General features: G+C 29.9%; 7 protein-coding genes and 1 pseudogene across 9 annotated transcripts; 4 read left to right on the top strand and 4 right to left on the bottom strand.

Annotated features, from left to right (window-relative positions):
• Positions 1 to 19,257: 19,257 nt before the first annotated feature.
• On the top strand, positions 19,258 to 20,807 carry LOC114378375 (DNA damage-repair/toleration protein DRT100-like). The gene has a single exon (XM_028336959.1). The coding sequence runs from the start codon at positions 19,305 to 19,307 to the stop codon at positions 20,400 to 20,402; it is 1,098 nt and encodes a 365-aa protein (XP_028192760.1). The 5' UTR covers positions 19,258 to 19,304; the 3' UTR covers positions 20,403 to 20,807.
• Positions 20,808 to 23,839: 3,032 nt separating this feature from the next.
• LOC114380410 (protein gamma response 1) lies at positions 23,840 to 27,546 on the bottom strand. 2 transcript variants are annotated; one of them, XM_028339447.1, is made up of 4 exons: positions 26,831 to 27,546; positions 25,211 to 25,249; positions 25,006 to 25,098; positions 23,840 to 24,830 (listed from the first exon to the last, which is right to left on the bottom strand). In XM_028339447.1, the coding sequence occupies exons 1-4, from the start codon at positions 27,471 to 27,473 to the stop codon at positions 24,157 to 24,159; spliced, it is 1,449 nt and encodes a 482-aa protein (XP_028195248.1). In that variant the 5' UTR covers positions 27,474 to 27,546; the 3' UTR covers positions 23,840 to 24,156. The 2 variants fall into 2 exon arrangements, with proteins under 2 accessions (XP_028195248.1, XP_028195249.1); XM_028339448.1 differs by lacking the exon at positions 25,211 to 25,249 and having other exon boundaries at positions 24,157 to 24,830; positions 26,831 to 27,473.
• Positions 27,547 to 33,312: 5,766 nt separating this feature from the next.
• LOC114377919 (zinc finger A20 and AN1 domain-containing stress-associated protein 5-like) lies at positions 33,313 to 34,266 on the bottom strand. The gene has a single exon (XM_028336394.1). The coding sequence runs from the start codon at positions 34,030 to 34,032 to the stop codon at positions 33,625 to 33,627; it is 408 nt and encodes a 135-aa protein (XP_028192195.1). The 5' UTR covers positions 34,033 to 34,266; the 3' UTR covers positions 33,313 to 33,624.
• Positions 34,267 to 51,651: 17,385 nt separating this feature from the next.
• Positions 51,652 to 53,545, top strand: LOC114379422 (vestitone reductase-like). Its single transcript, XM_028338072.1, has 4 exons — positions 51,652 to 51,778; positions 52,169 to 52,693; positions 52,886 to 53,081; positions 53,196 to 53,545. Exons 1-4 carry the CDS (start codon positions 51,652 to 51,654, stop codon positions 53,341 to 53,343), a joined length of 996 nt encoding a protein of 331 aa, XP_028193873.1. The 3' UTR covers positions 53,344 to 53,545.
• Positions 53,546 to 55,571: 2,026 nt separating this feature from the next.
• LOC114379601 (vestitone reductase-like) lies at positions 55,572 to 57,849 on the top strand. Its single transcript, XM_028338289.1, has 4 exons — positions 55,572 to 55,748; positions 56,339 to 56,863; positions 57,238 to 57,433; positions 57,552 to 57,849. Exons 1-4 carry the CDS (start codon positions 55,628 to 55,630, stop codon positions 57,691 to 57,693), a joined length of 984 nt encoding a protein of 327 aa, XP_028194090.1. The 5' UTR covers positions 55,572 to 55,627; the 3' UTR covers positions 57,694 to 57,849.
• A 1,143-nt stretch (positions 57,850 to 58,992) lies between these two features.
• LOC114379345 lies at positions 58,993 to 60,083 on the top strand. Its single transcript, XM_028337988.1, has 2 exons — positions 58,993 to 59,377; positions 59,653 to 60,083. The coding sequence occupies exons 1-2, from the start codon at positions 59,161 to 59,163 to the stop codon at positions 59,880 to 59,882; spliced, it is 447 nt and encodes a 148-aa protein (XP_028193789.1). The 5' UTR covers positions 58,993 to 59,160; the 3' UTR covers positions 59,883 to 60,083.
• Positions 60,084 to 60,191: 108 nt separating this feature from the next.
• Positions 60,192 to 62,489, bottom strand: LOC114379055 (annotated as a pseudogene).
• Positions 62,490 to 64,525: 2,036 nt separating this feature from the next.
• Positions 64,526 to 68,179, bottom strand: LOC114379395 (zinc finger protein WIP2-like). 2 transcript variants are annotated; one of them, XM_028338038.1, is made up of 3 exons: positions 67,254 to 68,179; positions 65,336 to 65,796; positions 64,526 to 64,775 (listed from the first exon to the last, which is right to left on the bottom strand). In XM_028338038.1, the coding sequence occupies exons 1-2, from the start codon at positions 67,872 to 67,874 to the stop codon at positions 65,359 to 65,361; spliced, it is 1,059 nt and encodes a 352-aa protein (XP_028193839.1). In that variant the 5' UTR covers positions 67,875 to 68,179; the 3' UTR covers positions 64,526 to 64,775; positions 65,336 to 65,358. The 2 variants fall into 2 exon arrangements, with proteins under 2 accessions (XP_028193839.1, XP_028193838.1); XM_028338037.1 differs by lacking the exon at positions 64,526 to 64,775 and having other exon boundaries at positions 65,166 to 65,796; positions 67,254 to 68,178.
• Between the last annotated feature and the right edge of the window lie 32,810 nt (positions 68,180 to 100,989).

Genomic DNA, 100,989 nt, shown 5'->3' with positions numbered 1-100,989 from the left:
CCTAAAGTTAATATACTGTATATTCACTCGAGGTTACAGTAAAATAAAGTTTCTTTTGACTCGTGTGAATATGCTGCAAGCTTGTTTTTAGTTAAACTATTCAATTGAAAAGTCAGGGAAGGAGTTCTAAAGTCTCCATCTGCCCTTGAACAATCCAAAACCACAAAATATGACTGGCCAACGTATTACCCTTTTAATCTTCTCACGAAAAGTCCACAATTCCACAGTTTTCAAAATAAATGTTGATTAAAGTAATTAGAAAAATATAAAAGATAATATGTTACGAAAACTGAATGGTAACAATTAGCATTTTCCTATTATGAATAAGGATTGATTAATTAATTAATGAGGAATAGTGATCATACATTGACTGACCCAATTAATGTTTTTTAAGTACACATATGATCCTCGTGCTGCTGGGTGCCGTCAAACAGTTGATCTTTTAGGCTAATTCAATGTCAACCCCCTTTGATAATAATAAGACAAATAACTTTGGTTGAATCGGTAAGGCATACTTTGTAATTAGAGTTGGAAAGTTAAAGATATTATCTCTAATAACTCCAACAACGACTTCATTCCTGTCTTTTCTAGGAGAGGAAAATGGGTTCTCAAAAACAGGATTGATCAACATATACAACTAAAGGATGTGGATCAATGTCATAATAACTACTATAAGTGTTTCTTTACGTATTAGTACTTGTTCATAATTGAAATATTAAGCATTTTCCAAGAATAAATGCCACCGAATTCTTCTTGGATGTATTGCTTCACTACTAGTGTGAATAAAATATTTCCCCGTCTTTTTTTAATTCAAGAATAAAATCTTTTTATAAAATAAATTTTAAATATATATTTTTAAAAAAATTTCTAGTAAAAATTATTTATAATTTTTACTTGTTTATTCTAACCATTTAGTTATTAATTATTGTTGTCTATTATTAATCATTGTTATATATATAGTAGACTTAAAAAAAATACAATGAGAGAAAACTTAGAGTTTTTTGTTATAATAAAAAAATTAGAATAAAATATTTATAAAATGACATTTTTAATTATGTATTTTTAAATTAGAATTTAAATTTATGTGTCGTGTGTCATTCATAATATATATGTTGATTTCTAAAAAATGATATTAAAATTTTTAAAATTTTAACTTATAAGAATTTTTTAAATTTTGAATTAGGAATTATAAACTTAAATAAATATAACAATTTTTAAGTTATCAATTATTATTGTGTAATATAAATAGTTATTTGAACATCCAATCAGTTATTATATCTTAAAAAATATGGAAATAATAAAAAAAGAATTAAATTTATGTTCACTCAATAAATTATTTATATTTTATCTTAATTTGAATATGTTGTAATTTTGAATCAAAATATATTAATGTTACTAATTAATTAAAATATATATTACTCTTAATTACTTTAAATTAATTACATTAAATATTTTAAAAAATATATGATTGAGTATTTCATGTTGAATATTTTTATTTTATATTTAATTTTTTTTACTTATTGAATTACAAAGAATTGGGGGATGCCTGTGTGATTTCTAACCCAAAAAAAATATAAATTTATATTTTACCCCAATAATAGAATTATGTACTTTTTCATCAAAAAATATAAAATTATATATTTTAACATATAAATCAGTCAAATCAAAATTAATTTTTTTGTTAATTTATTACACAAATAAAAGATACTTCTATTTGTTTCTAAATTTTAAAATTTCTTCTATGGATATCAACTTTTTTTTTACTCAATTTACGTATCAACTTATTTATTTATTGATATGTATAGTTTCCAGCTTGAATTATCTTCAAAGGTACATTCCTTTCTCATTTTTTTGTTTCTTTGACCAACTTTTATTCTTCAACTTTGTTTGAATTAAAAATAAAGATATTATATAATAATAATTTCATGATTTTGTATAGTGATTGTGAAATTATGCTCAATTAAGATCCAATAAAGATTAATTTTTATTTTTGAGTGTCATAATTGTCTTAAAATTATTTTGTATGCAAATATTTGTGCATAAATTATTATGTTTGCAAATAAGTGTAAGGCTAACACATAAGCAAAAAATAGTGAAGGACACCAAAGAATGTTATTATTCAGAATTGACAAAGATATTTATTCAAAAGGATTAAATGCAACTTTGGTTCTCCTATTTTCCTTAATCCATAATTATGGTTATTCCATTTTAAAATACAAATATTTGGTCTTCTTATTTTAAAAAAATTAACAATTTTAACCAAATCTTCAATTTTTCCTACGATGTATTTCTTTTATTTTGATATAGTTTAACCTTATATCTAACATATTCATTTAAAATATCATCAAAAAAAGATTTAATTAATTATAATATAAGAAATAAAACATAGATAAAATTGAAGAATTAACCAAAATTGTGATTTTTTAAAAAATAGAATGATTAAATATCTCTGCTTTGAAATAAGACTAAAATGATGAAGGGACCAAATGTCTCTATTTTTAAATTTTAAAAAAAATTACAAATTTAGCAAAATAGAAGAATCAAAAATACATTTAAGCCTATTCAAAATTGTGTATAAAATATTTTTAGCAATTTTATATTCATTACTAGCAATTAGTTTTTTTATTACTTGAATTTGTTAATAAACAATTAGTTTAATAATAATAAGTATAATACGTATGTATTAAAAAAGTATGATATGTATAATGATCATAATTCATTGTTAATGATTTTTATTATTATAATAATAATTTTAAAAATATCTTATTGTAATCAATTATTATAATTACTATATAATTTAAAATGAATTCTCTTTAAAAAAAACCAAACGAATTTATTATTATTCTTTTATCAATTATATTTTTACTTATTTTTTAATATTTAATTATTTTACATATACATTTAATGTGAAGTGAGAAGAAAATGAAATAAAAAAAGAAAATTTCATGAATATTTATTAGAATAAAAAATTGTTATTTTTCTTATTAATTTTTACCTAACAACCTTGAATAACTCATAAAAAAAGATCACATGGAGTAAGTTATATGCAATTTAGAGAAAAATTGCAAGTTTAGGTTATTGTAGATATTTCTAATATACTAGAGGGGATTCATATTACCCTCAATATTAATGTCTATAATTGAATTTAAAAAACATAACTTGTTTTTATGTCATCATCTATATATTTTATATATAATAAAAGACCGTGGCAGCCACAACTACAAGGGAATTGAGGCAAGTTGCCTTAGACTCAAGGTAAAAAAATTCCATTCTCTTGTATACCTTTGGTGATAAATTTTCTAATCCTATGATGTATAATTATTATAATATTTTTTATTAGTAATATTATTTAGATTTAAGATATGTAAATCATTTAAGTGTAATTTATTATTTTTATAAAAAAAATGTTAAGAAAAATGCTTATTGACTATTTATCTTACATGCGCTTTACAAGAGTTTTTTTTTAAATGAGTTATATATAACTTGGTTTATAGATGGAACAATTTGTGTTTTTTATTCTTAAAATGATTTTTTTTATTTGTATAAAGTAGTGTTCTAAAAGATCTAATTAATTATAAATAAAAAAATATTTGAATAATAATTATAACTTTAAAAATCTTATATAATTTGTTTATAATTTTAAGAAAATTAACTACATAAATAAACTATAATTTTTATAATTTAGTTAAAATTATTTTTTTAATAATTTTATAACTTGTAAAAAAACTAAAAGTTATTTTTTTAAAAAAAAATATATGCAATTTTGTTGATACACTAATTTTGTAATTTGAACATAATTCATATTATTTCTTATCATTATCATATCCAATTATCACGTTTTTATCATATCATGTTCTCGTATCCAATTATATCATATTTTCTCATATTTTTATTACCAAACAAGTCCTAATTGTTTAATCACTTTGAGATAAAAGAGAGGTGAATACTCAATTGATAATGAAATTAATTTCAAGGTCCCAAATCTCTAATTGAGTTTTCCAACAATTTTATTTTTCAACTACAATTGTTTTTGTTTTCCACTTCATTTAATGCCCTGCATTACTCATCCAATGAATTTCTTTGACTCTTTGTGTAATAATTATCTTTTCTAGGATCTTTGCTTGAGGACAAGAAAGCTCTAAGCTTAGGAGGAATTTTATGCACAACATTTTAGTCATAATTAGCATAATATCCCGTGTCTTGCACTAGTGTACGAGTGTTTAATTTATAATATACAGATCTATTACACTGTTATATGTTAATGTATTTTTAATTTAATTGCAACAACCCTCAAAACAAAAACTTTTAACAATAAAAATAATATTAAAAATTGTTGAATAGGAGAATTGAAATTAAAATTAAAGTACAAATGAAATTAAAATTAAAAATAAGAATAACATAAAATAATTTTACATTCACAAATAAATTACTGATTGTCATCTTGCTTGGTCACTTCGTGGAGGTTACTGAAACACATTTGTCCATCTTTGCTACTTTCAATAGTTGAAGGTGACAATTTTGTAAAATAATATCAACAAACAAACTTTTAACGCCAAATATTAGAGAGAAAAAAATATGTAAAAGGAATTCAAATAGAAATGAAAAAAAAAATAAAAGAGAAAAATTCTTGATGATTTTGTGCTTCTTGTTTATATGTATCCCTCCATTAAAACTTAATGAAAGAGATAACACCAAATATTAGAAAAAATGTAAAGGAATTCAAATAGAAATGAAAAAAAAAATCTCAACATAAAGAAAGAGAAAAAAAAATGCTTGATGAATTTGTGATTCTTGTTTATATATATATCCTTCCATTACAATTGAATAAAAAAGAGGTGAAAAAATAGGTCAACAATCAATTACTTAAAAAGAAATTCGAAAACTGAAAAAAGAGATTAAAAAAATATGTCAACAATCAACTATTTATAAAAAAAATGAAACAATTAAAAATAACAAAATATATTAGGTATTTATAGTTGACTTGATCATATTTTAGCATAACCCTTTGAGTTTGAAAACACAATAGTTGTTGTAAATGAGTTTAAGAACTAGAATAATAAAATAAAGATTTAACTATATTTTTCAACCCTCAAAATTAACATTTTTTTTTCTTTGAAAAATAAAACTTGAGTCCTTGCAAATTATATTTTTTATTTTTTGTCCTTACAGTTAGTCTCTACTATAAAAATGATAATATGATAAAGAAATTAATGATGTCATCATATCATGTCATCACTTGATGATACCACCATGTCAGCATGGGATGTCACATCATCATTAACTTACAAAAACAAAAATTAAGAGAAATATAATTTATAAGGACTAAAATCCAAAAATGACATATTTGTTTAGAAAGAAAAAATATTTAAGTTTTTAATTACATATTAAGATAAAATAGTTGTTTTAATATTAATTTCTTCAAATCTCAATCCCTACACCTCTTTACTTTCAAACTCTATTTCTTATCCTTCTTTTTTCTCGTGTCTTCCTTCATACTTCACCCTTCATTGTTTTTCTCATACCCTTCACCCCCTTCAAGCAAGGGTGGTGGCAACGATACTGATACTAAAGGCGATGGTTGTAACAATCAAAACAATGATGTAATTGTCAATGGTGATAACAATAATAATGATTATGACAGTTAAAACAATGGTGTTATTACTTGTGACAACACAATAATAGTGATTGTGGCATAAATGACAACTTAAATGATAAAAATGACGATTACGATGATGATAACAATAATTATAACTGGTGGTTACAACGACACTATAGGAATGGAAGTGAGGACAATAACAATGATAATAAATATTTTCTATAGTAAGAATTTACAAAATTTGATGGTGTGAAGTGTATCACATTATTAAATATCCGAATTTTAATATTTAATTTGAGACTTATATATTTTTTTGTCCCTAAAAATGTCACTTTTTTTTGTTTTGATTTTAGTTCCTATAATTTGTATTTTTTATAGTTCCTTTAAATTTATGATTATATGACACTCTCTCTTGACATCAGGGAATGTAGTGATTAGGTGATGATGTCATTATTCCATTTGCTATGTCATCTTAATGGAGACGGAAAACAAGAACGAAAAGCAAAAAAATAATAATTTGTATAGACTAAAATGAAAAATAATAAAATTTACAAGGACGAAAAATAAAATAATACTAATTTACAAGGTCAAAAAATATATTTAAGCTTAAAATAAATTTAGAGTTGTTTTGAATTCTCTATAGCCAAAATATATATACATGCTACTCTAAAAGTGTTACTCCTTATTTTAACTTTTTTTTTTTAGAAATATAATGATTAAGATTATAAATTATAAAAATCATAAATTTCACACAAAGCATCAACCACTATGGCTCTTAGGTACCCGCTGAACAGTTATAATTTTAAGTTCTAATTTAAGTCTAAAATGAAGGCAAGTGGAATAAAAGGTCTAGAACATATTAAAATCATAAAATCCAAACTGTAAAACTTAAAACATAAAAGCTTAAGGTTGTTCAAAAGATCATATACATGGCTATAAGCACGGGTAGATCCATGTTCACAGCAGTGGTGCAATTGCCCCCACAAGAAAAAAAAATTATATATACTTTAATATTTTTAAGAAATCTTATTTTTCCCCGCATAAAATAAATGTATTGTTTCATAAGATAATTTTTTTTGAATGAATTAATATAAATAATTATAAGAGATAAAAGAGAGAATAAATTAATACTAATTTTATTACTTTATCTTTCTAATTTTAAATGATATTGAAAATGAAAACAATTATACAACATCTTTAAAATGTCAAAATATGCATAGGACCATTAGAATTTGTAGAAGCTTAACTATCTTTTTTAGAACATTATGTATTTTGTGAAAATTACAAAGAGCTAATTTGTCAAAGATATATATATATATATATATATATATATATATATATATATATATATATATATATATATATATATATATAATACAACTCATTTGAAAACACTTCCTTATATGTTCATAGATATAATTAATGACAATCATCATGTTAAGATTAAAAATAATATACATTTAAGATTAAAATATCTAAAAATTAAAATATAATATAATCATGAAATCTCTAAAAGATTCAGTAAACAAATCATGCCCTAAAATATTTTAACTATCATCGTCACTATGACCACTATAACTATCATTGTTACCATGGTGATAGTGGTAATGACAATCATGACGACAAAAGTGGTGACAATCATGATGATAATGATGGGTTAACAATAGTTGAGATATTTTATTTGATGAATTTTTTATAGATTTGATAATTATATTAGATTTTAATTTAAATTTTTACATATTTTAATGTTAATCATCTATTATTTTTAATCTTAATATAATAATTGTTCTCATATAAAAAAATATTCTTACAGAAATCATATTTTATATATATATATATATATATATATATATGAATTTTTAGATATTTTAATTATAACCATTTATTATTTTTAATCTTAATATAATTGATTGTTATTAATTATTCTCATAAAAATATTCTTATACGAATGGTAAGATAACAATCAAACATAGGTAGCTGCCTCTATTTTAATTATTGAATCTCCACACATCCTTGTTTGTTTTCCTCATCATTTAAATTCTCGTTTGATTTGCACTCAATTCCTACTCAAACCTTCCTATTTTTTATTTATTATTGTTGTTATAATATCAATAAAAAAATGTAAAATTTACCAATTCTTGTATATTCGACTTTACTATCTATTTTATTCTAAAATATTTTCTAAAAAAGAATAATAAGTGTATAACGTTAACGCATGATTTGACCTTGCAAATTTTGTTTCATGCTATACTCATTCAGAGTAACAGTGTATTTTGGAAAATAATATTGAGTATTGATTCCTCCCTAGTTGTCGGAATACTCATTCGGAGTAACAGTATATTTTGGAAAATTCTTGACTAACTTGGCTTTCGTCCAATATATTTTTAGTCCAAGACAATATTTTGGCTTACATGGTAACCGACATGATGAATACTAATTTCTCCGAAAGATTTGAGAAATTCAGACACTGAAGTCTTACATTTTTGGTTTTCCCATAATGGAAGAAGAAAACCCATTATTCTAACCTTGAAATTTTGAGATTGGATTGATTTGTTTTCAAAGTCATTGCCCATTCACACGCTACATGCATTAGCTCTGGGAGTTGACATTCGAACTTTATACAAAGTCAATTATTTGTGATGATCTCATAACAATTAAACGTTCCTATGCAAAGACCGAAACCTAGATATACACACATAAAAGTAATAAAGGGGTGTACGAAAAGTCGACATACTTTTTAGTCTTAACGACCTTAAATTTGTCGACGTGTGTAATCTACAACCAAATTTGAAGATTGCTTTCAATCGATTTGAAAGGCCAATTAGTGTGCTGTAGCACTATCTAGGCTTATCACAATCGTTTTCAACTGAAGTCTTTCGCACACTGAAGCCTCATGTTTGAAGCTCAATTGTTGTAAAGCTACAAATTAATAATAAAAATTAGAAGTAACATTCGGAACTGATATATTAATAGCTTATTTGCTTTATGTTTTTTATATAATTTTTTTCTTTTTAAGCAGAGTTATTAAGAATGTCTTCAACTATATATAATTTAATTAGATTAGTTCAATTTTAGGGGATACTGTTTGTTTTATGTTACGAGTCAACTCTTCACATCTTGAAATTATTTTGAACACGCGTTCTTGTTTTTTTTTTTCTTTGAGAGAACACACAGGCTATATATGTTTGGAGACTTGGAGTGTCGCATTTACAGCTTATGTTTCCAGAAGGATCCAATAACCATCGGCAAAAGACTTCCTTGATATCCTTTTGGAAACTCGATTTTGAGGAGGAACCCTGAACGGAAACTCAACCATGCACACACATTCTTCTCTTTAGTGTACCTAAACTTATTTAACTATTCACTCAAAAAATAATTTTATCAAAACTTTTAGATTTCTTTGAATACTATAGCAATTAATTAATTAAATATTGATATGTTTGAAATGGTTTAGGGTTTTACCCTCACGCACAAAGAATTGTGAAAACACAACAAAGATTAAACTGTAAGAAAAATAATAACAAATACAAGAATTTGACGTAATTGACACTTCTTACTTACGTCCACGAAATCGTCTCAAAAGCATTTTTCTATCAAAAAAATGATTATAAGATTGTAACTCACCATAAATAGTGTATCACTCTACACACCCGAGTATCTCACTTAATGGTTACAAGAAATAATAATATTCTTATACAAATACATTTTTCTCTTAATAAAGTGACTTTGTTTCAATCTCTCTTTTCACACACTCTCTCTTCATGTATTTTTTCTCCACTAATCATCTTCTCTATTTATAATGAAGATTGTTACCAGTTATAATAAATAAGTTCTCTTGAAAATTGAAACAAAAATAACTTTCAATCTATCCATTCAAATAAGTTTCATCTAGTAAAATATAATTTTTCATTTTGCATTTAAATCACCTAAATCTTAGTAATAAAAATTCAATTTTCACTATGCATTAAATACATCTTATTTTTTAGCTTGAAACTCAATAAAAATAGGTATGTGATCATACTTTATAAATGTTCAATCTAAACTAACAAATGGCTTGATCGAAGTGAATGAGACAGGGGTTTGACCAAAGTAATGGTGGGTTTTGATATGTCTTAACTCCTCTAAATTGCACAATGCGAGCAATGGTGGATATACCTAAAAAGGTATTTTGACATTTAAGTTTGTAAAAATCTCACACAAAAGTTGTGTAATAAATTCGTACCTTTTATAGTGACGTTTTTATAGGTGTTAGATTTGAGTTTTGTTAAATATGTGGTATGGAGTACTACATTCACTACATTGATGTGTATTCTTGTGACTTTATTAGTGCCAAAAGTTGACATTAATCAACTTTCGTATGTGCCTTGAAGCTTAACAACAATGCAGGGCAAACAAAGTTTAAGCCCGATCTATAACATATTGATTTTAATCTATCTAACTTTAACACAAATAAGCTTGTTTAAGTATACAATTTGATATGGAACTAAATTCTAAAACACCAAGAACGAAGTAGAAACACACTGTTTTCAATTTATTATATTGAAATTAATTTTCATAAAAATAAATTAGAAATATAAGAATAATTTACCAGTGATTAAACAATATACAACTTTAACAAGGAATGCAGACTCCTTTCTTTTCACTCACTTAAAATTAATTTTTCAGGGAAGTCCACAAATATTTCTAAACAAAAATAAAGGAAAAGAGACCGTCTAACTAATACCATGGATTTCTTTTTTATATTTTTTCTTCAAAAAAATAATCCAGCGCTGATATACAAACTTTTGATAGCCAACATATTTTTTTAAAAAAGAAAAAAAAAATGTCTGAGTATTGGCACCTGATTACCCTACGTGTAAGGTACAAAATCATGAATTGGGATACACCAAAAAGCATAAACTTTACTTTCTTGTTTCTTCCCTTATTCCCTAAAAGAAAAGAAAACAGCCCCACTACGCATTTTGCATCTACCACTATGCATATTTTAGCTATCACTTTTCATTTCTCACTATAGTCTTCAATAAAATGAAGATATTAAAGATATGATTAGGTTTGCAAATGAAAAGTAGAATTTTTGTTGATTGGGTAATTGGAACCTATACCTCTCTTTCACAATCATATTACAGAATCAGATAACTCCACCTTTGTGAAATTCGATTGGTAGCATGCGAATAAGCCACCCTATGAGATCAAGGAATATTATTAAAGATATAAAATAAATCACCATTCATTATTCTATAGTCAGAGATAAACATCGCATATAAATTAGAAAAAAAATTTATACTAACAAATGTAAAATACAATCCGTCAATCATAATTTATGTATGATAAATTTATTAACTTTTAAAATAATTATCTTAAAATAATTTAAATAATTATTTATTATTAGATGATAATGTAAAATTATTTTATAATATTAGTACATAGATATTAAACTTTATATAAATAATCACTTTTTCCTCTACTTTGACCTTTAATTTGTTTTCTATAATTAATAATTAATTTGTTGTTATCCTTAACAAGAGGCATGCCCTAATCCGTTAAGATTTCTCCACCTTTTCATTGTCTCGTGCGCATGATGTGTCCTCCTTGTGGAAAAGAATATTAATTAAAGTGAAAAGGGTTGAATATGTTAGGTAGCACGTATCCAATTGTAGAGACAAACACATTAACAAACGGAGTAAGGAACTGTAATCTTAATTAATATCTGAGGGGTTTTTTTATACAATATCTGAGGGTTTAATCGTCATAATAAAAGTTCCCAGCTAAAAGAAAAACAAGTACATTTGCTTTGCATATAAAAAAAAAGGCTCATTTTACATATGTATTTATTTAATAAATCTTATTAATAAGAATTTATTCAGAAATTTTTTATAGTAAGAATTATACTTAAAATGAGCTAAAATTTTATAGAAAAAGTCATTAACTAGCTAGTTTTATAAATATAGTGAATTCATTTAAATGTATCATAATATATATATATATATATATATATATATATATATATAGTTAGTTAGTTAGTTATTATAAGTAGGAGCATAGTACAGTATTGAACCAGATAATTTGATTAAATAATTCTATTTTTATATTTTATATTACACTTTTTTGTTTTTATTTTTCTCTTTTTTTATCAAAGTATTTATTATATCTCTCACTTTTTTTCTTTTATTATTCTCTTGTTTTTTTCTCTTTTATTCACACCATTTCAATAATTATTTTAATAAGAAATTAACAATGTCGTCCGTGACATTTCAGAGAACATGCTGCAGTAGAGTTCTCAGCAGTACGTATGTACTCTTTAATATTGGAATGCTGAGATGTAGCACAACATCAATCTATTATTGATCAGATCCCATTCCCATTATTGGAGTATAGAAACCATGGGTTTCAAGTGATTTCATTTGAAATATCATATTATTAATGAGTTTGTTATGTCAATTTATGATATGACATTACCAAGCGTTGTTTACTGATGTAGTTTGTCCTTTCAGTGGATTTAAGAATAAGTAAGAATTGTGGAGTGATAAGAATCTGCAATATTAAAAATTAGAAGAAGAAAAAAGGAATCTGGAACACATGCAGGCATAAAAAAAATATTTAGCACTCGACCCCATTACTGCGAAAAGAGAAGTCATATTTTTAAATGTGTTTTTTCTGATTCCTGATCGATCTGTTAATAGGCATTAAACTGATAAATATTATAAATCTGTATTAGTAGTATGTTATACTAATAGAATAATTAATTAATATGGTGTACTGTATTATAAATAATAATATAAGTCTATTATTAATAGTTTAATTTTTTGGTTTAAGTAAAATTTTATCAAACATAAGTTATGGTTTTTTAAAATTAGTATATGTTCAACAATGGTCTAAGAAAGTGGAATATTAATTTGAATGAAAAGTCTCCGCAGGTATTCATGATCAGCTGATTCCAATTATGGTGACACCACCAAGCATATTATCATTAACCAAAAATCAAAAGGAGGCATATACACAAAAGCAATGGGGGAACATAGACCAAATTCATGAAAAAAAATAATTATTTTTGAACCCATAGTTTAGAAGGCCAATTAATCCTATTACTATATTGAACTCAGCTGAAACAAAATGCGGGATTGAGTCCCACCAATAAAAACCTGCAATCGAATGTGCATGAGATCGAGGTTCTTGATATAAACTTTTAAAGCCTGGTTGTTAAATTTCGAATATTAAATTAGCACGTTAACTTAATTTATAACACGAAGCCAAATCCTGAAAGAAGTCCAGAACAGTATATATAATATTCTTATACCAAAGCTTATATAGTGATTCTTAATTCAATCTTTTTTAGTGCCCGATGCATAAACTGATATCCTTATATTGTTGATGCATATATAACTGTCTCCCAGTACTGAAACTGAAAGCGACAATGCTAGAAAAGTTTGGAGCTTTTCTGTCATGAGCTCTGATTATTGGTCGTTTTCAGCTACTTGCAGAAATATATAAGCTTTTTTCTTTCTATATTCGTTTGTGCTTGCCTCAACCACCTGCGGATTTTTATCTATTTTGCCAGGATACGCCTTTTGATTACGCAATAATCAATTGTTTTATTTTGTCTCTTCTCCAACAAGCTTTTTTTATTTTCGTGGCACTTCTTACTTCCTATAGTATAATAATATCACTCGTGTACGTGTAGAGATATTACTTCCTAATTATTATCCTAGATTATGAGATAAATTAATAAATTAATAAAAAAGAATAATAATTTTATACAATCATCATTAATTCAGATTACGTAGTTTATAATTAATATTATAAGAAATATAAGTAAGAAAAAATAATTAATGTTATATTAAAAAATTAAAATAATAATTATTTTGAGATAATTTTTTTTCTTTACATAATAATAATAATTTTAATGAGATTGAGAGAGTATTTTAAACTTGTACTGTATGTAATTGTTTAATTTCATTTAACTTTCTTTTTTTTTTCTAAAAATATGTTTGGTTTTAATCATTTTTCATCAAAGTTCACATCATGTTTTCATACAAAACAAGACTCAACATCAAAATTCTCTATAAGTTGAAATAATATAGCAATTATATACGCATTTAATTGTTAAGGCTTTGTTATCTAGGCTCTTGGCTTTGTTCTTCAGTCTCTAATAGATTAAACTTAATTTGATTTATTAAATGGCAGAGAGTAAAAATGCAAAACAAAGGGGTTTAGAAATAGATTGGTAGGTAAACATTTTATTAAATGTTTTAAATAACTAAAAGAAGTAAACATTGAACAATTTTTTTGTATTTTTTATATAATAAATATCTTTTTATCAAGTTATCAATTTTTAACTTCTCATGTTCCCACCAGCGTATATTAAAAAAACTGTTGTAAAACATCTTCATTACACCATTTTCATATTGATATCACCTTTAAGGTAATAAAACAATTGAAACATTAGTACACTTTTTTTTTCTGAACAAGTTTAAATATAAGAAAAAGTATAACAAAGTAATGCACAAAAGATCTTCTCCATCAGGTACCAGACTAGAATTTCAACAAGTGCCGAGGCTTCTTTTGAAGTGAGCTTAGTGGGAATCATACGTTCCAATGGTTTTGTCTATAATATCATCCTTAATTACAATTGAGGTATCCATATAACTTCTTTTTTTATTCAGCAAAAAAAAAAAAAAAAAACTAGTGAAAACTAGAACATAAGATGGGGTAATTCCCATAGCATCAGAGAGCATAGCACTATGCAGAAATGAAACATGATTTTTTTACCCATTCTTGGCCAATCAATCAATCAGCCACATGATTTCCCTCCCTTAAAGTATGCTCTTATTTAACTGCCCATTCCCTGGATATAGTAGTTTTTTTACATCACCAACTATAGGAGCATAATGGTGAGAAGTAGAAATCCCCTGCATAACTTGTAAAGGTTCAGTATAACATATGAGATTCATGAAGTCTTTATCAAATGCCATGCTCAACCCATGCAAAAGAGCCATAAGTTATATATTTTTCATTGGTTAAGGAAGGCTAATCATTTTCCTACTTGCACACACAGCAAATCATAGGATTTTCCGCACACCTACCATCATTGCACTCACAATTGTTGGTCACATTTGAGGTTCCATTGATCTTTCAACCAACAAATAAAAATAAAAATTAGCCCTTGCTGTCATATTCCAACAAATAAACCTCTATTATCCCAATTCATGAACACACCAAAGTCACTCCTATCCTCTTCAACCAAAATGATTTTTCCCCTTGAGTATCACATTAGCCACTGGAACCAAAGTTTTTCGTGCATCATTACTCTCTTTTTACATTCTTCCCCTTCTCCTGCTCTTGTTGAAACTGCTTGAACCTCTCCAAGAATGAACCATCACATACTAAGGGTTACGTAGCGATCCCTAAGAAAACTTCAAAGCTGAAAAAATGAAGTTAAATTTAAAGCCACACTTTGTTTCTTTTGAATACATAACATCATTTAAGTATTTAAAGAGGGAAAATGTTGTATATTAAAGTATTAATATATAGAAGATAGGTCATTAACAAAATGAACAAGAACAATAAATAAAAATATCAAACAGAACTTCATCAACAAAACAATAAAAATCACTACCAATCTTGATCATGAGATGTTGAATATACAAGACATTAAAGCCATTGAGTTATGAAATCTATAATGATAGTAGAAATTTGAATATGCACAGTTGAGAACAGATTCCACTGGATGATACATCATGATAAGTTGACAGTGATTCTTACATTACCAAACACTAAAGTAAAGAGGAAATCTTCCTAATTCCCTCACTATATTTTAAAGTTTCATACCAGCCAAATAGCAATAAAACTTGCTTAGAATCTGAGTTACTCCAAAATCTTTAAATGCCAATGCTCCAAATGTTGGTTATTTCTTTTGCCTCATCTTCATCTTATTGTTTCTACTATCAAGGTCCTCTCAGGTACCCATCAGACCTTTTTTCTTCTTCTTAGAGTCCATCTCTTCTTCAACTTTAGACATTCAACCTTCATGTGTCCAAGTTTCTTGCACTCAAAGTAGAAGAGGTCTCTGTTTCCTTTGAGTACTTTTTTCTTCTTATATTGTCCTTTTTCTTAGGATAGTATTTGTACTTTCCTTTCTTCTTTAATGACTTCTGGAATTTCCTTGACATGAGTGAAATCTCATCATCATCTAATTAACGAGTTGTTAGTGCTTTCATTTGATCTTTTAGACTCTTCATTCTTAACTTTCAATTTGAAGTTGAATTCTTCTCCTGATTCGTTTGATTGAAGCATTTAGTCGAAAGTAATGGAATTTTAGTATGCATAGTTTTAGACACTGTTTATTTCTTATTTTTGGATTTTTTTTAAAAGACTTGAAAAAGAAAAAAGAAAAACAGAACAAACTTATTTGACAAAAGTAGTTTTGAAAATTAATTTCAATACTAATAATTGGTTTTAAAATTTTAAAAAAACTCTAAGTAGTTTTAATTTGTACTTTTAGTTTCCTGATAAAAAAAAAATTCTACTTTAGTTTTCTGTAACTCAAGTTCTTTGCAGTTTTACATCCTTTTCCTATATAATTATTATCTAAAAATTAGTTTGTTTTAAAGTTCTTATAAAATAATTTTTAAAATATAAAAAACACAATCAAACACACTCTTAATTTTTTAAGTTTTAGCTCCTCAAGTGATCTCATTTTGTTCAAGCTTCGTGTGCATGTACGTATGTTTTCATTGTTTAAAATGTAATATAAAAAAATCTATAATTAGTATAAATATTGTCTCCACAAATTTATGTATATGAGTATTATATTTATAATGTAAAATTAATTTCTTCGTCTATCACTAATATTAAGGATATAAATCAATTTTTTAAAGTCTAAACTAAAACCAAAATTGAGGTAAAATATAGGGACAAGAAATATTTTCAAACATTATAATTACAATAAAAATTAAAGTTGTAAATATATTTTGCTAGTACATTTTAAATTTTCCATTAAACATGCATGGCTCCAACATTCATTTTTTCACATTCAAATACTAATATTGCATACTGTTTTAGACTTCCTTTTTTTTAAGTCAAAATACTCATATTATTTCATTTAAATTCAAAGCTTGAATACAATTTAGAATCAAATCATGGACTTGTGGGCTACCAACCAGTAGCGGATCTTCTTTGGGGCGGAGGGGGGCACGGTTTAATGTTAATAGCTTTTTTAGAATAAAATTTGCAAATTTGTTTGGCCTTGCATATAAATTTTTAGAATAAAATAGATAGAATTATAACATGAAAATGTTGACAAAGATGAAGATGGTGTCAATCAATTTATCCGCGTGGAAGTAACCAATAATACATAATTGTAACGTCTTAAAAAGGATTAATTGTAAAACAAAATAAACATTAAAAAAAATATTAATTTTCTTAAAAATCATTTTAGAAAGTAAATATTTTAAAATAATTTTCTGAAAATCATCTTAAAAATTATTAGTTTTTTTAAATATTATTCAAACAAAAAGTCAAAGATTCTAAGACAATTTCTAAAAAAATCAATGTAAAAACCTAGATTCTAAAACACTTTAAAAATTATCGTCAAAAGTATTGACTTTCCACGACGGTGGATTCAAAGATGGTTGAAAGTCATCATGAAAAGTGTCAAATAATTGACTTTAAAAGATTTTTTTGAAGTAGTGAAACTCTGATGTACTTGCTTTATCTTTCTTAAGCTTTGGGCAATTTGTTTTCCAATGCCCTTATCTATGATAGTTATGACATTTGTTATTGTTCTTATTTGTGTTGCATGACTTTGGTCACCTTCTTTGGAAATTCTTCTTCCTTTCCTTCATTCTTCCTCTTACCATTAAACCTTTGATCACTTGAGCTAATACCACCATACGAATCAGTAATTCTCCTTTTTAATTCCCAAGATTGTAAGGTTGTTTTCACTTCCTCCATTGATAGTGAATTTCTACCAAAAATTATTGTGTCAACAAAATTTTCATAAGCTCTTGACAAAGAATTAAGAAGAAGAACAACTTGGTCCTCATCATCCACCGCAACATCAATATTTTTCAAGCTAAGGACAATTTGGTTGAAATTGTCAATATGTTTATAAATGGACTCACCTTCATGCATTTGCATGGTATATAATTGTTTTTTCCACAAGAGACAATTATGGAGAGACTTTGTTATGTACCGACTTTCAAGCTTTGTCCAAAGCATGTCAACAATCTTTTCTCCAAAGACTTCTCCCAAAATTCATCACCTAGGAATAATAATATTATACTATGCGCCATTTTCATTATCGCATTCTTTTGTGCAAACATCTCTACTTGGGTGGCAGCTTTGCTTCTCCTTCTAATGTCAACTCACATTCATGTTGTGTGAGGAGGGCAAGCATCTTCGCACGCCACATATTGAAGTTATTTTTACTAATAAATTTCTCAATGTCAAACTTGGAAAATGTCATAACTTTTATACTAGTTTGTTGTGACAGATTGTCTTTGATGTAGAAATCTAATTATACAAACTATAAATGTAACGTAGAAGAATCTTTATTGCTAGAAAAGAATACAACTACAAAGAAAAATTCTATATGAATTCTTAATGTCTCACAAGTATACTCTAAAGGATTTGAATCCTTATACTTTCTCTCTTTTCTGATTGAACTTTTACAATCATATGCATATATTTATATTACTATACATGCTTTGTAACCATCCGTAATAAATAGCTTTTATCCATTTGGTAGAAATAACAATAATAATTCAAGGCATATGTAATAGAATAACATATCAATATGATAAATTTATTGATTTTTATAAAAAAATTTACCAATTATTTTTATTTTTAATTCACAATGTAAATTTTTACAGTACATAACATTTAAACTCCAAATTCATCTATAATTATTATCATTAAGTACTAAACATTATTTCATAAAATAAATAAAGAAAACGTGAAAAGACATGTAATATAATTTATCAAAAAGAGAGGTATTAATTAGGGGATGGTGAAAAGTTGCCATGTTTTGAAAGAAACCAATAAAGACAAAATTGGAAAAGTAAAAATCATGCAGCGGTTAACTTTTGAGCCATATCATGTGCCCTACTCCCATTATTAGCTTATCAAATAAAAAAAAAACAATCTAGTCATTTTTCTTAATTGCCTATATATGCACGTACAGCTATAGAATTTATTTATTTTTACTCAAATAAGCTAGTTATCTTGTCTCGTCTCATTCTTAACGTTTTTACCTTTTAATCGTTAATTCGTAATCAATAGCAGTAATTTTAGAAGCAGGAATTGAACACGTCTAAAATTGTTTCTAGCAATATAAACAGGTATGTTCGTACGTAAACCATTATTGTTAGGTTGTTATAGTAAAGTGTTCTGGATGAAGGAAGAAGGAGAGAAGGTGTCCATGTATAGTATAGCTTCTTACATTAAAACCAAACCAAGTTTCAAATACCTGAAAATCAATAGTAACCAGCTCATTATTTATTAGCATCATTATTGAAGGGCTTGACTTAATTAACCCCAGCATGTGCAACCCACTCACTATATAATGAGTATTATTATTATATTAATCATTAATGACTATGATAGGTGCTATCTAGATTTGTTTGATTCAGTTATTTACCAAACACCTATCGTATAAATAAAACCTAACCCATGCATTTCATTGCATTCAACGCAACACAAACACAAACACATGGCTTCCTCCTTCTTCTTTCTAACATTGCTTCTCCTCTCCATTATCTCCGCCGCCACCCCCTGCCCGCCGTCAGAACGGGCAGCACTACTGGCCTTCAAAGCTGCCCTGACCGAACCCTACTTGGGCATCTTCAACACATGGTCGGGCAACGACTGTTGCCGGAGCTGGTACGGCGTTGCCTGCGACCCCACCACCGGCCACGTCACCGACGTCAACCTCCGCGGCGAGTCCCAAGACCCAATGTTCCAGAAGCTTGGCCGCTCCGGCTACATGACCGGGAAAATATCGCCGGAGATTTGCAACCTTAGCAACCTCACAACCCTCATCGTCGCCGACTGGAAGGCCGTCTCCGGCGAGATCCCCGCTTGCGTTGCCTCACTCTACACTCTCCAAATCCTTGACCTTTCCGGAAATCGCATTTCCGGCAAGATTCCGACGGACATCGGGAACCTCTGGAGTCTCACCCTATTGAGTTTGGGTGACAACGAGATCTCTGGCGAGATCCCAATGTCAGTTGTAAACCTTGCCAGACTCAAGCATCTAGACCTCAGCAACAACCGACTCATTGGCGAAATTCCCTATGATTTTGGGAAACTCGCCATGCTGAGTCGGGCGTTGCTGAGTGAAAACCAATTAACCGGTTCGATCCCTAAGTCCGTGTCTAAAATAAACAGGCTCGCGGACTTAGATGTCTCATCGAACCGGTTAAACGGTTCCATCCCCGTAGAGTTGGGAAAAATGAAGGTTCTCTCTACTTTGAAATTGGATGGTAACTCTATGACGGGTCCAGTACCCTCCACTTTATTGAGTAATACGGGTATGGGTATTTTGAACCTTAGCCGAAACGGGTTTTCGGGTACCATACCCGATGTTTTTGGAGCAGGTTCCTATTTTATGGTCCTTGATTTGTCGTTTAATAACTTTTCGGGTCGGATTCCCGGCTCCTTATCCGCATCCAAGTTCATGGGGCATTTGGATCTGAGCTACAACCACTTATGTGGAACCATCCCTATTGGGTCTCCGTTTGAACACCTTGATGCGGCTTCGTTTAGTAACAATGATTGTTTGTGTGGAAACCCGTTGAAGGCTTGTTGATGGGTGACCCGAATAAGTATTGGGTTGTTGTTGGTGAATATTAATCGTTCCAAGATATAGTGATTTGGTTGTAGTGAAGGAGCCCAAGTGTGATTTTCATTTGATGTGATAGTATTTTGTCATGTGAATTGTGATGTAATATAATATATTTAGGGCAAGTGTTGAAATGGACAAAAAGTTATGAGGGTGCTCCTGGTGGCATGTGCATATAAGTGAGCATAGGTCAAGAGAGTTCTGAATATGCTAGTGTTGCATGTGGGTTTCGGAGTTGCATGTGAGTTTAAGAGCTGGATAACGTGAAAGATTTGGATCATGATTCCATTTCCTAGATTTGTCTTTTGATTCTACAACCAAAGTCCACCATATTTTGGAAAAGTTTATAATGCGATCATCCCAATGCTACTAGACTTTTATTCCCAAACGATTTAATTTTACCAAGTTGACATTATTTATGTTCAAAAGTTCAGATTTTTAAGTTAGTGGTACGTAGTTCAGGTTTTGAAATTTTAACCAATTAAAAAAAATTATGTAATGTGTCTAGTTTTCTTATGACAACATCTTAAACAATCAGAATGATAATTAAAAATGTCACTTGTCTGATTATGAATCAGCCTTGTCTCTCGGGATACCTGCAGACGCTAGCTATGTTGAGAAAGTGGTACTGGTAACAGCTCAAGTAATATAAATTGTACTACAATCCTTCTTGAAATAAAATAAAAGAGTAAATGTCTTGTTCAATTCCCAAAAAATACATCACTCATCTCAATCTAGTCCCAATGAAAAAAAGGAACAAGATAATCTTTCAAAACTTCAAATGCAAGATATTTTAATCCTTGGTCTATTTCAATATATGTAGGTATCAATTTGAGTCACCAATGATCGGATTAGATTAGTACTCGTTCATTTTTTTAGACACTAATTATGTAAAAAAAAAAAAAAACAAAGCAACTTACATTTTGTAATCTAGAAGGTGATTTTGTTTCATTTTCTAAAAATTAAATTGGATTAAATAATTTCTTTTCCATGAACAGAATTGAATGCTTACTCAATAAAATAAAACAGCCACTACTACCACTTTAGGAGCACATGCTGATGTCCTTCATCCCTCTTCCCATATCATTAACTTTGTGCAAATCGTTATACCATTTAAAAGTAAAAATAAATGAATAGCTCGGGACAAAAGGTGGGTTGCACACCACTACCACAAAGTAAACTTGGCCCACTTATTTTCATGCAAAAATGTGCGTTCGGCCCACCACATCACTAATGCCTATATTTTAGGTGCCTCTCTTCCGAAAGTGGATGATTCTGTGGTTTTCACTCCCTAATCCATGTTTATTACTTTAACTTTTTACATTTCCTGAGCACCCAGAAGCTTTCTTTTTCTTCTTTTTTTTCATGATTATCATTGCAATTTGCATTGCCCAAGAGTGTCTCCCTTATAGACTTCTCTAAAATTTCATGTGATCATCGCATATTTCTTTCTCTAATTAAGGTTGGTGAATGATTTCGGCGCTACATTTGAGATGGAGTAAAAGGAGGAAGCTGGGCCATAACAAGGCGTTTCCCAACTGTGAAATTTAACATGGGGAAAGAAATAAAGGCGTGCGTATCCGATATTACAACAGAAAATGGAATCACGTCATGTGAATGAAGTACAGAAAAGTTAGTTGAAAGATTACAAACTCCAAAGAAGAAAAAGCCACCGAAATTTGTGTTCCATGCATTAACTTTATCCTTTCTCGGGCATTGTAATTATGAAATCTTTTATATCCTAACTGTAAACTGTAGTATTTTCTTTTCTGGTTAATCAGAGTTATGTTTTTCCAACCTCCCCCAACCCCACAAAAAGAAAAAAATCACTTGAGAAAATGATGCATATAATATACACAGATGATTAAAGGAAAGACAAATTGGCGCATGTTGTGATCAAAACCAGATTGGACCAACCGGTTCGATGAATGATAATCGGTGAAAACTGGTTTTCAACCAAACCAACTAGTATTGCTAATAGATATCATTGTGTAGTTAAGAATCTGTGTAATTTTGAATGTTATGTGTAATGAGTTTTAGCATTTATAAATGATGCTTATCTTTTATTTTTTGATAAAGTTATGAATATTATGTTGATTTTTTTGTTTAATATACCTTAATACATATTAACATTTTAAAAACTATATGATTTAATAATGACCCATTCATCGGCGATTATATCATTTAAATCTTAAATCAGCATTGTAGTCAATTAAATGCCCAGTTCGTTTTCAAAGCATTCACCTTATAAGGAAGTCAAAGCAATAATTCAGCTTGAAGTTCAATTAAACATATGTTTGGGCTTGTTAGACGGATCAGGTAAGGCCTAAAGATAGTTATATGGATTAGTATTATACCAGTCCAAAGTTCAATCCATTTAAAGAGTATTTTAAGAGGAAGAAATGATAAAAACAAATTCTTTAACATATTCTTTCAAACATAGTTTATTAAAAACTATAAAATCAAGAAAAAGAATCATTAAATATAATATAAAACCCACAAAATTTTATCATTTTTAATAAATTTCAATCAATAAGAAAAGGTATTCAACTAAACTACACAGTTTTGTAGTCTATGTTATTGATACTTTCCCTCCCCCTTTGCGACTGATTCTGTCTGATGATGCTTGGGGAGTTGTTTTCAAGGGCTTCGTAGCACCGTAGTGTTTCTGTAGTTACCCCAATTATCGAAAAAAAAAAAATAGACGTGGTACCAAATCCAAGTTTGCAATTTCAAAGCGAAGTCATGCAGCATCCAAAATTTTAAAAGAAAGTCATCATTTCCCAAGCTTCTAAACTACAAAGCAAAGTCATCAAATGATGTGAGAACTTTGGGAAAAAAAATAGTTTTTGAAATTCGTTCATAGTTTTCATTTTTATGTTTTGAGTAGTTTTTGGATCAACATGTTTTTAAGATTTAACAATTGTCGAACTGCTACTTGGATTATTTTCCAGAAAAGTATTATAGATAGGTCAATGAGTCAGGTTAAAAATATAAAGCTTTAAAGGGTCAGAATTTCCCCTTTCCATCAGGAAAAAAAAAACATCAGAATTTCTTTCCGGCTCAATCAGTCAATCCACATAAATTTTGGCCAGCTTTAACGGCCCTAAGTTCATTCACTAATACAAATTCATTTAGCAAAATGCATATCAGTATCACCTTAACAAAATGTCCCTTGTGAGTAGTTCATGTGATATAGACCCGGGAAACTAAGGGATAATCTCCAAGCTCCTCATCCCATCCCCTAATCCCCCGACCAAAACAAAAGAAAGTTTACAATAACACTAACACTGAACAGTTTAGATCAGGTACTAAATAATTAGAACGCGTGCCCTCCTTTTCAGGAAAAAAAAAATATAAATAGTTACACAACATAAATAAGAGATAAATTTTAAGCACGGGGATACTGTTTAGAAGAGTATAGTACTATGGAAAAAAGTTTATTTGCTTGTCAACATAAGGTATCTAGTATCTACAACTACTAGTACATGCATTAGTCCAAACCGGGTTTAGTATGTCTACTGCATGACTAGCTAGGAAATTTTTTGCCTCTTGGCATTATGAGATGATCAATGTACCAATAATAATATAATATACCTAATGGCCAAGGTTTCTAAAGTCCTTTTTCTAGATTTAACAAAAAACTAAAACTTTGTCAAATTTGTTAATTGGATATAGAATCCATTTATAAATCAAATAGTAATCTCTCTATAATATATTCTTACATTTCAGATTCAAACCCAATATTCCAAAATCCTTCAGGAGTCATGGGCGGAACATACCTATATCGATGCCGAGAAACACCATCAAGGTGTTCACAGCGGAAGTTCTGCTTACTGTCAGTATCCTTGCCAGCAGCATTAGGAAGAACAGCATCATAGAACTTCCTGCATTGTTTGCATTCAACTCCTTTTAAATTTTCGCGCTCAGCTTTCTTCCTAACTGGTTCAACGTACTTGAAACTTCTTGTGTTGGCCACTGTAACAGAAGATTGCTTTTGCTTCTTCTGAGGACTGCTTTTGGCATTCATATCCTGTGTTTCATCATCTGAGCTGTCCACACTAATGTCTTTCTGAATCAGGCATGGTTGGTCTTCCTTATTCAAATCCTTATTGAAATTTTCTCTGATATTCTCAAGAGGAGTATCAAGAAAATCATCATGGGGATCAGGACCTGCTCGACTTTGATGGGACCGGGTTTGCCTCCAGGAAGATGCAGGGCGCTTTGTACTAGATGCAGAGACTAATTTTGTACTGGATGGACATTTTGGTACATCACGAAAACCAGATGATGGAGAACTCAAATTCCATCCTCTGTCAATCTCAGATGGCTTCTCCTTGACTCTGCTTATGTCACATGCGGCAACAAACACATCTGGAGTTTGCGTTTCAAGGCCTGAAGTAATAGGAAGTAGATGATAGGTTATCAAGTATAACTCAACATAGCATTTAGCAAAAAAAATCTGTGTATATGCAATTTGATATAGATGGATCAGAGTGAAGGCCATTTCATACATGACAGTTGAGTAAACATTAACGCTGAGTGCATAGCAAGAGACAATTCAATTTACCTCCAAAATCTTCCTCAGGGATTTCGTTCCTCCCTTCAGCTGTATCACTATCACCAGCATCCATAGTCATATTTGGGTTCTCAAATGCAAGACCTACAATAGCATGCAAAAGACAATTAGTGAATAAGAAGGAGAAAAAGATGCAGCCTTAGCCAATGTCTACACAAACAGCATCATGCCAGAATCAAATTACTTATCTCCTTACCAGTCTCTTTGCATACCCCTCCATATGGAAAAAAGACAGCTTAGCCAAAAAAAAAAATCACTATGTCAACATCTCCCCTCCAAATTTTGGGCTGTTTGAATTGATGAAAAGGAATGGAATAGAATTGATAGATTTCATTATATGGAGTGTTTCAAATATGATGGAATGGAACCCAATGAAATGCATTACATTCTATTCTATCCAAAACTCTTCTTTTTATTCTCCTCCAATTTGGGGATATATTAGGAATGGGACAAAACAAATCCGTTTTTTTTTCCCATCACATCACTAAAATATCTAAACAATGAAATAATAACCTTATTCCATTCCATTATATCTCATCCTACTTCACCATTAAATATCCAAACATAGCTTTAATTTCTTTTTGTTTTTTCCACTGAAATGACACTTTTCAATCGAATGAAGGAATTTAAGTTAAACCACAAAAGGGAAAAGATGGCTTATGGTGCATGTTTCAATTCAAATGAATCTTCACGTAGAAATACTAGCAATACGCTCTCTAACGTACTATTTAAAACACGCTCTCTACTATTGACTGAAATTTATTAGAAATTAAGACACCTTGTGAGTCTCGCTTCACATAAATTACCAAGGTAAAACACCAATTCTAATTAGAGAACTGCACCAAAAATATCTATGGAATTATAACTAAATTGTATCCTAAAATTTAACCAATAATAGAGTATTAGAAATTTTATTGCTATCACTCCACACTCCTCCCTTCACAAAGCTAAAATCAGTTTCATAAACAGGCCCACAAATAACCCAAAAACATGAGATAGACTAATTCTACTTACAGAAACGTGCATAATACCAGGTTCTATGATTTGTCCAAAAAATATCTCTTTTGCAACATCTTTGCCCTAAATTGTTAGACTGTTTGACAAAAAGGTATGGAATAGAATGAAATGTAAATAGGTTCCATGATATGTATTGTTTAAAACTTGATGGGAAGGAATGGAATGTAACCTAATGAAATGCATTACATTCCATTTTATCCAATACTCTTCTTTTAATTCTCCTCAATAGCCATGGGACAAAACTAGCCTTTTTTTTTCCATCCCATCACAAAAATATCTAATTACTCTATTCAATTCCCTTATATCCCATTCTACTTCATTCCACTCACCATTAAATATCGGATCATAGCCTTAGTTTTATTTTTTATACCTTACAGGTATACTCATTTGGAATCAATTCTACCAGTGGCACTGTTAGACACTATATGTTGGCACCTCTCTCAATAGAGATCCGAACCATAGTTTGTCACGTTGTCGAGAAAGACTAGCCATTACAACCTTTTTTTTATTTTTAATTTTGCTGAAATGACACATATCAACATGTGACAAACTATTTCCATCAAAACCAATTTTATCTTATCAGATATTAAATATAGACACCACCTCTCCTCTCGGGACAAAAATCCGACCCATGGTTTACCACGTTAGGGGAGCACTGGCCCCTAAAAAAAATATTTTTAAAATTTTGCTGAAATGACACTTTTTTCAATTGAAGAATTCATGAACAGACCCACTAATGACCAAAAAAATGTGACAAATTATTTGTACCACACTATCATAAGACAAATTTGCACAATACCAGGTTCTACGACTGGACTCTGATGCACCCCCAATTCAGTTCCACTCTCCAATTTCTTTTCCTGAACCACATTCTCCTCACCAAGACCAACCTTTCTTCGAAAGTAAACGTGCTGAGACTTAAGCCTCTTGTACGCTTCCGTCACGCGGTTCCTCTTAGCCTTCTCATCCCTTAACTCACACGCCAGCGCCTCCACGCGCTCGAGTAGCTTCCCTTCCTCCTCGATCCGCTTCGTCTCCGCCTCCTCAATCTCCCGCGTCTTCAATCTCAATGTCTCGTCCAACTCGGCGATTCTCGCCAGCAGCGTCGCCTTGTCGCCCTCGCAGCTCTCCGATTTCAAAAACGCGGCGTTTCGCCTCTCCTCGGCGTGTAGTAGAAGCTTGGCGTTCTCGTCGGCGTCACGTTTGAGCTGTTCGATGCAGCAGCGTTTTGATGCGTCGTCGGATTTTAAGTGAGGGTAGAGCTGGGAGCAGAAGACGTACTCGATCTGCGAGATGCGGTCTTTGGCGTCCTGAATCGACGCGACGAGGATGGTGCTGAGGGCTGTGAGGAGGTTTGCGTCACCGGCGGCGGAGGGGAGGGGAAACCCTAGTTTTGGAGAGTGTGGATGGGGAACTCTCTCGGTCTCTGCTTCTTCGTCCATTGAGGGTCGCGTGATGAAATTAAATCAAAATGCAAAACGGAACGAAAGGCTGGGTTTCACTCTCGCGCGGGAGAGGAGAATGTTTTTTATATTGAGTCCAATGTCGGAATGTGGGCTTTTTTTTAATAAATAAAACAAAAAGTAAATTAGCTTTTAACATAACAAATAAATGGATTAGTTTTCTATAATTTATTTTTTAAATAAGTGTTTTTTATAAAATATGCAGTTTTATGATTTTGTGATGTATTTATTTAAATTATTTTTACTTCAAATAAATAGTTTTTTTGTTTTTTAAGAAATAAATCATATCTATTTTTTAAAATAATACTTATATAATAAGTTTTTTAAGTTTAAACAAACTTACTTAATAATTTGATAAAAAAAATATAAGAAATAATAAATAATATTACTGTATAGAATAATTCTAATTTATAAATAGGTTTACTATATGAAAATTTTCATTTACTCTTAACGATAGATAGACGTATAATAGTTTCTACAATAAATTGTACAACGAATGTCACATCAGCCAAAACTCAAATTTTAATTTTATTTAACAAACAAAAAAGATAATTTAGTTTCCATTATAAAAAAAAAAAGAAGATAAATTAGTGTTCGAATCCTGATTACGTATTTTATACAAAAAAAAAATGATCATCGGGTTTTCACGTTTTTTGATCTCTCCTGTCTCTACCTCTCTGCCATTGCTGCTCTAGGAAGAAACCATGAACGTTGACATTAAGAAATAGAGTAATTGTGTCATGAAGCTTGGTAAGAGTGTTGTTTGTCTTTAGGATGAATGAGAGATTGAATGGTAGAATGATTTATAACTTTGAACTCTGCTATTCTTATAGCATGTTTGGGATGATGGTAAGATAAATCAAAATCAATTATCAAATTACCATAAATGTGAAACAACATATAATTGTTTTGGAAAAATTATGATCACATCATGATTTTTTATATCACCATAATTTTAAAGCATATCCAAATATGTTATTAGTTGTTTGTGATACATGCTTAAATAATAGCAAGAGTGATTGTTTTATAATAAAACAATGATAGAACATTTATGATTTTCACCAATGTGGGAGAAGGTAAATGAATGTGAAGATAGAGTAATGTTTTTTTTTTTTTTAAGATTTTGAATTTGATATGAATCATAAATGTGATTTGCGAAAGATTTGCAATTAATTTAATCAAAGAAGATTTTTAATTTGATATTATATTACCTTTTTGTCGTATTTCTCATTTTGTTCACATGTCACATCTCTTTTTGGGTGATGAGAGTTGCTCAATTTGTTTGTCATAGAAACTGTTGAACGTTTATGAATTATGATTACTCAACTCAAAATTTAAATTTGAAACGATTAATTAAGTTAAAATAATTTAAAGTTTGTTGATTCATGTGTTTAATAATTTTATTATTTTTTTATAGAGTATTAGGGTCATAAAGGAAAAGGATTCTCTCTACTGAAATTTTTACATGAGAAGGTTCATGTAAATTCATCTCATGCACTTATAACTTTTAAACATTAGTTTATAGTATCTTTATAAAAACAAATTAAGTAATTTTGACATTGACTTTATACTTTTTCTTTTTTTACCTTTTAACTTAACATATAGTGATCGTCTGATTCTACATTTTATACTATCAATTTATGGCTTCTACATTATTTCTCACAAATTTACACAAATTGGTTAGAAAACGAAAGTAAATGACACAATTAAAGCCAAATACACGACAATATCACCTAAGCTAAAATAATAATAATCTGCTAAAAGACATATAATTTTCTTGCCCAAAATGAGTCAGCATTGGTGCAAATGATTTGTTAACCAAAACTGGGGAGCAATATCATTTAGTTCAAGAGACTGAAGCAATTTTTGATTTTTTTTCTTGCTTATACCATATGGTTAGTGGGGTAGGCCTAGATTATTGTGATCAATGTTCATTGTGAACTGCTCCAAGGCATATCTTGTCATTCGTTGTACATGCCATTATTCAACCCAATTTTATTTTTTTAAAAATGTTGACATGCAAAGGACAGGAAAGGAATCTCGTTCGGCCAACAAGAGAAAGTTAAAAGTTGAAGATTGAAGAATCCTAATATATCCAAGAACATCTATATATTTGTTTTATGCTTCTTCTTTTTAACTACAAGAAATTACTTTTAATTTAATTTATAAGTGAGCAAATATCGAAAATAAAAAAATCTGATTTAAATTAAATACTTTGTGATCTTACTCATTGATAAATATATTTTTACTTTCTCACTCTGCATCTTTATACTTAATTTATAGAAGTTAACTATTTTTTTTCAATTCAACATAATTTTTTTTAGCTACCCTAATTGATATTTTTAACTTTTTGGTGGAATGCAATATATTTTTGCAATCTTCAATCTTTAAGTGAACTATAAAACTAATTTTCAATCCAAAATTTAATTACATCACATATGATCAACAATAATTAAATTTCTACGTGCGATGTCATTCAACATTTGAATTATAGAAAATATTTACACTAATAATATATTTCTATATTGAACAATAAATTAACAAAGTAATAACATATGATTTATTCATGTTTGAATGATATCAAATATATAGAATGTTCATTACATTCTAGTATAAAATTGATATGACTACTACAATGGTACGATCTATAACTCCTTTGGTCATGACCTGACCTTTTTAGTCACGACTTAATGTCTTCTCGATAAAGAAAGTACCTAAGTATTCAATTAGACCGAATATCTAAATACTTTGGACCTTATTTGACAAAGGTGAGACATAAAGTATTCAACTAGCCTGAACACCTCTAACCCCCTCAAGCACAAAGAAACCTTAGGTACTTGGCTCGACCACGGCCTAGGACCCCTTTGGGCACCACCCCATGGAGGTTAAAAAATTTATCTTATCTCATCTTATCTTAACACTATATTAACATTAATTGTTAGATAATCTCATATTACATCTCTTTAATTAAGAGATAAGACCCATGGACCTTGAGGTCCATATATGTGTGTGTGTGTGTATAAAAGGTCATTCTCAAGATAACACACATTATTCTATCTACTAACATTTCTACACTCATTTTCTCTCCATGTTGAGAACTAACTTGAACATCGGAGTGTCTTTTATAGATATCCTACCATTCAAAAGGTTGTTTCGCTGAGTACTAGAAAAGGACACCCCAAAGTGAAGGACATGACAAAAAGAAAAAGTATCCGATCATCTTTAAGCGGTTACAACTATCATTACAATGGTATGTGAAAAAAATCACTAAAATATGAGTAAAAAACATTTGAATTATATTTGTATACTATATTTTTGTCCAATGAAGAGAAAAAAAATAGAAGTTATAATATCAATGTGGTGGATTGATACTATTGGATTGTTGTCAATTATGAAATTTAAATGTTTGACCATCATTTGACATGTGTCAAATAATATAGGACATGCTTGTATTTAAGTATTGGGTTAACCCATCTTGTGATCTCTTTGGCCGTTTTGAAGCCATGTCACCATCTAGAACAAATAGACAAGATTGTATGAGAAAAATACTTTATAATCATGATTCTAGATGTGTGATTCAGAGACTATGTATAAGTATCTTGATTAAGTTAGTTTAAATTAGGTTTAAGATAATTTGACGAGTCGAGTATCCTTACTTTATTGATAGTGGAACATGTCTCTTTAACTTGGATCCAATGATTGTGATTCTTAAGTCATGTCATAATCTAGAATAGGGTTATATTTTTAAAAATATTTATAGATTTTTTTTATATTTAGATATGATAAATGTGAAATAACTTTAAAAAGTGATTTAAATTATTTATTATTGGTTAATAGGATTTAATTCTTTTAAAATAGAGGAAGATGTAATTTTTATTTGCAAAGGATTCACCATTATTTGTAAGGAAAATTAGTTATTTGTGCCTTTTCTCTCTCTCTCAAACATGCCTTATACAAGAGACACAATCACCAATCAATAAAAAATTAATAATAATTTAAAATATTTTTGTTTGGGGACTTTCTTAGAAAAGATTATTTCTAAACATCGTCATCAATTATTAATTAATAAATTTGGTCACGATGAATGAAAAAGAGAATAGTAGGCAATTTTTTTCTATAAACTTTTCCTATCTTATTTAAAACTAGTATATTATTAGAAAGAAAAGAGAAATGAAGAGAACAAAATCTCTCTTTACTCAATTTAGGGGAAACAAATATTTGTTTATATTAATTAGACTAAAATATTTTAAACTTATAATTTTTTATCTATTTTAAAAATATAATATAATATAATATTAATTTCTTTTTCTTTTTAAAAAAACGATATTCCTTTATTTTCCCGGTCTCTTTTAACCCAAATAATGCCTTATGTTTGTCAAATTGAAATCAAAGAAACCAATTGGTACCAAAGTCAATTATTAAATTCAAGTCTTATTGGTGAAAAAATCATTTTTTTATAAAAATAAATGATAAACAAAGTTGACCATTTATAATTAGATGCTAATGTAATAAAAGTGATAAATTTATTAGAGAATACATACATCATCATCACGCATGATTTACGCAGAATCCATGACATGCTTTCTAAATTGGAAAAAAAAAAGAAGAAAATTCATGCGCACTCTAGACTTTTTGAGTTTTTCCTAACCCGCACACTTTCGTATTAACAAAATAACAACATATTGTAATACTTTTGATGCAGACACTTTTTTTTCTTCTTTTTATAAATACCTTACCCCACCCCTGTTAACAATTTTATTTGAAATTCTTAAATTATACCATTTTAATATGTCAATTCAAGTATTAACCATTTACAGCACCTGGCACCTTCATATTAAATATTATTTGATAAAATTTAAAGCAAATATTAGTTATTTTTAAATTATCTTTCACAAATCCTTGTGTTTATAATATTTAAGATTTCTTATTTAAAAAATTCTCTGTACTGCATTACCTATTTTTCCAATTAAATAATCAATTACACATGTATAACGTATTGTAATAATTTTACTGTTACTATAAATAAACAAGAGCAGGAAACAAACTTTTTAGCCAAAGGAAGCCCAGAATGGCATCCACCACGAAATCCCAGGCGTTCGATCATGACATTCCCTCGAGATTCTTCCATATAAAAATAATAAATAAATAAATAAGCATATCGCAATTATCAGCGAGACGCAGCCCAATCATAATCCTCCACGTGGCGCGACTCCATTGGCTCCCGATGCGCCAAAAAAGTTGAGTGTCACTATCACGAACAATAGAAATCGCAATCGCGAAATCTCGCAGCGCCTACATCACGACACGATCTCACCCACTCACCCAATATCTCGCGATAATATTTCAAAAAAGCTTCCCATGACAAATCATGTGGGTCCACCCAACTTTCTATCATCATCACTATTCTCGAAAATTCCAATTTCAAAGTACAACGCAATTTTACAACTATACCCTCACACCCCAATCTAGTTTCCCTCAACATTCCCCTGAATCCTATGCTCTCTCATTATAAAAAGAAAATTAAAATACTTATCGAGTCCTTTAGCTCACAATTTTAAAAAATCAATGTCTTTGGAGCAATTTAACACAAGTTGTAAAAGATGTCAATTTGGCAACATGAGCAACAAGTTGCAATAGATGTCAAATTATATAAGCATTTCCTGCGTCAACCAAAATTAATAATTTTCGTACAAAAACCTAATAAATGAACAACTTGATCTAATAAAAAAAAACTGAAGACAGTAAAATGAGGTTTTTAAAAAAAAAATTTAAGAAAACAAACTAAAATTAAAAATTAAGAAAAGGGCGAACAGTACAGTATATTTTAGGCAACGAAAAACCATTCATTCCACTGATTCACATAACAATCACGATAATAATTTATAAATTTCCAACCCAAATTAAACAAAAAAAGGCATAAAAATTTAGAAATTATACAAATTCCCAGGTTTCCACCCACGCGCCGAGTCGCGTCTCGGAGAAAAGACGCGACGCGAGTAATTAATTAATTAATTAATCAATCAATCACCGAACCGCGATCGCGTGGAAACGACGTCGTTTCGTGTTATCCCCTTCTTCTCAGCGATTTGTTCGATCTCTTGGGAGATTTTTGTTCTCCGATTTAGGGTTTTCAGACCTTGACGATCTTCGCGGCCTTCACGACGGGGTTTTCTCTCGCTATGGCCTCTCTCCCTGCGGCCTTGTAGTCGTAGGAGCAGTCGTGGCGGTCGGAGTAGCGGTGCTCGGCGCAGAAGAGGTCGCCACAGCGGCACCGGAATCCAGTGAGCCCCACGCGCCGCCGACAGCAGGAGCAGCGGCTCACGACGCGTTTGGGCTCCGACGACGCCGTTTGGTCCGTCTGAGATTCGTCGTCGAGGGGGAGGGATCGCTTGGGGGAGCGCGATGACGTGGCGGGGGTGGTTGCGTCGAAGAATCTAGAAGGTTCGGTAATCGAGGTGGCGGTGGTGGTGGTGCAGGGGGTGATGATGGTTTCGGGGACCTTAAAGTCGGTGTCGTTTTTCTCGGCCTTCTGAGCCATTTTTTGGTTTGGCGTTTTGGAGAGAGAGAGAGGGGTTGAAGAAGGGGATTGAAATGAGAATAGAGAGAGAGAGAGAGAGATGAAGGGATTTGTAATTGTAAGAAGAGAAAGAAGAAGTTTGTGTTGTGAGGTTGGTAATGAAAGGAGATTGGGAATATGGACCTGGTAGAGACGCGTATTGGAAACCCTTTTTCTTTCATGCCATCTCCTTTCTGCAATTACCAACTTGTCCACACCACATCACTTCAATCAAATATTACTTATAAATTCTTGGGTTAAAAACATTATATCATCATAGAGTTGCCCAAGTTTGGCTTGCGCTGCAAAACCTTAACGTCATTCAGATAATTATGTTTTCATTTCATGCCAAGATATAATTCACTATTTATAGTTTCATCTTAAAAATCTTCTTTCTAAGCCTTGATTTGGGTTTCCTTTCACAATTTAGCCTAGTTGAACTTTATGGGTTGTGTAAAATTCAATTTCAATCTAATGGATTTGTCCCATGACTCAGTCTCGAATAATTATAAATTAACTATTTAATTATTAAACAAGGATATGATTGAAAAATTGGCTAAGCCTTAAAGTTTTAGGAGGACAATTATTTAAGAGAAAGAAAAAAGTCTATAAATTTATAATGACGGAGTAATTTTAAAAATTATTTGTCTTTCTTAGCGTCATCACGAAGAGTGGTTTTTCTTTTTCTATTTTCACTACAATACTATAAAGTTGAGTTATATGTCTGGCCAAACGAAGTAACAGATTTGGAATATGGATTAATCCAAACATGTTGGCCCGAACTTAACGATTTGAACGATGGAACTAAGGAGGAAAGAAATCTAGCAGACTTTACATCAAAGTGATCTTGTTAGGGGCTGGTTGGCAATGCCAATCATGCACAAAAAAGTTAATTATATAAATTTGTTGCCATTCTAACAAGGCACAATGCATTTTTATAGTCTCCATTATCGCAAAATCCAGAGTTATTTTTTCTGACTCACTTAATCCACCATTTTTTTAATGTAGGATATCCCACTAAAGAGAGTGAGATATTAATTCTTTAAATATTAATATTTTGTGAGATTAACTTCCTTCGACGTAAAGATTTATAATATTTATGCATCTTTTTTAATCAATTAAATTGAAAAAAACAAGATTTTATATATCGTATTTTTTTACAGAAAAATTCATAGAAAATTCTTAAAAAAAAGGAAAAGAACAATAAACATGAGAATAAAAAATAAGTTTATAAGTTGAATTTGTATGTATTACACTATTAACCAATCATAAATCATAATAGAAATAATTTTTAAAATAATTATCATAAAAATTAATAAATCTATCTTGCAGGCTATTAGATGAAAGTGAAAAAATCCTTTACATTTTGAGTGATAGACTATTTATTATAAATTTATATTTCATACTTTAACTAATTGATACGATTTGAGGAAACTATTGGTATATTTTATTGAACACAAGGGAAAAGTGAATGGGAACCTTATATTTTTATTTTCTAATTATTATATTGCTGTTGGTAACCTGTGAAAAGAAAAGGGTAAAGTGGGAAAATTGAAGGGTAAAAAATGGTGAGCGACAACAAGGAAGAAGCTGGCCGCCCAATCTGACCCAGTTTTCTCAGAGGTCATTTTCGTCCCATCGTCACTGACACGTGTGCTTGCTACCCCAGTCAACTTCGTCCCTCGCCACTCGCACGTGTGCTTTACCCATTTCGGTGAAAGGGATGGGAGCGTGCCCTGTTTTTCTCATTACGTGCTGAGACTGTAAAACTCCTACTCTACTACTCATTAGAGACCACAAGTTAATTAAAAAAATATTATTAAGTATAATTTATGGAAATTCAAAATTATGTTAAATGGTTTGGATTTTTATTTTCTTTAATAGAGCTCGTATATAGTTTATTTAATAAATGAAATGTGTAAAATAAAAAAAACTAATAAGGACATGTTTGATGATCGAAAGTGTACGTATTATTCATATTTTGATATTGTTCCTTTGTTTTGTTCGTTTTGGTGGAAATGTGATAGAAAAAAATAGGAAAAAGAGAGATATGATAGAAATATTGAATTTTTTAGTTTGTTTTTCTGGAGAAATAAAAATGAAGGAATTTAACTCATGTGACTCACCAGAAAAACACTTTCCTCTTAAACTGCAAGGAAAGAGGAGATAAACAATATCTCTATTTTTTATTTTTATATTAATCAATAAATTTATATTGAGAAAATAATAAATTAAATTTTTATTTAGCATATAAATATTTTAAAATAATTTATTTATTTTAATCCCTTTTCCACTAATCCAAAAAAGTGAAAAGAAATTTCTTTGCTTCTTTTATTTTGATTTTTATCCATCGAGCTGAGATAACATATTTTTTTAATGTATTTTTCATTTATTTATAATTTTTTTTCTTTTTTTTTCTATTTCATTTCTAATCCGAAGAGTTCTTTTATTTTAGCATATTTATTTTCATAAAAATAACCGGAATATTTTTTTTAACTATAATCTAAACTGTTTGAGCGAGTCATAACTATTATTTTAAACGGTTATTATTATTTAACTCTAATACTAGTAGTAAGCTGTTTGGTTCAACTTAATTTAAAAAAAAAATATTCACCCAACGTTAAAATAAATATGAAATTATATTTTAAAAATAAGGCTTAAACTAAATTATATTATGTAAGTTGAATTTGAAAATAATATTTTGACAATATCATCCTTTAATATTTAGTAAGGAATTAATATTATTATTTGAGTAATATATACATACAAAATTGTTTATTATAAGAGTGTCTCTCCTATGGCTTGAAGTTTGTCGAAAATAATAATTATTTAAATAATTTTTATTGCATATGAAAGAATTTGTTTACTACATCATGTATTTTATACAAAAATAATTATGAATAAAAATATAATTTTTATTTTATCTTCTTAATTTATTCTCTTAATTATAAGTATTTATTGAAAAATTTATCCAAACATAAAGTTTATCAATCCCTCGATGTATAGAATAAGTCCTTCGAGAAGATTTGTCCTTTGTTAAGTGATTAATAAATAAAGGTAGATGTACTTGAACGTGGTAAACATGTAACTTTTCTTCTTACTTAAGTTTTACGAATGACCTCCTTTCTTCTCCAAATAGTACTCGAGAGTCCTCAGAGTGGTGAGGTATCTGCAAAAGACACTCCAACACTTAACTAAGGTTTCAATCCAGAGAAATAAATGAGGATAATAAATGACAATTAACAATAACTTTACCTCGATATTCATGTAGCTATTTAAACAAATCTTAATGGGCCTTGTACCTATGGATCTTTTCTCAAGATTACCTTTTTAGGTAATGTACCTCTAATTATATTGAGGGAGTTGAATTCTCTCATAATGGTTATTAATTAGTTAATCTAGATAATTTACCTTTAAACAAGTAGTCATGGGTGAGGGGAGAGTATTCAGGTTTTCGGCCATGCCGAATAGTGTCCTATAGAAATCATGCGTAACATAGTACTCGGGTATTCAGCATGGCCAAATACTTGACAGTGATGTACACAACAATCAAACTTTGTAGATCAAGGTAGCACTAGTGCTCGATTATTTGGCCATGCCGAATACCTAGCACTGGTATCAACGATAATCAATCGTTGAAGGACAAGGTGACACTAGTGTTCGGGTATTCAATCATGTTGAATACCTAATAATGGTGTGAACAATAATATAATCTTCAAAGAACAAGGTGACACTAGTGCTCAAGTATTCAAGATGATTGAATATCTAATACTAGTTTAAAGAGTAATCAATCTTTGAAGGATAAGGTGATACAAGTATTCGGCATGATCAATAGTACTAGAGTGAACACTAACTAATCTTCAAAGGACAAGGTGAAATTAGTGCTCAGATATTTGGTCATGCCAAATATCTAGGACTTCTTGAGGGTATGTTTTAGCGTCTTAAAGGTTTTATCAGAGGTATTTTTGGGTATTTGGTCCAGCTGGATACCCATAGGATATACAACTCCTCAAGCTTCTCTAAAGTAAATAAGAAAGACTTTTAAGTTTATTTGACTTTCGGAAGATATACTTTAGGGTCCTAAAGGTTTTACTAGGGACATTTCTAAGTATTCTGCTTAGTTAGATATCGATACCATATCCAAGCCCCTCAAGCTTCTCTAAAACGTAGTGAATAAGAAAGGCTTTTAAGTTTATTTTTTGAAAGTTGAAGTTGAAACGTTGTCTCATGGGATTCGTGCGTAGGCATTGTTTCATATCCTTCATTTAAAAGTGATCGTTATGTTGTGCGAAACGCGGCATCTCTAGGCATTCTATGAATCCAACAATTGAAGACATTGTTGGGCTTTTCTAAAAAATTGGGGTTCGTCCTTCATATCTTCATTTAAAAGTGATCGTTATGCTCTGCACCGAGTACTTGTCATTCAGGTATGCTTTTTCTTTGACTCATGAGTTTGGGTTCAAAGGCCAACAACTCCGGTGATTCTGAGGGGTCAAGTTTGTGGTTGAGGCGACCAGAGGTATTCAGATATGAAGATGTGTCTACACTTTCTGAGGCGCAACCTATTGCCGAGGAGAATTTGGTTGATCCGGTTGAGGTATCATTTGGCGAATGTTGAGGCATTTTGCAACAATAAACGGGTACTCCTGGGTTGATGGTGAAGTGGGTTCCTTTTATTCACGGTACAACGATAAAATCAATATTCTTAACTTAATCAATTGTGTAAACGTATTTATCTTCATGGACGAGGCGATCAACCTGATTCATCTCTGGTGTTGTCGTACCGACACTTAGATTTGAGTATTCCTAGAAAAGGCGAGGCCGAGGCCAATTCCTAGGGGGCTGCCAAGGCAATACCTTTAAGGGAATATTTTTTACGTGTATGATTGCATCTTTTGGGATCTTCGAATAGAAATTTCCTTTGATGATTTCACATACTTAATGTGGCGCCTTCTCAACTTCATCCGAATGGGTGGGTGGCCATTCAAGGCTTTCGGTGTGTTGTTATGTATAATTTTTAGGATGGAACCAACGATCGGACTATTATTCCTTCATCATTTTCGAACTAGGCCAATGGATAATGCTTGATGGATGTCACTAATTTAATATCAGGAGAGACCGCTGTTCAGACCGTTCACCACATCATACAAAAGTTTTAAAGTGATATAAACAAGAAACCCTTATTTCCTTTTTATTGGCAATGGGTGCCAAGAATGTATGACGACAATCCCGAGGACTATCTGACTGACTTGGAGTTCCATAACTTGACCCTTATTTGATTTCTTCTTGGTAGGCTTCCGAAAATTGGTCACCAATAACATTTGGGTACAAGAACATAGATTTAAAGGGTAGAGAAGTATATATCACAAAGATAACAAAGGCAAACAAAAATCACTTACCTCTTTCTCATCGCCACTTTCACTGGCATCACATAATCATCAGTGTAGGAGAACCTTATCGTCCTTGTCAGCAACAAAATCTGAATCCTCATGAAGTGGAGAACAAATGCAACCTGAATACATATATAAAGAAGCACAAGACAAATGCACAAAAACATAATAGCAAGCAAAACATAGAGCACAAGAAACTTAAAATAGGAGAAAGGTCAACTGCAATCTTATGGAAGTAAGTTCAAGAATTGCAGAAACTGAAATGTAAGCTTCTAGTAGTTTTTTCATGCCAAATTATATTCAGATGTTGTTGGTCAACATAAATATATGTTTGTCTCCTTGATTTGTAAACACAAATTTACCAAATGCTACTCATTTATCTGAATATTATGGAAGAGATGCTCTTGTTCAGATTTTAGTCTGATAACAAAGTCAAATAATGCATATTGGAAGTTGGAACCACCCCCAGCATGCCGCTTAAATTCAACATAGTCAATCTAATGGGAAAGGAAAAAACAAGTAAAACCTATTTTGTATAAATATCATATATGCTAACAGCTTTGTTTTTAAGTTTTAACCATGCAGAATCGCAGCATGTGTGATGAATGTAGCCGATCTCGCCTAGTAGGACAAGTCTTTGTTGTTGTTGTTGTTGCTGCTGCTGCATCAGTTAGTTATAGATATGGGCTTAGGTAAAAAGAAGAAGCTCTTCTCAAGGGGATACAGAATTCTATCTTCAGCTTTCAAGGATGATTTCACAGCATAACCATTTTGACAACTCCTAAATTTTCCAAGCTTAGTCACTTTGGCACCACACAAGCAATGTTATGCTGTGGTGAACACTTCAAGAATAAGACCCTGATTATTGAATTCAAAATGAAACATGTCAGCTCCTGTATCATGTGATATGCATGACCAACAAGGAATTCTCTCCAGATACACAACACACATGACATTCTATTTTATTTCAAAATTGAATCGATTCAACTTATGCTTTTTAGCCTCTTCTTGATACACACTGGAGCCTTAGGAACTAGGTTTCCTTTGGTCGATGTTGGCTAGACCAGCCCAGTAATTTTATGCTTAGTCGATAAACGATTGACCTGCTTAACTATCTCCTCTCCAAACCTGGACTTTTAGGGCAGAAGATCATATCAGATCTCATCTGTATTATATTATCATACTTACGATATTCAATTATATGTGACATACATTTAATCTTATCTTAACAAAATTCTAGCCTATAGTAAAGGAAACATGATAATTTATCGGGAATAAAGGGTCTATATATATAAGACATAGAGGGACATATTACACACATTTATGTTCTGGTAGACAACTCAATAGCCAATAGATCGGAACACATTTAATAAAATATTTCTTAATTATAATTCTTATTTGATTCACTGAAATAAATATTTTTTGGAGGAGTGTTAAAGTTAGGTAAAAAGAGGACAAGAAACTATCCTGATATAGCATGCATGATGAGTTCTGGAGGGTTCCGGGAACCGAACTGACAAGAGGGATTGGAACCAATATTCAATGGCATTTAACAGCACACACTTCTAAGTTCTAGAGAGAATAAAGTGTGTGTCAGTGGTTTAATAATCTTTTTAATATTAAATTTTAAATAATGTAATTTCCAAACTAATTAAATACTAATAGATTAATTTTATAAATGTCTATTAAATTTTAAAACTTGTTATCAGTATATATTCAATAAATTCAATTCAATGTATATATCCTTTTAAACTATAAATAAACATTGATGACAAATTATTAATTACAATAATAGTATACACTTTTAATATATATTTCTGTTTTTTGAACCATTTAATATATTTTCTCTAACAAATTATTTGTTGTTAGTTAGAATTTATTAAAAAAAATATAAATTTATGATTGAGGAATACAATTTTATAAAATTAGTTAATGTTATTAGTCATAAGGTTCTACATCTAGAGGATTAATTGGTGACTTTCAAATGTAGAGATAAATTGTTTTCAGAAAAAAAGAAATAATTTTTAATTAATGTTTCAGGTATTAGTTAAGTTAAGAAATTAAAAGAATAATTTTTTTATTGAAATATATAAAATTATGTTGTGCATATTTTGTTACACTCTTGAATCAATTTATTCCTTAGCTTGTTTAAAATATAAAAAAAAATATTTATTGTGTGATTTTTTTCCTAATTAAAATGAAAATAAAGAAATAGTAATGAAAAAGTGGATAGTTGATACCAGGGGAATATTAACGTTTACTGGTGTTGTCGGAGTTTTCACGCAAATGGTTTCTCCAAACAAGAACGCGCCTTCCATCTTCTGCCAACTGTCCGCGTTTTCTCCACTATAAATTAATGCCCCTTCTTCTTTATCTTCTCCATTGAACGTGCATTTTCTCTCTACTTTACTTTAATTCGCTATGGCACCAACATTCAAGGCCTTCGCTCTTTTCCTCCTCCTCGCTCTCTTCTCCGCCGCCTCCGCTCAAGAATTATCCCCCGCCTCGTCTCCGGCACCGTCGCCTGAAGCAGGAGCCGCAGACTCCGTGCCTTGCTCCGCCACCATGATCGGTGCCTCGCTCGTTTTGTCTCTCATGGCGGTCTTCAAGTTCTAGGATTTCTTATTTTGCATTTCATGAATGAATTAATATTCCAAAATAACATATATAATAAACTTGAGAGTTTCCACGTTACCACTTCAGAGTTTATTTTATTATTTGTTGTAGGTCTTATGGTGAAATAACAGGGATTTTATCCTCTCTACATTTTTATTATTAATTATGTAATGCTATATATTATGTATGCTTATATGCTATATGGATATAATTTAGATCCAGTTATTTTATGTTTCTCGTGTTGTTTTTTAATTTATTTTTATTGGCTACAGAAACAGGAGAAGGAGTTATGAATAATGTTTCTTTACACTTTCTTCTTTTTCTCTTTTTATAATGATTTTTGGATTTGATTATTTGCTTGACGTTGGGAATTTAATTCATTTTTCTTCAATTGCTTAGAAGTTAGGATTTTTTTTTTCTTTTTTTGCTTAAAAGTTAAGAATTACAGGCGATGGAACCGATCAGAAAAAGAAAAGAATGGAGAGGCTTGTGAGATTGAGAAATGTAGAACATTAACGGTAATAATTAGTGTTATGATAATTGTTTTTAAATGAGTTTAATTGTTGATTATGACTGAACCTGAATCAATATATCTGTATATTTTGAACTGTAGATTTGACTTGAAAAATGATTTAATGGTTGATTATGACCGAACCTGAATCAATATTTTCAAACAAAATTAAAAAAGATAAAATATAATTTTATTCTTCCTATTTTACTTAATTTTACAATCTTGTCTCTTAAAAACGAGAAATTAATATATTTTAGTTAGTTTTTAATTTTTTTATTAATTAAAAAATTTATTTAACTATTTAATAAGCAAACTTATTTTAACAATTTTTAATATTTTTGAAACACGAAACTCTTTTAAGACGCCATCTTTTCATTTCTAATTTTTTATATTTTTATCTTTAATATATTTATTTAATTTTTTATATTTTTTTAGTAAATCATAATTTTATTATTTTTATCATTTTATATTTTTTTAATTATTTTAAAAAATAATTTTATAAATACTTATAATTTAATAAACTAAAATTTTCAACTATCAACTTCCAACAACTTTCTAACTTTCAAATAATTTTTTAACTTTTAACTATCTTTTTAATTAATTTTATCAAATATAATCATTCTTCCTCTTTTACAAAATAATTATTTTTTTATCTCAACCATCAAGTTTACATGTGAAATTTATTTTGTGAAAATAATAACTTGTCACTTTTATAAAATACTTGATAATATCTTCTTATTTTACACGCTTCTTGTGATTGGGTAAAAGATATTTTTACTTTTATTTCCCTCTAAACTCTAATAAACTTTTTTTGATGAATTAATGGTGTGCATTATCAAAAGGATAAGACAAATATTATTCTTAAGTGACACAAATTCGAGTTCGGCAAATTTTTACATATTAAGATAGTATAATAAAATAAAATAATTAGAATAACAAATTAATAATTATGATGTGACATATCAATTAGAGAGATTGGAATTGCTCAAAATCAAGCATACAATAATTTGAAAATTTTAGAATAATATCTATCTAATAACAATCTATCTCCAACGATAAATCAACCTTAATTAACACAAATCAATAAATCCAATAATAACATATGTATACACATATTTTATATAAATATCTTGAACTACCGCCTTACATAAATCCAAACAACAAATTGATTAGAGGAAAAAAAAAAGTCTCATTTTTACTTCTTTTTTTTCCTCTAATAAACTTTTTCCCCCTTCGGATTCTTTTTCGTAGTGTCAAAACTCCATTAAAAGTTTTAGATACTTGATTTTTTTTCTTAATCAAAACAAATAAAGTCAATCTTCTATTTTATAGGGAGTGTATTGTGAATTGATCCATTTTTAGAAATATTTGTCTCATTGCATTTTTTTAACACAATTACAATGATATAGATCATAATTTTTCATCAAGAGAATTTAGTTTAGTTCGTTGAAAAAGATATATAAATTGTTGTACATATTTTCTAACATTGACATTGTGTCTTCAATTCTTAGAGATAAAAAAAGATCACAATTGTTGATGTTTTTTTTTCCTCAACTCTTTTTGTTGCGTTGTTTTATATGTCCTTTCCATCCCTTTTCAAATCCATTCTTATTTTATTTGTTTTTAATATATTTTTTCTTTTTCTTATGATAATTTATGTTCCTTAATGAATACTACATTATTCTTTTAGACATGAGAATGACACTCCTTTTAGAATAACATGTTCCACCTTCCATGTTAGAATTTCTGACTTTCAAGTTCCAAGTAGCAAGTGAAACCTTGGTCCATGTAAGGTGCTTAGTGCGTGCGTGTTTGGATTTACAGTTCAAACCTAGGTTTATACTAACCTCTGTTTCCAAGAAGCATCCATATTATTCCTTTTATAAAAAGGAGTTTATGGACCACTAGATTTATCATTAAAATTCGTGCACGCCATTTTGAATAGACATTCAAACATATTTTATATGTTAGGTCTTTATTGGGCTAAAAAGTGTGGACTCATTAGACTATTAACAGATGTTACTATTGACACCACCACAATTGCTAATGCAAGGGATTAAAAAATCCAAGGGAAAGGGAAGGGAATATAGAAATTTGTTGAGTGAAAAAAAGAGGAATTTCCAAAGATTGATAATGCTAACAGCACTATTGATTGTGGAAATAATAGTTCCCCTGTTAATGGGCTGAGAAGGGTCCAAAAACACCTCTCAATGCCACAAAATATATCCTACCGGTATAAACTCTAGGTTCTATATAGAGCTTAAAATAAGATTATTATTAATCCCTTAAAAAGACATGCGATTTCTTCAAATAATGTTTTTGCTTTTATGATGAAATGACATTATTTCAGTCATTAACAAAGAAAGTAATATCATTATTTTGGCCTCGTTGAACACTGATTTTTAAGTAACATTCATATCAAACATTCAAAGAATGTTATAAGAACAAAAGAAAAAAGAAGACACCATTGGAATGAAACTTTCAAAGAATGTTAAAAAAAGACACCATTTAAATCAAACTTTCAAAGAATAAATCAACCAATGAGAGAAAAAAAAAATCATTTATGGCCCTAACTATTCCTCACTCTGAAACTAACAGTGAAGAATGAAGGTTATTTATTTTCTTGCCATAAAAATGAGGTCCATTTGGAAGCCACTGCAACAACCAGTCCCAGAAGAATGGCAACAACACTAAGCAGCGAAAGCAGACGAAGCCTAAGAAAAAGCACGTTCAAGTGCTTGGCGAGCTGGAGAGTGAGCGAATACATGCTCTTCATCATGGTCGATACGATTGAACAAGTTGATGACTTATTTGAACATCATTGAAGGACTACAAAACACAAATTTTAATTTAGAGGTTTATAAATATATAGATTCCCAATTTCAGGTTGCAAAACATATTTAATTAATTCTTTATTTTTTGAGCAAATTATATTTCTACATCTTGATTTTATTTTTTTTCAAATTACACATAACTTTTTCTCCTTATTCCTATACACTAATCTCTTAAAAATATTACATTGACACCTCAATATATATTATACTAACTTTTTAATGTTTTAAAATATTACGCTGACAATCTTATAGCAAAGGTTGTTATAACAATTAAATAAGAGTGGCATGTGTAATTAAAAAAAAAACCTTAAGGATGTTAATATAATTTGTTAATTTTTTAATAATATATCCAGCTATTAATACTAATTAGTAATCTTGGAAAAAAATGTTTTTAAAGAAAACGTTGGTTGAATATTGCATCACATACCAATTTACCAAATATAAAATGCAATACTTCATTGTCGATTTCACCGGTGCAACTACAAGTTATAAAGAAAACATTGGCATGAAGAAAGAAACAGTCCAGGGGTGTCATTTTCCAATGTAGCTCGAGAAAAATGAAGTCCATAGACGTCACTTTTCAATATCCTTTGTTGTTCATCTAACTAGTGCATACATAGCAGTCAATAGTGCAAGGGAGAATTCACAAAATGCCAAATGGAAGAAAGCAAAGGAAGAGTGTGTGTTACAGGAGGTACTGGTTTTATTGGTTCATGGATCATCAAGAGACTTCTTGAAGTTGGTTACTTTCTTAACCGATATTGAAACCAAATTAACGATGTTGAAGTATCAACGTTTGATTAAAAATCAATATTTTTTTCAAAAAACAACATCATCGGTGTACCAAAAAATTGATGTTGTTTTCTTCTTACCAACATTGATTTTAAGAAAAATTGATTTTGTTTTTCATTGACAACATTGGTTTTTTTTTAAATTAATGTTGTTTTTTGGATTTTTTGATATCATATCTATTTTTTTAATTACTAACCTATAATTATTCATACGACAACTTATCATTCAAAGTTGTACAAACCTCATAAAATAAGTTAAATTATAAATAAAATATACCACAAAAACTTATAAACAAAAATTTACACAAATTAACATATCACTAAGAGTTCTAAACAAAATATATCATGCACCAAAAGTACTTATAAACAAGAATTTCTCACAAATATGTTCAGGATGTTCGACTTCCCATAAAATATATCACAAAGACTTATAAACAATTTACAGATCGATAGTAGTATACCATAATGCACTTTAATTACAAACAAATCCAAAATAAAACAAAGTTAGAAGTTGCATCTGGTAAATTTGAGTTCCAACTTGTAAAATTTGTGATTGCGCAAAAGTCCTCCATCCATTTCCAATTTTTGAAGTCTTCCTCCAATGATTATAAATAATCATACACTCCGTGATTTCTTACAAGTTTAGATGGGTGAATCTGCAACTTTCATAAATGAGTATATGGTACTCTGCACACCCTGACATTAACATTAAATTCATATTAGATATGTATATGATTTTAAAACTTGAGAGACTGAGGAGTGCTTAATTACTCATTAACCTGCCGTAAGTCACTTTGTATCCACTTAGTAGGAATCTAAAAGTGATTGAGTTAGCAACTTGGTGGTACAAGGAGTGTCATTTAGGATAAGCTTTTGGTTCAGAGCAACTTTTGAAGATGGTGAGGAAGAAAACACTGTCCAAGATGGGTTATAGTCACTGATGATTTGCAACGAGTCCATAAAAATCTCTGGTTCTGTCCATTCAGCTAGTAGAGTTAGGCTCACCAGATCTTAGTTGTATGTAACAGAGTGCATGTTGTCATTACTATCTAGCAGATGCCAAATATGCTCTAGTTCATCCTTCCATCTTACAACAAATGACCTACTGACTTCACCATAAGGTTACATTTAACAAGCAAAATAATATAAGCAAATGTATTATATCATGTCATGTTTATTTGAGAATAGTCTTGAAATTTCTAACCTAATTCATAATATGAAATGGGTTGAACATTTCCTTTGGTTTTTTGTTAATCTTTATCATTGTCTTAGTCATTTCCTTCTAGTTTTGTTGATATTCATTCATCGTTTTAAACTCCATTTGTAACATTAAAGTTACTATTAAAAATAAATATGTATGCCTACCTACTAATAGTAAACCAAAACATATGAGTTTGGTTGAGTACATGCCACATAGTTGAAAGACACAGTAGTGCATATACCCATTTTTGAAAACCAAGAATGATATTCCTATTTTGAAAAAAATTGTGGGCCTAAGGCTACAACAAAATTCTCACACTAGCACAAAGTTCCATTAACAAACATTTTCATGTTAGTAATATGCACATTAACAAAAGAAATACACATTTATAGAAGAACCCAAACCTAAACACATAAATAAGCATTTATAGAAGGAACCACACCTAGCTTTTTGCTTACCATCACCATCAAAACCAAACACAGACACAACGATTTATAGAAGACTAACCTTTCGTGACCGAGAGCGAGAACCAAAGTGAGTAGAGCTATGAGTGAGAGCGAGAATGAGAGGGCGAGAGTGAGAGCGAGAGTCACACAACGAGAATGCGGTGGTGGCATGGTGGGCACATCGCATCGCGAGGAGTTGAGTGACAGTGAGAGAGCGAGAGTCACAGAGGGAGACTGAGAGTTACAGCGCCACGAGGAGGAGGAGGAGAGTAAGAACCCGAGAACTGAACGAGACAAAAAGGGTTTAGACGCCAAAACCCTTTTTTTATAAAAAAAAAACCCAACAACATGGGTTATTTTTAAAAAACTAATGTTGTCTAAGCAAAGACAATATCAGTTTTTTAATAATCATGTTAAGAGGGGGATATCAACATTGGTTTTTAACAAATCGATGTTGTTTAAGCACACATAACATTGGTTTTTTTAAAACCGATGTTGTCATTACTTATACAACATCAATTTTTAAAAAACCGATGTTGATATCCCCCTTTTCACATCAGTTTGTAAAAAATCGATGTTAATGATAATATCTTATTTACAAAAATGCTATCGCGCATTTTTTAACATCGGTTTTGTCATAACCGATGTTAACACGACGATGTTAAAAGTTAATTTTCTAGTAGTGTTTGAACTTTCACACGCGGTGTGCAAAATCTTGCACAAAGTGTGTGAAGTTCCCATGATTTTCAACGAGCTTCTTTTGTCTTCGTGAGAACTCCAATATTATAGAATTTAATAAAGTTCATGCAATCACAAGAAAATAATCAAAGATCAAGTGTAAAAAGGTATAAACTAAAAATGCTAACTAAATAAAGTTTTTAATAAAAACTCAACTAAAATGAACATAAACAAAACTCAAAAGTCTAAAAGGTATTACACTAAAATGTATGAATAAAAGGCAATTATCACATAGCATTAGACATGGTGCCACTTGATGCATTACCAAAAATAAATTTAGCTGCAATAACTCTATGGGAAATAGAAACCGTATTCAGTGGGCCACTTAGGGGTGTTTGGTTTGACTGTTTTCTGTTTTTATTTTCACTGGAAATAGAAAATGGTGATGAAAATGAGTTTGGTTGAATTTTTGAAAATATTTTCTCAAACGAATAAAAAGATGGGAACAATAAAATCTTGTTTTCAGTTGAAACCAGGAACCTCGTTTTGGGTAAAATAAAAACGCAGTGACAAGGAATGTAATTTTAAACAAATATAAAAATATATTTCCTTTTGAAAACACATTTTCAGTGTTTTTATTTCTTGAAAGTAGAAAACAAGAAGTCAAAACAAACATGTTTTTAGAATTCCAATCTTTTGAAAATGAAAATTAAAAACAGAAAATGAAAATGCAAACCAAACATACCTTTAGGAATATGTGACATCTATTATGACTTATTAATTTTTTTAATCGAAGTCGTAAATTTTTTTATGATTTCAGTTTAATTTTTTTTATTTACTACTTTAAAGTTGTATATGTTTTTTTTATTTTATAATTTTGAAGTTGTAAATTTAATTTTTTATTTTATTTTTATATTTTATGACTTTGAAGTCGTAACTTTTTTTTTACGTGTAAAGTTTTTTTAGGATTTTTATTTTCTTTTGTTTTGCTTTCAATTTTTTTAAAAATTGTAAATAATTTTATTTATTTATTTAATTATTAAATAAATAATTTTAAATTTTCTTATTATTAGCTTTATTTAATATCTTATATATATTTTTATATGATTTTATTTAATATGTTATATATTTTTTAATATTGTTTTATTTAAAATATTTTATATATTTTTTGAATATTTTTTATTTAATATATTTTATATATTTAAAATTTAGATAACTTTTTAATAATGTTATTGAATTTGATTTTTTTTATAAATCTAATAAATAATACAAAATACTAAAATTTTAAAACAAATAACTTTATATTTTATTACTAATATTAATTTATAATAAATATAGAAATTATATTAGCCATACAATTATTAGTATTATGTCTTTTTTTTTACCCATGAACATTTCTTAGCTTGAATCCGAAGGTTCAAATGACATCGACCCGGTCTTTTGCTGGCGAAAACACTCATTGCTTCAACATCACCAACCCCAGATCTTGCTTTCCCTTTGCCAAATAAACCTTAGCTAATTAACTACACACTTGCTGCAGATCCTTCTTCAAGCTAAGGTCCATGTTCCCAATGATTCAACCTGGTGTTTCGAAGAAATAGAGTGGAACTGATTTAGCTCACTCATGCATCACTCTCATTTACCTCCTGTTGTCCTTGTTGGCCCTTCTCAGTTTTGAATAAGAAGATAAAAAAACTCCTCTTACTTTCCAAACAATTATGGGACACCATCGTCATTTGGATTTTTTAAACAGGGGCATAATTGAAATTTTCTATTCAAAAAATAAAATAGATAATATAATTTAGGTTTAAATATCTTTTTATTCATTGTAATTTAATTTCTTTTGTCTTTCTAATTTTTATTTTATTTTTAGTTCTTATAAATTATATTTATTTTTTTTTTCTTTGTAACACTTTAGATAATATTTTTTTTTTCATTATTCAAAGTTCTATCTAAAGTGTTTTAAGAATTAAAAACAAAACAAACATAATTTGTAAGTTTTTAAAACAAGAAAAATATTTTTTTAAGAATAAAAAACAAAAAAAATACTAAATTATAAAAACTAAAAAAATATTTAAATCTGCCGTTTATCATACTTCCTCTCATGAACCATTTGCAATCCTTCTTAACCATAGATTTGGCCCTACATATATATCATCACTACTTCTAAGTAAGTATCTTAAAGAAAGAAAAGAAAAAAAAAAGCTACGTAAATTAGGCGACAAAGTAGGAAAAATGTTGTTGATCATATTCATATGGAGCATGGACTAGCCTGTTACGTACGTCTCATTTTCAACCATTTATTCATAAAGTCACCAATTAGCACGACAATGCTGGACTATTCTTGGAGTCCATGATCACGAGGGATGAACGTGTGATCGAGGACTGAATAGCAATACAAAAACCATTTTAAGTTTCATTCATCCTAACTATTTCATTATTTAATAATATACCCAACTTTTCATTTTGTTGACAGAATATACCTCACTTTTCATATTTGTTACTAATCATTAAAAAATAATACTAAATTTTAAAGTGGTCCTCGTACTCCACTTAGTTTTAAAAAATAATATTAGTAGTTGTTTGTTGACTTCGGCGCTAGTCCAAATTAATTAGGTGTAGTTATAAATAACACGTGGGTTGAAGAAAACGAAGTCCATAACACGCCGACAGAAGAATAAAAAGTAATTGGAGTGTATCACTAACTCAATTAGGAACAGATACATATTAAGTGTTTAAGAAAAATTACGTTTGTTTGGTTATAGTAATTACAATTTACTGTATCTGACTGTCTAGGAACAAACTGATTTTTGAAGATTATCAATTTTCTGTAATAGAGGTTATTAGCAAGATTAAGTTTCTTATGTATAGACAAGTGTATCTGTTGCATTTGTTTTAGCAACTTGATATAGGCCTTTTTGTGTTAGGGAGACTTTTGATTTTCTCTAATTATGGAGTATGTCCCGTTTATTGTTGTATCATTTTGGGTTTAATATAATTTACATTTTTCCAAAAAAAAGAACAAAAAGTAAAGTCCATAGGTGTCACTTTCTAATTAATTGATTTTCCATTTTTTCTTTCCAAACAAGTGGATATATAGCAGTCATCACAGCAAGAGAGAATTCAGAAAAGCCATGCAAATGGAAAGAAGCAAAGGAAGAGTGTGTGTTACAGGAGGTACAGGTTTTATTGGTTCATGGATTATCAAGAGGCTCCTTCAAGATGGTTACTCTGTTAACACCACTATGAGACCCCACCCAGGTACTAGAAGACATCCCATGTATGTTAAATAATTATTTTGAATATTGTTATTGTTTCCTTTAAATCTTGAGGTGTAGGTTTTTTGTGTGTGAATATCTAACTGAGTAATCTTAATTAAAATACACTCAGATTCTAGCTTTTCACATAATTGAAATTAGAGAGAAAAAATGTTGTATTAAAGTAAGTTTAACCCTAATTTATATTAGTCATTTAAGATGAAATTATTTAACCCTAATTTTACTTGGAATCACTTAGACAAATCTATTTTAATCAATAAAAAGCAGTATATTAAAATAAGTTTGTCATAGAGTGTCTTGCTAACTTTTTCACTTATGTTTAGCAATTTGATTCATAAAACCAAAATAATATTTACTTTTTAAAATAATGTAGGACACAAGAAAGATGTTAGCTTCCTTACCAGCTTACCTGGAGCATCCCAAAGGCTACAAATTTTGAGTGCTGATCTTAGCAATCCAGAAAGTTTCAGTGCATCCATTGAAGGGTGCATTGGAGTTTTCCATGTTGCTACCCCAGTTGACTTTGAACTAAAGGAACCGGAGGAAGTAGTGACGAAAAGATCCATTGATGGCGCACTAGGAATTTTGAAGGCATGCCTCGGTTCCAAGACTGTGAAGCGAGTTGTTTACACCTCTAGTGCTTCTGCTGTGACTTCCAGTAGCATAGAAGAACAAGTGATGGATGAAAGCTCGTGGAGCGACGTGGATAGTCTTAGAGCCTCAAAGCCATTTGGTTGGTCATATGCGGTTTCAAAGACATTGACAGAAAAGGCAGTGCTTGAATTTGGAGAGCAGAATGGATTGGATGTTGTCACACTAATTCCAACTTTTGTTTTTGGACCCTTCATTTGTCCAAATCTTCCTGGCTCGGTCCAAGCTTCATTGAGTTTTGCATTTGGTATGCGATGCAATTTTATTCACCTTTTTTCTTCCGTTTATTAATGTTACTAACAGTTGCTTGAAGGTCATGATTCATGTCACTTACTTAGCAAGTGTAGCAAACAATTCTATTTTGAACACACATGATAACCATGTTTTGTATACTTGCTTCATATAGTTAATTAAGATTTACAAAAGGGAATTTATGCAGGAGAAAAAAGTGCCTTTGGTTTCATGCTTCAGACACCCATGGTGCATGTGGATGACGTGGCTAGAGCGCATATATTTCTGCTGGAACTTCCTAATCCAAAAGGGAGGTATAATTGTTCACAGTGTCTGGTAACTTTTGAAAGGATCTCTGAACTTGTTTCTGCCAAGTACCCCGAATTTCAACTAGGCACAATGGAGTGAGTTTCTGTTGTACTTAATGTTGTTACACACTTGACATTCTTCTTGATTTAATCAAATGATTTTTCTTTGATCTCATTGCAAAACGAAAATTTGCCTATTTCTTCTCATAGCTTGTCCAAGCAAGTTGAAGGTATCAAGCTACCAGATTTATCATCAAAGAAGCTGGTAGATGCTGGATTTGTGTACAAGTATGGACTTGAGGAAATGCTTGATGATGCGATCCAATGCTGCAAAAGAAAAGGGTTACCTGTGAGGTAGTTGTGCTGCGTACCCTTTTATATATCATAGGATGAGGATTGTTATACATATAATGAAACAACAGTTATCTGTGCTAAAACACGGTTTGGGATTTGCTTGCTTTTGGGATTGGATAGCACTGGCAATTAAACCTGCTATTTCCAGTGTAATATGGTTTGTATTAAATATATCTAGTAACATATAATGTATTGATTGTGACAAATCTACATTCACATCTTTCATAAAAGTAATAAAGGTGTGAGAGTGTTCAATGACTTCTAGAAATGCTTTCAAGGAACATGCATTTCAATTTGGATGTTTGTAAACAAGAATGGTCTAAGTCCTGAAATTTTAGGTAGGGAGATATGATGAAGTAATTGAATTGCTGTATTCAGCCCTTCTCATTATCAGTATGATCCATTTTCAATTTATCACATTTTTTCCCAATTCTCTCTTCTATCTTGAACTGAACCATGAATTCTAACAAACAAGAATGAGTAGTTGTGAAATTTTAGGTAGGGCGATGTGAAGACTTAATTGAATTGCTTAAAACAAGAAATATTGCTCTGGTTATAATAGCTTCAGTTCCCTGTTCCTGTTTTTCACTACTCGTGTTTATAATTCAAAGCTAAATCATTACAATAACATGCTTTGCTACTTGGTAGAAGCTAAACCGTTTAATTACCGTAACATATTCAAGGCTTGAATTATTTACATAACATAATATTGATAGTAAATTAGTAATTGGACATCACAGGACCTACCAGTTTAATCTTGAAATCATAGTGACAATGCAAATTGATTGTGATGAAAAGCAAACATGAAATCAAAGGAAATCTCAATAATCGTGAAGCTAAATTCGCCATTTTTATTGAAGCAATCAAGTTCCCTAGTTTGCACCTTCACCCGAACGTCTGATTATTCTCCACATCTCTAAGCAAAACAAATATAAATGTAGCAAAAGTCAAAAGAAATAAAAAGGATGCATCATTTAGAACAAGAACTACATTTCTACATGGAGTTCCAAGATAAGTATATTTTTTAAATAAAAAATAAAAAAGAAGTGAACTTGCTTCCTTGCCAAGATAACCGATAATTCTTTGAATAAGGAATTATCTAAGGTTTGTGTTACTTTTGAGGTATTTTTAGAAATCATAAGGCAGCAGTCTTGGCTATTGAGAACGCCTTCTAAAGAGGCTGGCATATGTTGTCGCTAGAGTCTGACTCTTCCCTAGTCATTATGGCTTTTAAAAACCCCAATTTAGTTCCTTGGAGGAACTGCATTTGGCTTATAAAGAGTATGGTTTTTTTGATTGGGCACATCTTCCACAAGGAAAACGTACACCTTCTGCAGATACATTAGTCTCTCGTATGGGTCTATTTGAGTATAGGTTTCTCTATAAGTCCTTCTATCCAAAGAAAATAAGAAAAAAAATAAAATAAACTTTTTTATAAATTAAAATTAGTTCTCAGTTAGTTAATTTATAATTATAATTTCTCTGAAACATGACGGGACATTTATAAATTAACTAATAAAAAATTAATTTAAGCCTATGAAGAAGTTGGTTTTATTTTTTTTCTTAGCCACTTCTAAAGAAACTTATCTAACAATGTTTTATATCTGCCAAATCTTTTAATTTGCTGGTGGGATTTTGTTTCCTACTTTGTTAATTAATAGTCTTTTTGTACGTGAGGCTTTACCTTCAGGTAGTTTATAGGCTTTGTCTCATGCTTTTTGTTTGGTACATGTCCCTCAAGATTATCTTTTCTTCATAGTTAATGTTATTCAGTGGGTTTTGCTTTAACCTTGGGGTTGGAGGGTGCCAATCTAAATTGTCCTAACCTTGAGACTGTAGTCTCGCCCATTTTTTTGCTAAAAAAAAAGAACACTATGTAGTAATGGTCTAACGGAGCAATAACTAAGAAAAAAAAAATAATGCTGGTCAATGCATATATAATGAAAATGACAAACAATATTTTCCTTATAGCCAAAGTCATCGCAATAAAAAAATTAAAGATGAACCAATTTTTCCAATACATTAATATTATTGATCATGTAAATAAAAATAGTACTTTTTTTTGAAAATAAAAGTCAAAATATCATTAATAAATATCTTGTTTTTTTTAAAATACTAAAATTAGAGTTCAAGAGCTTTAGGTGGGGCCTGATGAGTAATGACCTTCACGTGAAGAAAATTGGATCCACACGTACTCGTACTTTTTTAAAAAAAAATTTACACTCAGTCTCCTGTTGATAGAGAAGGGTGCATAGTATTAATTAATCAGAGGAGTGACGTGTGAGAAAATGGAAGAAAGCAAAGGAAGAGTGTGTGTTACAGGAGGTGCAGGGTATATTGCTTCATGGATCATCAAGAGGCTCCTTCAAGATGGTTACTCTGTTAATACCACTGTAAGACCCGACCCAGGTACGTAGTAGAAGCTACTCATCATCCCTTACATATATTTGCAGTACTAATTGTCATTGTTTCCTTCATATGTATATATATATAACTTAATTTTTGATGTGGTATATAGGTCCATTATTCAGGGTGCTTATCATTTTTAGCTGTTTTATGACTTAATTTAACCATAAAATTTAGATCTGAAAGTCTAGCTAGATCCATTATTTTGTGTACTGTCTGGGTTATAATAATATACTATATTTTATGTGAATGTTGCAGTTTTCAACGTGTTGCTTCGGGTATTACCCGAAAACAGTAGTTGTTTTTGCCACAAATTTTCTAATTAAAAGAAATAGACAATTTGTCAACAAATTTATAATACATGCTGTTTGTAATCAATGGCAGATGACAGTGTAATGGTATGCATTGCCAATTTTCCCTAAAAGAAGAGTGATCTAATAATGTAAATAAAGTTAGTGACAATTTTTCTATATATATATATATATATATATATATATTTATTATAAAAAAAACACTATGGTTGTTTTCGAACATATATATTAATCCACTAAACCGAATGAGTTTTTTTTATATTTTTTTTATAAATAAAATAGTGCACGAAGAAGATGCAAGCTTTCTTTATTATTTACCTGGAGCATCTCAAAGGCTACAAGTTTTCAACGCTGATCTCAACATTCCAGAAAGTTTCAGCGCAGCCATTGAAGGGTGTATTGGAGTTTTTCATGTTGCTACACCAGTTGACTTTGAATCAAAAGAACCAGAAGAAATAGTGAGCAAAAGATCCATTGATGGTGCACTTGGCATTTTGAAGGCATGCCTCAATTCCAAGTCTGCGAAGCGAGTTGTGTACACTTCTAGTTCCTCTGCCGTGTTTTACAACGGTAAAGAAGAGGAAGTAATGGATGAAAACTTTTGGAGTGATGTGGATTATCTTAGATCTTCAAAGCCATTTGGTTGGCCATATGCGGTTTCAAAGACATTGACAGAAATGGCAGTGCTTGAATTTGGAGAACAAAATGGATTGGATGTTGTCACACTAATTCCAACTTTTGTTTTTGGACCCTTCATTTGTCCAAAGCTTCCTAGCTCAGTCGATGCTACACTGAATTTCGCATTTGGTATGTGATGAAAATTATGAAAAATAAATTTTAGCTTCTGTGTTTAATTTGGTTTACCGTTGAGAAATCATTAGACAATTAAAACTTACGAATTCCTATTTCTCATAAAACATGCACTGAAATATTTGTCCGTCCAATCTAACGTTAAACCAACACGTTCAATTTCTATTCATATTATCACTTGGACAAAATGTGTGACAATTCTTTTTCCAACACACACTAAAGAAAGGAGCTATAGATGTTCATACACATACTGGATGACTATATATGTTTAATTTATGTGCTTTCTTCAAAGTAAAGATGGTATTGGTGGCTTTTCCATTTTGTCTAAGTGCTTACTCTTGACATTTCTAAATAAGAGGAAGTTTACGTAGGTGACAAAGGACCATTTGGTTTGCTTCTTCAGGCACCAATGGTGCATGTGGATGACGTGGCTAGAGCTTATATATTTCTGCTTGAACATTCTAATCTAAAAGGGAGGTATAATTGTTCACAATGTTTGGTGACTCATGAAAGGATATCTGAACTTGTTTCTGCTAAGTACCAAAAATTTCAACCACAGACAGTAGAGTGAGTTTCTATATATTTGCTTATTCTTAAAGTTGTTATATGCTCGACATTCTTCATTTAAGTAAATGATTTTTCTTTAATCTCATTGTAACAAATATTTGATTGTTTCGTCTTGCAGCTCGTTAAAACAAATTGAAGGAATCAAGTTATCAGATTTATCATCAAAGAAGCTCATAGATGCTGGATTCGTGTTCAAGTGTGGACTAGAGGAAATGGTTGATGACGCAATTCAATGTTGCCAAGAAAAGGGTTACATATAAGGTTGTTGTGTTTATATATATATATATATATATATATATATATATATATATATATATTATAGGACGCTTACCCATATAATGAGACAACATTTATCTATGTAATAAATGGTTGTTTAAGCTAATAATTCAATCGGACCTAAATGATTCATACTGTGATCAACTCTAGTTTCACAGTTAGTTTTATTAAATATTTAAATATTTTCATTTCAATCATTATAACATAGACCTTGGAGCTGAAGAGGTCATTTAACCAGAACAATTTTTCTTATTTCATCAATTCAGTTGCATATTCACCAAAAAAAAAATTCAGTTGCATGTCTCGTCACATCAGCCTACCAAAACATCATTTAGTCAGGTCGTTTATGTCAATAGATAAGAAAATGAAGATTCCACCAACTTATTTTGAAAACTCCCAACGTATTCATTTCTGGAATTTTGGTTCCTCCTCACGTTTTAATTTTGGAACTAATATTGATTGAGACGTGTAGAAACATTTTATGGCGGTTATAAACGCCAAATTTTTAAAATTTTTAAAAGCCCTTAGTAAAACAATTTTTGACATTTACAAAATGTCACAAAATAAATCCCAACAAAATATAATATAAAATTAATAAAATTATCGTCACTCCATCATTTAATGATAAAACTTAAGGGTAAAGATCAAAAGTATTAACGAAAGAAAAGATGAAACATCATAACTAGTTAAATATTTGTTTGAAGACAAAAACTTAAAATTTAAAAAAGTTCAAGAATTAAAATCTTAACTAACTCTACTATTAATTATAAGAGTTTACATGTGATCAACGAAATCCATACCATTCGATACAAACCATGCATAGAAGATATTATACTTCAAGTGTGTTTGATAAGTCCATTTAGTAATTCATAAAATATTTTGATTAACCTATAAGTTAGTTTAACCAAATTTATAAACTAGGTTTATAACTTAGTTGATTGAATTGAAGGTTTTTTTTTAAGATTAACTGATAAATGTAAAATTAAATAAAAGGATACAATTGATTAATTTATTAAATAAAGTAAAAAAAATCTCAATTAAATTAAGAATAAAAATGAAAAAGAAAATAAAAAATTATAGCTTATAAGGTATCTTATTTTTATAAACTAGTTTAATTTTGACAAGATACTAAAAATTATATGATTAAAATAACGTTAAAAAAAAGATCTCAAGGAAATTAAGGAGGATAAAAATGAAAAAGAAAAGAGAAGAAAAAACTATTATACATAAAAGAGAAGAAAAAACTGGTAGCTTATAAGGTATCTTATTTGCCATATCGTGTCGTTTTCTGTTGCTAGTGCCACTGACAATATCCAACATTATCATCGCTCTTTACTCTTTCTGAGAAACAGAATCCTTCTGAACTCTTAGAAGAGCACACTTTTCGCTACCAGTTACTTCCCTCTTTCATTTCTTATATCTGCTAAGTAAAATCAAAAGGGTGAATCTGAATGGTTTTTGCTGTTAGTTTCTCTCAAAGCTTCCTTCTGTGCAAGGCATCATCATCATCATCATCATCATCATATCAGGTCAAGTGTTGCTCACGGTCACGGAACAAAGAAGCCACGTCACATATTCAAACAAAGAAACGGTGCTTGAGGTGCAACACCCTTTACTCAGATGAAGATAATTCCCCACTTGCTTGCTCCTTCCATGGCCACACCAATGGTAAGCAATACATATGTAAATCATCTGGGGGATGCTTTTTTGCTAAGTATAATAATTAAGATAAAACTTTTGTGATACTGGTGCTGTTTTCTATTTAGAATTAGAGTTTCACCTCTGGTAATGAAAATTTACATTAGAAGTCAACATAGGCTATTATAGTGAAATTCCAATTCTTATCCTCTGTCATGCTTTCACCATTGGGTTGGGTTACAAAATACTATTTTTAGTTGTAATATTGTAAAGCATGACTATAATTTACCTGTACAATGTTGTAGGAGATAAGGGTCTATTTTCATTTGCTCCACCACACCAAGGAATTGATGGGGATTGGAGTGATAAATCTGGAGTAATAGTATACAAATGGAATGAGAAGAATGACAGGCCAAACACTGGCCGTGCCAATTGGAAGAAAAGATGGAGTTGTTGTGCTGAGTATGATGAGAATGCCCCACCCTGTAGACGTGGCTGGCATGTTTGTTATGATGATGGTTTTACTTTGTATTAGCTACAATTCTTGTTCTGAATGATAAATCTTTTTGGTTTCTTTTGAATCTTCTATTTTTGTTTTTTCTTAGAGATATGGCCAGTGTCAGATGTCAATAATTAGAGGTGTAGGTGAAGATACAAACTTGTGAAATTGATGTCTACTAGTATAACCAATCATGGGTCTAGCTTTCATGAGTAACTAAAATTTACTTTGGTTTCATCTTTGTTCTGTTTTTGTCTCACAGTGAATTTGTATTCACTTCACGCCTTAGTCTAGCCATATTCAAGGTTATGAAAAACAATTGTGGCCGTAATTTCAGCAGTAACATCAAGGTTTTTTTAGTCTCTGCAACCACAACACAACCACAATTTGTCTGCAATTTCCCAATATATCAAGGAACGCGATGAAATTGTGCTCGCAATTTAAAATCTTGGCTATATTGAAGAGAGAACAAAAGGTTTCAAACTTACAAATAAGAAACTGAATATTCCATGAATGCATCTTCAAAACTTCTCGTTGTTCTTACTATCATAACAGGTAAGAAACAACTTTGCAACAACCAACATAGCACATATTATTAATTATTAATTTAATACAAACGAAAAAAGTATTAGAACTGCAGACATTAGTTTCTATTGTAAATAGCAGTCCAATCCCAGAAGAAATTAAGTCCCAATTGGTAGCTCTAACAAGCATTGCCTTATTATAAGGAATGTGGATAACCGTTCTGACATAAAAAGGGAACACTGCTACCTCACAGGTAACCTTTTCTTTGCAGCATTGAACTGTATCATCAAGCATTTCCTCAGGTCCATACTTGAACTTGAATCCAGCATCTATCAGCTTCTTTGCCGATAAATCTGGTATCCTGATACCTTTATTTTGTTTTAAAGCACTACAAGAAGAAATATTAAAAGTTGAATGCTAGTAACACTCTCTTTCCAACACTTTCTTGTGATTGGCTGGAATTTGTTGGAAATAACCAATTTTGGTGGATCTCATATTTAAATTAAGAGATAGAATCATTAATAAAAGTGTTACCCACCAAGATTGTTGATTTTCAACAAATTTCGGCCAATCATAAGAAAAGTGTTAGAAAGAGAGTATAGAAAGAGTAATGCTAGCATTTCTCATATTAAAATATTTGTTACAGTGAGATCAAAGAAAAAAATTCACAATAATCAAGAATGTCAAGTGTGTAACAGCATGCAGAAGTACAATAAAAACTCACTCTGTTGTTCGTTGTTGAACCTCTGGGTATTTGGCAGAAACAAATTGATATACCCTTTCAACAGGTGTATTATATGAAGAACATATGTACCTCCCTTTTGGATCAGGATGTTCAAGCAGAAATATATGCACTCTAACCACATCTTCCACATGCACCATAATCCGATCATTGAAAGCTAATGGATCTTTGTCACCTGCATAAATTTCCTTTTGTTAACAATCATAAGCACAAGCACTTAGCTAAACGGAAAAGTCAACATTGCAACACATTCTCTGAAACACTCAATTTAACTCACTGTTGATTATTAGTTAAAATTTATGCGAGTCTCACTCCTTATCTGTTAAGTTTTATTCCATATTTAACACGTTCCACATAAATTTCAACCAATATTGCCTTCTGGCATTTCTCAATTCTCGTATTATTTGAGTTGAAGCAAGCACAAGCACAAGCACTCAGCCTAAATGGAAAAGTACAAATTACTATCTGAAGCTGAAGCAAGCACACAAAACATTGTTATCAACTTTATCACGTACATGTATCCTTTGTTTTACTCATTTTATCGTAGTGAGAAGAGTTTCAGGGTGTGTTAGTATTTCCGTTCAACGCATGTTGAATGCGAATCCAATGTGAGAGTAGGATTCACATTTAACACACAATAAATGATAGAAAACAGGACAAGCAAATTGCATCACATACCAAATGCTAAGATTCAGTGCATCAGAAATTGAGTCTGGAAGCTTAGGACAAATGAAGGGTCCAAGAACCAAAGGTGGAGCTATCGTCACAACATCCAATCCATTCTTTTCTGTCGATGTCTTTGAGACTGCATAAGACCATTTCAATATCTTTGAAGATCTAAGATAATCTACATCACTCCAAAAGCTTTCATCCATCACTTGGTCTTCTTCGCTGTTGCAAACCACAGCACCAACGCTAGTAGTGTAAACAACTCTCTTCACAGTCTTGGAATTGAGGCATGTCTTCAAAAAACCTTAGTGCACTATCAACTACTTCCTCAGGTTCCTTTACTTGAAAGTCAACTGGGGTAGCAACATGGAAAACTCCAATGCATCCTTCAAGAGCTGCAGTAAAACTTTCGGGATTGCTGAGATCAGCACTGAGAATTTGTAGCCTTTGGGATGATCCAGGTAAGCTGGTAAGAAAGCTAACATCTTTCCTGTGTTCTACTTTAAATATATTATAATCTTTGAATTCTATCATTTCAAAATAAAAACTAAAAAGTACGAGAAAGAAAGGACAAAACACACATGCAGTGTGTTGCCTATTGTTCTTCTCGAACCTTGAGATCGAGAATGTTCGTGCGTTTCACAGGGACTGAATAAAATGGCGTGACTGTGTTCAATCTTAGTCATTGATGATGGTGAAGTGGCCATACCTGAGTAAGGACTTCGATGTTCAGGTAAGGTATAGAGTGGTGACTGAGAAATTAGAGAGAAGCATTTCTCATAATGTTGGATCGGATCCAAAGTTTAAATAGCATCCATGATTTATATATATATATATATATATATATATATATATATATTTATGCAGTAGATACTGTTATGAATGTGATTGACCCATTTCTGAAATGTTCAGAGAAATAATTGCCAACCATTACATAGTTTAAGTGGTTAGTGGGGGCTTTGAATAATTTATGAGATTTTAAGTTCAAATTTTACATAAAAAAGGGGTTCGTCATATTGAACATGTGCTTAATTAGTACTCTGAACACGTTTAATTTTCTGCATGTGTTCACAAAATGGCAAGCCTACCATTCGTGTAGTATCTAGCGAGTAAATCGGGATCGTATCCACAAGGACCTACCCGGCCAATATCATGCAAAATTGTGCAAAATTCATTAACTAAGACAAAGAATCAATAAATGGATATCCAAGAATAATTTGATTTAAAGGAATTAAACATTAACAAGTAAACTAAGAACTAAAATTTAATAAAACTTTTTTTGGGATTTTTCACAAACACTTAGTGATTAATAAGCAAAATTAACAATGTAATGAAAACATTGACTTTGACTTCACCAAATCATGAATATTGCTAAGTAATCAAGTCATAATATTTATATCATCATCAAACCACAAATTTACTCTATCTCTAATTCTTTAGATAAAAAGAACATAAGTTTCTTATATAAACTATCAATCCTTTAATTAGCTTAACCAAATAACTTTCCTTGAGAAAAAAAGGTTTTGATATGACTAATATACCTTACTCTATTCCTAGAATTTAAGATCTATTAGTTGTATTTTTCATATCAAGGCTTAAACATCATTTCCCGTTAACATTCACACCATATCAGCAATCAAAGGGAGGCCAATCCAATGAAAGCATTAAGAATAGAAAAACACAATAAAATTTAACTATGAACTTGAATAACAACTTAGAGTTTTACATGAAAGTTGCTTGGCTAGTTATATTAAACCCCGACAAGGGAAATTTGGCTACTCATAAAGGAAAGGAAAATAGAAAATGATGGAAAAGTGAAGAAACTTGGTGAAAACCCATGGACAAGATCTCCAAGCAGTCATTCTCTACCAAGTTGATGTTTCTCACGTCCAAAAGTTAGGTTCAATTCAGTCCTTGAACCTCAAATAGTCTCTGTAAAAGCCTCTGAAGCATTTCAGCTTTTTGCCATCAATTTTAAACAAGGTCTCACAAAGTTTACAAATTTTAAAATATTAAGATAATTGCCTTCAATTTTATCATCAAATTATAGTTCTCAAGGCATTTATCAGCATGCTTGGACTTTAGGCAGATATGTTTCCTTCCTCGCAACCACTATGAGGCCTAGCTAGCCCAAGTCTAGAACACTTACGCATGCACCAGCATTTTCATGTCGGGGGCCCTCCAACCAAACTGCCATATTCAGATTCATGTGCATTACCTTGAGAAGAGTTCATAGGCATTCATCTCTTGGAAAACCTTTTGGCAAGAAACATTGAACTTTGCTTATTACACATATATGTAAGTAATAAAATTCGTGGCATATTATGGCAAGAGGTTGCCTATCAAAAGAAAAGAAAAATTTAGAGGTTAAGTCGGTGATCCATTGATTTTGCTTTATGGTTGGAACTAGTGCATAATTAAACCAATAAGTATCACTAGTTCGTTTTCCACCATGCATGTAAAATAAAAGAATAATATTAACAACATTCTTTTTAATTTATACTCTTTCATTATATTAGCTTGTTCTCTGAAGAATCAACAACAAATCTTTTAGAAAGTGACTTGTTTTTTAGACAAATTATTTTAAATTTAAGATATACAAAGTAATAATACAAATATTTAAAAACAGTCTGTTAGCCAAAACCCCAAACAAGTTAAAGTCCATAATTTTGGAAACAAAATTTAGGTATTATACCATCATTACTAATGATATTGTTCTTGAGTCAAAATTAGTTAACTGCTATTTCATTTTAGTAACTGCTGTTGACTTTTCAATGTAACCATATACATTTTATCTTAGTAACAAAAATAGATGCCTCAATAATTAGAAAAACAGTGCCACCGATACTTAATTATGATATAAGTACTCTGTGTATACACTTCTTTCTGAGGCGTGATGCTGCGGTTGCACGTACATGATGTGCTATATATTATATTCATAAAATATGATCCCTCCATTACTTTCCTCTGCGGCGATGTTAGAATTCTGATCACTGAAAAGTAGGACAATATGGAGAGTTGTCATGTAAAATGATAAAATATTGGTGAGAAAATTGTTCACTTATCACTTTATATATAGAGATTTAAGTAACTGAAGTTCTGTCAGACTTATAAAATTATGCTGAAATGACAAACAGAAAAAAATTGCATAATATAATCATATACAAATCTACCTGAGAAAAAAAAAATTCCACAAAAGTATTTCACACTTCCATAATCCATATGGTGATTTTGCTCATTTGGAATTACTTTACACAAACCCTAGACACTAAACAGTATATATATATATATATATATATATATATATTCTACAGATTGGGTACGTATTAACTACGTTTAAGCATTGCACACTGGATCCCATGAAGAAAAAGGAGGAAGGATCATAATTAAAATAGAACATATAATATATGCTAATTATATAAAATGAAGGTAGCAACCCACATAATTATGAAAAACTAAAACCCAAAAGAAGAAAAGTAGACACTAGGTCAATTCGACTAGACAGTCGATTACAAGCATATGTATATGTGAAATTGGGTATATAAGAGTTCACCCTTTCATATATTTTTCAGACTTTCACATTGAACTCTCCCCATCATGTTCAATATCAGAGGCTGCTTCATCTTCTTCTTGCAAGCAATCAATGCCAAAAGATCCATGGCCAAAGCCAAAGGCCTTGATGTGGTCTTTCAGGGACCTTTTGTGTTTGAAATCGGACCCACATAAACAGTACCATATTTTGCCACAGTTCTTCTCATGTGTTCTCCAATCACCTTTCACTGCAAATGCTTTGCCACATTTTCTGCACATGTAGGGCTTTATGCCATGCTTCCTCTTGTAATGTGTTTGAAGAGTTCTGAAATCCTTGAGAGGCCTTGCTCTTGGGTGGTCAATGTTGTGCTTGCAACCTGGCGCACAACAAAAGCATGGAAGTCTTAGCATAGCTGTTGGTTGTGTTCCTTTTAGAGAATCAGGCCCCTTTCTGTATTGAGATCCATGTCCCCACATATGCATCTGAAAATTAAGTCATTAGAGAAACAGAATTAACAGTATTAATGGGCATGCACTAGATTGATGCACATGCCCTTTGGATTTAATGTATCCAGAATAATTGTTCAAACCGATGGTTATTGCTTATTAATTTTATATATGTGTTAGAGTATTCCTTATACTCTAAGTCTAAATAATAAAATGATGGTTATTATTTATTTATATATGTGGGTTAGAGAGTACATACTTTAAATAATAATATCTTTGCTTATAAAGAAGAAGAAAAAAGTATGCACTAGAATGAAATCGTGTTTTGTTATCTTAGATTTAGCATGCTTAGTCATGAAAATTATAATCAATTAAAGGTTCTAATTTGCTTCCAATTAATTACTTCATATACAACTACAAATATTGAACCAGGTTTTGCAGAAAGAGAAATTAAGGGGAATGTACAATACTTATTTGAGTTTTACTGGGTATATAGATGCATATGTAAATTCCATGGGCTTTAATTAGTTTCATAGAGAAACAATATACTACTAGTGGTTAGTGATTAATTATCATAAATTTGAAGACAGTTACAAAATTAACCTCGATTCTTTTGGCTTCCTTCATATTCATGTGCAAATTTGGAAGGCCATATGATAAAAATAGAAAGCAAAGTACACAATTTGATAGGCAAATAGCATAGTTTCCCAGCCAACGTTTTAACTAATTAATTTCTAATTTCCACAACAAGATGGAAAAGTTAGCAGTAACTCAGTTCGTACAATTTGTACAAAAAGGTTAACTTTGTTCAGATAGTAATAAAAATTATGTTTTCCTAATTCTACTTAAATTATATCTGGTGTATGTGACTGTGGCTCTTTATTAATGATCTCATCCCACACAACAAGTCTATCAATAACAATTTTATTTTATTTATTTTCTTTTTACCGTTTGCAGTGCTTTGAAAAGGCTGTAGTGAGTTCAGGCTTTTGATGAGGAACATCTGAATCCTGAGGAGAGACGCATTGTTATTAATAATTTGTTTTACTTTCAATTCATTTGCACTTTGCTGTCTGGTGCAGCACAATGTTCTAGGTGACATAAAAGCAGAAGCAAGAGAGACTCCAAGTTTTCAAAGGAAACAAAATCTTAATTAAGGTACTGAGATCGAGACCAAATAGTGCACGTTGATCAGAAACAAAAAACAAAAGAAGACCATGCAAAAGGGCTGCATACACACAGGAAACAAAAATGATGAAACACACAAGGATGGGCCTATATCTGATCTGATTCAATGTTAAAATTATTAAAAAGAAAAAAAAATTGAAAACTAGAAGACGTTTTAATAAACAAGTTAGGAAAAAGCAATAGAAAAGTACAGACACAAGACAAGAGGGGTAGTTGATTACTACTTTTTAATTTATGCAAGAGAGTAATGATACGTGAATCAGTCTTCTTTTAAATATACAGTAGCAAATGAGACCACACCGTACCTGAAGATTATTGTATCTGTTGAAAGTTTTAGAGCACACAGGACATGGGAACTGTGTAGGACCAATGAGAATCTGAGAAGGGGTGGGAATCCAATACTGACCCTTGTTCAATCTATTATCCAAAGGGTGTTTAGAAATCATGTTCACTTCCTCTTTTTCACTAATTTCCATACAAGTTGTTGAGACCACCCTTGATGGCCCCAGATCAGAAGAAGAAGTATCCATTCTAGGAAGCCCTATGTGTAGGGCAACAGTCACAGTTTCTTCATCACCATCTTCACCACTCTCATGATGTTTGTTGTTGTCCACTTTGTTCTTGTCCTCTTCTTTCTCCTCTACAACATTTGAGGAGGGTTCATTTTGTTGGTGCTGCTCACTACTTTTGAGGCTTATCTTGTTGATTAGAGGAAGGGCCTCTCTGAGAGGAGGGGAAGAAGGAGGAGCTGCATAGAAAGATGAAGATGAAGATGAGGCTGCTCCTTGTTGTAATTGAATTCCAAACCTGTTGTTGTTTGAGTAATTATTAGCAAAAGGGTAATTGGATTGAGAAGAGGAGTAGTGAGGGTGGAGGAGCATGAAGTTGAACCATTCATGGAACAAATTGGACTGAGGATCTGTCATAGGGAATGATGTTAATTTGATGTGGGAGAAAGGCAATTTAATTTGGTGGTATATGGTTTGGTTGTTTGGTGATGATATATAAGAATATAGGGTGCATAAGTGTGTGTGAGAGAGAATGTGGATATATATTATGCGTGGGAATGGAGTGCCATATAAGTAAGTTTCAAGGTAAAAGGATTAGAAAGCCAAAGTGTGTGGAAAGTCAAGAAATTACCCCCTGCAAGCCAATTAAAGGCGAAAGGGAAAGGCAAAGGTAGAGTCAGAGATTAGACTTGCAGTTTGTCTCCCAGGAGATAGAGTTTATGTGTGTTTGTTGCACTTGCACCACCACACACAAAGAGGATGGGGATTATGGGAGAAGAACGAAAGAGAGAGAACTTTCTATTACTAGTATTTTTAACTGATGTAACCAAACTATCACCTTGCTTCAACCAAATATTTTGTAAGAAAAACAACACCTTTCATCACATTCTCTTTTATATTTTTTCTACTGACTAAAATTTATTTATTTTATATAAATTAAGAAAAGTTAGATAATTTAATAATTTTACAAAATTAATTTTATTATATGATTAATTTATTTATAATTGATGTTGTCTATGACTAATATTATTAGGAATATAAATAAAATAAAAATTAATAAATTTACCTTAAAAAATAATGATACATTTATTTTAAAACCTATTTTTTCTTTTAACATAATATTTATTGTGAAAAAAGAGTACATAATTATGAATATGATTTTTAAAGTAAAAAATGCGATTCATCAAATTATTTAATTTTCAATCAATAAAATTACAACGTGTTAAAAAAATATTTCACCTATGATTATTTTTTTTCCAAAAGTGAAAAGTAATGACTAACTGATGATCTCTAAAGAAATCTCTCTTTCTAGTCATTTTCTTCCACCAAAATATATTTGAGTATACTCATGTCATGTCAAGTTAAGAAAGATCACAAAAGTTAAATTTATAAATTATTAATTATGCATAAATAATTCGAAGTTTTAATTTTTTATATAATAGCACTCCCTCGTAAGATGAGAATATCCTTATTTATTCTTTTATGTGCTTGTCTGCATCCAGCATTTTCTTGGGTGGGCGTGTTTAGAAGTGATTGTTGTTTCATTTTGCACACATAATGATGATGTTAATTCTACCATTTTCTTCCCTGCTGTCTCGTCGGTCAACAAAATATCATATGCAATACTATTGGTTTTGATGTCTGAATTGGGTTTGATAATTCCGAAACCTATTCTAACTCAGGCGATGCTACATTAATATTTTCTCATGCACGCCATTAATTTAGTTTTGTGGGCAACCTATGGAGTTGCAAATATACGTGGTGAGCGCGACTCCGTATGTTTTAACACTACATGCTGTACTAGTACTGCCTTGTTATTAGCAGCAGCTTTCACAATTACTCCATTTATCTTTATAATAAAATAAGTGTTATTTTATATAAATAAAAAGATAATAGTTTTATAAAATTAACATTATTAAATAGATGAAAAAGTAATATTAATATTAGATTAAAAAATTTAAGTGATATTTATTAGAGATATTAATAAATAAAATTAATATTATATTAAAAAAAGCAAATGTACCAATTATTTTGGAATAATTTTTTTTCAAAATATAAGACTGTAACGGAAGTCGCATATATTCCACTAAAAAAAATATTTATATTAACAGATCTAGTCATGAAATATATCATTATGGGGGCAGTTGCTCTCACACATTTTTCTTTAACTTTTTTTTATGTATAATATAGATGTGTGCGATTATACATTGTTATCATAATTCAAAATGTAGCAAAAAATCTTTAAACACTCAAGTATTAATTAGTTAGTTTATTTGTACCTAAAATGAGATAAAATCAAAAGTGTAAATATAACAAATAATATGATAGGATAAGAATAAAGAAATAAAAAAAATGGCAGCTAATATGGTGTTTGTATTGTTGGAATGCTCGAAATATATTACTCTAAATTTTTTTGAGTTTAAGTTGGAATTTTGTATATATAAAAAATAAATTAACCAAAAAACTAGTATAACATATTGTAAATGTTCTAAATTTAAACAAGCAGATCACCTTATAGTGTAAAGTGGTTGCACGAGCACTAGTAATCATTTATTTATATTATTTTTTAACAAATCTCATCTATTTTTTTATGAAAAATAATTATATTTGAGTTAGATAAAATTATTATGAATGATAATTAAATTCTCTTTTCAATTATTCGACATAATTGTGTCTAAGACTTGAATACGAGATTACTAATTAAGATGAAATAATTCTACTTAGTTGATTCACATGTTTGATAATTTTATATATAATATTTATATTAAAAATATTATTAATTTAAATAAAATTTATATCAATAGAGATAAATCATATAACTAATCATGATTTCAAAGAAAAATGATTAATGTAAATAGCAAAAAGTAAATTTGAGTCTAACTCAACCTATAAGATAATGATTATTCTTCACCTATATAATCTATCTTGATATTATCTTTAATTAATGTACAACTTTAATATATTTTTCTTTTTTCATGTTATCTGTAATGTGAAATTTTTAATACACTCATCCGTATATCTCACGATGATTAAAATTTAAGTGGTTTTTTCCATTGTCACACGCACATGAATATGAATATGGGGGAATTCTTCTAATTGTCACAATCATATGAATATGGGGGAATAGGAATCAAATACTCTCTAGGAAAAAGACTTTGGGAGAAAAAGGGAAGTGACTAGAGAAAGGGGGAATTTACCACGCATGCATGTTAATTAAGTTGAAATATTTTAGTGGTACTGATAAAGAGATATACAACCCTGTACACAATGACATCTACATATTTTGTCGTGTCATTAATTCTTTATAATACCACTACTACAAGTTTGCAGGTACAATAGAGTGAGAGGCCCTACCTCTTGTAATTAAACTCCATTGCTTTTGCCTTTGACATACACAACACAAGTCCCTTGATTTGGTAGAAGTTTCCAGAAGCAATTAACATGATTTCAACACGTGGAACACTATGATGCACAAGATTTTGAAGGGATTAGTCGGCATGGGAGGACAAAACTTCGAGACTGAAAATGAAAGGCATTGCAACGTTTGAAGATAATGGCTGGGAGTAGAATAATGTGACAACGAAGCCAGCAGAAACAGTGATAGACAAAAGCTATATATGTTCTGCTCCATGCATTAACACCCAATTCATCAGTAGAGGAAAGATTTTATGGGGTCTTAAACTTAGCTTGGGCAACGAAGGCTAATAATTAATGATCATATTTTAGATATGGAGATCTTCATAAAATTTGAGGAGCTAGCCATGTGATCGAACGAAACATAAAACATCCCCTTATTTAATATATTTTGTCTTTGCTCATAAAAAGAAACGTAACATAACATAAAATATGAGTTATATTACGAGATATAATAAGATCTGAAAAAGAAATGGAGAATACATTAAATATCATTTTTAGAAGCTCAAAAGAGAATAATTAATTTAACAAGTTGAATGCTGCAAGTTATTTATTTGAAGGATACTTTAGTTTTTGAAATTGTATGATCAATTAAATTGGTCAATAAATTAACAAAATGACATATAATAATTACTAATAATATTATATATTATCAATCATTTTTATCATCTGAAATTATAATAGATAGTCAAGTTGCTCCTTAAAATAAATAAAATGGAATAATGTAGTCTCCTCAATTGTAAATTATCTATCAATTTAGTCTTTAATATTGTAATAATCAGGCAAATTGGTCTTAAAAACCAAAAAACTTAATTGCACCCTCTACATTCAAAATTTTGAACGTTTTACCCTTAAACTGTGTTTAATTTATAAGTCTTTAAAAAATAGTAAAAGTGTTGGATGTGAGATTTGAACACTTAGACACGTTCTTAATTTCATGTCTGTGCACGTGCATGCATTGTATGTATTTTGACTTTAAACTTATATAATTTTACAGATTTTGTCACCAACGCAACAAGAGAATATATTATTTAAAAAAAAAAGACTTAAATGTAATTTTATCTTCTATCTTCAAAATTTTACTTATTTTGCCCCCCTAATTTATGTTCAGTTAATTCTTTAGAAAATAGTAAAATTTTTACAAGAGACATTGGAATATATTGCTTAAAAAAGACATAATTGTAGTTCTATCCTATATTTAGTGACTTTGTTAGTTGTAGAGAAAGAATAGGTTTTGTAATTTGTATACAAATTTTTAAAGAGTTAGTTGCATTTTAGAGGTAAAATGTGCAATTTTTTTAAAGTTGGAGACAAAATTAATTAGACTTCATTATTAAATTTTATAACATACGTTTGAGAAATAACAATTCAATTTAGTATATCTCTCAAGACAGCATTTACTCTTCGCAAAAAGAAAAAAAAGTGCTGCACTTAATTAATTAAATTGTTGATTAAAAATAACTATTAAGATATAATATTATTTTATTCATAAGACCTGTCTATTTATTCGATGTATCAATACTAAAAGATATTGAAAATGCAGTATAAGAACCTTTTAATTAATGCAATATTTTTAATTTATTTTGATTTCAAATTCTAGACTTTTCATTTAAAGTAAAATTAAAATTGAATTTAGAATTACACCTTAATTCTTATAACACAACTATAAATTTATAATCTTGCATCAGTTTTGATTCTAAGAAAATTATAATTTTACACAAACAAATTTTCATATACTAACGCTTTAATGTTAAAATAGCCTTTACATTGACGTAACGCGACATTTAACTAGCAAAAATTAAATTATATTAGGATAAATATTGTAGGTCTGCTATTTTGATATATAATATATTAAGATAAATGTTAATAGACCTATATTATATTGTTAGTGTAAATGTACAATATTCATATTAATAATTTAATTTCTACTTGTGTAAATCATATATATTTCAAAAATATGTTTAGATATATAAAACTACGATCTAAAATCGTTTGTTGTCTTTTTAAGTTAAACTTCCTATTTTACTTAACAGGCAAACTAACACTAAAAAATTGCTAAGCGTTAGTATAATTTCTATTAATATAACCTTTAAGGAAAGCAAACTATTAGTATAGATATTATAACTTCATACTAACAATGTATATAATACTTAATTTATACTGGCATTTATTTTATTAATAATATTTATCAATTTTCTATACTAATATGATTATTTGTTAATATGATATCTTATATAGTTAATGTACGTGAACCAACAACCAACAATAATATATATCTATTTTAACAGTTTAATTTTAATTAAATAAAAGCTATACCTGCAAAAGCTGATCATTGGTAAATGACAAATCTCTTTTAGTGTAAATTAAGCTTGCGGTAAACGGAGTATCTTGCTTTAATCCGTTTATCAGTTAGTTCACAAGCATAACTTCATTTAATTAAGCATGTATTTACTAAAAGTACATATGTATGAAAAATAAATTACCAATGTATTTAGTTTTTATTTTTTTGGAAAATGTCTAATGTATCTACTTCTAGCATCCCTATATGAAGGAAGACATTTTAAACAAGAAAATTTCCGTTAGCTCTACCGAATTTGCTACCCGCCATTGGTTAAGCTGTTCGATGATCGTAGGTACAGCAAATTGAGAGTGCAAAATTGTTTCATCAAACTATTAGGTTCCTACCATTTTTGCGTACATATTTGATTGGGTGGTATATGCAGTACAAACATTATATCAAAAGTGTCAATTAATGCCCTTAAAATAATTGAACTCAATTAATTGGCGTATGCCCGTGTTTTCAGGCGAGCTGCAGAAACACATGGGTGTCCAAGTCAAGTTTAATAGGTTCTTGATGTAAGGTTAATGCTTTTATGTGCATTTTTTAATATGTTACATATATATTAATTTGTTTGATATATATATCATTGATCTTTACCTATCGTCCTTGCTACTCTCTAATTTTATTTTTTGTTTTGGTTTTTTCTTTTCTAACGTTCAACAAGTACTTATAGTTAAAAAAGAAGGTACATATAGTTAGAAGATGAAATACCGGCTATAGCAGCCGCCATTGACATATAGCTGATGACAAAACGACTATTTTATCGATAAAAGATAAGAAGGATTATTGTTGGAAATGAATCAACAAAGAAGTTGTTCCGTTTATGTTTTGTTTTTGATTCAAAGTTCCACAAATTTGTAACTAATTTGGCAAATGAAACTATATTGATTGTTTTAGTCTCTAGGCATGTGTGTGTAGCTTGTAATATATATTTTGTTAAGCCGAGAAGCCCATAAAAGTGCATAGTGCCTTGATCTTTAAGTGAGAATTTGAATGTGTACTGATAAATCATTATTTGACTATACTTGAGTCTCATTTTATCTTGTATTGATCTTATTTTGTTATCAGAGCTCATGAGTGTGTGTTAAGTGTAAACAATTAAGTAGATAAGTTGAAAGGTTGAGAAAAGAGCTAGAAGAGAGAAAAAAAAGGTAATGTTGGATATTTTCAAAGAACATCACCCGTGTTGACTGCAGCACAACCCCTGCTCTACTTGGAGGCCATGTTGTTCTAGTATGATCATGCTGATTTGCAAACAAAACTTCCTTTAGCGTCACAAATCCAAGAACAATCATACTATTGACAATACCAAAAAGTAGAATTAGCATCACTAGTTCTTAAAGATGGTCATGTTGCTCTCAACATGGGTCATGCTAACTTAGCACGACCCATGTTGATTTCCATGCTATTGTTTTAAATATCATTAGCATAAATAGAAAAGTGGTGGCATTTTAGGTTAACTTTTAATTATTGTGAAGGTTTTCTGAGCAGAGGATTGTGGAAGGAACATTTGGGATCATAATTCTTAAGGGTTTTTTTTATCTCTTTTATTCTCAATGCTATTTTGTATGTTGTTTGGTTTTACTGTGACCATGATTGCTAAACTTTTAGAGTTTGAATTATGATGTGGTTGTACCCATGTACTCTAGTTCTATATTTTATTTGAGTTTTCCGATGTTATTTAGTTAATCGTATCGTTTTATTATCTTTACTTTCATATTGGAAGGGATCACTTTGATTTATATTTGATCACTTGTTAGTGACCATCTTTTCATAATTAACTAACTCATAATTTCATTGCACCTTGGCCCCAATACACCTTATGATGCCTGTCATGCATGCTAGAATTTTTGCTTGGGTTGAACTAAGTGTGTGCTTTTTGAGTTGTGATTTGAGTGACTTGTCTCTGTCCTATGAAACACTAAGAGTGGTGAAATGAGTATTTATTGCTCATTATGGAACCAAATATGTTTGTGAAAATTGAAAGCCTAACAAAATTCTATGGAACTTATCTTGTGATTGTGGTTTCTTGTTCATTCTTGGTTCTTCATTTTTGTTCATAATAAATTGAGGGGCTCTCTGTAAATGGTTTCTTGATTTAATAAAAAAATGTATTAGTCTTTAATTTAGAATAATTACTTGAGGGCAAGCATGTATGTGTAACTGATTACATGAATATGTAATCGATTAAATTGTTTTTGATTAAATATGAAAAATGAGGAAAAGACTTGGTGATCAATTACACTCAAGTTAATCAATTACACAAGCTTAGACTTAAAAGACAAATAGGAACAAGTTTCAAGTGTAATTGATTACACAAAAGTAGTAATTGATTATTTTCTTGCTTGTTGTCTAGCTATCGTTTTAATCGATTACATGTTGTATTAATCGATTAATTAAAGGCATACAAATTCAAAGCCTAAAACGTGAAGAATAAAATAACCGATTAGATTCAGCTTGTAACCGAATAAAATAACCTATTATCTCTTTTCAAAAACTCACTTTCATATGTTAGTGAAGACACACCTTAGAGGTTGTTCCAGAAGAGCTTTAATCATCTTACAACATGGTTTGGTTTGTTCATCAAGGATCAAGCCTAGGTCATTGAAGTAAAGTACTCTTAAGAATTATTGATGGATTTTCTACACGATTAGGTGTACTCTAATCTATATCTTTCTTATTCTAATTTAGGATCTTGTTCTTGGATACGGTTTCTAAGGTATATGTGGTAAGGTTCCACATAGTTGCTAACTTCTTGAAGGGTCCAAGAAGAAGGACCGGTCTATAGGATTTTGTGTGTATAAAATGTTTGTAACTCATTATTCTATAATGAAAGGTATAATTAGGGTTGTTAGATCAATTGGATCTAAGTCCATGTGAACTGAATCAGTATAAATTATTGTCTCATATATTTTTCTTCTCATTTCTTAAAGAATCATTGTCTAATCCAAGGGTCTAAGGGTTACTCATTGCTTTTACAATCAACTTGCATCTTAGGATTTAACTTTGAATTTAGCTTTAATATCTTGTATCACAATTGATTGAAAAACTACTTTTGCAAAACAAACGAAGAGTGAAAGAAACCATTTGAAAAACTTTGGAATTAAAAAAAGAACCAAAAGAATCTATTCACCTCTCCTTTTCATATTCTTGCCTTACATCCTACAGGTATAAGGCAAAGACAATCAAAACTCATTTACCTTCTCGTAACAAAGAAATTTTTTTGGGGTTCAATGGTTTTTGTGTAGTTTTCCCCAAACGCTATAATCACGGGATGTAGAGGGTTAGGTTGGGACTTGGAGCGTGGTCTTTAAATGCTGTATTTTTTAACAATAGGTTGTAATGGGTATTCCTTATACCCTAAGTTTTTATTATATGTGGTTTAGTTTATAAGTCTTTTTTATCAACATATATATATATATATATATATATATATATATATATATATATATATATATATATATGTTGATAATAGCTCATAACCATTTTTGTTATTATAAATAGGAAAAAATGATGTAATCAAGGTCCGTGACCAAAATCGAAAGCCATTTACCTTCTTTGCCCTAATTTTGTTATCAATGATGAAAAGCTATGGCAATTGAAACACTGTAGATCTATTGGAACACTTTTGAAAAAAAAAATTAAGTGTAGTTCAAGATGAACACCTATTCAGGGTCTCAAACAATTTTTTATTAATATGTATACGTATGGATCAATTTTTATGTAACACATTCACATTTTTTTTAATTTACAAAAATAAATTAATAACATCCAACTACATATGACATAACAAGTCCATATCATCATAATCGCCAATGACATAACCGTGATTTAAATTTTCTGAGTAATACAAACCCCTTGGTTTGATTAAGCACTGAACAATTAAACTACATTATTCATTCATACGGAGCCTTGTTGACCACGGCCATAACTCGTTGAATTGAAAATTTCTTTATCCTTGTTTCGAGGCCACTCGTGCAACAAACAGAGTACTAAAATACTCCTTTATAGTAGAGGAACTTAAATATTCTTTGTGGAAAAACTGGAAGGATAGAAAATCTTTTTTGACCCACTATATATTTCCTGTTTCCAATAGGAGTTACGGAAGAATTAATGTGTTCATAGACCTTGAGGTTTTCATTTTTAAACAATACCAAGTCATTGCACGTTCCACACCCTTTCCGAAACATTCAATGAAAAGCGTACAAGTAAAAATAAGCATAAATCCTGTCATTTCTGTCTGTGAATATATATATACACTTTCAGTATGCGTCTGTTTGGTACTCCAGAAGAGACAGGAGGGGGCGAAGAAGAGAGCAGATAACTTTTTTTTAAAAATAATGTGAAACTTATATCTTTGAACTTTATCTCTGTTGTGCGAAGTTTAGCGATGAAATTACACTATTTTACTAACGTGCCCTTTCTTGTATGTGGTTTTTATCATATATAAGGACAAAATATATTTTGAGTAACAATATATTTTTTTTATCTTTTTTTTTACTTACTTCTATTTCTTCTCTTCCTACCAAACACATGTAGCAAGGAAGAATGAATCATTTCAATTTGGTGTTGCTATAATTAGCACGTGATGAGGAGATTACGTATCTTCAGATTTGGTGTTGCTATATTAATGTATATTACAGTTCAGTTAGTTTTATTATTTCAATTTGTTTGTTCTGCCTCATTTAAGTATATTGAACTTGAGTTGGAATATTCCTTGTAATGTATTGTATTATTATAGCAAGTTTGATAGCTTATTTCTATTCTAGTTCTATGTTTAAGATAAGGCAGAACAAACAAATTATTTTTAGTTTACAAGTCTGTAAGATAATTATTTTTTTCAAAAAATCTACAGGGAAATTTCAAAAGGGCAAATAATTACCTTAAAAAATAATCGATCGGCGTGTATTATTATTCTTCATCTGAGACTTTAGTTTGTAGTCTTCTCCATGTGAGTTTGTATTGCATACTTACACATCCTAAAATGAATTGAAAAATATGTGTATTCGATTTTTTTTTACAAAAATATAATAAAACATAAAATTCAGAAAGAATGCAAATTGCTTTCAAATTTCAATGATACAATAAGTACATATCTGCAGCACATTCACACGCAGATGATATTTGACACACGTATATAAGATATAAATACATGCGAATTAATTAAATTCCAGATATAAACCATTTCTTTCTTGAAGTTGTAATTAACAGTAACATATATGCCATCTGGAAAATGTTGGTTCTGTGGCAAGATGCTATATTCTCGCTGTTATATCATCCATGTTCCTCTCAGTTCTTCAGGAATTGTTGGTCCCACTGGCCTCCACCACCCGCAGCACTTAACGTGAAATATATTACCAAGAGACTTTACCAATGTGTTTCAGTAGTATAGTTGACAAATAATTATATCTGATTAAAAGTTTGATTTCTAAATTTTTATACAAAAAATATTTATTAAGAGATGTTAGTTCGTTAAATACATTTTTATATTTTAAGAAATTAGTCTCTAATTCAAAAACATTATTTTGGCATTTGAAAAAAATATTAAAAAACTTTTTAACCAAAGATATAAAATGAATTGAATAATTTAAAAAAATAAAAAGAAAACCTCAAATATTTGCTTTTTTCTATTAATAAACATAACATTTTAATAAAATAACATTTATCCATAAAAAAAACTTTATATCCTAAAAATTTTATCTTCTCTATTTTTTATACTTATTTAAAAGAGTGAAAGTGATGTGTCAATGGAGGGAGCTGCAAAAACTGTACAAGACTCCTTGTATCGTAAAATGGCCATTATGTATGAGATATTATTATTTTCTTTAACTTTGATTGAAAGTGGGTACACGGTGAGGGTGACAGAAGAGGAAGCCATGCATGGGGATAAGAACAGAATCATGATTGGAACTCACTGTTCACATGCACATACAACGTCATAATTCTCATGTCAGTGCATAATTGCTTCACAATTTCCAGCTTCTGCTAGCTCTTGACTGTTGAGTACTTAACGGGGAGACATAATCATCGCCCAGTTTCACTTTTTCTTTTGGTTAAAATGGGAGGAATCCATATCAAATAATATGGTAAAAAATTACAATAGAAAAGATTTATATAATGTTATATGAAAAAAATATTATTGGAAGACACAAAACCTAAATGAATTATCTTTACACTTTGAGAATTCATGACTTTTAGCCGTAGAGAAACCTTACTTCCAGCAATATATATATATATATATATATATATATATATATCAAAAGGGTAAAAAAGTTTGGTTAGTTCTTTGTTTAGTGTCATGGAATGAAGCTGTCTCAATCACAAGAATGGAGTGGTAAATAATTACATATAGTAATTAAATAAGTGCGTGTACTTGTTTGGCTAAGGGTGCTGTACTAGTATCTGCTTCCCCAACAAATATACATGGTGCAACTCAACATGCTGCGTGGTATATTCATTGGCATCCTATCAGTTAAAAAGGTGCAACTTCTTATCATCAGATGCTTCAGGAAAATTCAAAATCATTACTTAGCCAGCTATAGCTTGAAGACACATGAGCCATGTAATATAAAAGTTTCTTTGTTAACTACAAAAAGAAAACATCGTGTTGGATTTCCTTTAGTTAATATATATTTTATATAACAAAAAATAAATTGTCAATATATTTAAACATTACATAAATACATTGTTTTGTTCCACAGATATACTACTATTAATATATAACGCATTTATATTATTAGTAGAGCTTTATAATATATTAATAATTTAATTTCCATTAAACAGAAATTATATTAATATAGAAAATCTTAGTTACGTTGTGTGCTAGACTATTTATTTCATATATATAAATGTTTTATAGTGGCTAATTAGTATACAATTATTTTACTTTCTAGTTGTGTGCTAGATTTATGTCATATATATATATATATATATATATATATATATATATATATATATATATATATATATATATATATATTGCATTTCACTTATGAGTTATTCCAGTTAAAATATTTACTTCGGAAATGGTTATATATCCTTTATTATCCAATTTTTATCTGAAGTCCTTTTTATACTATTCCTTATAATTTTCTTTTGCTTATTTACCTGCTTTTTTATATTTTTTTTGCCAAGAGTACCTGGTGCCCACATATGTGCAGAGTATAAAGCAGTTTTATCAGCAAAATAGCCAGAGCTAGAGCTTTTACATTATCTTCGTGACTATCTCCAGCTTCTGATTAATGTTTTTATAGTAATGTTTCCTCAAGCCACTATAGATATATAGTAGTGTGCAAGTTTGTAGAAAGATTACATAGATCGAAGTAGCTAGGTGGCGTGGAACTTTATTGCATGTACATTGCGCTCAATTAATTTTTCTGAAATATATGTTTTGCCTAACTTTCAAAAAAGTTTCTATGTAGAGTACAATAGTATTAACCTACTCCATGATTAAATTTCTCAAGGTTTGATCTATTGAAGAAAATATGAGAATACATTTTCTGCACTTAATTTAAGAAGGACTATGTAAGATGGTCCCCAGATACAGTTCTTCCTCATGATGCAGACAAACTGGTTACCACATGTAACTGTATAAACTTTAGTTTGGGTCCCAATTATCCTATTACATTATAAACTTTCTAGCGAACTGTCAAATCATATATAGGAAATTTTCTAATCAAGATTGGTAAATGGCATCAGTCCTTACCAGTTTTTTTTTTTTTACGTACCATTTTTGTTATATTATAGTTAAATATATAGCTTTTTTTTTTCAATAAAGATATATATGCCTATGGTCCCTACAATTATATTTGTCATCACTTAATTTTTTGTTTTTAGTTTTTATAAACATTTTAATCTCTATAATTGTCATCGCTTAACTATTTTAGTCATTAGTGTTAATCTACCATTATAAGCTAACATTTTTTACATTCTTACAAATATAATGATTGTTTTTGTCTCTGAAAAATATTGAATTTTCTGTTTCTAATCCCTATAATTAGTTATTGGTATTATAATGTTGAGTTGGTGGTTAACTGATCAAGAGGGAGAGAGTCAAAGGGGTTGTGGATTTGAATTTTTTACTAACAGTTTAATTTTTAACAGTTAACGTAAACTTTTAAGAAAAAAAAAACATCTTGCAAAATATTGCATTTTTTTTAATTATCTCAGGCTTTTGTCATAGATCAAAACAAAGTAACAGTAAATAATATAATTAAGAACAAAAAAAAAAGAAAATATTATGACAAAAAATAAAAGTATTACTTATATTTTACAAGAACCTGAAACATATTTAAATTTTCTTATGACTTATACATTTTGTTTCTTCCATAACTAAATGAAAAAAAAAAAAAATCCGTAATCCAAAGCGTACTCATAATCCAATACTAAAGAAACGTATTCATAATCACAGAGGATACTTTTAGGATTTGAACCTTGAACTCTTAATAACACGACATTAACATGTTAAGGCTCACTCTCTAAACAAATGCAACAAATGTAATATATATATATATATATATATATATATATATATATATATATATATATATATATATATATATATATATAATGTGAAAGAAACAGGACTCTAAATGCCAAAGGTTATGTCTGCATGGTTCCCCATTCTTCATACTCAATTGGACAAGTAATTAAGTTATGAAAATGCGGTTAGAACACTCGTTTTCTCAAGTATACACTTAAGGTGCAAGTGTGAGGTAAGAAAAGAAGAGTACAAATATAACGTTGCTCTCGTAGAATTGAGAGAAGTTGAGTGGTTAACCTCCTCCGGCAAGATTTGTCACTGAAAAACTCAAGGCCTGCAATTCAGGCAAGTTACAGAAAATAAATTAATTCTTAATATTTTATAAGAAAAAATTGAATATAAGGAATCAATGGCCGAGTTTACATAGTGGGGGTCCGGTAGTCAATACACCGATTGATGCAAACTCCTGCATTTGGTAATTGGTACAATGAGGCCAATCAAGAGAACAATGTGAATGTTATAGATGAAACGCTTTTCAATGGAAATGTATATAGTCAATAGTATAACTTCCATTCTAATCATATGCATAAAAATTTGAGAGATTATAGTTATTTTAATAATCTTTCTATCTTGAAATTAGTGATTCAACAATTAACTTAAGGATATTTTTAATCAAGATTTTAAATTACAATCGCAATCATAATTATAATTTTGTCTCAATTATTAATATTTTAGATTGATAATATTATAGACGAATACAACTGATGTGGCGCAATTATGATCGCAGTGCACCTAGAACACCCCAAAGACCTTAATATATATGGCTACTAAATGATGGTTGCAGACTATTTTTAAAACCTTCTTGTTAATTAGTATATAAAGTAAAATAAAATAAAATTATTTTAGGGTTTATCAGATCAATTGGTGGAGAAGACTATTTTGATTTCTACGGATAAAAATTGCTTCAGGGTTTGATTGCTTTAATTTTCATTAATTCTTGTTGAGATCAGCGAGCATCAAACCCGGGGATTTATTTTGAAACATGGGATGTAAAGGGGAACCAAAATCATTGTCATCAATGGAGTATAAGTCCAAAAGACATCACTTTGTGGGCAACGTGTACGGCTTCTGTGGTCTGTCTGAAAGGTGAAAGCAGAAGGCAATTTCATGAACAATATTACAGCAGAAGCATAGTGTGGCAGAAAATGGGCCTTGAAAATAGAGCACCACTACTGCAGAGGTGATAGGGACATCTTCCATGCCATTCAAGGCCATTTTGTTATCAAGGTGGAGCCACCAAACAACTGTGATCACAGAAGAAACTAACCCGTTATTACGTACAAGACATGTAAAAGCAATATGAGGATCTTTGCACCAGAGTTTAGGGAACTCTTACCAGCATTTGAAAACGAAAACACACACGTCATTTATTGTAGAAAATTAAGTATACATGTAGTTAGATATTATAGTAAAAAAAATGGATAATTAAAGAAAGTACTACTTTTTTTCTCTCAACTATCTAGAAAAAGTTTTTGAAAGAAAAAAAAACTATATCTAAGTAAATAATTTATACACTCATACTATAATTTTTTTTACTTGTAATTTAATTATAATTTAATTATAAGTCACCTTGTAAATAAATTTGTTAAGTTTTATAATAACTAAAAAAAATATCGATGATATTTTTTATTGGTTGATGATGACATAAAAAAAATCAAACTGACAATGTATTAAACTCAACTTTTTCTTTAAAAAAGAAGAGTAAATGGCTAATTTAATATCTAAATTTGTATTTCATTGTCATTATATATTTTAGTCACTAAAATTAAGAACAACACAAAAATTCCTAAAAAAAATATTTTAAGTATATGAAATTAACCTCTTTTCTCATTTTTCATGCTTAAACTTAATTATGCTATTTTTATCACTTAGTCTTCAGCTAGGGACCTTAATGAGAAAAAAGGAGTTAATTTTAGGGACTTAACTTAAACCCTAAAAAAATTTAGCAACATATTTAAGTTTTTTTTAGTTTCAGAAGTGAAAACGAGATACAAATTCAATGATTAAATTCATCATTTATTTTCCAACATTCATTGTTTGGCATAAGGTCAATATTGGGGATAGTCTCTCATATGTATGGGCAAGGCATAGGGTCCAAAGACTAGAAAGGGCTAAAATATTAAAAAGGTTTATATAATTATGGGTTAAAATGTAATTTTTATTCTCTTATTTTTTTTTGAATTTGTGATTTTAGTCCCTTTATTTTTAATTGAGACATTTTATCTTTTACTTTTAAAAGTTTGGTATTTTAATTTCTCATTTTTTTTAATTGAGATATTTTGTTCTTCACTTTTAAAAAATTTGCAATTTTAATCTTTGTGGTAATTTTAAATGTTAATTTATGTACTCCGTAAACGTTGATTGGCACATTTTTATTAATTATTCTCATGACAAATTATTTTTTTAAAATTATTTCATTCCTAACGAGCTAAATTTATTAAAAAAGAATTTAAAAGTACACAATTAAGTCTGAAATTGATCAAAGTGACTAAAAAGGGATGAAATGTCTCAATTAAAAAATAAAAGAACTAAAATCATCGATACTTTAAAGTAAAGGACAAAATTTCTCAATTAAGAAATAGGAATTTTAAAATTGAGCATTTGAGAAAATAAAAGAACAAAAATTACATTTTAACCAATTATATAACAAGTGATTTACTATATTATCTTAGAATGTTTTTATAAATTAATTGAAATTGTTGTCTCATTTCTTGTCTTATTTTATCGAAATAAAAATGGCAAGTGATTAAAAAGTATCACTCTCTTATTTGTTAATTTTTTTTATGTTATCTATTTATCAATAAATTGTTTTGTTTATCCAAAACAAATAATTAATTAGTTGATTTGTGATATATCAACATGTAATAGACCTATGATAATGGACTTAATTAACGTGTTTGATTTTTAACAAGATAAGAAAAAAAATTAAAATTATAAAGAAATTAAAACTAAAACATAAAATATTATAAAGAACAATATATATATATATATGTGTGTGTGTGCGCGCGCGCGCGCACGCGCGTCCGCGCATGTATTCTAGTTTGAATTGATAATATTTTGTTAATGATAGATAATAGAAGCATAGCTAAGAAAAGTTTGATGTCTTTAATTTCTATTAATAAAAAAATGTTTGTTTGAGAGGACAAATATAAAAATTAAATTATGATTTCAAAGTTAATTAAATATAAACAACTAAAATATTTATAATAATTGGCCACATGTCATAAAAATCAAAATTATATAAACAAAACAAAAGATATATGACTATAACATGTAGCCTAAGAAAACATATCAAGTTTTTAAAATTCATCACAACAATTCTAAAGATAAGAAATCTTTATCAGATTTAGATATCATGTTTAAAGTTTTAAAACATAATTGACTTCTTTCAAAATAATAATAATAATAATAATAGATCCTCAATTTAGGTAAATCAAAATTTAAATTTTTTTTAAAACTAAGAATGACACATTTTATGATTAGAAAAAAATCACAATAAAGTAGTATTTCTTTACTTCCCTTTTTCTTATTAAGAAGCATCATTTAGGGGAAAAATAGAGAGGCCTGTGGTTACCTACCTTTTGGGATATGTATCCCTCTTGAATGACAAAAAAATAGGAAAAGAAGATAGAAAATGTAAGATGTAATACAAGATTTGATGTGAAAAAAAAAAAGAGAAATAGAAAAAAAAATGAGGGAGATTTTTTTTAAAAGTAAAAATGAAGAAGTTATAAATAATATAATTGTATGAAATCATTATTGAAAATTATATAATTTGTGTATTTTTTTGTGTATCTTAATTAGAGGCACAATCAGACGGTAAATAGAGATCTCAGTGGCTGTCTATCCCTGACCCCCCAACATTTAACTACAGCAATAGTCTCTTTGCAGGAAAAATTTTGGGGAGGAAAAGTACCATTCATAATTTAATTCACTTACCGTTAAAAGGATAAAAGAAATAATTTTAATAAAGTTTAAAAATGATCACAGTATTTTTAAAGCATATTAATAGAGATTTAATTTCTTGATTGTCTGTATAAAAAAAAACTTTATTAAAAAAAAAAATTTATTTTAGTAATTTCTATGTTTTGAGAATTAATCACATTACTTTCAACTATGTATGAGAATGAAAAAAAAATAATAAGCATTATTCTGAAGATATATATATTTGACAAAACCTTAGGTATAAATATAATTTAAAATCAAGGCATGGTATCAAAATTCCACAAGTGACATAAAGGTACTACACCTCAATACCTAAAGATAAATGGCATATCCCGGAAATCCTGTGAGAAATTGACTTTAATTTTTTTAGGTCTTAACTCTTACGAAGAAGCACTTGGCGGTAAAATGGGCCACACATTCAATTCCCTCTTCTTAATACCAATGGTTGGGAACCTTATCCATTGATTTATATAGAAAGTAAAGAAGATTATGCTTTCTGTTGCTTCAACTTGACCAATTCTTGTACACAACAACTTGATATCATTGCAGAGGAGAATTATTCCATCTTTGATACTACAATACATGCAATACAACTAACCTGACAAAATTCTAAGACATCATCCCGTTGAAGTTCGAGTCCAATATTGAAGAAGCTTATTAAAGCCTTAAACGGGGGAAAGTACATAAAGACACTGTGTGGTGGCAATTCATATTCCTTTCTTCACAGCCTTTATTGGAAAAACAATTTTTTTTAATAGACTTGATTCATGGTTTTAGATTTTATGCTTCCTGCTTGAACAGGAACTTGGACAGTCATGGGTGGTCCCAAAATCTTGCATTGCAAGGTTTGATTTTGGAAGTGGAAGTGGTATTGAGAATAGTGAGTGAAAATTCACCTAGCACAGTGGCTTCAGAACATATATATATGTATTACATGAGGGAGTGGTGAATAAAATGAGTAATTATTATAAAAGTTGGAAAATAATTTTCAGGGAGCAATGACTTATTTTATATATATAGTGACCCAAAAAAGAAAAACAAAAGTATCACTTGGGTACTTGAATTGTTGATCATAGCTAAATAGAGAAACCACACCTAATCTTAACACAGAAAAGGCTTCTAATAAGGGTGTTGAGTTTGGTGGAAGAGTTTAAATCCCATAATAATAATTATTATAAATCACACTAACTTTGGGAGAGAGATACTTACGACAAAACTCCCTTTAAAATTATGAACGTTATATGCAGTTAAATGACTTTAAACATTATTGTTATATCTTTAGAATGAGAACATTGTTTTTGTTCTGCTAGACTTGACAAGAAATTAGAGTAGTAGAATTTTTCATTTTTGTACGTAAAAGACTAACTAATTTATCTGAAAGACTATACTACCATGTCTATTTTTGTGTGAAACACAGTACTAAAGATATTGTTGTGCTTTCAAATTTTGATATTAATGTGTCTCTTTTTATTAACCATAGAGGAATCTTTAATTATTTTAAGATTAAATCATCTTGAGAGTTATGGTCAGATCGATTGTCAAATAATCATAAAATGATTAAGTTGAATATATATAACATTCTTATTAATCTAATTATTCTGTAATTATTATTCATAATAGTTATATCAAATTTGAACAGAATTATTTTCAATCAAAGATATGCTATCGATACTTAAATACTTTGTATGTTATCCATTGGTTAACACTATAAAGTTGGATTATCTTCTCCTCAGAAAAAATATATACAAAACCCGAACTCCGTTATCAAGATTCCTTTTAATTTCACCTAAAGTAGTTAAAAATACTTGCATGTCACCCCAACCAAATATCCAAGGCGTTATGAGATTTTCTCAATGTTATTGTCAATATAAAAACCATTAATTAAAGCCCTATCTATCCATTACTAAGTTGCACATGTACCAGAGGATTTCCATTGAACCCACTCCATTATTACATACAACAACATCTTACAAATTTGGTAACTTCTTCCAACCTTGTTTTATCTATATATCTTGTTCCTTATTATGTTTCCCCAAAGCCATCTGATGAAACAAAAGCAAAGGTTTTGGATCCATTTGTTTAACCAATTCAGGGAAAGAAAATATCTAAATGTCATAATAGCCAAAGACTTCGGGACAATTAATCAACATATCCTCAAAACTATAGAACATCTTCGCCTGTCACGCAATATTTACCGTTAGCTAACCTACATAATTGGCAAGGTCCACAGACTTGACATATCACTAGAAGGTATTATTATTAAACAATAAGAAAATGTTGAAATACACCCCATCATTAGATAGAATTCCACACAGTTTATTAGCTTCGAAACTTCACCATCACCAAGCGTGTAGCATATGTGACCAGAGACCTTAACTTTGATAAAAATATGAACCAAAGTTTAAAAAATTGTTGTATTTGTCCTCAGCCTACCATCAAACAACACGTAATCATGTGAGATTATTTTAACTTAATCAAAGATCTTGAATTCAAGTCTGGAATATATAACTGAATTAAATATTTAAAAGAAAAATTTTACTGTCCAAAGTGGTCCTATCCAGTTTGATAAGAATTACCCTTCATTAAGGATACATATGGTCTAGATAAAAAAACATACCTCTATTCAATCTACTCATGGTGCACTTGTTCATTTCCCTTTAACGTGTTGATTAGTATTGCCATATGAGTATGACCTTACAACTTTCTGGTTCTACCTAGAGATGTCTTGTAAATTGTAATTGCAACATGAACTGTTGGCACAATAAATTAACCAACTCAATCAATTTGTCTTTGAACTCTTGAAACATCAACTTCAAAGGCTGAAAATCCGTGTAACCTTATGAACATAAAAAAGCCTCCCTCCAAATAAGCTTCCATGCCCCCCACTAAGTTCATGCATTTTCCACTGTCAATATTGTAAGGCTTCATAGATGATGACTTCACAAAGGGGAAAGTTAAAGATTGGGGGCTCCAAAAACAACTCAGAAACAGTCCATAGAGTAGAAATTGTCCATCAAATTAAAATCCAGTGCATATGTGCCGTGATATTAATCAACATTGAGGTGGCACTGCCATGCACTATCCCCAGGTTCTGTCCTTATCTGTAAGGCAGTGAATAAAATTAAAAGCTTTGCAGCTTAAAAAAAAAGATCTAACGAGTGATTCCAATAATGTTTCTATTTATAAATGTGACTGCACATAACTTCCATAATGTTTCCTCATTAATATCATTTCTTGACCACTCAACCCTTTTTCATTCCCAAATCTGTGTGCAACTTATGCTCCAGCCCTAATAACTAATTCACCTAAATTATTTCATACACACATGCTAACCGACAGTTCCTATAGCAGACAATTAGAATTATTTGCTGCAGGCATATAAATCAACAATAAGAAGAAAATAAAAAAAAAAGTAATACATCTACTTGAAAAATTAATTTAGGAGGTTAGTTGTGAAAAGGTGCAAGGAATACAATCCAAAAACTTTTATATATTTTAATTAGCCCAATAAAAAAATTATATTTTGAAATTGAAAGGTTGTGGCATTTAGGTTGTAATTATACAAAAACAGTTATTTCTCGTAAAGCGCTGGAAGCAATTTTCCATCAATTATAACTCAATTACACGTTGTGAAATAAAACAAGAGAGGAAAATAAAACGCGTACACATAAAAATGTTTAAACGAGCTGATTAATTAATTAAGCAAAAATGGAATCCAAAACTTCTAAATCAGTAACTATATATAGAGTTCCCGGAAAAAAAATGTGTAACAATGTATTTTCCAAAAAAGAACTAATATACATTTTATGAGACTAACTCAAGCATAGAGCACAATGCAAATGTGAAATAAAACTGTACAAACTGAATAGGCAAGTAAGAGTAGTGGAAGAGCTTGTACTTATATTATTTATTTTTTTGGAAGGCTCTTGTACTTAATTATATAGTTGAATCAGTTGAATAATGATTTTCTTCTAATTCAATCATATATAATCTCACCAAGGTAGAGTGACGAGTGACCAGTAAGTGTAACGAATCGCAAAAAATATGGAAATTATTTTTTTGGTTCATCATCAACTGAAATTTGTTATTAGTTATGAATTACGTAGCTTATAATTAAAGATTAGATCGTGGTCTTGGGTATCCTCAAAGCTATAAAGAAAAAATTTTATGTACTTGTGTTTTACTAATTCTATGTACTGTATGAAAGGTGTTGAGTATATTTTAGACTGTGGTATGCTGTAATTGGTTTGGAAGTTCCACACAGATGGGGTAGTTGGGATGGTTGTTGTATAAATTTGTACTGCATTTTTCTGCCATCAGTATATATGTAATAAGCCAGATCATACTCCAATACTGATATATTTTATTGCTGCATATATGTGTTGGAGTAATCTTATGATAACCATGGTAATTAAGGAATGTACGTGGTTATAGTGCTTAAGATGTACTTATACTGTTTGAGGATTGTACATTAAGTACAGATTCGGGCTTGGATCCAAGCTTGAAGTATTTTTGAGAGATTTTTTTATTGGAAATATAAAAAAAAATATTAGATAAACTCTTAGGAACACTTATATTTTGTATCTATAAACAGGATCAGGTTGGGTTATCGATTTGAGAATTACTTTTGGTGGCTTTTCTTTTTTGCTATATATATCTTTGTGAATGTTGAGTATGACTTTTCTACTACTCTTAATAATGAATTATTTCTATTGAGAAAAAAAAACGATTGACCGTCGATGGCAGGATTGTGAAACTTATCTATTTTTTGAGATATTCACATTTTCTTACAACAGCCAAAGATTTTCTATCTATTAAAATAATAGTAACTATTTTAGTGATTGCACTATGTTTTTTTTCCTTCAAATTTGAATAATTGTTATTTTTGGTCGTTAAATTTAAATTGATTTTTTTACTCATTCAATTTTTAGTCTTTCTTGACTAATTTTTTACTGTTTAAAAAAATTAGACAAAAAGAATAAAATTATATAAGAAATATAAGTACAATGAGTAAGTTTTTCATATATATATATAAAGTTTATATTAGTTCCTACATTTAAAAGTTAAAAATCATCCTTTTAGTCCTTCTATGAACATTTTCTAATCCATTTTAATCTTTATTATTATACAAACTTTATCTTTTAGTTCATCCAATTTTGTAATGGCAAATACCAAAAAGAATAAAAAGAGTTTATACATGGATTAAAAGAGATTATTTTTAAGTATAAGAACTAAAAGGTTAAATTTATACAATTTAAGAATTAAATAAGTAATTATTTATATAGAGAAGGGATCAAATGACTCCAAGAGTTAAAAAAAGTTACTTTTTCATTTTTGTCATTAAATTTTTAAAATTTAATGATTATAATGAGTAACTAATCTTAATCAATAAATTTTATGAAAAATTATTATCAAAATAAAAATCTTCTTCCACATTTTGTATAACTGAAAAGTGCCCAAATGCTACATGTTAATAGCTTCATCTACACAAAGGCAAAATAAAATAAAATATTTTGGAAAGACCTTTCCAAAAGTGTATTTTTATATTTTTGAAAAGATTATTTCGGAAGTCAATTTTTATATTTTTGAAAAGACCTTTCTAAAAGATTAAAGAAAATTAGTGTATTCTAGAAAGGCCTTTTTGAAAGTGTAAAAGTTGATTCCTAAAATATTCTTTTTGGAAGTATAAAAATATATTTTGAGAAAGGTCATTTTTTAAATGTAAAAAGGAAAAGTATATTTTGGAAAGGCCTCTCTGAAAGTATTTTTTTTTTTACTTCTAGAAAGGTTGTTTTGGAAGTAAAAAAACATATACGTCCGAAAAGTCGTGTAAAAATAAATAGTGTATTATGTAAAGGCTTTTTCAAATTAGGGTCAAGTTTTGCACCTTGCTTTCCTTTTTTACTCCGTCTGTGTTTTTTTTGAAAGGGTTGACGACCATGGTGATGGGTGGTTGTGGCAATGGTGTTTGCTTCAACAGTGGTATTGGGTGGAGGTGGGACTTTCTTAGGAGAGGTAGTGGTATTTATGTCTGTTAAGGTCTTTTTAGGAGGTGCAGGAAGCCAAAAGGGGATGCCGGAAGCAATTGCCTCTTTTTTCTTTACAAGGTTTTCTATCAGTAGTATTCGGCCTGCTATAAGTACAACTAATCTTGGGAACTACATTAAACTACCGCTTTTCTTATTCACACTACTCATGTGGAAGTTTTTTTTTAATGTAATTCTAACATTAATTTCATTGTATAACTATACAATGAAATCAAGTTTTCATAGTTCACTGAAGGAGTGTACAAAATAATTAAACAACAGAAACACAACGGAATTGTGTTTTCCTTGTTTATGGAAGGGGTGAAAAAAATTAAACAAAAATGATTTTGTCCTTAAATTTACAATTACCATTTTTGTTTTTATTTTCAATAAAATAATAAAATTTATTATTTATTATTTTATTTGAAATTAAATTATTTATTTTGATAAAACTCCTCCTTATCATTTGTTAACTAAAAAATTATTTTTTGGATTGACTTAAATAAAATTTTGATATCCGGAAAAATGTTATTTTCATGTTACTGTCTATAAATTTATTTTTTGTCTTACGTCATTTAAGGTGATGACATAATAATGATATATCCATAACAAAATATGATGACGTGTCTATATTTCAAGTATGAAAAAATTATTTAAGTTTTTTGTTTGGACTAATTATGGTGGTTTTTAGACAGTTAGAAAATTTAATTAAAATTAATAGTGCGAGTTCGCAATAAAATCATCTTTTAAAACTTTTATTTAATTGATAAAGCTTTTCACAACATGCATCAAAAATCAATTTTATCAAATTCGGATCTGGATCAAGGATCGATCCAATGAGTCACTAATTAACTTTTACGACTCGATCCATATTAGAAAAATATTAAGGGTTTATTTGGTTTGTCCATTTTTTGTTTTTATTTTCATAAAAAATAAAAAACAATGTTGAAAATATGTTTGGTTAAAATTTTGAAAATGATTTCGTATAGAAAATATTCTTAGAAAACAGAGGAATTTTGAAAACACAAAATCCACGTTTTTGGCATTTTCACTAAAATGGGAACGATTCCACTGTAAACGTGGTGGCATTGAACGTAACTATATGAAGCTTCCTTCCTTCCCATACGCATATTGTTCAGCGGTTTTAGGTGTGTTGAACTGCCCACTTCCTCGAATTTGTTTTCCGTAACCACCTCAGTATATCTTCTCACATTTCCTTTGTCTAATATTTTTATTATTTCTATTTATTATATGAAATAATACAATGATTTTAATAATTATTATAAAGGATATATATGATTATTTTCATTTGAAAATTATATATGAAATTTATACTAAAATCATTTCATAAGCTTTTATTGAAAATAGTTAAACCAAATACATTTTCAATACTTTTATTTTTTAAAAGCAGGAAATAAAAAATTAAACCAAACATATTTTCTAAACTTTAAAAATATAAAAATGAAAATTATTTTAAAAAATAAAAACAGAAAATAAAAATAAAAAATATTTTCTCAAACCAAACAATCCCTAAATAATTCATAACCCGTAAATTTTACTAACAATGTACAATCTTACTGACAAACAAAAATAATGATGTTCTATATTCTAGAAATACAAACACACAGTAAGTAAAGCATAGATGATAGAACTTTCATTTTTGTTTTAATCATCAATATTACTCAGAAGTTCAAAACCACTTGCAATATAAAACTAAAAAGTTATCTTAAAATCAATTCATAAATTCAATTAACTCAATATCAACTATGAAGAAGAATAGAACCACTTCAGCACCGTGGACTCAAAAAGGGCAGTAACATACGTAATTAATTACAATTCAAAGTGCACCAAGCAGAAGTGTTCAACAAAGGGATTTGAACAGAACAGATAAGGGTTCAACAAGGGAGTTTGAATAGAGCACAAAAGGATTCAACAAAGCAGAGCACACAAGAGTGCGAACCTATTTTCAAAGGCCGAGAAGGGTGTGAATCTGGAGGTTCACTGTGTTGCCTGCAACAAAGGCTTCTATGGTGAGGTTTGCCTGTTGTGGCGAAGGGCAACGACACTGCTAGGGCGCGATGCGGAGAGGGGTGACGATGCTGCTGGGGCACAGTGTGTCGAGGGTAGCAATGCTGTTAGGGCTAGGGATGTTTACGTATATGGGTCACCCGCCAATTTGAATTGACCAAAACCAATCAAAATAGTTAGGATTAAGTAATTTTTGTGTTTAGGTTAGATCCGAACCGAACCAATCAAACTCGTTGGATTTTGGGTTGAATCACAAGTTTTAATATCTGGACTCGTTGGCTCAACTCGTTGACCCGTTAATTTGTATTGAATTACTATTATTATTATTAATATATATATATATATATATATATATAAGTATTTGGTTCAAATATGCTACAATAAAGATGGTTGTAGAACATCTTTTTTGCTTTTTAATCTGTTTCAAACTATTTTAGTTTTAGTTGAAATTTCAGTTATATTACTCATTTGACTTTTGAAAACATTGAAATTTTTAAATTATGATGTAATAGTTTTAGTTTATAGGTTTTTAGGCTTTGTGGGTGTAGTGCTTGTTTATTATATTTTAATTTTTAAACCATGTTTAACATAATATGCTAGTTTATGTGATGATGATGACAAATTGACAACAATGTGATTTTTCCTCTAGTCTTTTTTTTATTATTTGATTACACGTAATAATTATAAGTAATGTATTACGGTATTTCATTTAAAAAAAATTAGCTTATAAAAATTATTGTATTTTAAGAACAAACAAAATTAAATGTTTTGACCTCTTACTCAACTCAACCCAAATCATTTACAAATGGGTTGATTTAGGTTGGGTTTCATTTTTTTTTTCTTGGAGAACCAACCCAAATCGACCCTCGTACACCCCTAGTTGGGTGTAACACCCCGGATGAATCATCCCAGAAAGAAAGGAATCCAAAGGCTATGCAGGTATGAGACTGTGTAATTAAAAATGACTTAAAGAAATTAATTGGTATTATCTTACCAACAAGATACATTTACTTTTTAACAGTCTATCACTTAAGAATTTTACAGTTAAAACAGTTAAACATGTTTGACTTGGAATAGTTATGAGATAAGTGACATTGTAAAAGTTTCTCAAAAAATGTGTAAATAAAAACAAACACACACTAAAAAATCATGTATTGGTTTGTAGAACTAGTTATTGATCTTGAAAGTAGAGTTAATTTTTGAGATCTCAAAAGTGTCGCAATAAAGTTGAGAGATACATCCTTAGATTAAGGAAATTTTAACAAATGACGTTGTTTTGACATTTGAAAAAAAATGATCCAACCAAGTGACTATGATCCATTGGTTAAGGATCAAATCAAGCCAGGTCACACCGGCTCACAAGCTAAAATGATGCAATAGGCAGCTCAAACCGGTTGGATGCCTAGTTCCTAAGCCACAGGTCAGTCAACGGACCGATCCGAGCTAAGTTTAATAACTATGCCAAAAACAAAAAATTTAATATATCAAGGACTTAACGTAAAAATAAAAAAAATATCAGACATTCAAAACAAATTTCACTAATTTATTATAAATCTAAAATATATTTTATTCATTTATGTAAGCAAAATAATAAGAGTTTTAATTAAGATTGGACATTTTTTAAACACGTTGTTAATTGTCATGTAGCGATAGCAGATCATTACAGAAAATCTCTAATCAGATCGTGGAGATACAAACAGAGTAATGCTATAATGTTGACTTGTGCATAACTTTCTACCGGAAAGCTTTCAATCCTTAAATGGCTACCGCAAGAAACGTTTAAGCTTTGAGGAAGAAGGATTTGAGTCTAGTTATAGTTGAGCTTGTCATACTTCAAGACTAGTGTTGTTCCAGAGGAGATTCGTTATATACCTCTCATGGAAAAAGGGTGGCCCCAGGTCGTCATTTACCACAGCATGGTCTACTAATGTTATGGAAATTTTCCAAGCTTGTGGTTTGACGTAAGTGAATCGTTTGGAACGGTAAAGGAGATACTTGTTATTCACCACAAGTGAACTGCAAGATTATCAAATTAATCAATTCGAATCTATAATTCATTATATAGCTCTCATGGAGAGGGATTGGAAGAAATTATTAATCTGGAGATGGGTTTCGCCTTTGATGACCATGATTTAGAATACTACACCAAACTTGTCAGAGAAGCCATTAAGTTCAACCCAACAAATGTGGAATTACTTGATATTGTGCAGTCCAACAGTGAGTATAACAAACATCGGCTTTTTACTGAAAAGATTTTCATTGATGGACAACTTATGAATAGAACTTTATGCAAATTTTGAAAAATACATTGCAGTCAAACCTAAAAGACTCAACTACTGGCTTTCAATCACAATAAAGCAGGTCCAACTAATTTAGCCTAGTTCAGCATGTCCACTAAAAGTTGTACGTACATGAGTTAGATATTTTGTTTACAGTTGAAACACCTAATTTTCCATGTGCATTGGCACCTTATCCTGGTACATAGACGAGTGAAGGAGGTAGCATCAGGGATACATATGATATGAGAAAGGGTCGTCCTTTATCCATGCAACTACAATTGATTGTTACGTTAGTTGGTAGCATAACAACTAAGAAGTCTATTTCAAATGGACTCCCTCCTCCTCCCACACTGTTGTGGATCTAGAACTGGCAAAAGTTCTTGGTGACTTGCCCAAAAAAACTCAAATTTAATTGGGTTTTTTTATCAGCTAGAGCCACATGTTCTTGCCCTTAGAATTGCAGTAATAAATTCTCTGAAGAGGTATTGAGCTTTTGTCTGCTCAAAACGCTTCTTAACAACAAAAGTTGGTAAGTGTGTTCCTGGTATTTTATAATAAGCCCTTAATACATAAGAACTTATCTTTTAAGGACTTACACCAAGTTCTTTGCATTTAGATATATATGTTTATGAGTGTGTGCACAATTTTCAAGCATTTGAATGCATTGTTATATAAACATTTACAATATTATCTAATTTTAAAAATTTAAAAATCAAATTATGATTAAAAATAAATTATATATCACAAAAATTTTACATAATTACTACTCATTACTTGCAAGAAACGTAACGGGGATAGAAGAAGAATACTTTATAGTTTTTTCTTGAATGGGATGGGGAAAAAAGTCGGGTAGATTTGAAGTTGTAGAAACTAAGAACTTTATTTGAAATGACGAATAAAACTAGAAAATTTGAGGGGAAGAATATGATTATGGCAATAGCCGGGGGACATTAGAAGGAAAGGTTACAATGTTTAACAAGAATTATGTTAATAGTAAACCAAGTAGAGAATGAAGTTCCAATGCTACGTACCAAGGGAGTTGTATTATGTCACAAACGTATATGAACAGCAAATCCTATTTCAAGTCATACAAATGAAAGACACAGCAAAACCTTGGATAACCCTCTTCATAATTACAATTATTTTTCGTGGGCAAAACCTTGGATATACTAATAAACAAGTGCAACCGTGCTCAAATAATGTGTATGTAATGTAGGAACACCCCAAAACCAGTGTACGTATTTGTATGTTTCAAAAAAAAATCAAGGTTACCCTAAGTCCCTAACATTAAGCTGATAGAGTAAAAAGAAAATACATGTTAATAATATTTTTATAAATACAAAGTAAAAGTTTAGTTTTCATGCAAGGTTACCCAAAAGATTTTATACAGACAATCACTTAGAAAAAATCATAAATATGACTTCCAAAGTCATAAGGTGATTAGATGGTTAGGAGGAGGGATATAAGAATTGGGAGTTGGAGTAATAAGGACGTTATGTGTTTGAATCCTCCTCCACTATAATATACTAATTATTAATTTACTAAAGAAAAAAAATTAAAAAATATATAAAATAATTATGATACATTGAGATCTATTGTAATCATTTCGATTTGTTCGGACTTGTTCTGTGTTTCAACAAATTAAATGTTAGTTATTTTGACAGTAAGATTCAGGATTTCTTTAGATTCATTTATATCTTTTATCTTGTTTGAAATGCAAGTCATTTTTTACTTAAAAATGTAGCAAAAAAATATATCATCAAATATTTTAAAAGATTTAGAACACGATAAATAAATTGGAAGAAATATGCATAATAATATACTTTTTAAAAAGTGGTGGAAAAATAAAAAGTAAAAAATAACTAAAAAGAGAAAACAAAATCAAGTTCTTAGCCAAGAGTGGGGAAAATTTTTTGTTTTTAAAATATCCATTACTCAAAAGCAAAATCTGAATCACAACAGCAAGCACAATTGAGCTGTTAGCCTAGAGGGGAAAAAAGATTAAACAACAATCATTAGAACCAAGTCAAGAGGAAAAAATAAACACTTAACAACATCATGACAGCATAGCAAGGGTAGTCAAGTTTTCAGTGGTTGCAACAATATATTTTCTAGCTCATTTTGTCTTATCTAACTTACCAGGACGTACGCATGGGTTGACTCATTAAAATATGTGAGAATGTTAAAAATAGGAAGAGAGAAACCAATTATCTACAGCCAATTGGATTTGGAAAAAATATCCTTCAAAAAATTGTACACATAATTGGCCCCAATTGATCCATTCACTGTAACTATTGTTTATATGTCTAACATTAACATGTCTTCGTTAATCTTGATTGTTTTAGACACGTTTTTTTTTTTGTTTTGAAATTCTATCCGCTAAAGTGCTAATAATTCATTCATGTATGTTTTTTGAAGAAGCAAAACATCACTGTCACCCATGAAATCGGTACTCAATCCGAGCTCATATTCAGTTTCTTGTTGTTTTGTTGTCAACTCAGAACTATCTCACTTTCCTTGTCTATATTCCCTTCTCTCCCTCCTATGTCTAGGAAAATCACAGGAAAAAAATTAAATAATTCAGTTTCTTGATTAAATAATCCACACATCAATCTTCACGAACCAATTCTCTACCGCCAAGTGGATTTGGAAAAAATATCCTTCAAAAAATTGTACACATAATTGGCCCCAATTAATCTATTCAATGTAACTATTGTTTATATGCCTAAAATTAACATGTCTTCAATAATCTTGAATGTTTTAGGCACATTGTTTTTCTAGTATGAAATTCTACTTGCTAAACAGCCAAAGTGCTAATAATTCATTCATGTGTGTTTTTTGAAGAAGCAAAACATCACTATCACTCATGAATTTGTACTCAATCTGAGTTCATATTCAGTTTCTTGTTGTTTAGCTATCAACTCAGACCTCTCTCACTTTCCCTATCTATATTCTCTTCTCTCCCTCCTATTGTCTGGAAATTCATAGGAAAAAAAGATGCGGGTAGCAGAAGAATACCATTTCTGAGATCACTACTGGACTTTTAGTTGTTGATGTTGTAGAGAATACCTTTGTATCTCTCGATGGAGAACCGCTTTCACTAAAAATAATAAAGCCAAGAAAAAGATTAAGAAAAAAAGAACTGGGTAACAGAAGAATATCATGTTTGAGGCCAATACTGAACTCTTCGGTGTTGATGTTGTAGAGAAAACCTTTGTATCTCTCAATAGAGAAGCACTCTCACTGAAAAAGAACAAAACCAAGAAAACGATTAAAGAAAAAAAGAAATGGGTCGCAGAAAAATATCATTTATGAGGACAATATTTGACTCTTGAGTGTTGATGTTGTAGAGAATGTAATGGAAATCCTAAACTCAAAAGGCAACAACAAATGTTGTAGAAGCGAAAACCCAAACTCAACAAGCAACAACAAAACAAAAACAAGACAAAAATCCATTAAAATTACAAATTTATCTGTTAGGAGGACAGATGTCAACAATAAAGATGTCCATTTTGGACTTTTCATATGTCTACCCTTTTCATATATATTTAATAGATTTTGTAACAACCATGAGTTTTTTAAGTATATATATATATATATATATATGTTCCTCGGTACTCCTTTTTATTTTTAATTATTTTATTTTTCTTTTAGATTTCTAACTATGTACTATAGTTTAACTTTATTATTTTAATTGTATTTTCTTGGCATATATAACTTGGTTTCTTTTACACCACTTTGTCTGTTTTCATTTATTTAGGTACACTTGTCTCTATCTTTTACGTTTAGTTCAATGAGCTTCCCAATGTTCCAATAAATCTCTGGGCCCAAGAGCAAATAAAGTTACAACAAACGTTTTCCTAAAAAAAAAAAGCAATTTAAAAATAATTTTACCTATAATAATATAAGAGAAATAATCATATGTAAAATATTAGTAATACTTTTGTGAAAGGAAACCGCCCCTCAATCTTATGTTTAGGGGTGGGTAAACAGGTCCAGGTCCATGGACTGGCCTGCAGGGCCTGTGGTCCACGTGGGTAGCGGACCAATTCTTTTAAATGATCTATGATTATGTCATATTTTTGGGCCCGTCTGGTTTAACCCACGGACTATGCGGATTTGGCATGCAGGATCCGCGGATTGCCCGCATTAGGATTTTATTACTTCAAATATGGAATCATTTGTTGTTGAAGATGTTTAAGTTTCATATTTTAGATTTATTGCTTGAATTTTCTTTTGTTAAGACATTATTTATTTTATTGATGTAATTGACTAGTTTTTAAGATTTTATTTACATTTGTATTGAACTTAATTTGATTGTGTTGTATTTTTATTGAAATTGAATTTTTTTTAAAACTAGGCACGCAAACCGGCCTGTTTGACCCGCGAGGTCTGCGGGACAGGGACAAACCAATTTATTTGATTCGTGTAAGAATGTGGAACAAGCTGGTCCGGTCCGCTGCTAATGTGAGCCTTACACGGGGTGGGCCAACCTGTTTACCCACCCCTACTTATGTTACACTTTCTTTTAGTGAAATAATGATTGTTTGGGCAAAAAAATAGGATAAATAGTTATTTTGATTTTTAAATGTGTAGAATTTTGATAAATTCATTTCCGAAAGATAGACATTTAAATTTTTAGTCTTTGAAAGTGAAAAAAACGCGACAAATTCATCTATCCATTAACTTTTGTCCGTTACCGTTAATCAAAAAGTTTACGTGGCACATTCAAGAACCAATTTGTCAACACTCTATACTTTTAGGGACAAAAATGACTATTTATTCAAATTATAATTTATTCTTTATCTTCTTCCTTATTTAATTGTTGCAAACATAACATTATAGAACAAGTATAATAATAAATATAATATTTATTAATAAACATAATTTGTTTGTTACTAAAAGTTTATATTATGACAACATTAATTAGTCACAAAATCAAGTTAGATCTTATTTT

The sequence above is a fragment of the Glycine soja genome, chromosome 12, assembly GCF_004193775.1.
Source record: "Glycine soja cultivar W05 chromosome 12, ASM419377v2, whole genome shotgun sequence".
Lineage (NCBI taxonomy): Eukaryota > Viridiplantae > Streptophyta > Magnoliopsida > Fabales > Fabaceae > Glycine > Glycine soja.
Note: the sequence above shows the minus strand (reverse complement) of the source record. Positions and strands in the feature narration are given on the sequence as shown.

What these genes read in the sequence shown, in the direction of transcription:
- LOC114378375 (XM_028336959.1), top strand. Translation starts at nt 19,305, where the DNA reads ATGGCTTCCTCCTTCTTCTTTCTAACATTGCTTCTCCTCTCCATTATC.
- LOC114380410 (XM_028339447.1), bottom strand. Translation starts at nt 27,473, where the DNA reads ATGGACGAAGAAGCAGAGACCGAGAGAGTTCCCCATCCACACTCTCCA. An exon ending in AGGGGTATGCAAAGAGACTG is followed by an intron (nt 25,099 to 25,210) that starts GTAAGGAGATAA and finishes ATGCTATTGTAG; the next exon opens with GTCTTGCATTTGAGAACCCA. An exon ending in CCCTGAGGAAGATTTTGGAG is followed by an intron (nt 24,831 to 25,005) that starts GTAAATTGAATT and finishes CTATTACTTCAG; the next exon opens with GCCTTGAAACGCAAACTCCA.
- LOC114377919 (XM_028336394.1), bottom strand. Translation starts at nt 34,032, where the DNA reads ATGGCTCAGAAGGCCGAGAAAAACGACACCGACTTTAAGGTCCCCGAA.
- LOC114379422 (XM_028338072.1), top strand. Translation starts at nt 51,652, where the DNA reads ATGCAAATGGAAAGAAGCAAAGGAAGAGTGTGTGTTACAGGAGGTACA. An exon ending in CACTATGAGACCCCACCCAG is followed by an intron (nt 51,779 to 52,168) that starts GTACTAGAAGAC and finishes AAAATAATGTAG; the next exon opens with GACACAAGAAAGATGTTAGC. An exon ending in TTCATTGAGTTTTGCATTTG is followed by an intron (nt 52,694 to 52,885) that starts GTATGCGATGCA and finishes GAATTTATGCAG; the next exon opens with GAGAAAAAAGTGCCTTTGGT.
- LOC114379601 (XM_028338289.1), top strand. Translation starts at nt 55,628, where the DNA reads ATGGAAGAAAGCAAAGGAAGAGTGTGTGTTACAGGAGGTGCAGGGTAT. An exon ending in CACTGTAAGACCCGACCCAG is followed by an intron (nt 55,749 to 56,338) that starts GTACGTAGTAGA and finishes TAAATAAAATAG; the next exon opens with TGCACGAAGAAGATGCAAGC. An exon ending in TTTCAACCACAGACAGTAGA is followed by an intron (nt 57,434 to 57,551) that starts GTGAGTTTCTAT and finishes TTCGTCTTGCAG; the next exon opens with CTCGTTAAAACAAATTGAAG.
- LOC114379345 (XM_028337988.1), top strand. Translation starts at nt 59,161, where the DNA reads ATGGTTTTTGCTGTTAGTTTCTCTCAAAGCTTCCTTCTGTGCAAGGCA. An exon ending in CTTCCATGGCCACACCAATG is followed by an intron (nt 59,378 to 59,652) that starts GTAAGCAATACA and finishes ACAATGTTGTAG; the next exon opens with GAGATAAGGGTCTATTTTCA.
- LOC114379395 (XM_028338038.1), bottom strand. Translation starts at nt 67,874, where the DNA reads ATGACAGATCCTCAGTCCAATTTGTTCCATGAATGGTTCAACTTCATG. An exon ending in ACAGATACAATAATCTTCAG is followed by an intron (nt 65,797 to 67,253) that starts GTACGGTGTGGT and finishes CTTAATTTTCAG; the next exon opens with ATGCATATGTGGGGACATGG.